General features: G+C 37.7%; 1 protein-coding gene across 1 annotated transcript; it reads right to left on the bottom strand.

Moving 5' to 3' along the window:
* Window positions 1-22,600: 22,600 nt before the first annotated feature.
* On the bottom strand, window positions 22,601-106,065 carry LOC149224859 (casein kinase II subunit alpha-2). Its single transcript, XM_089386306.1, has 10 exons — window positions 105,560-106,065; window positions 79,374-79,503; window positions 77,936-78,130; window positions 72,424-72,581; window positions 60,266-60,356; window positions 60,102-60,167; window positions 23,635-23,717; window positions 23,447-23,510; window positions 23,264-23,332; window positions 22,601-23,091 (listed from the first exon to the last, which is right to left on the bottom strand). The coding sequence occupies exons 1-10, from the start codon at window positions 105,949-105,951 to the stop codon at window positions 23,032-23,034; spliced, it is 1,308 nt and encodes a 435-aa protein (XP_089242432.1). The 5' UTR covers window positions 105,952-106,065; the 3' UTR covers window positions 22,601-23,031.
* Window positions 106,066-144,179: the final 38,114 nt, after the last annotated feature.

Below are 144,179 nucleotides of genomic sequence, written 5' to 3'. Positions count from 1 at the left end.
AAGCCACTGCTAAACTCTTCTTTGAACGAGTGTGGGTGCACTTTGGGATCCCACAGTCTATCATCTCAGATCGGGACAGTCGGTTTCTCAGCACATTTTGGTCCAGTCTCTAGTCAATGCTGGACACCAAACTCACGAAGTCCACAGCCTTCCATCCTCAAACTGATGGCCAGACAGAGGTTGTCAATAGGATGATTGTGCACATTCTGCGCATGTATAACTCAAAGCATCCACGCACATGGGACGAGAGCCTCCCCTATGTTCAGCACAGCTACAACCGGGCTCTTCACAGCTCCATGGCCATAGCCCTTTTCAGGTGGGTTTGGGATTCCAGCCACTATGCCCCATTGATGTGGCCATGCCACTTGCAGCTACTCACATGAATTCAGCTCATGTCCAGTCCGAAACAGATAAGGCCACCAGCTTCATTGAGCGCATCCAACATATTCGCCAGCAGGTCCATGGCATTCTTGAGAAATCAAATGCCAAGTACAAGCAGCGACATGATCAACATCGGGTGCCACACAAGTTTTAGGTGGGCGACAAAGTCTGGTTGCATTTGCAAAAGGAACGCCTTACTGGAGCCTATCGGAAATTGAGACCACTCCGATATGGTCCTTACACCATTACTAAGGCTATGGGAGACAATGTATTTGAGCTCAGCATTCCCCCATTCCTTGGCCTGCACCCAGTGTTCAATGTGGACCGCCTTCGGCCATACTTTCCACCATTGCTAGACACATCCGACATTGCAAAACAACTCAAACCCACAGAATTAAATCCAGATTGCATGGAACAAGCTGCAACTGATCGGATCATGGACACACAGATCAAGAACACTCGCCAACAGAATATCCAACTGTATCGAGTTGTCAAAGCAGGCCAACTCCTTCAGCTGGGCAAGTGGCTCACCAGGGAACAAGTTCAGCAGAAGTTTCCTCATCTCATGGAGGAGCTCAACGCAATGGGGACCATTGCTTCCTAAGGGGGGAGGAATGATCCAGGTGGATATTGGTGGCCACCTGCCAAGTCCACCTGGACCCCCGCCATTGTCTTTCTCAGCATTTTCAGTTTCCTTAATTGTAGCACAACTTACTATTTTTAGCAGTTTTTCGGGTCCTGAACTTCCGGAGCCGTTTTGAGGCCCTAAACGACGTTTTTTGGGGAATCTGGGGGCAACATGGGTCCATGGAATGGACGGATGTTGCCCGTTCCAACAATGATAGTGCTCAGATAGATCTTTCTAATGAGCTATTGTACGCGTCAAACGGAGATCATATGCCAAAGTTACGACCCCGAGAAGTTGATGTACCAATTTACCCCAAACGGGGCCCACAGTTTGGCGTTTCATCTCCTAGGGTTAGGTTTTGGAATGTTAAGGGTTTTCCATTGTTTCTCAACAATAACTAGGCCTTCGAGCCTCATTGTAACACAGTTCAGAGGCATGTAGCCATCACATCTCTTCTCAGAGATAAGCTACCATCGCCCTAGCTGGTTTATTTCCATTTCTGATTGTAAGCATATTTCAGTATTTTCCATTAATGAAATGAAGTATTATTTCCGCTGCATCTTTGTGTATATGGTTATCTCTGTAATTTGTTGCGTTCTTGTTTAAATCCGGATCAAATTTTGAAGGTGTAATATTTTGCGTGTGCAACCTAAGCTTTGGCCCCCTTGGAAGCGACCTGAGAGTGTCTGCGACCATGGCTACTGTGGGGGGGGGCAGAGGGGGGTTGTCCCATCCCTCCTCCCTAGATTGAAGAGAGCGTTGCCTTCCAAGCGATGGTTTCAATTATTGAAAAATGATCCAGCGAAAAAGAGATCTGAATGTTAAGTTTGTAAAAATAATCAGAAGTCATCCCAGCAATAGAGTTTCCATCAGATTTGACAAGAACCTTTGTCGCCTTCTCGGAGCGAGCCCTCATAGGGAAGTTCACTGGGATGTGGCCATCCCCTAAATCAATGGAGGTTTGGATTGAAAAAACCTGGAGATCAATCATGGCTGGTAATAGGCATTTTTTCCTTCCTATTTGAGAACAAAGAAGACAGATATATTATTTTTAGAAACGAACCTTACTTCTTTGGAAATAGGGGGATGTATCTCAATAAGTGGACACTAGAATTTAATCCAGACGAAGACATCCCAACCGTAATCCCAGTTTGGGTAAAACTGCCCAGAATCCCCTTATCCTGTTAGAGCGATGGTTTCCTAAGGGAAATCAGAAATGGAGTTGGAAAATATATAGGTCGGGCAAAACCCAAAAGGATCACAGTTTGCATGCGCAAAAATATGTGTGGAGGTTGATCTTGAAAAAGGGTTGCCATTAGAGATCAACTTAACTTTAGAGGATTGGATCCACTGTTAGTCCTCAGACTACGAACAGATCCTCTACAAATGTCGACATTGCCATGAGTATGGGCACTTTGCAAGGGACTATATAAAGGCCCCTTCTAAAAATGTGTTGGTTGAGCAAGTGGATCAATGGAAAACTCAAAATAAGGGTGGAAACAAGAACATAACAGGGACCAATAAAGAGCAAAGCAGTAAGGAAAAGAGTGGGATAGCAACGTCCGAAAATTTCTTCGAAATACTCCAGAATCATGAAGGGATGAGGGCATAGAACCTGCAAAAAAAAAAACCAGGGAGAAGAGGTGGGGGATGATGATAATAAAAGTCAACAGATTGAAGAGGAGGCATTGCTTACTACTCAAGATCCTACTCAAGATCTGGACATCATAAAAAGCTTGGGATTCAATTTGTGCTTCCGAAAATCATAAAGTCAAAAATATCAAAAGGTGCAGAAGGGAAAAAAGAAGGTGGAGTGTCTCTCAAAACTCCTTCTCTGAAATGATAGTTTTATCTTGGAATTTAAGGGGAATGGGAGGCCCCCAAAAACTCCTAGCTCTAAAAAAGATGATAGGAAAGGAAAAGCCTTCGATTGTGTTGTTGCAGGAGACAAAACTTGAGGTTGTAGTATCAATAAAAAACATAAAAAAAAAAAAATTGGAAAAATAGTTTTGGAATTGCTCTAGACTCGAAGGGTGCATCAGGAGGATTGGGAGTTTTTTGAGATGACACTAAATTTAAAATAGTGGACAGTCTTAGCTCGTAGCACTAGATAGTAGTTTTGTTGGAGGAAAAAAGTAGTGGAGAAAGAACTCCAGTGGTTTGTACTTACGGGCCTGTTTTATATGGTGAAAAATTGGAATTCTGGAACTCCCTAGGAAGAATAAGGGAGAATTTTGGGCCTGAAAACTATGATGGGAGGAGATTTCAACATAGTCTTGAAGGCCACGGAGAAAAGAGGAGGATTCCCTATTCGAGACCCTTTTCGAGAGTGGATGGAAGATTTAATGTTGGAGTGGGACTTGGTGGATCTTCCACCAAAGACTAGAAAGTTTACTTGGTCAAATAAACACAGTGGAAATAGTCATATTGCAGCTCGTCTGGATCAATTCTTGATCCACAGTTGTTGGTTGGATAAAGGTATGGAGTGCAGCACATCTATTCTAGCTCAAGGAGAGTCAGACCATAAACCAATTGGGATAAACTTATCCCCTGTTGAGAATCTCGGTCCAATACCCTTTCGATTTAACTTGACCTGGCTAAAAGAAGAAGGCGTCTTGGAGTTGATCACTCAGGCCTGGAAAAGGTCGATCTCTAGTTCACCTTCTTATGTTTGGGAAAACAAACTGAAGGCAGTAAAAAGTGAGTTAAGAAATTGGTTAAAGACAAAATATCAACCTCTAGGGTGGAAGAGACAGGAGTTGCAAAAAAGGCTAGAAGCTCATCAGTGACAAATGGAAAATGAAGAGGTAACTTCAAACTATTTAGAAGCAGAAGCGACCCTTACAAAAGAAATATTTGTTGAAGGCAGAAAGGAAGAACAACATTAGAGGCTGAAATCCTGAAGTCTTTGGCTAAAGGAGGGAGATCAAAACACAACTTACTTCCATAGAATGGCGAAATATAGAGAAGCTCATAACAGGGTCAAAGAAATCACTCCAGAAGGAAAAGATAAAATTTCCTCCATGGAGGGTATCAAGCAAGAGGCTTACAACCATTTTTGTAGCCTGTTTCAGGAAGGAGGTTTGGATGAGGAGAAGGTTGTTGAATTCTTGAACCCAATTGAAGCATCCCTTTTGATGGAGGACAATCAATGGATGGTAAGAGAGGTAAGTGAAGAAGAGTTGGCTGAGGCAGTTTGGGGTCTGGCTTTAGATAAAGTGCTTGGTCCTGACGACTTCTCAATCTGCTTCTACAGGGCATTGTGGAGCCTGATTAAAAAGGATCTCCTCTGCATGGTTAACAAATCCAAATCAAAGGAAAGATTAGGAGGTGGAACAAATTCCTCCTTCCTTGCCCTCATTCAAAAAGAATCTAATCCAGTAAGCTTTGCCAGATACCGTCCTATTTCTTTGTGAAATTATTCATATAAGATAATCTCGAAAATTATAGCAACCAGGGTAAAAAAAAATCTTCCCTCTTTGATATCTGAAAACCAAGGGGGGTTCATGGAGAAGAGACAGATAATAGACAACATAATTTTAGTGTAGGAGGCTATCCATTCCAACAAAGAATCAAGAGAAGCAAGTATGGTAATAAAGTTGGACATGGTGAACGCCTTTGATAGAGTGAGGCACATTTTTCTATTCAAAACTATGAGGAAAATGGCCTTCAATGAGAAGGTAATTCGATGGATTGTAGCTTGCATAAGCTCCCCCTGGATAGCCCGGTTGGTGAATGAAAGACCTGTGGGATTTTTTAAAGCAACGAGAGGGTTGAGACAAGGCTACCCCATGTCCCCCTTTTTATATATCATTTTGGAATAACCTTTTAGCAGAATTTGGAAAGGGTCAGCCTGGAAGGAAAATTAGTTGGGCTTATGCATTGCTCGTAATGTCAACAAATTTAACCACTCCCTATTTGATAATAACACCTTGTTATTGGGAGGGGCCTCTAAAATCGTTGCAGGTTGATTTTAGAAGATAATGCGCAGTTACCATGAGTTATCTAGGGGAAAGCTTAACAAGGAAAAGTGTCACATCTATGGCTGGAATAGTACTGAATAACTCTTGACTGAAATTGCAAGGGATATTTCCTTCTCAATCTGCAAAGAGTGGAAATCATTTAAATATCTTGGACTACCAATATCCACAGGTGCAGCTCATAGTGATGATTGGGAAGGGATGATCTGGAATATTAAGAAAATAATTTTGAATTAGGGATCTCAATCGATTGATGTTGTTGGGAAATTTGTTCTCTTTTGAATTAGGGATCTCAATGGATTGATGTTGTTTGGAAAGTTGTTCTCTTTTGAATTAGGGATCTCAATGGATTGATGTTGTTGGGAAAGTTGTTCTCATTAAAGTTGTGCTTTCCGCCCTTCCTCTCTATTCAGGGATGGCGCTTTTAGCTCCAAAGGGAATTCTATCCAAAATTGGGGGGCTTATCAGAAAGTTTTTGTGGCAAGGAGGTAAGTCTAATGAAAACAGATTCCATCTAGTCAATTGGAAAACAATCAAGCTTCCCAACCTTTGTGGGGGTTTAGGTGTCAAGGATCCTGAATTAATGAACATATCTATGGGTGCCAAGATAGTTTGGAGGATGATATCTCCTACCTATGAATGGTGGAAGTCATCCCTCCTCCGAAAGTACTTTCACAAAAGCCGACTTTTGAGACCTAAAAGTGAAAATTGGACTGAGAAGGGATCAAATATTTGGAAGCTCTGCAAGGGAGTCACTCCCCTAATAATCGACCATCTAGGATGGAAAGATGGAAATGGGAAAAGGATACAGTTATGGAAGGATCATCCTCCTATGAAAGAGCTCCTGAATGAAAACCCCAAAATGTCTGAGTTGACATATTGGATGAAGCCAAACAGTTAGTTTTTCTTGTTGATCTTTCATCCTTGGATGACAGTGGACATAGAAGAGGTTGGATTTGTCTAGTTGTTCCATTGACTGAATGGAGCTTGACGATTCAGGCTTTAAAAGGGTGTGCTCTTATCAGTACAAACCTGGTCGATGAAAGAGTCTGGACTACCAACAAAAATCATTCATACTCAGTTAAAATGGGATACAAAGTCTTGCTACACAATCGAGGGACTCTGTCAACTGTAGGATTCCGGAAATTTGTCTGGAGTGTTGATGGATTGCCGAAGGTAAATATTTTATGTTGGGGGCTTGTTTTGGGGAAAATCTTCACAAAAAAAATTTAAAGACCATCCAGATGCATCCTGTGCAAAGAGGAGGTAGAGACAATCGAACATATGTTCAAGAAATGAAATTACGCCCAATCTGTTTGGCAGACAATTTTCAGCAAATTTATGGAGTTGTACGCTTGCCTTGCGACTTAGGAATTGATGTATGTAACATGGATTCAAAAAATTCCGTGGAAGTGCTCAAAAGAAGTTGCAATCACCCGATATTGGAGTGCCCTCCCCAAATATACCTGTTGGCTAATCTAGATAGCGCATAACCAGGCAATTTTCCAGAACAAAGATGTTAAAAGTAGCATCACAGCTGCCAAAGCAAAACAATTAGCAATAGAGGAAATAACAACTAATGGATTTGATCCAAATGATATTTTATTCAACCCGGAAGCAAAAAGGAATTGGTGCAACCTAGATCTTCTTACCTCTCAAGTTGTTCATTATATGAAGCCTATCTACGATCCCAATTGGAAGTTGCAGATGGAGGAACATGAATTAAAAGATTGGAGGAAGGGAAAGCATAGCTTCTGCATATATTTGGATGGTGCATCGAAAGGAAATCCAGGACATGTAGGAGGATGGGGGTGCTTATAGATCTCGAACAAAGATGAAGAAATAAAGTATACATGGGGCTTGGGTTATCTACAAATAATGAAGCAGAGTTCCTAGCCCTCTTCCAAGGTCTGAGTTTGGCTATCAAAAGATTGGTAATCAGTGGCGAGTCTCCCTTGGTTATTCAAAAAATAAGTAAGGAAAATATTTGCAAGGATCCTCTTAGAGTCTCTTTGTAATGTCGAATCATCCATCAGCTGGAAACATTTGAAGAAGTAGAATTATTTCATGTTCTAAGAGCACATAATAAAAATGCAGATGAAATGGCTAATTTGCGCGCAGCGCTGCCCCAAGGAAACATGTTGATCAATAGGGAGCCTAGGGGCAATCTTCCCATTCCATGATTATGGAAGAAATTGGTCTCCTTCAAGTGCATACAGTGCAAGTAAATCTAGATTCTCTCGTGGTTATACTAGAGATCTCAGCTAATATGACAATAGGGGAGCTCCCTTGGATTCCTCTAGAGGGATTGTAATGTTCCAAACTTAAATAAACAATGATATGCAAAACAAAATCGATTTGTGACACGAGAAATAAAAAACAACAACAAATGCTTATTAAAACTCCAGAAGTAAGAAGCAGCTGAGCCATTTTATTAATCAGTGGCGCAGTGTAATAGTATGGATGAATGAACCTGGGCTTGCCTCAATGAAAAGCATGATAGAATCTGGGTGATGAGACAATAATATCAAGTACTGGAAAATGCTTGCTCCTCTAATGCTCTGCAGCCTAGAAAACTACAGTGTTGGCTGGAAAGGAACTGCGAGAAACCCCACTTCTGCTACTCAAAAAATGCTACAAATTCATCCCCGATCTCCTTGACCAAAGTGCACAAAAACCCAGAAATGGTTTGGCCTGATTTTGACCTCCAAAAATCGACCACCAAAGGCACTGTGGAATCCCCAACAATTCTACATTGTACACTGCAAAGATATGGCTGAAAACCCCACTTTTGGTGCTCAGAAAATTCTGAAACTTTATATCTAGGATCCTTGTGAAAAAATCATAGAAACCCAGAAATGGTTTGGCCGTATTTTGACCTTCCAAATTCAGCCTCCAAAGGCACTGTGCAATCCCCAACAATTCTACACTGTCTACTGCAAAGATATGGCTGAAAACCCCACCTCCAATGCTTAGAAAATTCTACAAATTTATATCTGGGGTCCTTGTCAAAAACCCAAAAATGGTTTGGTCTAGTTTTGACCTTCCAAATTCAACCCCAAAAGGCCCTACGCCCTCCAAATCTGCTGAAGCACAATGCCCGCCAATACACCAGAAAAATCCTCCTCAAACACTCCGGAAATGTAACAATCAACTCCACCAATAATTCCCTTATTTCTCCTAGCAAGAAATAGCCCTCCGGTAGAATGTTTCAATGGTTACACTATATACATTACTGCGTCCTCTAGAAATACGCATTGTTGGGGCGAACTGTATACAAATGCTGGAAATTTCTCTACAAATCTCCTTCGGATGATAATGGATGAACCTCTCTAGGGTGGCACTCGAAGTCCCCTGAAGAACGAGTGAGTTCTCCACTTAGAAAACTCTTGCTAAACAACAAGTGATCCGACTAAACAACTCGAGCAACAAAATCAAATTCAATAAGCCAAGAATGATGAAATGAGGAGTGTTGTTCCTTTATAGATTTCGTGGAGTCTTTTCCCTCCTTCGTGGGTTTTTCACTAAGCCATCGATTTTCCCTCTTATGCAATTCGAACTATTTGCTTAAGAAGTGTTTATTTTCCTTGTGCGAACAAAACCAAAATAACTTACTTCTAACTCCTAAATCTCCTATTAAAATCAAATGGGCCCCATCTACTCCAAAATTTGCCTCAAAATGTAGAAATAAATCATGTTCCAAAATAATTTAGTAAGGGACATTACAGTCCTCCCCGCCAAAAATTTCTTGTCCTTAAGCAATGTTTGAACAAGTGTCCTCTCTAATTTTTGATCACCACTTTAACTACCAATAATACCAGGGTCCCAAATGTATCATTGAGTCATCCCCAATCTTAGCACTGTCTTGACATGAAGGAATCCCTCGATACCAGGGTCCCAAGCCATCCTAATCAATATGAAGCACACCTTGCTCCACTCGCTATCCAACCAGATACAGGTACCAGAATCCCTTTACATACTAGCAATAAGTAGAGCATCATGATAATGTAGGACTCTACCCAACTCCCCATGAAATTTCCCTATTGAGTAGTCCATCTCATGCACTACAAGAGTAAACTCCTGAAGATGCAATCCAATCTTGGTGAAATTGAACCCTCGTCTACCTGGGCCTCCCCTGATCTCCTCCTGTCGATCACCTTGCCACATTAGTGAAGTTCCCCACACCATCAATGAATCACTAAAACCAAATGGAAGATCTAGATGACCCTCCCCTATAGAAACCAGCTCACCTCTATGGGTAGTTGAACTGCTCAGCCATGTTATGCCAGAATCCCCCACCCATCGCAGAAGGAACCTATCCTGTTGACATTGTGACACTTTGGCCATGAATGACTGCCTATCATGCTCATACCAGAACCTCCTCTCCCATAAATCTCGACCATAATCTATGCGATGATTGAGGCTAGGCCAATCTTGCCAAAGTGACTCAACAGTGTCAGCGCCTATCACTCCATGGCTAGCCCAAATCCTGAGAAACAATCTACCTTTTTTATAGCGAGGACTTCGGTGATCGCTCATGTGTCCGCCTGTGAATGAATCAGTCTGCTTGTTATCCCGACCATGCTCACTAAGGAGTGGAGTATCCCACCAATCGACTGGATCCTTGGATCCCATAGCCATACTGGAGGTCCACAACCCCCAATCCTCTTTGTTTGTCGTTGTGATATGCTGCTAGCTATTGGGACCCCTCGGTGCCCCATCTTTGCCTCCTGTAGGTATCCAATAGGTAGGCACTGAGCATCAAGAACCCGTGTCACAAATATCCAGCTGCTTTGTGCTTGCCAAATCACATAGCGAGATCTACTGTCCCAGCTCCTGATGATGTGCTCGGGTACTGCTAGAAGCATAGGCATCATTCTACCAACAAGGACTACTGTCCTTTGCACCTCATGCTCCCCTAATGCCTCAGTTTTCTAACTAAAAAAACACCATGTAACTCCCTCTTGGTCACCTCCCCAATTGTGAGCCTAAGGGTGGAACATATGCTACCTTGGGTTTGTAACCGTCAACTTGTGCACCTATCAAGTGTCTCAACTAGAGAGTCTCCTCTTGGCCCATGACACGTGGTGTCTCATCCAAGTGCCTAGGGTGAGTTCCCCATGCCCTGCTGCCTGAATGGAGAGTGTCAAAGTGCAACAACCAAACTCTCTGTGACTGTAAGCAACATTGGAGGATGATAGGTGGGTATGTCCCAAAGAATATGATCAAGAATCTGCCGGAATGCTCAAGAGTAATTCTACGGACGACCCTCTCTCCACCTCGGATCTGTTGATAACTCCCTTGAGGCCTTGCCTCCACTAAACATGGTGTCCCCAAATGCTCGATAATGTCCTCATTGATCCTAGGTGAGTTGTGTCCAATGGTACATCTACTGTCCCTGTCCGTAAGTCTCCCTGGAAACAATGCTCCAAGGGCTTGTTGCGTCGCTTTATGTGTCACTGCATACCACCAAATGCCACCACATTCCTCGACATGCCACTGTATGTCGCAACCTATCCATGTACGCCACTGGAAACCCCTGGTTATGTCTATACCATCTTGTACCATCCTGTCACTCCCCGAACATCCTCAAAATGCGATGCGAGTCACTCCTCCTACGCCACAATGTAAACCAGTGTGTTGTGGTATACCGCCATGTATCTCCATGCTCCTCTGCAGGTCACTGCTCCTCGCTGCATAGCCCTGGACACCACTGTGTGATATGACCTAGAATTGGGTCTGTATGCATCAGGTCACATCCCTCTATATAACACTCCGACGCTACGACCTAACTCTGTGCAGTATTGTGTACCACTGCCTACTATCATACCACCCTGTAACATATGGTATCCCATATGTGTCAAAGTTTCTGCCACCCTGATAGTGACCCCACCATGATACACATCATGTCCCCTCGTCCATCTTGGTAGACCTGAGCACCCTAGCTCCACTCCTGCTAGAGGGGATATCTCTGTTGTGTCGATCCTCTGTGACCCTTGAGTCTTAAACCTCAATGGGAGAACATCGTCTCCATACAATATCTGGTCTGGTGGCCTACCCATGCCACCTCCTCCAACCAACTCCTGCTAGAGAATGCTAATCATCGTGCGGCCCCATACGCAACCAACATGCCAAAACAGCCAATGGAGTCTTCTCACAAACCACTTGCCCACTAGTGTCAACTGGAACTCCCCTAAGGAATGCATGCACTCAGGAACGAGGTTGACTACATCATCAATGCCATAGCCATCCCTCATATCTGGTATCGGATAGGAAGCCCTGTATGGATCCCAATGCCAACCTGGGCCTCCAGCACCCTCGATGTCTGAGAGCTCCCATTGAGCTTTACTCAGGAGTATGACCATCTCCATGAGTCTAGCCCACTCCACTGAGTACCAACTCAGAATATCTCGCCATCCAACCCCAAGAGAGGGATCGGATGCACAAAATCTAGCACATAAAACAAGCCCTCCATCCCGCGAGTGTTGCACCCTGCGCACCTCATGTCGCCTCAACTCACCATCCTGGTCAACACATAAAATTTGTTAGGGAGTCTCTGCATCTCTCTCTCCATGGTGCAAAGGTAGTCTAGCAATGTTGCAAGCCCCATCTATATAATCCCAGAGAGAGCTATTATCTGGAAGTACTGCAACTCTGTTGACAGTCTGTGCATCTATAAGCTCTAAGTCAATGGTTGGCCCCAAAGAAGACTTCTTGTCCTCCTCCACCATGGGCTCAATATGAGTCACGAATTGCCTCTCCATGACTAGCTCATGCCCCTCTATGTTCTCTCCATGTTGTAGGTGGTTGTAATCCCGCAACTCTATTGTAGATCTGAGTGCCTTTGTACCTATCGGATCTTCATCAAGGGTGGTCATGTGTCTTGTCACCTCATCATCTCGTCGTGCACTTCTTTCACTTGAAAACTCGGTCACGACCCCGGATACCTCAACAAGGGATGTCACCTTCTCAATAATGGACGCACCTCATCAATGGATGACCCTATGGGTGTATGCTCTTCTCTCTGCCCCAAGGTGTCAACTGGTGTTATCAAAGAGGCCTCTAACAATGGTCATGACTCCTATGCCACATTGGGTATACCAATGTGCTCCTCACACTCTCGCATGTCCACTGCCTCATGCTCAATCTCCTCCTTACACCTCTGATGTCTAAAACCAGGTCTCCAACAGCAAAATTGTCTCCTTGACTCATCCTCTAACTGTCTCTCGCCTACCTGCTCCTTACAGGAGATCTGGTGCGCTGATTCTATTAACTTTCCCCACATAGTGTAGATGGTTGTAATCCCACGGCTTGTGCACCTCTAGTGTCTCCGTTGTATGGACAAGGATGGATTTGTTCTGACACCTTCCTAAACTGAGCCAATCTCTCATCCTTCCAGCGGATTCCACCCCAAAATTCCAACATACTGAATCTCCCTTGAGCCATGGGTGGTGTATGGTGTAACCCATCACTGTGCATACATGCCCAAATCTCCCTTGATATTACTAATTACCCACAACTGGGCAAGATCATGCTCTGATGCCACTGTAATGTTCCAAACTTAAATAAACATTGATATGCAAAACAAAATTGATTTGTGACACAAGAAATAAAAACAATCAACAAATTCTTATTAAAACTCCAGAAGTAAGAACTAGCTGAGCCATTTTATTAATCAATGGAGGAATACAATAGTGTGGATGAATGCACCTGGGCTTGCCTCAATGGAAAGCATGACAGAATCCAGGTGATGAGACAATGATATCAAGTACTGTAAAATGTATGCTCCTCTAATGCTCTGCGCTTCCCATAAACTTACACTGCTGGCTAGAAAGGAACTGCAAGAAACCCCACTTTCGCTACTAGGAAAATGCTACAAATTCAGCCCCAATCTCCTTGACCAAAACCCACAAAAACCCGGAAATGGTTTGGCTTGATTTTGACCTCCCAAAATTGACCCCCAAAGGCACTGTGGAATCCCTAATAATTCTACATTGTCTGCTGCAAAGATATGGCTGAAAATTCCACTTTTGGTGCTTAGAAAATTTTGAAACTTTATATATGGGATCGTTTTCCAAGACCCAGAAAAGCCCAAAAATGGTTTGGTCAAATTTTGACATTCCAAATTCGGCCTCCAAAGGCACTGTGCAATCCCCAACAATTATGCATTGTCTGCTGCAAATATATGGCTAAAAACCCCACCTCCAGTGCTCAGAAAATTCTGAAAATTTATATCTGGGGTCCTTGTCAAAAACCCAAAAATGGTTTGGTCTGGTTTTGACCTTCCAAATTCGACCCCCAAAAAGGCCCTACGCCCTCCAAATTTGTTGAAGCACAATGCCCGCCAATACACCAGAAAAATCCTCCTCAAACACTCCGGAAATGTAGTAATCAACTCCACCAATGGTTCCTTTATTTCTCTTGGCAAGAAATAGTCCTCCGGTAGAACGTTGCAATGGTCACACTAGATACACTATTGCGTCCTCCAGAGATACGCACTATTGGCGCGAATTGTATACAAATGTTGGAAATTTCTCTACAAATCTCCTTCGGATGATAATGGATGAACCTCTCTAGGGTGGCACTCAAAGTCCCCGAAGAAAGGGTGAGTTCCCCGCTTGGAAATCTCTTGCTAAACAACTCGAGCAACATAATCAAATTCAATAAGCCAAAAATGTTGAAATGAGGAGTGTTGCCTTTTATAGATTTTGTGGAGTCTTTTCCCTCCATTTTCCCTCCTTTGTGGGTCCATCACTAAGCCATCGATTTTCCCTCTCATGCAATTCTAACTATTGGCTTAGGAAGTGCTTATTTTCCTTGTGTGAACAGAACCAAAATAACTTACTTCTAACTCCTAAGTCTCCTAATAAAATTGAATGGGCCCAATCTCCTCCAAAATTGGCCCCAGAAATAAATCATGTTCCAAAATAATTTAGGAAGAGACATTACAAGGATTCTCTTTTGATGACAAAGATTGAGTAGTGGATATAGAGTGCAGTGCAACAAAGAAGATGGATAAGTGCCCAACAAAGAAGAAGGAAGCAAGTGTCAGCCTCATCCCAACTTAAAGCATCTATATGAATTGCAAATATGCAGTTTTTGGTTGTCTTTTGGAGGATTTACGATTGTAGTAAAAGCAAAATTTTGTAGCTTAGTAGAAAGGCAAGAAGGAAAAAATGCGTTGTAATAGGAATAGGAGAAGTAGCAACTAAATCTACTTGTAAAAGGTTTCAGCCTTAAATCTAGACAACGCAACTATAAATCCAAATACCCATTTCTTTGAAGAAAAAAAGAATACATAAATTGGTTGGACACTTTTTTGTGTTGATATCAAAATTCTCCATGATATGAGGCAAATTAAATACCCCTAGATATTTTGGGCATATACTTATTAATATACACCATGGATTGTGAAACCATATATTCCACAACCATTGATCTCTCAGAATGTGATTTAATCTAATGAATAACTCCAATGCCTTAAAATGCCTCTGCACAACCACATTGTTTTTGTGTAAATAGGCCACATATTTCAATCTCCGCAACTTGACGAATGAGGTAGTGCTCCCGTGCACTAAGGAAGCTCAAAGATAAATTCTTTTACATTTCACATGTTACATAAAAAATTGTGAGTCTTCCAATACTTCATATTTTTTCAATGCATTTCCCTAGATAACAATCACCTACATGTTTGAATAAAACACATTTGAATAAAATATTGTATGTACAAAAGAAGTTCATATAAGTGTCTTCATTTCAATTAAATACAAACCATGGCAATTGAATAATAACCTTTGGCTCACCTCATGTACTTGTTTAGTTGATATATTATCTTGCTTTATGTTTCCATTGAAGTTGTTTGGTTGTGTTAAAAGGTAGAACAAAATAAAGTACACAATTATGCATTAATATTCGTGTAATTAACAAAACAAATCAAATTAAAAAAATAAATAATTTGTTTTTTTTTACAATTACACATTGACAAAATTTTATTAAAAATATATTAATTTCTTGCCAAAATTTTATTTTCTTCTTTTAAAGTAGTTTTAATATTTTTGGCAACCTAGTGAGAATTTTAATATTCCTATCATTCACTGCACTTCCTCTTCATCTAATAATGACGATGGAAGAATTGTTGTCCACCATCGTGACTTAAATATCACATCACATTAGCCTATTCAATGTCACCTTTAAATTTGGATATTTGATCTTTGTTTTCCTTCTAGATAGCAATCCCCATGGGCATTTTGTGGCATTCTTCCCAACATGCATTATGTCAAATAGATGAGTTGTTCAAAGGCGATCATAGTACACGTGTGATTGAATTATAAGGAACACTATTTCATACCTTGAAGAGCCCATTTCAACTTCTTTTTGAAAATGTAAAATGAGTGTTAAAATAAAATAGTTCTGGATTTTAGGCATCTGTGGTTCATTTCTTTTGAGCTTAGTCTCGGAGTATCCATAGTAGAAACCATATTTTTGTCAACGTTTCAAATCCCAACAAGGATCCATCATCAGGACCAATCTGAATGATGATAGAAGAAGAGCTTTGTGAAAGGATAAATAGTTAAAGAAATAAATTTTATTGAAGGTTGGCTAATAACTTTATTTTAATTTTTCCTTTTTTATTATTAATATTTAATATTATAAATAGTAAATTATTAATAATATTCTATATTATTAATAAAATAGTTGTACGAGTAACATTTGGCAAATAATAGAAGTGAATTTAATTAAAACCAACTACTTATAGTGGAGGCTTCTATCATAAGCTTTCTTCCACTATTGAAGAGTCATTCTTTGTGGTTTTCTCTTTATAAAATGTTTATTCTCATCATACACATCGTTTTTTAAGTTAAATGAACCTTGAGATGTAGTTCTAGAATTACATATTGGATAACCATTTTTACTTAAATTCCTACAAGATATAGAATAGTATTAATATGAAACTAGAAATAATTTTTTTTTTGTAAGCTACGGCAGGATCTTTTCTATTATATACAACCAAAATAAAAATATATACATTCGCTGGTGACCTCAACCCGCCCCGGAGGGAATCGGGTCTGTTGATCACCAAGAGTCTGAAAATGTCAACTTAACAACTATGCAGGTGCATCAACAGGTTTAAAACCAAAGCATCACCCTATCGACATACTATTTCTATATGCCTATCAACGATTACAGTTCAAAAAAACTTGCCCACAAAAACTGATTCTCTTAAGCCTAGATGAGAAATCAATTGAAAACAAAGCAAAATTGTCAATCTACCATGAGTTCCTGCTTGATTTCCTCCTCGCGCTGCGCGGTGGTTATCTCCTTCAGCATGCTTCGGATTTCCTCCAGTCTGTTGTCCTGCTTCAGGAGCGTGAGCTGTAGGTTATTCATCTCCTTTTTCAAATTCGGTAAACCTTGAGCTATCTCCGTCATCTCTTCGGCGACCTGCTCCATGGCTTTAGCTAATAGATGTTTCACAACCCAATACATGTGCAGTGCTTGCTTATACAACGATAAGCGCCCCCTTGTATTCCCAGGGTCCGGAATGAGAATGCTCCATTCCTCCATTTCTGGATCAGAGGCCTCCTCCAGGACTTTATTTTCCAAGACATCTATAATCCTTCTGATCTCCTCATTGGTCCCTTTGATGTATGCTCTCTCTGCTTCCTGAGCTATCTGCTCTGTGGATCGACGTCCTCTTTTCTGTTGATTTGAAGCCGGTGTCTCAGTTTCATAACGATCCGCTTGCCAAGTTCTCCCGCGACCCCTGCGCCTCCTGCCTTTACCTCTTCTGGAAGGTCTGCCTCTAGTGTTACCCCTACTACCTTGCCCCACCTCGAAAGTCACCTTCGCCATGCACTCTTCCTTCCCGGTCTCCATTTCCGAAACTAGATATAATTAATATAATTGTACAAATGAATTAATGTTCAAGTGAATTTTTTGTATCATAAAAATATGATGACTCAAGTGCACCATGAATCATCTAAGTACTTAATGGAATTGGAATTATCATTACTACATTGATTTGGTTGTATCATATATAGTGTGGTTCTAGTCTATAACTAAACTTTTGAGGTTTGTTGGTAATATGCTCAGTGTGTACATCCATATCTCTACATTACATTTATTTATTTATTCATTTCAAAACACATTTATATAATTGCCTTATAGATATATATCATAATATGTAACAAAAAATAAAAGTAAAGTGGCATATTGTAAAATGTTGGAAAATAAATACTCCTAATTATCATTGACAAATTGCTTGCTATTATACATGCAACAATATTACTTGCTATTATACATGCAATCTATAATGTATTGAACTTTATGATTTAAGTATTTTAACTTTGGTCATAGCTATTGTAAAACATTTTTAGCATAGTGGTTGGTATAAAATCTAGGCTTGACAAATTGCTTGCTATTATACATGCAACAATATTACTTGCTATTATACATGCAATCTATAATGTATTGAACTTTAGGATTTAGGTATTTTAACTTTGGTCATAGCTATTGTACAACACTTTTAGCATAGTGGTTGGTATAAAATCTAGGCCTTTGCAACGGGAAGTTGGATTTGCACGCCTATTAAAAAATACTTGAATTTTAGAATTTTATGCATCCTCTTATTTTTCTAATCTGTTGGTTGTCATTAAATCAATAATCCCCCCACCGCGAAATTTATTACTTTATTTGAATTCAAATAATACTAGTGCCTCGTGTTTGTAAGACTTTAAGAACAATCCCCCAAAAAGTTGTTGGACTTCTAGTTCACTCCACAATCTTATAAGTAGAGAGTTACATTTGACTCTATATTTTAGCCAACAAATTTATGTCATTATTTTGGAATCCATAGATCTTAATTCCCCATCTTGTTATCACTACAAAAATATTGGTTAATTGCTCAATATCTCATGAGTTTTCGTTTTATAATTATTCAAAGTCATGTTATTTATATTACCCCGAAACATTGATTTGAAATTTTGCAAACAGCATATAGTATAATAATTGAAAAGCTTATCCATACTCTCTAGAATACCAAGACATTTTGATTGTTGAGGATGTAGTTGATGAAGGTACCTAGAAAAACCATGCTACCAAACATTTATCTAATGTTATTATTCCAATGAACTACCCTGATTGGGTGCATCCAAAATATGTTTCATGTAGAGAGAGGGATTTGACTTCGATCCTCCTTGTGATACTAGACTTTACTTTGTGCAAATTATCAATGATCCTTTTTACTTCATACAATTTATATAGTTCCTCTAGTTATTCAACAATGGATGCTATTCAATGTTTATTTAGTGCTAGTAGCGATCAACGTTGTAGGCAATTCAATATCATAATTTCTACATTCAGCCATGGCTAAGAAGTGGAGCCTGTTTTTGTGCAGCTTATTGGACGAATTGTTTTGAATATAGAAACATTGATAACATTTTCAATGATAATGAGTTATTAACAAGGATTCCTATCAATGATTATGCCTAACACAGATTACATAAAAAATAAAAAGCATTAAAGCTACCACAACTTGGTTTTCCCATACTCCAAGATGCATAGCCACACACTTAGGATGAATTACTTCCTACCACAATGCACCCAAGTACTCTCATAATCATCATGATGGTTTTACAAATTTCACACACATAAATGAGATATGTTACTCCCCTCCTAGCATCATTGATCTTCCCTATTTTGAGTTTGGTATATATCCTTGGTGAGAGTTAAATATTAGCTAATCTTATTGCTAAAAACTCAAAGTGTCATAAAAAACCCTGATTTAGATCATGATCTAAGGCAACTACTCATAATGTTTCAAACAATATCAACATTCTATGGATTTTCATTTATCAATTTAACTAATGTTTTTCAATACACACTTGAAGATTGTTATTTTTCTGATAATAATCTAACTTAAGGGCATCACCTAACTAAACACTAAGAGTTGTTTTAAATTACTGCCCTTGTATTTCTCAAATGACAATGATATTGAAATGCTATGTAATTTTGAATAAACGTGAAGGTATTAATGGCATCATCTTTTTTTGAAGAATCATTGTCATGCTTCCTAACTCTAAGAATGTTGATTTTGCTTTCTATTTTGAATTGTTTTTTTTTGCATTATTCTCATTGATCATATTAGTAACTCTTGGATTCCTCTTTCAAAACCTCCATAACTTTTGCTTGCATTGTCTTTACTCTTAGTGAGCAGCTATTGATGCCTTATGCTTGTAATATGCCCCTTGTTTACCTTGATCCAAAGAGTATATGGTTCTAGTTGTTTTCTCATTAATAAGGCAAAACATATCAACAACACTCAAGAAGCAAGAATGATACTGATGTTCAAGACGTGTCAACACCCAAATAAAGAATATAACACTATTTTATATTAATCATCTCAAACATATTTACAACTAGGGGGTTGTCATGAAAAAGGGGCATCAATTTAGAGGGAGGATGGCATACATATTGTACTTGTTTTCCAACCCTGTATCAAAGGCACATGCAAAACAAAAATACTTACGTAGAAACCTTGGACTTGTAATGGAGGGGTTTAGAATATAATTATTAGTTGCTTGGAGTTTCAATCACTAAAACAAAAAGGATGAGTATCATTGAGAGAGCACAAAGAAAACCATCCTTCTTCACATCAAATAACAAAGACAACATCATGAAATAAATCAATACAATCACATATTTAGCCCAAAGAGTTAGCTCAATTGATTGATGTCATTGTTACACCAATATGACACGATCTTATATGAATCATCCCAAACATATTTACAATTTGGGGGTTGTCATCAAAAGGGGCATCAATTTAAAGGCTGCAAAGAGTAAACACCACCCTTTCCAACCCCATAACAAAGGTACATGGAACTTTCCAACCCCATAACAAAAGTATACGGAAAACATAACTACCCATGGACAAACATCGGACACGCAATGGAGGTGTTCAAAATGTAATTGTTGTTAGTAGATTCAACCACTGAACAAGAAGCGTGAGTGGTGTTATAAGAGGGAAGGTAAGGCTATCCTTTTTCAAGAAGCGTGAGTGGTGTTATAAGAGGGAAGGTAAGGCTATCCTTTTTCATGTTAACTAACAAAAGACAACTCTAAGATGAAATCACCAAATCTTAGCCCATCGAATCCAATATAACACTATTTTGTATGAATCATCCCAAATTTATTTACAATTAGAGGGCCGTCTTGAAGAGGGGTTGTCAATTTCGAAGATAGAAGACAATCCACACCATGCTTATTTTCCAACCCCATAACAAGAGCATATGCTAAACACAAGTACCCGTGGACAAAACTCAGACATGCAGGTTAAGAACCCAACTGTTATCTGTTTGGACTTTCAACCACTAAAACAAAAACACGAGTGGCGTTGGAAGAGGGCAGGTAAGGCCATCCTTGTTCACAACAAATAACAAACATAACTCCAAGAGGAAATCACCGCAATCACATAACTTATCAAACAAAATTAGCTCAATTGGTTGGCACTGGCCTTGGAAGAGGGCAGGTAAGGCCATGTTCACAACAAATAACAAAACTAACTCCAAGAGGAATAACAAAACTAACTCCAAGAGGAAATCACCGCAATCCCATACCTTATCAAACAAAATTAGCTCAATTGGTTAGTGCCATTGTTACCGGCACAAAGCCTGAATGAAGAATATAATGCTCTATTTTATATGAATCAGCCCAAATATATTTGCAAGGGCTATTATGAAAGGGGAGCGTCGATTTAGATGCTGGACCATAGTTGTTCTCCAACCCCATAGCAAAAGCATACGCAGAACACAAGTAAATATGGGTAAAACACGGACATGCAATTAAGGGGTTCAGAAAATAATTGGTAGTTGTTTTGAGTTTTCAACCAAGAAAACAAAAATGAGTGATGTTGAAAGAAAGCACATAAGGCCATCCTTGTTCAAATAAAGTAACAAAGCTCATTCCAGAAGGAACTCATTGCAATCCCATAACTTAGCCAACAGAGATAGCCCAATTGGTTGGTGCCAATGCTATCAGCACACTACCTGAACGAAGAATATAATGCTCTGTTTTATATGAATCATTCCAAATATGTAATGCTCTATTTTACATGAATCATTCCAAATATATTTGCCATTAGGAGATTGTCATGTAAAGGAGCCATCAATTTAGAGACCAAAACTTAGATAACATACTCACTTTCCAACACCATACCGAACGCATGCACAGAACAGAAATACATATGTACGAACGTTGGGCATGCAATGTTTTTGGGAGGGGTTTAGAATATAATTGTTGGTTGTCCGGAGTTTCAAACATTGAAAGAAGAGATACAAGTGGTGTGGGAAGGGGGTGTGCAAGACCATCCTTGTTCATGTCAAGGGACAGAAAACTCCAAGAGGAAATCACCATAATCCCATCTCCGCAAGGGGGTTTCAATCAGTTGGAACCAATTTTACCAAATTGTTGTCATTAATAAAGTGTGTTGCACATGGCCAAGATGCAATTCCCACGACATAAGAATCACTAAATTTATGTTACTTGACCACCATCCTTGAAATGAGATGAACTATTCAAACGCTTCTTGCGGATTTATTTAGAAAGAAAAAATGCAAGTTTCCAAATTTCTTCAATCTTTAAATTCTTCATATTGTACAAGGAAGTTCACTGGTGTTGCACTTTGTGCTCTTATGAAATATGTTGTTCTAATATAGTAAAATAATTGATATAGGATTTAGAAGTTTATCATTTACGAACAGGGGTATACAAAATACATACTTGAGCCAATAAAACTCTATATATAGAGTCCTACCAAAGAAACATATCTTTTAGTGGCAGAAGAGCAAGAGAGAGCATGCTACAAGCCCTCGTCATAAAATTAACAAAGAGACGAAACAGTTATGCTTTCAAGTAAAATGGGAGAAAAGGTCCGTGATTGCCAAGGAATATGATTTTCTTTAGTTAAACCAAGTCATAATGTGACAACAAAATAAAAGAGATGATGCGACACTACGCATGCATCTGTTTGCATTTCTATACTACATGGTACTGAAAGGTCCTCTAAATAATGTATTATCAGTAAACATCGCAAGATGATATAGACTAGTCCTAGCTAAGTTCTATGGTCCTCGTTAAAAATAATCTACTATCCATTAAATTGTCATCAGAGGTACAAGTTTGAAAATATTTGGCATGAAAGATGATTATACAATTGTTCTTAGAGTGCACAGTATAATGTACACAAGATTCAAACCAAATTACAAATAGTAATGCTCGACTGACTCGTTATTATAAAATGGCAATAAATGAGAATAGTGCTTCATGAAAAACAATAAGTTGAACCTAGAGAAAATACCAAGAATCATAGATTGCAGGAAAACATAATCATTGCCTGCAATTCAAGATTACCCAAGCTCTAAGAATTCCTGATATACAGACAAGCATGGAAAATCATCATTCTAAACAAAGTCGGTTGAAGTATGCATGTGCATTGTGGACTGAAGTTTTATACTATCACGCACATGGTTTGGTTTGAATATTATACATGGCCAAAACTAATTTACAACAGGTACCCATCACAAACCCATGGAATTATGTCATTATATCAGCTGGCTGATCATCAAATTCGGACATTATGCTCTGATCTCATTAATCTTTCAATTAGCACACTTGTGTGTTCCTCACTGCCATAACAATGACAGCAAAAAGAACACTAAACGTACATCAAAGAAAGCAAATTTTAGGCTTTCTAAATACATTTGCATATTACGAAATAGCTTTTGACTAATTGTGCCAGGGAGGTTAAGAGTATCATTCAGCATTTTGAAAATAACACTTCCAGAATTTCAGATATCATTTTAATTTTACAGTTCCCAAACCGAAACAAACATGAACAGAGTTTACAAAAAAGAGGGCCGGTTCCTTGTAATTTCAACACAACTCGAGAGAATCAAAACGGAAAACCTTGAACCATTTGCATCTGGCTATAAAACACTAAGCCAGAGTGTTATCTTCACAACTTCAGAAAACTGGAGTACAATAGTCTTATTGAGTACGAGTCCTGCTGCCCTCTGCAGATCTCACATGATAGAAATAAGGGTGGGCCTGCATATAGTAAATAAAATTTCAGCCATCCAACTCCTCCAAAAATACTGAGAACAAGATTACAAATCCTTAAGAATGACAAAAATGCCAAAGCACATGCTCCAACAAAGTAAAACTGTGAACTGAAAATGGCACATTTATTTTTTACTTCAGATAACAAAGTAAACCATACCATTGCTTCTTTTGCAGTTGGCCTTTCCTGGTGATCATATCTAAGCAACTTGTCCAGAAAATCAACTGCCTGAAAATTCATTCGAGTCAGAACACAGACATATAACGGCTTAAGATAATAGAATCCATTATCTCAACCAAAAAAATCTGCACTGTCCTTCAAGAAAAACATATCCATACAAACCTCCGGAACAACTAGATGCTGATTGTCAGCATTAATGAATTTTGACCAAGGTTTTCTGCTATGCCTGCAAAAAGAGGAAGTAACCTTAGATTATGGTAAGGGCTCCAAAGTGCTCCAATCTTCAGACGGAAGCAGGCATTGAGATTCATAAAATGAATCAAATGTAAAGGGGCATATGTGAATATTACCTTCCAACAAGTGCCTCAAGATGAGGATCAAGCTCAATTCGATATTTGTTCAAATATGCATTTAACTCGTCTGTGCCAAGGACCTGAGAAGAAAATGGTTAGTTTAAGCATTTACAAAAAGTAGAAGGAACAGAGCCCATCAGAATAAAGGTTCGAGAAACAACTTTTGAATTTAAAGCATCAGCTTAGACACAGAACCTTCCAAAGTTGCCATGTTAACGTAAGGATAATTCATAGTTGTACTCCAATTAAACAGACACAGATACCTCAGAGTTTGGGTCACCAAATGAACCCAATTTTATAATTTGTCTGAGAAATTCAGACGTTTATGTCATCAAGAAACTCCTTGAATTTGACTTAATCTTTTCAAGAAAATTGCAGCCATGACACTTTCCTGATTGTCAACTTTTTATAGCACAAAATCCAATTCAACTTGAATATAGGCTTCATAAAAGTCTTGGAGAATTACTTAAACTAAAAAACCATAGCCATGATTCACTTAACGTTTTTGTTGTCATTTTCAGATCGAGTTGTGGAGATTGTTTGCCAGTGCCATAAAGCTCTCAATAGTCTGCTGCTTATATGAGAGACAATGCCTTATGGATACATAAAATAAATAAGATAACTGAATAAGAAAGGTTTCAAGCAAGCAATCCTCATTGTGGATCTGGGAAAGATACAAATTTTGTGAAAATAAAAACTTGAAAAGTCAAGAGCTATGTAAAGGTTAGAACAGCTAGATAAAAACAATTTGGTGTAAACAGCAGTCAAGTAAAAAGTCGCAAATTAAATAATCTTGATCATTGTAATTTAATATAATAGTCTCATATCATGCAATGTCATGTGAAGGACACCTAAAGTATACACTCCATCATTACCATGCTAGAAACGTAATTGAATAGTATTGAAAATACAAAACTTACTGAATAAACACAGCTAAGTTCCTAACAAATTCAAGAGTTCACAATGACAAACAGATTTCTGCACAAGAAGTTTTTCATTAAAAGAATCCAAACTTACGTGGGCAGCCGTCCTACAAAAATGGCCCACCTGAGAAAATACAAAATACATTATCCAGCAGATCTTCCCTAGATCAGTGCTCAATCTTTCCTGCAAATCTAGATCTCCAGCCTCTCTGCACTCCCTCAGACCCAGCACACCGCCTCTCTGCACTCCCTCAGACCCAGCACACCGCCTCACTGAGATGCCACTGTCAATCTAATGCTGATGTAGTGTGTCTATCCCCTCTCCCTAGCCTTGCTTTTATAACTATAAAATGAGCTAAATCCTTAGACCTGACCTTAATCTCAGGGTGATTAAGGACCAAGATTAGATCTTGCCTCACTTGAGATCAATGGCTAAGATTAAAACTTACTAAAGTAAATTAATTTACTTTTCTTAAGTTTCTTTAGCTCAATTAACCAACATATTAATGTGTCCTAGATCAGTGCTCAATCTTTCCTGCAAATCTAGATCTCCAGCCTCTCTGCACTCCCTCAGACCCAGCACACCGCTCACTCAGATGCCACTCTCAATCCAATGCTGATATATTGTGTCTATCCCCTCTCCTTAGCCTTGCTTTTATGACTTTAAAATGAGCTGCCCTAACCCTAATCTCAGAGTGATAAAAAGCCGAGATTAGATATTGCCTCACTTGAGATCAATGGCTAACATTAAAACTTACTAAAGTAAATTACTTTACTTTTCCTTTCTTTAGCTCAATGAACAAACATATTAATGTGTTTTTTCCCAAGTTAGCCTTAGGCTAAGTTACATCAGCAACTTGCTCACACTAGAGCAAGTGTTCCAAGGAGACTGTGCGCGACTTCTGCATGCCAAGAAAAAAGGCTTGTACAGAAGTACCTGCCCAAGCTACAAAAATCGACAAAAAGGAAACACAACATTCCAAGGGACTGATCCTTGTGGTTATTTCTCTTGCTCTTCTCAATTTTTGGGTTATCTCAGCATTTGCATATTGTACATCAGTTTCCAAGAGTCATTCAAGTCCAGTGCTTCCACTATCCCAAGCCTCAAGCATTGTGAAAACAATCACATGGTAGTGACTTGGATCGAGAACTAAATGTTTGAACCTTTTTAATCTGAAATATGGATATAATCTCTTTACAGAACCAGTGTTTTATCGTGATTTTCAATACAGTTGTTTAAAATATGCAAAACCTAATGAGAAGGGAATTACATCTATGTTTTAACATTATCATCATTGATAAGAAATAGGAGGAAGAAAAGATGCTACAGAAACAGTTCTCAGTTCTCTGTTTCTCCTAGATCTTTCATGGAACTTATTGCAAATTGTGAACTGAACAGTCACACATAAGTTTATGAAAGGTAAATTGCATTTTGCTAATGTCTAGCATTCCATAATGGAACGTCACTTGATCCTTTCTTGAATTGCTCAAGCTTTTTCAGAATTGGCAAGTGTAAGGGTGTGCATGGTACTATATAATGTAGATTGTTATGCTTATAAGCTTGAAACAACTACAAATCTTAAATGGTGAATCCTAAATCTTTTATATTTTAGCAGCCAATAATAGAACGTAACTTGATCCTTTTTTGAGTTGCTCAAGATTTTTCAGAATTGGCGAGTGTAAGGGTGTGTGTAGTACTATATAACGTAGCTTGTTATGCTTATACGCTTGAAACAACAACATTTATTAATGGTGAATTCCATTTTTTTATTAAATATTTTATTATTATTATTATAACTGCCATCCCTTGAAAATTTTGATTTGGGGGTGCACTCTATCTATCCAGGGGAAGAATTCCCCATCCTCATCCCAAAAACCAGTTGCATGATTGGAGTAACAAATTATTTTGGGGCATATCAAACAATCAACACAAAAATTTATATTTACTCACACAGCTCACTTGTACTGCTCATACTAAACTAATTTTGAAAATTGTGCTATAATACCAATCAGTTAAATCTTCCCTATTCTACACTTTCAACCTATTTCAAAGGAGACAACAAGAAGCTTCTTCACTAGAGCTCTTAGAAGTTCTTATTTCTTTCTTTTTCAATGGCACATTTCCCATGGAGAGCTAGAGATGTAAAGATTTCTTATAGATGGATTTATCACATCAGACTAATGGCAAGGACGTAGATATGTGCTATTTTATATTAACACAACGTAGGGACCATATGGATTGAACGGGCATGGCTCTTCCTGTATCGAACCCCCTGGCATGGATGGATGCTTGTGAAGCTTAGTATACCAGAATCCACAGCTTAGTATCCAACGACCGTTGTGCCACATAGTGCTCTGCGTAACAGGTCACAGGTTTGGGCTTTATTCTATGAATATCATTAATTGTTTAAGGACGTTTAAGAGTGGTTCAAACCTTATCGGATTTCTTATATAGAAAAAAGACTTTCATATCCCATTCAAAATTCAACAAATTTATCAGTTTTCAGGATTTCGGGTTTGGTAGGATTGCAGCAACTTTATTGCAAATTCCATCATGTATGAGCCAAGGGGGTAATAGATTCACATTTAATCAAGATCATGCATAGTTGAACTCCTATATCATGGCCTTAGCAAAAACATATCCTTACACTCAGCCAAAATCATTGATTAGGCATCTTATGCCTTTACTACCATATTTTGAGGCTTGCATTAGGCCATTTTATCAAAATTGGACTGTGTTGACAAGGTGTCCTTAGAGGATTGAAGTAGAAGCAATAGGTGATACTAATGATGAGGATCCCAATACAAGTGATCGTGGAAGATTGCTTCTCATTTATGTTTGCCATTTAAATGTTCTTCCTTATTTATTCATAATGTGTTCTTTCAAAATATCATGCTCTGACAGACTCATGAGAATGAATAACTGATTAAGGTGAACATGAGATACTTTATTATTCAAATGATACACATTAACACATTTCTTTAACCCTTGGATTCATGTTCCAAGAGGTCCTTGCACTCCAAACACCTATTCATATTCCCCTGAAAATGATTTTATGACTAGGTGACATACACAACTAATCTTGTATCATTTTGCTGGATCATCTTTACTAATCTCCTGATGTAATTAATCCTTCTCTTGTCATAGTTTCATGCCAGTGACATACATAGTTCAAAAGTTAGGATTCTTAAATGCTAATTGTTGGGATTCTCCTCGTTTGTTTCAATGAGCTCCTTTTATTGTGTTGCTTGATTGTAAAACTTCATCATTGCCTTCATGTTATCATTACTTCTTCAGCCACAATCACTAGAAACCAAATTGGCAGAAACATGTCAGTGTCCCCTTTCTTCATTATGTTTCCAGCTTGGTAAAAGTTCTCCCACTGATACTTATTTTTTTTAATATTAACAATGATTATTACATCTTTGTCAATCACTGTTGTTACCATCTTTTTATCTTCGATTATCCATCCCTCATAAAGTCATATATGATTTGTTCATCCAACTATGCTACAAACTAACCTCATCACCACCAAAACAATTATTACAGATTAAGAAGTGGCCTTGCCTTGTAATCCAATAGTAGAATGGGTATCTAAAAGTGAGATGTATTTACATCTCTAGCTGCTATCAAATTATCAATACATGATATGTGGTGATTAGAGGGTTTTGGGTTTAGAGTATAGAGATAGAGATTTCTCTTTCCTCAGATGATGAGAGAGAGAGAGATCTAGTGGACCATGACTTCATGTCTTACTTTCCTTCTAGTTCTTTATATCGGATACATTTTGATAATCATGCTTTGTATCAACATCATTCTACTCACCAATGCCGTTGACCTGATTTTTTTATGGGTATTAATATAATCATTTTATCTTATCTTATCTATATCCAAAGTGTATGAGATCCCACATGAAACTTCCTTAGGGTAACCTTGAAGGCATACATATAAAACCTCATGTCTTACTTTCCTTGTTCTTGACATAGGAAATATTTTGGTACTCTTGCTATGTATCAACATCATTGTACTCACCAATCACATTGACCTAATTTTGTGGTCATTTGTTGGATATTGATATAGTTATTATATCTTATCTTTATCTATATCCGAAGTGTATGGGATCCCACTTGAAACTGCCTTAGGGTAACCTTGAAGGCATACGTCCAATCTCCTGGTGACAAGTGGCTGGTATTTAGACCATCCTGCATCTTGGGAAAATGTTACAAATAAAACATCTCCAAGACAAGGTGCTCTTATAGTGTGGTCCACATAGATAAGTGTATAATTTGTAGATATTTTCATCGATGGTCCCTTTCAAATCCTTTGTAAACCACATGAGGCAACCTCACATTTCTTAAGAGCACATGAAAGGGGAGAAATGGTCTGTTGAAATCACCATGAAAGGAGAAGTTGGGATGCCTCTACCTACCACCCATGAGCACCTCCAAAGGTGCAAGCTAAGGCAGTGGCCTCATAAGAGCAAAGTGTTAAGCATACATATCTCCCCCATATGTTAAGCCAAAAAGACCGAACTCAAGGTAAGAAAGAAACTAGACCAATGATAGCAAACTTGGTTGCAAATACCTAATCCATTGAGGATCCTATACCTAAAGACTGAATCATGGAGTTATAGCTTGGAGGAGATATCTTGGAAATGATTTTAAAAAATTAGTGCTCAAGCAGTGTAAGGGAGTCATAACACTTGTTGAGACGGGCATTAAGAATGTTGAAACAAGGACCCCCAAATAGATTTAAGATTTGTGATCTCAAACCCTTCCACCTTAAAGTAGAAATGTAAGTTGGAGAAGGTACTCATTAGCATGTTGAATATTAAACCTCTAGTTTACTCAAGTTGATCACAAAGGTAACAAAACCTAGCCCGGGCATCAATCTATCCATGTATTCCCTCATACAAGGAGTCCAATACGATTGAATGACCACAAAGATGAGACGAGAAATCAATACACAATGTAAGAGGCAATTGTCATCATCATGAATGTCCTCCCAAAGGATGGATTTCGACTTGTAAATGCAAATCCCAAAGAAGGTCGAGAGAGAGCACCCTTGGTTAACCCCACTCTAGCTAAAGTTAGAAATCTTGTGCACTATACAGAGTTGACCAATAATTTACTCGTAAAATCTCTTAATCATCACTAGGAGTCTCTCAAATGCCCATGTTACGAAGCCTCTAAAACAAGGCTTCTCTTGAAATCATGTCAAAAGCTTTACAAAAGTTTACAAAGCATCGTAAGACATTTTACGAGTACCTTTTATAATAGCCTTAGGAGCAAATATATGGACAATTTCCCAATGCTCTAGAGTGAAGCTAACCAAGCCCTTAGCCCCAACCTATCTACTCTCCAACTCATCTAAAAGTTGTAGATACCAAATTGTAAGATGATGCTTTGAGACAGGGCACTTGAACATGATATTTTAGTTATTGAGATTTGAAATGGTCATTTACTTGAGAATCATGTGAATGATGTGTTTGTCCCATGCTTGGGTAAGCCAGAACACAGTTGAAGGAATTGACAATGCATTTCAAGAGACTAAATTACCATGTTTAAGAAACTTGGCTTGAAAGCCTCCTCCAACATTTTCCTTGTTGGTCACCAGTACCCTCACTACTCTCCAAATGTCTTATAAGAAAAGATGGCAAGATAATGGAAGCAAGGTGATACAAGTGGCAACATTGCCAATGATATTAGAGATGGAAGGAGATATGGGAGAACATGAAGTAAGAATCAAAGAATTAGAAAAGGGCATGCATTTTACAAAAAAGTTGTGCAAGGAGTACCACACAAAGCCTCATGAAAACCCATTTCTTGTGGAGTAGATAATAATAAGATATCCTAAAGCCGGCATACGACAGGGGTCGTAAGTGATGTTGTAACAAAGGTGTTTATTGGAAACTTTGCATTCCTATTAGAAGAAGCAAAGCTAATGGTATGTGTTTTTAGATGAAGTGAAAATATGTATTGATCACTGCCTCCCCTCAAACTTCGGAAATAATCTTCTATTCAGTTATGGTTGTGTTCAATGACAAGAAATTGTTGTAGGTGTGGAGCAATTCCTGAATATAGGTGGCATATGGATTGACATCCTATCAAAGAAGATGGTGTTTGTAGGAGAGGAGTGATTGATGGGCCAAAGAGGGAAAAGGTGAGAAAAACATGGTCTGTAAGGGTAGGAGGAAAACAGACAAGCATTAAATGTATGGAATAAGAAACATGGTTGGCTAAAGTATAACCCACAACATTGGGACCACCACTATGGAGGACGCATGACAAACCTCAAGATAACAAAGAGAGAACTTTCAACAACAATAGAATATGGGATCCTCAAAGCTATAGATGGTGCTTCCTATACATTGTGAGTGGCTCAATCTTGTCATATGCAATCTTGTAAAGACCAACAATCGTTGATCCTATCTCCTAAAGGTAGAGTACATCGTTGGCTCCATCATGTAATCACACATGTAAATTTCTAGCACAATCATTGAAGTCCCTAAAAGAAGAACCTTGCCACGATTCTTGTGGGAGTTGTTTGCTAAAAGATTACAAAAGGGTTCCATTCAAACTTCCAATGGAGTGTAGAAAGTGACGAGGACAAAGGGAATTATTTTAAAGGCCATATGTCACGCCTACCAACAAAGAACCACAACAACGTTGCATTCTCATTTGAGACAACCGAGGAGACCTTGCTCTAAAGCAAATCCAAATGAAGTATGTAGCACCAACATAACCTTTGTTTCCCTCTTAAAAAAGCATCTCCTATCTACAAGACCAAATCCAATAATACCCATAAATCCAAGTTAGTGTCAACGTGGAGCTTGCATTTGTCTCTACTAAGAAAAGTAGGTCTCAAGGTCAAACCACATCGTGACATGTCCAAATAATACCTAAAAGCCTTGTAGATAATTTAATTGATAATGGGGTAATGGAGATTAAAACAAAACCTTGAATATTTAATGTAATGGGGAATTTTTTACTTTCAATTGTGCTTTTTATATTATATATAACTGATTTTGAGATGATTTCTTTCGAATTCATTTAGGGGGGAGACGGGGTTCTACGATATTGGTTTAGGTTTTGCACAAACCTTTCACACTAGGTTTTCTACAAATATTTATTTTTTTACTAGCAGGTGAAGTCACAGGTAGGCTTTGGTAGAGGCATTAGGCATACCTTTATCAACACCACACCATAGGCGAATACAAGCCTCTCGTGGATTACCACAAGGACTCACTGTCACAAGAGCACATCTTTTGGACATCTAGATAACATGCACATACATGTGACTTTGGGAGACGGAGATAGTCCTATTACATTGCCTCTAGGGTTTGCAATCGAGGTTTGCTTCTTGTGTTTTGTTGCAAAGGAGAATTTTACAAAGGGTGTCAGAGGAGTGGAGGTTTTCCCATCATAGAAGGAAGAGTTTGGCAAGATGCTCCAGCTCAAAGCCATGAGAAACGTGTTTACAATGATGACTCGAACCTGCAAGTGGTAGCAGGGTTGCGGTTCCTCTTTTTTTTTGGCGATTCCTGCAAAATTGGATCCGTGGGGGCCCGATCCGTGACTCCTATTGCCCAATCCGCGGTTCCTACTGCCCGATCCACGGATCCAGAAAGGATCGAGTGCGGATCTGTGGAGGTTTAGGTGTGTATACACCGCGAATCGCGAGCGGGTCCGAGAGAAAGTAGGATGGTTCCACGGGGCTTTTTTTGTTTTTTGTTTTTGGAAATTTCGAACTATTCTATGAGGAACTACACTTTCTGAATACTCCCAAGGTGCCCCTTGATGCTCCCTAGACGCTTCCTAGATGCTCCCTAACGGTAATGTTAAATTCCTAAAGTAAAAGTGACATTCTCCTTTATCTTTCATTTCCATCCTTTTACTTAAATTTTCAACATTACCATGAAATGGCTCGGGATGTTTGAGAGTGGTTCCAACCTCATCAAACTTCATATGCAAAAAATAGAATTTCATATCCCATTCAAATTTCAGCAGACTTAACAGTTTTCGGGATCAATGGGATTGTGGCGTTTCATTGGATTACATCATGTATGAGGGCATGTGATTGGCATTTAATCAAGAGCAACAAGCCCTATATGTACTCGAGTGTTGGTGTTATTGATTTTTGAACTCCTTTGTCATGGCCTTGGCAATTATGTACCCTTCAATCAAGTCAAAATCATTGATCAGGCATGTTAAGCTTTTTCTACCATATTATAAGGCTTGGATTAAGCTGTTTGATCAAAATTAGGCAATGTTGATTAAAATCCCTATAGAATTGAAGTAGAGGCAAAGGCTAGACAAGAGAAGAGGAATCTAGATTGTAGATGGTTGATGCTGGAATAATTAATCATTGATTTACAATGGATGTCATATCTATCTTGATTTATGTAAAAATATGCATGTTTTCATGTCTTCTACAACTAATTTGGTATTTGGGATGTTTGTTTTGAATATATATGCAAATATATATATATATATAGTAGATGCTTCCGAGATGCTTCGCTTCCTAGATTTTTGGAAAATGACGCTTTCGCATCCCCGCTTCGTGCAACATTGGTTTAACCAAATTTACCCAGCTTTTAAACTATGAAAACATTAACTTCCTCTATATTATGGACATCTGATTCAACATTGTGAAAAGCTTTTACCGTGAAAGTTTGGAGGGTCAAGGAACCTCAAGCCTCCCCTAGCACTCAAGTCAAACCAGATCCCTCTGTCAATTCGACATGGCACCCACAATCAACAAAAGGTGACAAGGTCCTTGATTCCTCAAGTACGCAATCTCCAACTATCCCATTCAAGCCTAAAGTGGATCTTTTGTTGCATGCTTTATATTTGTTAACTCCCTTGATTTTTTATATCTTAGACCTCTCCTTCTCTCAAGAGAAAAATTTCAATCTTTATGGAAAAAGAATGTAGGTCTCTCAAATGGTAGTTTGATCAATTCTTGGCTTGTAGAGTCTCCAAAAGATATCTTTGGCTTTCCCAATCCTTTGCCTAAAAGCGCTCCCTTGATCGAAGAAGTGAGATTGTCCCCAATCCATAGTTGTCTAATTAAGTATTCATACTCTATGGGCAATGTGTCCTTCATGCCACGTTTTGAACGTAGTAAATATGGTTGATGACTCATGGAAGTATACTAGAAGCCATGTAGTTGGTTTTCAAACTACCATCCAAAGGCTAAACGTCTTAAACATTGAGGAGGAGGTCATTACCTCCTTCAACGTCGTCCTCTCTCCCTCTCTCCCTCTCTCAAGAAAGTAGTCAATCAGGTGGGTTTGAAACAATGTTTTAAAACTCTAACTCCGACTCGGTATCGACTCGGCTGGCTCAATTTCAATGACTCGGTTGTTGTAAAAAATACATTAAATATTTATTTTTTTATAAAAAATATAATTTTAAAGATTTTCATTCATGTTTCCAAACACACAACATTAGAATATAGAGAAAAGACAACATATGATCAAAGTAGTCTCATGAATATATCCATTATATCAAAATGGCAGCCAATGCATTGTCCAATACATACATGATGATGATATAGAGATCAAAACAAAAACACATAACCAAGGAGGATAGAAATGGCCTCTACAACAAAAGTAAACATTGACCAGTACTACTGGCTACTGCCAGAGGAGCCAACATCATCTGGCTCAACCTCTGAATCAGAGTCAAACAGGGAAGCCCATGGCTCCTCCTCATCATCATCTCCAACTGCAACTATAGAAGTGGTAGCACTAGCAGTTTGTGCAGCTGGTGGCTGCTGAGATAGACGAGATATGTGCTTCCGTCATGGCTAAGCAGAGGAAGCGCCTGCACCTAGAGGACTTGGGGCTGGCCCTGAGGCTAGTACAAGTGGATCTACATTCAATTGAACATTACGTTCGAGTAATGCCTCCACTTATAAATCCAAATCAAGATCCTCATCAGAATCAAACTCTGTTGGATGACTCTCCACTACCCCCCAATCTAATGTTGGATCAATGTCTTCCAACACAATGGGATCTGAATCAGGTCTTTTGTTCAGCAATTGGTTGTGTCTGAGCTGGAGGTTGTATTGGGCATAGACTAGATCATTTAATCGTTTTTTATCCAAACGGTTTCTCTTCTTTGTGTGAATCCTCACAAAGACAGACCAATTGCGCTCACACCCAGTAGCACTACAAGTTTGACTCAAAATACGAATTGCAAACTTCTACAATTGAGGACAATGGCTACCAAAAGCCTCCCACCATTGTGCTACAAAAAACATAAGAGTGTAATGGGTTAGCTCAACAAAATTACAAATTATATCCAACTTTCAAATTATAAACGATTTAACAAAACAAGTATTAAGAATATGAAAAATAAAAAAAAAATTTACCTGGCTCATCTGCTTCCCTTGCAATTTTTGCTCGGTTCTTCCCAAAGGTACCTGTGGCTTTGCTGAAAGTTGTGACCTGTCAGTGTATCTCCAGTTGATCACACTCCAAAGGGATCTGCTTCCCTTGCAATTTTTGCTAGGTTCTTCCCAAAGGTACCTGTGGCTTTGCTGAAAGTTGTGACCAGTCAGTGTATCTCTAGTTGATCACACTCCAAAGGGATCATGCGATCAATGCAGTCAATCAATCCATCTCTAACCTCCCCCCTCAAAGCTCCTGTCGCCAGAGCTTTATAATGATACCGTGGGTTCAAAAAATACCCAGCGGCATGTATAAGGTGATGGAGTTGATTGTTCCATCTTTCATCAATGATTGCGCAAATGGGCCCATAGTTAGCCACTTTATCCTTGTATGCCCTCTTTATTTTCTCCTTTGCTTGATCCATAGCCTCATAAATGAAGCCCATAGCCAATCTTTCCCCATCCACCAACACAACACCTTAACCAGTGGCTCAACAACCTTCACAATCTCTGTTGCCTTTCTCCAAAATATTTCTTCATTAACTTTCTTTTTCAATTCTTTGCCTTCTTGTTTGAGAGACCACTGGCTTTGATTCCATTCATCACTGGAAAATATCTTTTGCAAGTTTCTATGTTGTGAAAGCATTGATTGCAATGTCAAAAAATGAGTAGCAAATCTAGTGATGGCAGGCCTAATAATATCCCTGCCCCCTGTGTCTCTCCTCATAAGGCTCAAAATCCATGAATGATTGTAGATCAATTTTGGTATGCTTTTGGCATGATCTACATTGTTTTTGACCCAATCTAATTTGCCAATATCCTCAAGCATGAGGTCTATGCAATGCGCAGCACATGGGTTCCAAAATATGGTTTTGTGTTTTTCCTCTAAGAATTTACCAGCAAGAACATAATTAGAGGCATTATCTGTGATGACTTGAACAACATTAGCCACCCCCACCTCCTCAACAGCCTCATCCAATCGCTGAAACAACAATTGTCCATCTTTCACCCTATCAGATGCATCAACTGATTTTAGAAGCATGGTTCCCTATGGGCAGAAGATAAGAAAGTTTATGATGGTACGGTTCCTTTGATCAGTCACTCCATCTGACATGTTGGACACCTAATCCTCAATGGGTTAGTGTGGAAGCCGAATAGACAACAGGAGTCCAAGAGACCTTGGGATATGGAACCCAACGATCAAACTATGTACTATAAATGTATATCTCTTGTTAATAAAATATATTCTCATGTTTTATCTTTCATATTTATTTCTGCCATGTGTGTGTTTAACATGGTATCAGAGCGAGCGAATTATGACCCTGCTCCAATTTGAGCCACTTATCAGTTTTTCTCTATTGGCTCTATCCTACTTGCCAGAACTTGAGTGCTCTAATTGCCCGCATGACCTAACTCTCCACTAATTTGGCCTCCGTTAGAAACGCATTTTCTCATTTTTGGGCATTCTCTGCAATTGTCAGCGCTCTTTCTAGGTAACCTCCACTATTCGTCTAGCCATTTCATTAATTATAATCTCTATAACCAACCTACCTTAGTTGTAACGCCTCGGCATCTTTCTTTGTCTCTTCAGACTTATCAAGCCTGCACCCTATCTGTTACAATTGTTACCAAGCGCTCAACTCGCTCGAATTTGAATACTATGAGCTCGAATAGGATACGCATTTAATATTATCTTGTACTTAGACATTGTTTCATTCTCTACTCAAGAGCAGAAACTTTCATCCAGACCTGCAAATTCAAAAGTTCTCTTTGTCGAAAACAGAGGTTTCGTTGATACGCTGACAGTGTGTCTACGCCTACCTTAACAGTCTATCAATGTCGCACCGAATTGCTCTGTAAATAGTCGATGAGTGAGCCATTGTCGGCATACTCAAATACCAGATATGAACGGCTTTCCGTCACACAGAACCCCGAGAAGTGCACCACATTGAAATGCTACAGCTTTTGAAGAATCCCAATTTGCTGAGACGTCGCCCTGAATCTGCTTCACAGCGACCGGGGTTTCGTCAATGACGCTGCGGTAGACAGAACCGACGATTCAAATCCTCATTCACGCACGCCCTGGCTAGCTCTGCCATAGCAAAAGCCACATCCAATGGATACTCATCCTTCAATGTCAGATCCATGAAACCCTTGAGCTTCTGCTTGGGATGTCGTTTCTCTATCCTTCGAAATCCGCTGGTCTCCTCCGATGCATTGAACAACGCCTGATGCAGCCTCCTCTATTTTGGAGAGATTGAGCTGCCAGGTAGAATTGATCCATGCTGGAAGCTCGTTCCTCCCTACAAAGTAGGCACCATCCAGCATCCCTATATTAGTTGTCGCTGCCATTTCTATTGCCTGATTGCGTCCATACCTCATATAGTTTAGAAGTTTTTCCTTGACTGGAATTTCAAGGCTTTGAACTCCACAATATTGTGATATGCTTGTCAACCCATACTAAAAAGTACTTCCACTCAACTCTACATCTGTCATAGAGTCAGAGATTGATTTCACGCACAAATATGTCAATAATGATGTTCGCTATCAATTAGATTTTGCTGGTTTAATTTATGTGAGCCGATACTGAGCTAGATTTTGCCGTTGAGTTGGAATTTTATGTCAAGTGGAATGTCAGTAATTAAATCCACTTAGTGCTCTAAAGCTGGTCTTACCTACAATGAAGTCTTGCTTTTAGTTGTGACTCTGTTTCTATTTCCATATCAATGATGTAATTATATGAGTCCGACAGGTGAGAGAACCATCACCCACACAAAATGACTACAATGACGAAATCAGGCACGCAATATGGATCCTGCAGCAAGAGAGGTGGATTATCGCTGGTGATTTGCAAAAGGGTACACTGAGTTTTGTCATTCAGATTTTCAATTGTTGCATACTTGTTTTGTGTATTCTATCGTCTGTTTTTGGCATAGTCCATGGTTGTTTGAAGCAAGAGATGCAGTCTCTCTTGGTTTTTAAAGGTGGTTTACATGAAGATTGTTGAAGACGTATGTTGCACATTGAATAAAAAATTGTGAATGTGTGTTGAGCTGCTTATGAATGTGTTTTGCTGGGTGAATGTATTGCTGCCTTGGAATTTGTACTGTGCTTATTAATTGAATAAAAGAACATAGAGTTGTAGAATAAATTTAAAGGTGGAATTGCATCATAGTCACAAATTTGTTGAGAGACGGTATGGTAAAAAAAAAACCAGCTGCACGAAGAGAAGAATTGATGTTGGACGACTCTATGGACAAGTGATTTTCATTTGCAAGTTGCGGCATCCACACAAAAAAAAAAACTATCTTGGGTGAAAACGAGAACTAACTGCCCTGGCGCATCCGCGGGTGAGTTGCTAGATTTGTTCTCACAAATAGAACACTGAGATTGTTAAAGGGCACGTATTAAATTTCATGTATGACCGAATGCTATAATTTTAAACAGCTATTTCAGAAGAGGATGTGTTGGTTATACTGAGGTGCTGATATATGTTGAAGAGGTAGCCAAAAATCCGCCAGTAACTTACTCAAATTTGGTATCTCCAATGCTGAAGTGAACCGTGAGTTAATGCCATCATAGACAGTGCATATATATATCAAATTTTGTTTGTGTACTAGCTCTCCCCTTTATCTATTAAAATAGTTAAATGGCTGCTAGCATCTACAACATCATTGTGTAAATTCTAAACATGTATTTCAGTGAAGAGTGAAGAAGTTTGCAGTTGTTGCTGCCCCAATGTGGCATTGTATTTAAAACTCATTATAGCTTTTGTCTACATGCGTTGATTCCTTGATTCGACTGCTGCATAAGAGTTTGGTGGGCTGTATAAAGGTTGTGATTGTTTTGACAAAACTTTTGTGGAGAAAAGTTTATTCGGTTGTATTGTCAGAACATAGTGCTAGTCATGAGTAAACTCTTATTTTTATATGGATTGTAATTGGTGCTTGCTGGTTGCACACTGATCATTTGCTGCACATTTATAAAGGATATTGTTGTGTACTGTGAATGGGTATTACTTTTCTGCATTGAGTAGTAATTGTGATTAGTTTTTAAGGTGTAAATATGACATTGAAAAAAAAAAATGTCCAGAATCAATGAAGTATTAGAGTTCCTTAAAACATTGATATTATCTACTACTCACGATACATTAAAAGTCAGCAAAGTTCTCTCACAGACATTCAGGTCTGTCTACAAAATGCACAAGAGAAAATTGATTTTTTGCAGCTCGAATCTCAGCTACAGCAAGAAGAATTAAAACAGAGGAGTCATTCTGAACCTGTTTCTATTCAGAAGATAGAAATAGACTCCCATAAAGCAGCAATTGTACATGCAGATGCAAAAACTCACTCTGCACTTCCCAAGCCCATCATCAGACCTTGGGAACAGCTTGTACACAACAAGCACAGAACTGGTCTTGGATATGACAAGGACTTGCCCTTTCATATTCTAGACTACTCAAAGCCCATTCAGTTTCAGAGTGTTGGATTCTTTCATGACAGTTCACCTTTAGCTGTTTCAGATTCTGCCCCTCTTCCACAGCAACAACAACAACAACAGATGGTGAATTGTGACCGAGTTGGCCATTTGAAAGATCATTGTTTTGATCTTCATCCATGTAAGCACTGTCATAAAACCACCCATTCTTCACATAGATGCCTGCAAGAACAAAGATTCATCTTCGATGGATCGCTTCTTCGCAATGGGCATCAACAACCAACAAAATATTCCAATCACATGTCAGAACTTGTTCCAGAGTATTGAACAGTCTTGCCGTTGAGTTTTCTCAATCATCTCACATTGTATCTGACAAGGGGGAAATGATGGTCATCTACAAGCTTCAAAGCCACATAAAGCGAGCCTGAGCCACAACCTGCCACACCAGTTTTAGAGTTGTAGCTAGAGACAAAGATGCCCCTGAGCATGCCTTCAGTCGGTAATCTAGGACACTTCCTCTAGCAGAAGACTTCAGTGTCTTGCCAGTTTCGGAAGAATTCCAGGAACAGAATTGGGGACACTTGCTCTAGTAGAACAATTCATCTTCTTGCCAAATTTGGAAGAGTTCCAGGAATTGCATTAAGCATTCCAGCGTTGTTGGTCATCCTTAAACCATCACAGGCTGAGACTTCCCTTTTCAGGTTGAAGTTCTCCCTTTTATGCGGGGTGAGACCTCCCTTTCATGGTTGAAGGTTTCCCTCTTCAAAACAATAGGAGCACTTCCTCTAGCAGAAGACTTCAGCTTCTTGCCAGTTTTGGAAGAGTTCCGGGAACTACACTAAGGGTTCCAGCGTTGGTGGTCATCCTTAAACCACTTCCCTTTATACCAACATTTCAGAGAACACATTCAGCCTAGTGTTGCCATGCATTGTTACACATTTTGTTTTACAACTCTCTTCTTGGACTCATACATAACCCTTCGGATTAAGGGGGGAATGTTGAACACCTAATCCTCAATGGGTTAGTGTGGAAGCTGATTAGACAAAAGGAGTCCAAGAAACCTTGGGGTGTGGTACCCAACGGTCAAACTATGTACTATAAATGTATATCTCTTGTTAATAAAATATAATCTCATGTTTTATCTTTCATATTTATTTCTGCCATGTGTGTGTTTAACATGACATGATGGTACATCCTGTTCTTGCCCATGAGTCCTTGAAATATTTCAAATACTCATTAATGGAGGTAATTTCTTTCTGCAAATGATACCCCCCTTATCTGATGCATAGTAGGGCTTTCGAAGCCTTTTCCAATAGCATGTATGGCATCAAACATAGGCTCATAATATGGTGAACGGGAAGCATTGAAGGGGATATCAACATCATATCACCATCTACATATGTAATCACAAGCAGTCTCCCTCAATTCTTTCTTCCAATGGTCATCTAAAGTGGGCTGCAAAGTTCTACTAGCTTGAGGACCATGTGCATCTGATGGAGAGGAGGGTGTGACAGTGAAATAACTTTTGATATTCATATCACTGTTCTTTTTCATTTCACCCTTACCCTTTTCTTGAATAGACTTTTGATCCCATTAATCTCCAATGATTGCCATTTTCAGTTTTTTTATGTTCCAATGTTCCGTTTTTTCATCTTCAACGACTACCTGTAGTATGGAGTATTGTTCTCAAGATTCTTTCCTTTAACCTCTCTTTCGCCAACCAACTCCTTTCATTCTATGTTTCTCATTTCATCTTCTGTTGAGGACTTGGACCATATCAGAAGGGGTTCGATGCATCAGTACAAGGGATAGAAGAAGGACCCTCAAAATCAAAATGGGGGTTGGTAAGCCATCAATTTTTGTATACCCCTCTTCCTCCCAATTTCAGCGTCTATTTCTTTTTGCCTAGCTTTTTCTTCTTTAAACTTCTCAAAGCTATTTAACAAATCCTTCCTAATCTCCCCAATTTCTGGTGATTCACATGGAGTAATTTGGCCTCTAATCCCTGCCAAGTGTTGTTTCAGCCTATTAATGCCCCCAAAACCCTCCTTAATTTTTCTATGGCAAAATTTGCAATGCATTTGACTATCAACCATTTCAACATATGCCCAAGCAGCGTCTCTCACTCTAGGTGCTATTTTTTCACTTAGAAATCAAAGGAAAAAATCTGAAAATGAAAACAAAAAAATAGCATTGCTTCAATGTTCATTTCTTTCACAAAAAACACTCTTTTCAATTTCCAGATTTGCACAAAAAAATAAATAAGCAAACACAGATCTTTAGAAGTGAAAAAAATACCTCTAGGCACAAACTGCCTCCTCAGAGTAGCCCCAACAAACCAACTCCTCAATGTTGCTCCAATGGATGCCCAAGATGCTCGTCACTCCTGCTACAATGCTTGGCCAACACTCCTCACTGTTGCTCCAAAAACAAACTCCACAACTCCTCACAAATTCTCACTCAAATGCAATAAGATGGCTGAGGAAATGAGAAGGGTTGGGTGGGTTTTATAGGGTTTAGGAGAGAGAAATGGACCCCAAAGAACCCAAAGGCACATTAGAATGGGCTTTGGGGACCCAAAAAACCAATTTAAAAAAAAAAAGGCCGCTGAAAACCGCTCACTGGCCGCTCTTACGGAGCCAGCCGAGTTGGCTCGGACTCGATCAAGCCGGCCAGGTTGTTACCAAGCCAGCATCCAACTCGGCCAGCTCGGTAACAACCCGACCAGTCTGTCCGAGTTACCCACCGAGTCGACCCAGTCAGCCTATTGACTCGATTTGACTCGGCCGAGTTGGAGTCGACTTGACCGTTTTTTAAAGCAAAGGTTCGAACAAGATTCTTACAATGAATCAAGAATCTCAAAGGTAGACTATAAATCAATGTTGAAACTGGCAAGAGCAAGGTTTGCAAGTGGAGTCAAACCAAGTAAACAAAGTCACACAAAAGGGATACTTGAAGCAATACAACCCCCCACCACCTGAGAAGTTGGGCATGTTGAATGGATTTAGAGGAGAAAGGGTTTAACTAAATTTAGAGGTGTACTAAATTTAGTAGGTGAACCCACAAGTGGACCAAAGGTGCAATTTTCACTTTATCTCATTATTGTGACTTAGGAAAAAAATCCTATAATCAAAAAATTGAAGTGATCTCAACCATCCACTGAGATATAATCTCAACCATTCATGGAGATGGTGGGCCTAAGTCTACTTCCAAGGAGCAAAAGGGCGCAAAATTGGCTCATTATGCACTAGACAACTTGTGTGTTCAGCTTAGTCAAAAAAGGTGTTCAGTTCAATACAGTTAGGGCAAGAAAGAGATGCCAAATAACCTTAAAACCTTCCAACCAACGTTCAACTTCAACTCGGTTGATTTCAACTGCGGAAGGGGGTTCGTACTCAGGCCATATGGACTTGTACAATTTTTGTGCAAAGTGCAAGCAGTGAGGCTGAGAGGTAGCAATTCGCAAATCAGATTGTGTTGAGAGCTATGTCACAAGGTTCGTTGAACTTCAACCATGAGGTTCAAATTTTAGCGAACCTTGAAAAGATTTTGAGGTTCGGCGAACCTCATGGCCATTAAACAAGTCCACAGATCAAAACTCATAACCTCATTTCACAACTCAAGCTTGTAATATATCCTTGAAGTTTCCATGCTTGTGATAGTATTTTTGCTTTATTGATGTCGATTTCTTACAATTTTATCCTATATTTCATTTTCAAGTTAATATATCTATACATATAGAAAATGTATATATGCGAACCTAATGGCGAACCTTATTCGAACCCCATTAAAAAATTCAAACTCGAACTGAACCTAATCATTGTCGAACCCGAACCATGTGACATTGGTTGATAGATCAAACGAGTGAAGGGAAGTCTTCCCTCCTCTTTGTAATCATTTTCTAAACACTGTAAATTGTTGAAGCATAATAATAACACACAAGTTTGCAAGTTTTCCTCGAAGTTGGAGTTTTTTGGGTAAATTCCTAATGTATTATTTTGATGGTGTGTTTGTCTTCTGGTTTTTCATTGTGCATGCAAGATAGGAAACCCAATATAACATTGGAATTTAGTTAAACTCTGAGTTACTTTGCTTTAGATATTCATTGTTTATGTCCTGGGTTTCAAAATAACTAATAAAGCCATGAAGATTCTTTATTTGAACATGTGAGGCTTGGTGGGGTCAAGCCAAACAATTAGCCCTCAAAAATTTTGTTATTTCTCATCATCATAATTTCTACAAGAATCAATGCCAACAGGAATTGTCGCAAAACAAATTTTGCAATAGTTGTTTTTTCATTGGCATCATGTTTCTTTGGATGCTTTTGGGTTTTGGAAAGGGCTAATAACAAATTGGCCCCCCTCTATTAATCTACTTTCTACATTTGTCAATTTTTCAGGGTTGTGTATGGTAGTCCACAAATGAGACTTGGGTCAACAACTCCAATTATTAAATATATATGGACCTTATCAAAAGCAACAATCTTTTTGGATGTCTTTCATGAACACAAACCAGATCACTCCTAACAGGCTCATAGTAGGCAATGATTTCCATTTTACACTGAACTGTAATGTATGGGGAGTGGCAACCTGCTCAAACAAGTTAGCAAAATTTTTTATAAACAAATAAGAGGGCTTAGTGGATATTGAGTTGACTGAGATCAAGCTAACATGGGGTAACAATTGGGAAGGAGACATTAGAATTTCCATACAACTCGATCATTTTTTATACATAAAAGATTAACTAATACACTAAAAAAAATTCTCGCTTGGGCGGAGAAGCATATAATATTAGACCATTTTCCAGTTTGGTTCAAGTTAGGTAATGAATTAGGCAAGTTGAACGCTCCTTTTAAGTATTAATGCCTCTTGGGTTGTGGAGGAGTTTACATCCTGCGTATCTAAAAATTGGAAAAAAATATGATCCTAGGAACCAGGATTCTGAGGGCTCAGTTCATAGCATCTTTAAGAGTAGTGAAAGAGAAGGCTATCCCTTGGACTTGTTACCCACCAAAAGTGGGTGACCCCATAAGAGAAATTTTCTCTTAAATTTGTCTTTTGTTGGCAGCTAACAGCTCTTGATAGCAACTAGTGTAGCCATTATATTACGCCACTCGATCTCTGCTCCCTGAGCCAATGATATGTCCCCTCACCCATTTGTCAAGACCATAGGTTTAAAGGTGGGCCATCCAAATCCTAAAGGTATGTTTTTCATTATGCAATCAGGTGCTTATTCTTGTTTTCCCTTGGGCACTTTGGGCATTGAATATTGGGTGACTTGGAAGGAAGGTTTTTGAATATAGTCTTGTTCCCTCACCTTAAATGGGGGTCAATCCTCAATACTAGTCTCGTGGGATCTCCCCTATTGGCTTATATATTTAGGAAGGGCACTACTTGGAAAACCCCAATTTTGGTAGGGTGGTCTCATTTTCCCACTTCACATTTTTCACTACCCTCTGCACATTGTTGGAGAATGAAACTAGTTTCAGCCTTCGTAATTTGTACCATCGTGCGTTTTACGTAAAAAGAAAAAGGAAAGAACAAGAAAAATTATTATTATTTGTCTAGACAAGCATGTTCTTCATGTAGAAACCCCTCTAGGTGCCAATTAGCCTACATGTCAAGTCGGCCCTACCCCAATGGGTGTGTCTATTCGCACCCCCTCTGAACCGTATAAATTGGGGGATGATGGAGCTCATTTCAACACTCACACTTGGATGGATTTGATCTGAAATATCGCAAAAAGTGCAGAGGGAAGTGGAGGGTCGAAGTTTGAAAGAGAGGATTTCTTCTTGAGTTAGGATTTGTGGAAGATTTGCATTGGTACATCTCTTGTTGCTAGTCTCTTGCAGATGAATCTGTTGGAAAGAAAGAAGGTTTGACTTGGCATCTAGAGGAGTTTTCTATGGTTATGGGTCTTCGACATCTCATTTGATATGATTCTATAAGAAGATAATTTTTTGGGTTTTCCCCTTGTAGGGGTTTTTCCCTGGCTTGGAACCTATATCTTGCGTGATTTTGTTTTTGTGATCTTTGTGTTCATGTTATGATAATTGTTTGATGAAAGAATCAAGATAAACATTAACAAAAGAAAACTAACAAATTTCACAAGCAATTATTATTAAAGGAAAATCTAAATTACGCCACAGACCTCCCGATCTTCCAACATGGTATCAAAGCTAGGGTTGAACAAGGACGTCGGAAGATCACATTATTCAATTCTCTGAGGTAACCCTAGAATCTAATCCTGTGACTGAATCCACTTTGATGGTGAAGGCCAAATTTTTGGACATTTGTGATTTTGTTTTCTTTGGAAATTGCATTTGGTTCGTGCTACATTCTGAGGAATCACTAGCATACATTATAAGATGTGTATATAGCGTGGCCCACACTATGTTGGACTATGCCTTGAATTAATTGTTATGGCCTCATGGTTTGACGAAGCATTGCTCAGGATTTTAGAACATATCAAATGCATAGATAACATGTATTCTATGAATCAACTCGGAACTAACGAATAGCGTATGGCATTAATCATCACTCATTACAAAGACTTACATATTTTGGTCGATAGTTTATATTACATCTATCACTGCAGTAACAATCACATACCTATATGAATCTTCGCTAACTTTAGTGGGTTGTTGACATCATAATTTTATGTTGACATCAGGCATCGACATGCTTACACAGTTACAACTTTTTCTGTATGAGTTTCATGGCTCGTCAATTTTCTCTGTGTCATGATAGTTGCTATAATCTCTTACTAGCATGTCTTTGTGACTCGTTTTCTTATAGCATTCCTTGGTTCGTTTTGATACACTGTGTTTCGCTCCATTCGTATGGTATTCGAATGACACAGTAGCATTATTATTACACAATGATCCGTTAATACAACAGTTCGAATTAAAGTGACAACAATATATTGAAGCATCTTCACCCTGGTCGTGAAGCTCTGGTTCCAACCAAAGTTTGTTAGTAAAGACAAAATTTAAATAACGGTATGTCGACATCAAAGAAGACATGGCTTGACGCAAGAGACAATAGCCACAGATTGAACATAGAAGACAATAGTGATTGGGTTAGAGGATGTATATGTCATTGTTTGAGTGGCAAACGATTGTGTGAGTTGTGACCACGACAAACGTGGCAGTCGCAGAGGTTAACACTAATAGGTCTAGGCCATGGTAGAAGGAACCATAGTTGGACCGAGATGCGAAATGCAGCAACAACCATCGATCAAATGAATAACAAGTGAAGATCGCGAGCATTGACAATGTGCTCTAACCCATCGGATTAAGCCACTTATGCTGTATGGTTCACGATATTAGCAGAGACTTGGAATCGCTCTCAAATGATAGTTGACATGTACAAAGTTATGGGATCAAAACCTATATTGTATATACACGTTGAACGCCATAAACTAAGCCATATATCAGTGATTGGTTATCACAAAAATTAAGTAGAGAAGACTTCCCTCGATTCAAGACATAACAATCATATCGAAACATAGTTGGGATGATAATGTGATAGGTCACATTGCATAAATTGACTATTAACACGTATTGCATATCAAAGATCGTGGATTTGAAATTGATAGTTCAAATAGGTTCTGTAGTTGGAGATGAAATGACACATTTGTTGGAAGATGATTAGACTCGACACTTGAAGAGAATTTAGATCTCTGTAAGGAAGAAGCAAGGTAAAATTTGCATAGGTATGTATAATTGTCATGAATTTCTTGATTTCTATCAAGCTCATGTTCAATTTATAGGGTCTATAAAGTCTTTAGGGTTTTACAAATTCTAGGGATTGTAAGACTTGTAAAAGTCTTGAAGAATTTGATTGGGTTTCTAACCCCTACTTTAGATTAATCTAACCCTAGGAGTGAAAACCCTAAAACCTTATTGGTTGTTCTCTCTAAAGAAATCCTAGCTATTTAGGGTTTGCAGATCTCAATAGTGGGTATATGGTAAAACCCTATTGGGTTAAAACCTAGGATTTGAAATTGAATTCGTAGGGGCTGATGTTTCTGCTAAAAGTAAAAACTCTATTAAGAGTTAGGTTAACAAATATAGGGTTTGTATCTAGAACCCTAGAAGCATACCCTTTTGAGAAATCTCAGAAACCCTAGATTGACACAATTGATATCATGCTCTTATCTTTATATATTTTGCTTGGTTCTACTTGTTGGTGAAAATTAAAAGGACATAATAAAGGAAGCAAGATGTGAAGGATGAGCAAAGCAGCTCTCATGCTTGTCGATGACTCCTTGAAAATGATGGGCATGTTGAAAGGAGTGAACTCTAAGCACCCAGTAGGAAGTGATTCTAACTAATGACTTGATTATACAACACATTGGTGATTGAAAGATGAAGTTGAACCTTGTCATAGTATGAAGATAAAACATGCAAAGGAATGTTGACTTCAGAGGGAGCAAATAGCAATTTTAACATGACACTTTGACTAGAGGATGTTATAATTTGGAAAATCTGATATTGACGATTTGCATGGGATATAACTTGGCTCCCTGGTAAGGCATATTGCAAAAGCGTGTGAAGAGGTTGGAAGGAGAGATCGTTTGATGATATTGATTAACATCAAATATGGTCTGCTAAAGAAAGAGAAAGAGTTGACAATGACAACTCCAAGGAAGAAGATATTGTAGCTTTCCTATTAGTTTGTTCCATGGGCACTTTGATTAAAAGTGAATGCACATTGAAGGATTCCTATACAATATGGAAATAGACCCAACAAAAGAATGTTGATCTCAAGGTAAGCTAGTAAGCACAATCTGATAATTCAGCCAAGAGGCCATCATGCTGAGCTAATTATGACATTGATGTTTTGGTATTGGTTATCTAGTTGGTATATGGTTTTGCTACCTAGAAGAGTGTTGGAGAAATGCACAATTGCAGTTGAGGAAAGTGTATCTACAATTGTTTATTTTGAAACTCAATTCAATTAATACATGGATTGAGTGGATGGCTTTGATAATCCTTGGAATATTATGTGGTCAAGATGTCTATATCATCTTGGGGTGGAAAGGTAGCAGCACAAAAAAATAACCTGATGTTCATATGACAATGAAGATCACCTTAATGGCTCGAATCTTGTCACAATTTGGTTCCAGGAAAATGAAAACTCAATTTGATAAGATGCAAAGAAAAGGAGGAACCATGCAACTACCTGAAGATCTCCATGAAGAACCAAGTTGTTTATGTACTGATCAAGACATGCTAAAAAGAACTTGTGGTTATGACTTCCCAATTAAAAGGAAGCAAGGAATCTCCTCTATGCTTATGAGGGAGTAAGAAGTCTCCTTAAATAGGAGCAAGGATTTATTCCCTGATCAAGAGGGAATGAGGATCTTCTCTCTAGTTTAGAGAAAGTGATGGACATTATATTCTCTTCTTCATGTGTCATGCACTAGGCCAAGACTAAGAGTCATACGTCTAGTGAAGGCCATGGAGGGAGAATGGGGTCTAGAGTATTGGATAAGCATCTAAGATTGATACTCCTCGAGGATAAAGAATCCAAGATATGAACTGGACTGACACTTTCTAAGTATTGGACAAGTATCCAAGATACAAGTGATCAAAGAGGAGTAGAATTCTTTGAGGATGGATAATCCAAGAAAGGAATAGTCCTAGAACATACCTAGTGAACATCCGAATGGGGTGTATGTCTTAAGAGGTAGTGTGGTGTCTCATATAAAACCTCCCAACATTATGCTCTAATGTAAATTGAGCTTGTCAGTTAAAGGCCTTACTATGTTGACAATGTTGGTTATGATGTTGACGCTTGAAGATTGCTTATCAATTTGACTCTTCTTATATGAATATTTCAGTTTGAGAATATCCTTGTATGAGTGTACAATTATGAATACCTCCCTAGTTAAGAGGGAGTGTTGGAGAATGTAACTAGTTTCAATCTTCATAATTTGTACCATTATGTATTTTATTTGAAAAAACAAAAGAAAAGAAAATGAAAAATTATTATTATTTTTCTAGACAAGCATGTTCTTCATGCTTCTAGGTTTTTGAGTCAAAGTCCTATTTGGACTTATTGTAAAAGAAAAAGAAAAAGAATTATTGATTATCTAATTTTGAGTCAAAAACCCCTCTAGGTGCCAAGTTGGCCCTGCCCCAATGGACATGTCTATTCGCACCCCCTCTGAATTGTATAAAAAGGGGAAAGATGGAGCTCATTTGCACACTCACACTTGGATGGATTTGTTCTGAAATATCGCAGAAAGTGAAAATAGAAGTGGAGGGTCAAAGTCTAAAAGAGAGGATTTCATCTTGAACTAGGATTTGTGGAAGATCTGCCTTGGTACATCTCTTGTTGTTGGTCTCTTGTTGATGGATCTGCTGGAAAGAAAGAAGGCTTGACTTGGCATCTAGAGGTGGAAGCTTTTTGTGGTTATGGGTCTTGGATATCTCATTTGATCTAATTCTATAAGAGTAGAATTTTCTGGGTTTTCCCGTTGGAGGGGTTTTTCCCTAGCTTGGAGCTTATATCTTATGTTCTTTTGTTTCTATGATCTTCATTTGCTTGTTATGATAATTGTTTAATGAAAGAATTAAGAAAAATAAATTAGTTAAATGTTATTTGGGGTCCATTCCCCCCTCCCAAACCCTATTTAACACACTCAAATGCTCTCATTCTCTCACAGCCATCTCATGCATTTGAGTGAGAACTTCAGTGAGAGTTAGTGAGCAGTGCTTCAGTTTGTTTTTGGAGCAGCAGTGAGGAGTCTTGGGCAAGCATTGTAGCTGGAGTAAGGAGCTTCTTGGGCAGCATTGAGGAGTTGATTCTTGGAGCAAGCTTGAGGAGGTAGTTTGTGCCTAGAGGTACTTTTTTTCACCTCTACAAATCTGTTTTTGCTTATTAAATTTTAGGTGCATATCTAAAAGCCTAGAGAGTGTTTTTTGTGAAAGAAATGAACATTGAATCAATGTTTTTTTTTTCATTTTCAGATTGTTTGCTTTCATTTCCTAGTCAAAAAATGGCACCTAGAGCGAGAGATCCTTCTTGGGCATATGTTGAAATGGTTGATAGTCAAATGCAATGCAAATTTTGCCATAGGAAAATTAAGGAAGGTCCTGGAGGAATTAATAGGTTGAAACAACACCTGGCGGGGATTAGAGACCAAATTACTCCATGTACTCACCAGAAATTGGGGAGATTAGGAAGCAATTGTTGGCCAGCTTTGAGAAGTTTAAAGAAGATAAGACTAGGCAAAGAGAGTTAGAAGCTGAAATTGGGAGGAAGAGGGAGATACAAAAAATGATGGCTACGAAACCCAACTATGATTTTAGGGTTCTTTCTCTATCCCTCATACTTATATGCATCCAACCCTTTCCGATATGTTCCTCTTTTGGTTCTGTTCAAGATAAGGGAAAGGGTATAATGTAAAAGGGTGATATGACTATCAAAAGTTATTTCACTCCCTCCTCTCCATCAGATGCACATGGTCCTCAAGTTAGTAAAAGTCAAATGCAGCCCACTTTAGATGACCATTGGAAGAAAGAATTGAGGGAGACTGCTTGAGTACATAGCTAGATGGTGGTATGATGCTGATATCCCCTTCAATGTTTCCCGTTCACCATATTATGAGCCTATGTTTGATGCCATACATGCTGCTGGAAAAGGCTTCAAAGGCCCTACTATGCATGAGCTAAGGGGGTATCATTTGCAGAAAGAAATTGACTCCATTAATGAGTATTTGAAAGATTTCAAGGACTCATGTGCAAGAACAGGACGTACCATCATGTCAAATGGATAGACTGATCAAAGAAACTGTACCATCATAAACTTTCTTGTCTTCTGCCCACGGGGAACCATGTTTTTAAAATCAGTTGATGCATTTGATAACGTAAAAGATGGGCAATTGTTGTTTCCACTATTGGATCAAGTTGTTGAGGAGGTGGGGGTGGCTAATGTTGTTCAAGTCATCACAGATAATGCCTCTAACTATGTTCTGCTGGTAAACTGTTAAAGGAAAAACACAAGACCATCTTTTGGACCCCATGTGCTGCACATTGCACAAACCTCATGCTTGAGGATATTGGAAAAATAGATTGGGTCAAAAACATTGTAGATCATGCCAAAAGCATAACAAAATTTATCTACAATCATTCATTGATTTTGAGCCTCATGAGGAAACACACTGGGGCAAGGATATTATTAGGCCTGCCATCACTAGATTTGCTACTCATTTTTTGACATTGCAACCTATGCTTTCCCAAAATAGAAACTTGCAAAAGATATTTTCTAGTGATGAATGGAATCAAAGCAATTGGTCTAACGAACCGGAAGGCAAAGAATTGAAAAAGAAAGTTAATGAAGAAACTTTTTGGAGAAAGGCAGCAGAGATTGTGAAGCTCGCTGAGCCACTGGTTAAGGTGTTGCAGTTGGTGGATGGGGAAAGGTTGGTTATGGGCTTCATTTACGAGGCTATGGATCAAGCAAAGGAGCAAATAAAGAGGGCATACAAGGATAGAGTGGCTAAGTATGGGCCCATTTGGGCAATCATTGATGAAAGATGGAACAATCAACTCCATCGCCCTATACATGCAACTGGGTATTTTTTGAACCCACGATATCATTATAAAGCTAAGGAGTCAAGAGCTTTGAGGGGGGAGGTCAGAGATGGACTGATTGATTGCATTGATCGCATGATCCCATTGGAGTCTGATCAGCTGGAGATACACCGACAGGTCACAACCTTCAGCAATGCCTCGGGTAGCTTTGGGAAGAACCTAGCAAAGATTGCAAGAGAAGCAGATGAGCCAGGTAAACAATAGTTTCAATTTTCAAATTCTTAATAGTTTTACTTTTTTTAAAATTTTGTTAAATCGTTTATAATTTGAAAGTTGGATATAATTTGTAATTTTGTTGAGCTAACTCATTACACTCCTATGTTTTTTGCAGCACAATGGTGGGAGGCTTTTGGTGGCCATTGTCCTTAATTGCAGAAGTTTGCAATTCGTATTTTGAGTCAAACTTGCAATGCTACTGGGTGTGAGTGCAATTGGTCTTTCTTTGAGAGGATTCACACAAAGAAGAGAAATAGTTTGGATCAAAAACGGTTAAATGATCTAGTCTATGTCCAATACAACCTCCAGCTCAGACGAAACCAATTGTTGAACAAAAGACCTGATTCAGATCCCATTGTGTTGGAAGACATTGATCCAACATCAGATTGGGTAGTGGATAGTCATCCAGCAGAGTTTGATCCTGATGAGGATCTTGATTTAGATTTAGATATCGAGGCATCAGTTGAACATGTTGTTCAGTTGAATGCAAATCCCGATCCACCTGCACTACCAGCCTCAGTCTCATAGCCAGGAAAGACTCCAGTTGCAGGCACTTCCTCTGCTCAGCCACGACAGAAGCGCAACCGCATATCTTCTCTATCTCAGCTTGCATCTGCTGCAGTTGCACAGCCTGCTAGTGGTACCACTTCTATAGTTGCAGTTGGAGATGATGATGAGGAGTAGGAGCCATGGGGCCCCCTGTCTGACTCTAATGATGATCCAGAGATTGATCGACATGATCTTGGCTCCTCTGGCAGTAGCTACTAGCCAGTAGTACTAGAGTCTGGTCACAGTGTACTTTTGTTGTAGAGGCCATTTCTAGCCTCCTTGGTTATGTGTTTTTTGTTTAGAGTCTTGGATCATGTATGACAGTTGACTATATATTGCCATTGGACAGTGCACTGTGTAACGACCCAGCTAAATTGACCCATTATATAAAGTTCAAACTTTATAATAAAACAAATGTGATGAAATTTAAACAATAAATATGTTAAGTTTATAAATACAATTTAAATTTATAAACATATATAAGTTAAAAATTGTATAAAATATATAATTAAACTTTATAATATATATATATATTAAATTTACAAAATTTATATTATAAAATTCACTTATATATTTTGTAAATTTATATATATATATATATATATATATATTATAAAGTTTAATTATATATTTTATAAAAATTTTAACTTATATATGTTTATAAATTTAAATTGTATTTATAAACTTAACATATTTATTGTTTAAATTTCATCACATTTGTTTTATTATAAAGTTTGAACTTTATATAATGGGTCAATTTAGCCCCAGAACTTCAGGAATTGCAAATCCAGTGGAAGGAACTACTCGATATAGGGCTTATTCGGCCCAGTACCCCACCTTGGGGCGCTCTTGTAATTTTTGTAAAGAAGAAAGATGGATCCTTAAGATTATGCATAGACTATCGAGACTTGAATCGAGCTACAGTCAATAATCAATACCCTATGCCACGAATCGATGATCTTTTTGATCAAATGAAAGGCGCTGCTGTCTTTTCAAAAATTGACCTCCGATCAGGGTATCATCAGCTAAGGATTTCTGAAAGTGATATCTCTAAGACTGCATTCCGGACACGTTTTGGGCACTATGAATTTACTGTGGTACCATTTGGGTTAACAAATGCGCCAGCCGTATTCATGAATCTTATGAACAGTGTTTTCCGTCAGTATCTTGATAAATTTGTCAAGTCTCCAAAATCGCAAAGCCAATCACAACCCTCCAGCGTAAAGGTGTTAAGTATGAGTGGACCGAGGAATGTAATAATGCATTCTCTGAACTCAAAAGACTACTCACCAGTGCACCAATCCTAAGAGTCCCTGATATGGGCAAAGACTTCACGGTATGTACTGATGCATCCAAGCAAGGGCTGGGTGCAGTATTGATGCAGGATAAGGGAGTGATAGCTTATGCTTCCAGAAAGCTAAAACCTCATGAAGAACTCTATGCTACTCACGATTTAGAATTGGCCGCTGTAATGCTAGCTTTAAAGATTTGGAGACACTATCTGGTGGGACGAAATTTTACACTTAAAAGCGACCATCAAAGTCTACAATATTTGTTCACCCAAAGAGACTTAAATGCCAGGCAAAGACGATGGAGTGAATTCCTAAGTGAATATGACTTCGGAATATCATATATTAAGGGAAAAGAAAATGTAGTAGCCGATGCTTTAAGCAGGAGACCTCGGATATTTTCTCTCATACCCATTAAAGTGGACTTAAGACAACGAGTACTGGATCGTCTTATAAAAGACAGCTGGTATTTGAAGGTGAGAGCAAGTCTTGAGGGAATTAAGGCAAAAGAATCTAAATTTGAGGGTTATGAATTAGAAAGCGATGGGATCTTACGATTCCATGGAAGGATGTACATTCCTGATGATAAAGCTCTTCGAGATACCATCCTTGGGGAAGCCCACAAAGCAGTATATTGTGCTCATCCTGGAGTAGGGAAAATGTATGCGGATACCAAGAAACTCTTCTTTTGGGCAGGCATGAAGCGTGATATCACTCAATTTGTTGCAAAATGTTTGGAATGTCAGCAAGTAAAGGCAGATCATCGTCACCCAGCGGGCCTCTTACAACCCCACGACATTCCTATGTCTAAATGGGAGACCATTTCTATGGATTTTATCACTGGACTACCTCTTACTTCTCAAAGACACAATGCCATTCTGGTAGTGGTGGATAAATTAACAAAAAGCGCCCATTTCATTCCGGTAAGATATACTTATGATGTTGTTGACGTAGCTAGAGTATTCATAAATGAAATCATCAGATTTCATGGAGTACCTAAGAAGATTATATCCGATAGAGATTCACGATTCACTTCCAGATTCTGGACGTGCATGCAGACAGCCTTGGGTACTCAGCTAAATTTAAGCACTGCTTACCATCCTGAGACTGATGGGCAAACTGAAAGAGTAAATCAAGTACTTGAAGACATGTTGCGAATGTATGTAATGGATCAATAATCACACTGGGAAAAGTATTTACCCTTAGTCGAATTCGCATACAACAAAAGTTACCACAGTTCGATTGGGATGCCTCCATTTGAAGCTTTATATGGCAGACCTTGCAGAGCACCGTTAAGTTGGGACAGGTTAGAAGATCGAGTGATAATAGGACCAGAATTAATCCATGAAATGGAAGCGCAGGTCAGACAGATTAGACAACGATTAAAGGAGGCACAGGATAAACAAAAGAGTTATGCTGATGCTCACCGATCTGATAGGAAGTATGGAGTAGGGGACCAGGTCTTCGTCCACATAAAACCAAATAAAAGTACTATTCGATTCGGAAAAGGGACAAAGTTGTCACCCCGATATATAGGACCGTTTAAAGTCGTGGAAAGAGTTGGACCTGTTGCCTATCGTCTTGCCCTGCCACCCCACCTGCATAGAATTCATAATGTATTTCATGTTTCTGTATTAAGACATTATGTAGCTGATCTATCTCATAACATCCAATGGAAAGAATTGCAGGTATCGGACGAGGGAGTCATAACGGTCGAACCTTTACGTATACTGGAACGTAGAGTTCGACAATTGAGGAACCATATGGTGGACTAAGTTAAGGTCCAACGGGACAAGTATAGTCCTGGATCAGCAACTTGGGAAAATACAGAGGACATATGTCAGAGATACCCTAATTTATGTCCATTTTGAAGAACTTTACACTATGTTTAATATATATTTACTTCACTACAGTCAGAGACTCAGAAACATTTTGAATGATTATGGATAAACATGAAACTTTATGGCATAATATATGTTTAAATTTCGGCTGGTACATGGATACCAAAATGATATATGTGGTTCGTTTTACTAAATTATAGTTGTCAAATAAGGTTAAAGGTCGTTAAAAGATTTTACTTCTAATAGAAATTGCAACAATATAAATCTGTTTTATTTATGCATGTCAAAAATGAGCAACTGGAATGGAAGACAGGAAGTGAATACATCCTAAATAAAAGTCCATTATTTGGTTTTTTTAATCTTATTTTGCAAACAGAGATGAGGTTAGAGAGCTAAGGAGCATGAGAACGAATCCATTAAGCCGGAAGAGGAGAAAACCAACAATATTTAGGACGTGAACCCCACTCATACACGATCCAGGCAGAGCCGAGAAGAAACTAAAACATCAATTGACTCCATTTTTTTTTTACCTAGATGGGGGTTACCTAAAGTTTTCACGTAGCATTTCAACAAAAAATTACAAAGGGTTTGAGAACTACAAGGGCCTATGAGGTCGAAAGGGTTTGAACAACACCCTCTGATACCATCTGTAATGACCAAACACAATAACTAGAATCTGAAATACAGAAAGCCTGAAGAATTAAATTTGTACTTACCTTAACTGCGGCTGATTCTGCTGGTGCTGCTGATTTTGCTGGTGATGTCGTGGCTATTTTGATCCAGTCTCCGGGAGACCAATACCACCCAGCCAGATTGAGCAAACCTAGCTGCTCAATCCAGAAAACTTCACAACCAGTGTTGCACGAAGCGCCCCCCCCCCCCCCGGTTCCAAGCCCTGAAGCGCGTCCCGTACGGAAGCGCCTAGGAAGCTTGGCCGGAAGCGCGCTTCCGAAATTCGGAAGCGCCGCTTCGGCTTTTTTAGACGCTTCCTGGAAATTTGGAAGCGCTGGCGCTTCCCAGACGCTTCCCAGACGCTTCCGAGACGCTTCCATACGCTTCCAGAAAAGCATTTAGAAAATCGTTTTTTTCAAATTTTTTTTAAATTTTAGGTGAGTTTGCTTGTTGGGGGTGGGTCCACCTTGGGTTAGGGTGACAAATGAAAGCAAAACAAAATATAAATATAGCAGATGCTCCCTCATGGTAATGTTAAATTCTTTAAGTAAAAGTGACATTCTCCTTTATTTTTCATTTTCATCCTTTTACTTAAATTTTTAACATTACCATGAAATGACTCAGAATGTTTGAGAGTGGTTCCAGCCTCATTGGACTTCATATGGAGAAAATAGAATTTCATATCCTATTCAAAATTCAGCAGACTTAACAGTTTTCAAGTATTCAGGATCAATGGGATTGTGGCATTTCATTAGATTATATCAAGTATGAAGGTATGCGATTAGCATTTAATCAAGAGCACCAAGCCCTATATGTACCCTGGTGTTGGTGGTGTTAATTGTTGAACTCCTTTGTCACGCGGCACGCCCTTAGCAAAAAATTACCTTTCAATCAAGTCAAAATCATCGATCAAACATGTTAAGCTTTTTCTACCATATTTTAAGTCTTGAATTAGGTAGTTTGATCAAAATTGGGCAATGTTGACTAATATCCCTAGACAATCAAGGTAGAGGCAAAGGCTAGACAAGAGGAGAAGAATCTAGATTCTAGATCATTAATGTACAATGGATGTTATATCTATCTTGATTTATGCAAAAATATGCATGTTTTCATGTCTTCTACAATTAATTTGGTATTTGGGATGTTTGTTTTGAGTATAAATGCAAAAAAATATAAAATATATATATATATAGCAGACGCTTCCGCGGACGCTTCGCTTCCTAGATTTTTGGAAAATGATGCTTCGGCGTCCCCGCTTCCAAAAAACGCTTCCGCTTCGTGCAACATTGTTCACAACAGAAGCTCTCTGTCCCTCCGTGCCCAGAACCTCAGACGGCTTAAAGCTCTTCCAATGGATAATTATCTTCCTCTTGGTTTTCTCCAAGTGAATTTCTGCTCTGGTTCTCTCTGCCCCTCCCTGGTTTTTCCCCCACTTCTCGATCCAGGCTCTCGGTTTTTATCTACGGGCCTGGCGGTGGCCGCCCTCCTACTTGCAGCCACCGCCTTCCTCCGACTCGACACGCCCTCCATGCAATTTAACTCTCGGATATTCTCCTGGCAAGGTGCGCTCTGCAATAAGTTTTCAGTTGGTTTGGACGCGCCCCCCATTTAATGGTTCCTGAAATGATTTTTAGGTATGCTATAGCATACGGTTGAGTTTTACGCTATCAGCATATGTGTAGTCATAAGTTTAGTTATATATCTTATAACATTTAAACATATATATGTATTATAAAGTTCCATTATATACTTTATAAAATTTATATTATAAAGTTCACTTATATATTTTGTAAATTTATATATATATATATATATTATAAAGTTTAATTATATATTTTATAAAAATTTTAACTTATATATGTTTATAAATTTAAATTGTATTTATAAACTTAACATATTTATTGTTTAAATTTCATCACATTTGTTTTATTATAAAGTTTGAACTTTATATAATGGGTCAATTTAGCTGGGTCGTTACACACTGGGTGCCATTTTGATATAATGGATTGGTTCATGAGCCTACTTTGGCAAATGGCATAATTGTCCAATTTTTCCTTCCCCCGATGTCCTTTTTGGGCTCCTCCTTCTCTGGATAAGCTTCTCGGCCAGGTGGTCTTCTTAATAGAAGAGACATTTGTCGATAAGCTTGTGTCTGTGTGCGGTGTAAGTACGGGGGGCCAAGGGGGTTGCAGTGTGTGTCCCCCTCGGATTGGCCTTCCTGTTCTTTAGGCAAGCAAGCTCTAAGGCTAGGTTGAACTAACTAAAGCTTTACCGTCACCCACCGCCATCCTTAGCGTTCCCGGCACCCACCATCCTTTCATGAGGCGGGACCTCAGAAAATAGAGCAGTTCATGAGGCACGCCCTTAGGGGAAGACCATCCAATGTACCCCAAGGCATCCGGAAGTGAAAGGATCTAAGTGAAAGGGAAACCCTAACCCTATTGGCCCAGAGGCCAGAGGCGAATCCGTCCACGCAAGGCCAGACACCAAAGGTGGTCCGCGCCCTCCTTCTATCAGGCTTCGTAGTTCCTTGCCCTAAAAGGACAAGCAACTTGCATTCCTCCTCTCCTTATCAGTCGAGCCCCTGTCGGTCTAGCCCATTTGTTCTGGCCCCCCTGAGTGCTACATGAAATCATCATCCATAAGCACCGGGTTCCACTGCTGTTCCTCGCCAGCCCATGATTAAGAGAGATTCAATTAAGCTCAAGAGGTAGTTCTCTCACAATCCAAATATACAAATGAAGTAAGGGGATGCAACTATTTATATAGAGTTCTCCTCTACAAGAAAAGACTAAGAAAAGGTGCCTGTCTTTCTTTTTTTTGTGGCAGTATTTCCATATAATAAAGATAGAAGGTATAATCCAACAACTATTTCATAGCGCCAGCGATTTTCATTGTTCCCGCTGCTTGTGTTTCCCGTTGTGGGCAGGTGTGCGGAATGAATAGGAGGCTTAATGGATAAAGCGGGCTGGAACTTTAGTTGCTCGACTGATAAGGAGAGGAACTTTAATTGCTCGACCATAAGGACCAGGCTAGATAGCAACGTACGTAACTTAAGGTACCATATCTATACAGGTTAGCAGTACATGAGCGTTAGCTTCATAGAGATGTTGCAAGCAAATGAATATTATTTATGTTGTTCCATGATTCAATTTGATAGTGATTTTCATCATATGTTGTCTTCCATCTATATTATAATGTTGTGTGTTTGGAAACATGAATGAAAATCTTTAAAATTATGTTTAAAATCTTTAAAATTATGTTTTTTTAAAACATTGCTCCCAACTATATAATTACATAAATTTCCATTTCTATATCAACTTATTAACCATCAAAAAATCATTAAAAATCTATTATAACCACTTTGAAGTAGCTTGCTATTTTGAGCTTAAGAGAAATATTCTTGCAAGACATAAAAATGCTACACCAAAAACCATGTGAAAATTGGGAATGTACATAATGGAAATCAAATGTATAAAAGGCTTGGAAATAAAAAATTAAAAAAACTTCCAGGGATTGAACTTGACACACCTTTGCAATCTTAACAAGTTGATCATAATTGTCGTGGCCATAGAAGAACGGCTCCTTCCGAAATATCTACACAAGACAAAAAGTTGCACAATCTAAGTTGCTAATCAAAAAATTTGGAAAAATAGTATTAGTAGAGGTTAGCAAGATGATTTGTATTAACTCACCATCCCTGCAAACATGCAGCCAAGGCTCCACATGTCTAGTGAATAATCATAGTCTTGCAAATCAACAAGGAGCTCTGGACCTTTAAAGTATCTATCACAATAGAATCAAAAAAAGCTTTTTTTATAACATATCTCATAAAAAAATGTGCAGTTAATAAACTTTGATTTATACCTAGAAAATTAAGAAAAAAATATTATTGCAATTTTAATGTTGACTCGAAAAACAAATAATTAGAGAGAAAAATTATTTAAATGTCAACTTAATGAATGTTTATAACAGCAAACAAAATATCATTTCTTGAGACTAAACTTCTTGAGTAGTAGGCAAATGTTAAATTTCTCACCATGGCCTCACAAAATATCTTTTCCACATTAGTCAAAAGGATATGATGCTCAAACCATATTAGCAAGATTAAAGTAACAATATATCTTTTCCACATTAGTCAAAAGGATATGATGCTCAAACCATATTAGCAAGATTAAAGTAACAATATAGATACAATCATGAATTAGCAAATAAAAAATATGCAAGGAAAAAAATCTAGTATGGTTGAAATAAGGAAGTACACATCTAATTAATACAAAAACACATTTTTGAAATTTTTAAAAATTTAAAATATACATAAATGTTCAAAATTTTGAACCAAGATTCATTTTTCATTCAAGTGATTCAAAACATATGATTTCATATGAAAAACTCACACACACATTGTTAAAAAATAAAGCAGAAGACACAACAATGAATGAATTGGTGACAAAGGCCTCAAGCAATAATCTATTCTTTGTATTCATTGCAATGATGCAAATATAGAATACATGAACGAAACTACTTACTCAACTTGACTTGCTCTCACATTGAGACCTCATCAAGAGATAAGACAAGGAGGTGGCAAAGTAGGATCTAGAACACACTTGGGATAAAATTTGTTTCCCATAATGTGAAATAAATAATTGTGTAGAACTTCATGATTGTATAAGAGTCACACACTAACACATATATATTGTGATCTTCCTCATTCCCTCATTGATGCCATGTCTCTAGTGCTTTCCTTCATAGCAGCAAACTTGGCATCTCATCTCTCAAAAACTCAAGGCCTTCTCTCTTCCATACCAACAATAAACATGGATTATGAAGCACACATGATAAAACGATAATTATTAAATGTGGAGCTATTGCATATAATAGCATCTATCTCCTTTATAGAGTTCATAACTTGTTGTAAGATCTAAAGATATTAGAGGGGAAATGGTTAAGAGATTATCTCAACTATCATCCAACAATAACTTAATGCCTAATAACTAGCTACATCCTGACATGTTTACATAAGTATAATTATATTAATGTGAATGAATGAGCTAAAGTTGAACACTAAAAGAAATTATTCATTCATAATCCAATAATCTAAGGTTATGTTGAATACAAGGTCAATTGCCAATGAGTTAAGTTGAACACCAAGGTACTCGCCTCTCAATCTACCCCTAGAGCAAATGTGTCAAAATCAACAAGGCAAAATATGACGTAAGGCAAGTAATTAATAGCCTTCCAACCAACATACAGGAAAAATGAGTAGGCTAAAGTAAGGTAACAAATATGACATGATTCCAAAGTACAAACTCTCAAAATTTGACTTTACTCCTCTAACTATAAGTTTGTACAAACCAACACAACATTGAGATAAAAGAAAAAGGGCTTCTAGATCCCAAACCATGCTACTTTCCTATGATATATCATAATGAAAATATATGATAATAGGACTCACACAACCATTCCAACTCACATGGCTATTAAACCCTAAGATTCAACTTAACTCTCAATGATGAGACCCATGCAGAGTTGGCATCTAGGGTCTCAAGAGAGATCACATCGAATCTATAGGTAGGCCCCTTCTAGCAAAACCTATCAAAGGGTCATCTCTTCAAAATAGAGGGACTTTTCCCGAGACAAATCCATCTCCTTCGACTAGCTTTCTATGCCAAAGTTTCTTTCATGTTGCCTCAATTAGTAGGAGAGCTTCCCATCTTCAAGAGGACTCCCTCTCTCCTTCATCCAATTACAAGCATTTGGAGCACTAATACCCTTCTACTTAGCTCCAAAGCATTGCATTTCTTCTCAATTTGAAAAGTTCCATCGATTGTGGCATCTCCAAGAGGTTGAGACTAAGAATCATTTCATCTTTCGTTGCCCATTTAGTATGATATCCGCGAGAGATTTGACTGCTTGTTCTAATGGATCCAGAGTCCAGACTCTATCCAACTTCTTCCAATATGCAGACTAGATCATGTTCAATGAATTATTTCCTTCTTTGTGGTGCTCCCGTCAACTAAAGAGACCAAGATGAAGATTGACAACAACAGTGCCTTTGACTACAGATCAATGCAGGAATAAGGGACCATCCCCTTTCCCTAGATACCTTAGAGGCATCGCCAAACCAAATCCCTTACCAACAAGAAAATGAGATCACCTAGATATCAACGATAGATTGCTTCTATTTAGCAACACAATAGCAGGTTCAAATTTTCGTCAAGAACTTCCTCAAGGCACCATTGTAATTTAAATTTCCTCCAATCAACATCAGGTGTTAGAAGAAAGAGAAATAGTGGTCCATGACCTTGTCCATGGATCCCTCCCCTCTTTACATCTCCCTCCCAATGTGGTTGCCCACATATGTGATCAAGGGCTCTTCAAGTTTAACATATAGAACTCATGTCTTACTTTCCTTCTTGTTCTATAAATGGGAAACATTTTGCCCCTTCTGCTTTGTATCGACATCATTGTACTCAATGGTCCAAATGACCTACCTTTTTGGTCACTTATTGAAAATTAATATATTTATCTTATCTTTTCACATTGGGATGATTATGCTCATAATTTTTTAAGGGTAGCATTGCTTTATGCTTTTATGAAGTGTGGCCTTCGCACTCTCAGGTTATATCAACCATCATTAATGTATTTTCCGTATAATTATTCAATTTAAATATAGAAAATAAGAAATTCAACATGTAGCTTGTGGTTAGAGGGAATATAACCCACAAAAAGTTGTAAAAATAATTAAACATGAAAAGTATATACCATTATTCATGGTTCAAGAAAAGCATTATCAAATAAAGGATTGTACATTTTGAGTCTCGCATGCAAGCAACGTCTTTAATGTAATAGTCGCTCATGCACCTAGAGAGAAATTAAGAGAGCTTGGTTGTGCATAAAACAAGTCTAAATAATCAGAATAATACCAATCAGATTAATACCATACTGAGTTAAAACTTAGATGCTTTCGTTGAAGCTTTCAATGGATTACCACAAAGGCAAAAGGCAATGTTAAGACGAGTAACAAAGGTGGAACCAAAGTTGTTAGACAATCATCTTGGGAGTCAACACTAGGGCTATAGACTTTCTAAGTTCAAAGTAAATAGCCACAAACATTATTCCCATATGCAAGATTCAATGTCCAAAGGATTAAACACACATGCTCCAATGCTTCTATTATCATGACATACTTCTATCATCAAGGATTATTCAACGTTGCCATTGGATTAAGGAAGGTGATTACTTATCGATTTATTTGTTTCCATCATACTTTAGATCCGCTTTTGCTACTCATTAATAAGTATCCCTCTATGAAGGGAAAAAAAATGAAATGGCTCTAACATTTCGAGATACTCATCTCAATAAACATTAAAACTATGAAACAATATGCCAACTAGTATAAGATTTATGTGTGTGTATAAGATTTTTTTACTTTTATAGAAGAATATTTATCATGCATAGGAGATGTTTAGTTCAATAGTAGACTTTGTAACCATTATTTCTTGTATGATTGATCATGCCTTGAAATGTCTTAATAGTTTGATCCTAGGGTAATAGGGTGAGCGGCCATAGTCTAATGCACAATTCCCCAATAGGAAATCGAAGTAATGATGGGTATTTATTACTCTTTAGTTTGATTTTGTATTAGCATGTTATAATTGACAATATTGTTATTATAATCAAAAAATAAAATAGTTCTTTTCTTCATAACATTATTTACTTCTATTTTCAAAACCTGACTAAGAATCCAATAGAAATATATTTCCACAATTTGTGGTGGCTAGGGATTAACATCTTCTAAGAATTGACAGGTCCAATTGGTGCATTCCTTTAAACAAATTTATGAGACTTGAACATTGTATGAATGCTCATATAAAAGAATGGTGTTTTTATGTGCATGGAACGATGAGGCTTCAAACTGGGTTTATTGACCTTCGTTGGGATTGGCTAATCCATGATGTAAACAAATAAACCAAGTAGCAATCACCTCCCTTGATCCCATGAAAACATTGAATAATCCTTGATATATCTTACCAATAGAGATAAACAGCCAAAGCTCAAACCGAATAATGGAGGGCGAAAAGACATATCCTTGCCACACCATGCAATTACTAAGAGAGTGGTCCTATAAATTGCTCATTTGATGAAGGGTGTCAAAAGAAACAACCCATATAGAAATGAAGAATGTAGTCATCGACTTGCTCAACAGTCAAAAAAACATGTCAATGACCTACTCATCAAATGGAGAAGGGCGAGAAGACATGCATGCCTTGCTGCTTAACCACTAGTATAGTAGTACTAACAAACTAACCATCTAAATATAGTGTCAAAAGAAACATATCCTATACAGGAATGACGAATGCACCCACCGATCAACTCATTTGTATAAGCAACTATCATATACCTACTCGTCAAATGAAGGAGGGTGGAAAGATACACCCTTGTCAAATTGTCCATCTTATGGGACAGTGGTACTAAAATGGCCACTTAAAGAGTAAGAGTGAGAAGATCCAGCTCAATATATTTGAAAGAGCCTAAAAACAACCAAGCACACCTAAATGCAAGTGGTGTGTGAGTTTAAGGATATCCAACACAAGTGCACCTAAGAGAGAACAATCAATAATAGAGCTTGAATATAAGATGAGTGGGTTTATAAATACTGAGCTACTCAACTATGGGTTTATAAATACTCAACTACTCGACGAACAAAAATGCAAGTGGGAGTTGGTGTGTGTACCAACTTGAAAAGATGGTTGATAGTAGCCTAAGTAAATAATTGAGAGGGTTAATGAGTATCCATTAACATACCCTTTAGAGTTTTCAACATACCATACATGTTAATTTTCCTTAACCCCAAATAGTGGCAAGTTATTTCTTAGTAAAACACTTGTAAATTAATTTATTGCAGATTACTAAATAAATGCACTAGTAGGATTTTAACAAGTAAATGAAATATAAAACATAAGTAAAATTAGCACCAATCTCATAAGCATGCACTCAAATAAATTATGCCCTTTAAATCTATTGTTTCACTAATTGAAATCTTCAACATAAAGGGTTGCCTTACTGGCAAAATGGGACTCTAAGGAACTGGAAGGAGCCACTCACTCCTCCCCTCTAGAGGGTTGACTTTCTAAACTAGAAGTCTTTGCATGTTACTCTCCCTTTGAAGCCTACCGCTCCTTTTCCTCTATCATGGCTAGTGGCAACTCATGAGACTCTTCCCAGATGCCAAGTTGTCCTCAGACTTAACATCTATGTTCACAATTGTCTTTTGTTACTTTGGTATAAAGATCATGTAAGCTTTTGAGATCTTGTTGTATCCATCAAATATCCCTTCCTCCCCTGAAAGCTCTAGCTTGGTCCTCTTCTCCACAAGGACATGGATGTATATTGGACAAACAAAGCTCCTCAAATGTCCTAGCTCTAACTTCACCCTAGTGAGTGCCTCCTCTAGAGTCTTGTCCCCCAATATCTTGTGAGGACTCATTTTCTACACATATACTACCACGTTGCAAACCTCTACCCAAAGAAACATAGACAAAGCCTAGCCTTGACAGAACTGATGTTGCACTGATTCTTTCTCTTCGCAACCCCATTTGTTGAGGGTTATATGAGACTGTCATCTGCCTCTTAATCCTTGCCTCTTTGCAAAAATCCTTTAATCAATTGCAAGTGTACTCATTACCATCATTTGACCTCAAGACCTTGATCTTCTTGCCTATCTAGTTCTCCATTTGGGCTTTCAACTCCCAAAAGCGATTAAAGACCGCATCCTTGGTCTTCATGAAGAAGAAAAAGGCTTCCTTGGAATAGCCATCAATAAATGTGATATAATATAGTGCTCCCTGCATTAATACCATTGATGTTTATCCACACACATATAAATGAATGAGATCCAAGATCCCTTTGGACCTATTCTTGCTACTTAGAAAAGAAACCTTGGCATTCTTGCAAGGATGCACACTCTAAACACGCCCTACTACTCGATACCGAAGTCTAGGAGACCAATGACAATCTCCCCCAAGATCGGCAGTGCCATGTAGTGCAGGTACCCAAAATCCTACGCCACAACCCACATAGATTATCACCCTCATGTGCCAAAGCCTGAATAGGTTTACCCTTCAACCAATATAAGTTTCCCTCTATAACCTTGATGGCCATTGTTGTGTTTGGGCTAGTATTCTCTAGACAAATAAGCACCTTCCCATTCCTAAACATGACCTCATATCCTCTGACCTCCATTATTGAGACTAAAAGTAAGTTCTTCTTCAATCCTAGTACAAACAACACGTCCTTGGTATCCAAAACGTTCTTGCTTACTCAAGCTAGAACTTAATGGTTTCGTCTCTTTTCATTGCATACTTGGAATCATCACCAAGCTCCACATAAATCCCCAAGTATTTCTCCATCAAATTGCTAAACAACTCCCATGCTTTTATCATATGGCATGATGTACCATTGTCCAAGCACCAAGCACTCCTAGCAATGGTGTTAATAGGCACAGAAGAGGACAATGAAAATTTCTTCCCACACTTTGTTGAAACTCATCAAATTGTACCTCTATTGATGTCATTGTTTGTTGTAACTTCCCCTTCCCCTTCCCATTCTTCTCTAAACACTATGATGCATAGTGCCCATTCTTGTGGCAAAAGAAACACTTGAGCTTGCTCAAGTCTTTCTTCTTCCCTAGCTAAGAGGTTCCCCCCTCATTGTTACCCTTAGAACCCTTCCCTTTTCCCTTCTTGATCTAATTGTTCTCCCCTTCGTCCCTTTACCTACTAGTTTAGACACCCCTCGAGCTTCTTCATGGATGCAATAATCCCAAAGCCTCTCCCCATTTGGGAAGTTTTTCCCCAGTGTGAACTCCCTTGACAAGTGGTTCCCATAACCTGGTGAGACCATTCAATACTACATTTACAAGTTCTACATCCCCCACTTTCTCTCCAATCGCTGCAAGTTGATCACATAATTAGGTGATCCTCATGAAGTAGCTAGTAATGTTATCGAACCTTGACATCTAGACAAATCTAAGCGTGTTCCTCAAAATCATTTTTCTAATCAAGTTGTCACTTTGAAACAAATCCACTATAACTTTGACTATCCCTCTAGTTGACTACTTATCTACCAGTGAGGGATCAAATGATCCTTCACAACATCCATTATCACTTTTCAGGATTTGATGTCCTCTTTATGAGTCGCCTTCAATGTTGCATCTATCATTGATAGAACAACCATTTCTACAATCTCCCAAAGGCCATGCTCCTTCAAAATCAAAGTCACCCTCACCTTCCAGGAGAAGAAGTTAGATGCTCCATCCAACCGATCTTCAAACTTAAGACTAGTTATTTCCATTAATTGATCTGATATTTTTAGCATTATGCTAACCCCTTCTAGCACCCACAAGAATAAATACGCTATTGGTTTATATAATTGCTAAGATTTTGTAGATTTGTTGGAAGTACTACAAATTCTTGTAGATTTGTGTTTTGGTCCTTTAAAACATCCAGAATTTATGACCTCCACCAATCCCATTTATAGTTCATATATGTGGAACCTAGAAATCAGCCTCCATCGAAGTGTAAGCATTGATACCATGTTAAATTTCCTTAACCCTAGCTACTAGCAAGTTATTTCCTAGTAAATCACTTGTAAATTAATTTGCAAACTATTGAAAAAATGCATTGTTGGGATTTTAAAGGGTAAATAAAATATAAAACAGCAAAAGCAAAAAAATTAGCACCAACCTCATACACTTCCACACATCTAGGCACTGAGACCTATGCCAAACTACCTGTCCAACGCTACTATCATTAACAATACCTACTATAAACACTAATCTGAATTTGCGAGTAAAACACAATTGTTATCATTGAAGAGTTGCCCAACTAATATCAAATATAACTATAATGTGTCATTAAGATATACTTATATGTAAATTACCTCCTCAAAAACCAATCCCACCATCAACCCAAGCAATAAGAACTCGCCACCATGTGCCAAGTCTAAATAGCATTAACAAACCATCAACGCCTAATAGTGGGCCAACCAACCAATCCATCCTATAATCTACACACAAAACATCTCTCATAAGTACCCCAAATGGATTTTGGAGAAATCCATTTTGTGCATTAACCGAACCTATCATTTGATGTAGCATTATGTTTCTTGAGATGAAAGCAATGGAAAAATCACCCTGTGATGATTTTTCTAAGGACTACTCCTTGTTATAAGATACCCTTGTATGACTTGGCAAGGTTTCACACAATATAACATTCCAAAAAAGAGTAGTTGCCTTTGAACTTTTGCTACTCTTTTCAATAATAGTTGTGGCTACTAGTGCAAGTATTATATAATACAGTTCTAGTCATAATGCTTACAACATTAGTGAGATCTTATTCTAAATATAAAGCACAAATCAATCCTACCATCTATGAATAATGAAAACTACTAGTAGTCAAATCATTTTGTAATATGTTGTTGTATGGTGGTATTCTACCATACATACCTTTCACATTAAATTAAATTTTGGTTTTTGAACCTCGTATTCTAATTTTAACTTTTAGTCGGTCAACCAAGAAACCAATCGATATAACTACATAAGTGAACTTTGCAAATCAACAACAAGGTGAACTATAAGTGTTGGTAGGGACTATGGACTTTGAAGAGCAATGAGCAAGATAAAGGTCGCAATTTATGTCAACAAATAAGTCAACATAGAGAGAGAATTCAAGGTCGTATGCCTTGTCACATCATCAAAGTAAATAGGACAATCACCCAAGTCATTATTCAAACAAAGATTGCAACCCTCCCCTTCAGGATTGAAACCATATTTGGTTTGGTCTCCCTTCTACACTAGGTTTAGGGCCATGCTAACTCTTTCACCAACAAAAATCACCACCCTTATCTTGATTAAGGGTCTTCAAAGGACATAGCCACTACCAACACTTCAAGTCAACATGTTGGTTTGTGAAGGTTATATATCTACTTCAATTGGCAAGTATCTCGATGGATCAGCTCACCCTTTCAAATATTCCTCTTAATGCCCGAAGTCAACTCTTACCAACCAAGTAGGAGTTGAATGAGATCATTAAAAAGGACATCTTCAACTAGTTTATTCATGCTACCTATGTTGTTATACCATGGGGGTTAGCCTTGTATGCAAAGCACTTCATGGACTTGAAGGATAGCGTTATTATTTAACCGCCCTTGCATGCTTAAGCAATAGATACATGCTATTAGGAATCCTCTCACAAAACAGTTGCAGATGGGTTTTAAATGACTGTGAACTGAGACTAATCCTCCTATTACATAGGGATATGTTATTTGCCAATACTACTATCATGAAACTAAGAAGAGAACTTTATAATGTCCTAGGGTAATTTTTTTGCAGTAGGGCTTCTTATTCAAGCTAAGGTTTCCAACAAAAAATCAACAGAATTTTATCCATCCATACAATAGAAGAAATTCCTTCATATATTTTTTTACAAGTCATTCAACAACAATAATAGGCATACATGAATAACCGTATCAACAATAATATGGCATTCATCAGTTCCACAATAAATAGGCTTGATTGTCTCACAAACCAAGAATGTACATAGCCAATACTTCAATTCAATACTATTTGCAAGCATAAATAACTAGATCTGTTGCTAACCAATTGTAGGGTGGGGTCAACTCCACCAAAACTAGACAAAGATTAGATAGGTTGGGATCACCTACACTGAAGGGATATAAAACCCTCAAAGCCTCAACTCAAGAAAACATAAATGTCAAATCCAAATTGATGATGATAAATGACTCCAACTCTACTTTATTTATAAATTTCCCCATATGGTTTCTCTAATGTGAGGTGTTGCAAGTGCAACCCCCAATTTGGGCTTTTTTCCCAGCAATTTACCCAATGTTGTCGTAAACATTAGATAATTGGGGTTTCCCCCTTTATCAAGACTATAGCCACGGGTTTGGATAGGTTATTCTGTCCTCCCGTGAGCAAATAATCCACTGGGGGCATTACATACTCCATTTTTCAATGCTCCATGTATCACAAAATCAAAGGCCAATTGCATTACCTTTTTAAGGGGTCTCAAAACTCTCTCTCCAACTTCTAATTTACAAACAAGAGATGCCTAGCCCTATACTTGAGTAAGGCACTCAACCTTAGATCCCAATCACTCTAGCAACCCCCATCAAAACTAGACAACTCCAAAGCAATTACCTCTTTCTTTCCTACACTACCAACAAGCATTGTCACCAAGGGGCAAGCAAACATCAACACTTCATTAACTACTGGATTTGCAAGACCATGGGAGGCTATCCAAGCCAAGTGAACAAAGCCTTTATAGGGGTGTCGTACCAAATCCTAGGATAGTTCACATGACACCAACAAAGAGGACCTTTTCTCCCAATCTTGAAATAAGGCTACTTCTTCAAATAAGGAGACATCTCAAACCAAATTCACCAAATCTTCTAGAGCCTTCGGTCAATCATCCATCATGTACTTCTTCACTACAAAATTAGATGTTAGACAAGGGACTTCGAGTGTAGTTTTGTTTCGTGTTTATGGGTTCTTGATAGTACATGCACACTTCTATATTCCAATTCTTGTCAATTTCATGGTCTTCGATCATTTATATATTTGGCATAACATAGTTTAGATTTAATTCATGCTTTTATACAAGTGACCTTCACACTCCCACTTCTATCCCACACTAGTATACTTAGCATTGCCTTTGACCTATTTGTGGTTAGTAGTTGGACATTAATAAATTTATCTCAAGTTCATCATTGCTCACACTAGAAACTATGTTCCACCAAGACGACGCAGGTGCGTTGTGGTAGTACCCTCAAATTTTTAGGCAAATTAGGGGGGGGGGGGGCGCAAGGGAACGTTAGGGTATATATATGAAATTCAAATTCATATTCAATAATGAAAGCATAAATATATGGATCCATACATAATTGAATCAAATAATGAAATACATTGATCCATATTAATAACTCGTGCCGATACATACATCATTCATGGTCTTCATTCATCCATACACCATGGGATTCGATTAATGAAATACAGTGATCCATATTCATCATTCATCATTCTACAATCTACATTGATTTAAAAATTAAATTCATCATTCATCTTCATGATTATAAATTGATTTAAAGTTTAAATTCATCATTCTAGAATGTAATTAGTACTACAGATACTGAAGTTTAAACAAACTATAGTAGATACTGAAGTCTAATGACTAGAATAGTAAATTGATATAACTCAAACTCAAAACAGGTGCTTCTAGGCGTCCCCCCTCACATGCCATCCTTTCGAGAACAGATGCACAAAAGCACCACTTTTAGGGAAACGCATCCCCCACACTAGGGAAAGGTTCCCCACTGTATCTTCCCAAAGGGGTGCACCCTACCCTGGGGGATGCGTCCCCATGGAACACTGACTAGAAATCATGTTTAAATGCAAATCTAGTAGTTACTCACAAATCTGCAAAGGCCAAAATCACTTGATTCTTAAGGATAGATTCAAAATCAAGCAGAGAACAAGAAACACACTGATCCGTTATCAGAAAACAAACTTGCAATTACATACATCATCAGAGAACCAACTAGCAGCTACACACATCATCAAAGAACAAAGTTTCACTTACTCAGGAGATCCAAGTCAGTTTAGATAAAATAAAAATAAAAATGAAAGAAAGAAAAAATCAAGGACACAATGTCTAGTTAAAAAGAGCAGCAAAATACTGATATATTGTCACAGAACATCAATATCAAGTCAAATCTTCCGGTTCATTTGAAAATAATTTGAAGAAAAATCAAAAACTTGAATACAAAAGCTTACCTTGATGCAACCCGAACATTATACTCCTTGCCAGGATGATAAAATTCTGCAAGGCCCCAATCTATGAGACGAAGTTTCCTCTGCTCATGGTCTATCATGACATTGTGTGGCTTAACATCACGATGCATGATTCCCTGAGAGTGACAGTAATCTAAAGCCTGCAAGCAACAAAACCATATCTGAAATGACAAGATTTTCCAGGAAAAAACAAACAAATATTGCATTTAAAAATACAGTCAAAAATTCAAAAGACCTCCAACTGATTGATAAGCATCCATCCATAACCTGATACCATAAGAATTTCTAAGAAAGAACACAAAGATAGTATTTAAAAAAACAGTGATATATTTGCAAGTGATCCAACTAATTAACTATCATCCATTCCACCAACTTTTTATCAAAAGGTGCTATACAGATATGTGTCAGCTGGCTATAGAAATCCATTTAAAGTAAATGGGAGACTAAATGGCCCTGAAAAAGGATTCCTCCGAAAAAAAAATCCCAAAAATAGATATTCAGAATTAGGAACTAAAATGACTGAAAGACAACTCTTAATTCTGGACAGAACTAAGACCAGTACAAAAGTACTTATCCATGCAATCAATCAGCCTTGTAGATCTCATAACAGTGCAGCATCAATTATGAGAACTCGACGAAAAAAAAAATGGAGCAACATTGAAGAAACTGAATTTAGAATCCAGATTCTTCCAAGCAATATGACAGTGAAACCCATGGGAGCTTCTTGAAGAGAAGCACATGCGTCAGGGAAATTTGGCGAAAAAAGCAACTTAACTAAGAGAATTGAAATATGAAATTTATGGCCAAGATATTTCCATCCTCCCATCTAATGAGCTTTCTGACACAGGATTAGCTAGGATCCATTTACAAGAAGCTTGGGTAGACATCTATAGGAAATGTCAAGTAACAAGTAAAGAGCAGAATACTTCACTGAAACTTCCCCAGGAAATCCTATCAAATTCATAAAGAAACTTCCAAACTTCAACGAAATAGAGGCCAAAACTGTATAAAAACAGTGAGAAGCTACAGCAAAATAGTTTCTCTGAAATTTCCATAAATTGAGGCCCCTGCAAGAACAGAGGTAATGAAATTTCCAAGTCCTAAATAGTTTCAAAGAATGAAAACCAGTCCCAAAGTGACTGGAATAGTCAAATGGTCATGGGACTATCAATGAATTGGATACCAATAAAGAGGTCAAAATAAACCAAGAATAGCATGATGCAACAGTTTGCGGAAAATCACCAGTGACAGCACTAGCAGCATGATCAGGCCATTAGCTTACACAGCAAGTACAGGTAATGAAGGTTATATAACACAACCTCCAGCTGAGATGTGATGGTAGCATCAGCCCAGGTCCTCTCACCACTCGTGGTGATATACATGCTGCTGGCAGCAGGGCTCAACCTAGCTCTACATTCATGCCTATCTCAACCAAGGCTTCTGAAGATGATTGTCTACAGATCACTTCCCATCATCGCAAAATCAGGCCTAAGAGAATCTCAACCAAGGCTTCTGAAGATGATTGTCTACAGATCACTTCCCATCATCGCAAAATCAGGCCTAAGAGAAACAAAGTAACTCCTCTAATTCCATATACACTCAGCATTCACGTTATTGTTTTAGTTAGTCTTGCCACTGGACTACAGCCTCAGACCTCTGGAGGCTGTTTACCTATTAGCCGAGAGCTGTTTGGTCCTTAGCTTATCTGCCTGAAGAATCTGGCCACTCTCTGCTTGCTTTACCCTCTGCTGGCTTTGCCTATCTCCTGGCCTGCCTACCCTCCTGCTTCATTGGAAAGCTGGTTGACCATTCTTATATGGAAGAGCCCTGATATGTGGAAAGCCCAAGTTCTGCAGGATAAGGGAAATCAGGATCCTTCCCTGATGGGCAAATCTAAAGACAACTGCAGGCCAGAGGAAGTGCAAAACTCTTCTTGAATTGGACAGAGATGACTCCAGAAAGAATGATTCAGAAGATGGGGCTTCTGAAAGAGATATCCCATCTGCCTTGAAAGATTAAAACAAACAGAAGCTTCTCAACCTTCACCCACTCTGACTCTGATGCTGCCTTATCTGAGGTGGTAAGGTGAATGATGAAGCCTAGTCTGCTACTAAGGGTAATAAAATTGAGGACCCTCCCATCTCAAGACTTTCCCATGTAGGATTCCATGAACACTAGAAGTAGGTGCACTCTTTTCAGGAACACCTTAGACATGGTGTGGTATATTTGTTCCTTCATTGCCTTTAGAATTGGCACTTGAAAATTCCACAAACCAATCACAGATTTACTGGCCTATCTGAAAGGAACCCTCAGTTCACACTCCAAGGAACTACTTGACAGAATCGGGAACTTAGTCAGATAAAAGGCCTTCTGCTCAAAACGCTGTAAGAAAAGGATGGTTCCATCCGTGAAACCAAAGCCAGAGATGATGACCAGTAATCCTCCAGCTTCTTTTTGTGAAAGGATAGTTTTGGTCCTTTTGGAGATTCTTTATCTGGCTATGCCTGTAGATTAGGTTTACACTTTTTATCTCGCTCATGGTGTATTTCTGGTTTCTTATCTCTTTCTTTAATGCCATAAAATATATAGCCAGGGTCTTCTTTCTTTATGGTCCTTAATCCCTGTATTCATGCAGTGGAGATTTTGGAGGACACCTGTATCTCTTGTCTGCTCAAGCATTTTGTGAACTTCTGTATTTACCCCTTTAAAAATATATAAAATTTCTGCTACTAATCAAAAGATAAATAAAAAAAGGCAAGAAGAAAAAGATATGCCATCGGCTGAGATCTTTAATGGAAAAAACCTCAAAATTCCTGCAAGCATGTTAGATCCACCAAAAGATAAAGTAACAAAAGTTGTTATAAAGAAGCGATCATACACCAGAGCAGCACAAAGATTGTTTCTTTTATTGTTTCTTAAAAAGAAGGTATGACCTGTAATCAATAAAGAGCGTGGGACTGTAGTGATCTAGGGCAATTTTGCTTTCTACAGCTTCTTATTTTGCCTGGGGTTTTCCATGTGCAATTAGGGTTTGCAACAGATCAATAGCTCACAATACAAGTATAGCCAATATTGTTCCAACAATACACAGTTCAATTAATACAACAGTCATCAACACATACCGTAGACTATAAATTAATCCAGAACAGAATCCAAAATCTGGTGATGAACAACGATACTTGTTGGCAGTATTACGTAATTTAAAAACAGGCTTAGTTCCAATAAAAGTTCAACAACCAGTGGAATTCCCAATGTAGAATGCCAAGGTAATTTTCCGTCTAGGGTTTCTTAGATCCCTTTCTGTTTAGAGGGAAAAGACAGAGGCTTGTTTCAGGGCAGATATATCTTTCAAATTGATGCTATTCTAACATAGGCAACCATATAATTCCACAATACACATCCTTTAATAAATAATTCAAACAATACAGTGCAAATCTACCCATTCAGTAATTCAGCCCATACAATCATAACTGGATTCAATCGTTCAGATCAGTTCCATCAGTCCCAACGTAATTTCAAACAAATTAAGACAGAGTTCAACTAACACTGAGCCCACTTAAGGATAATTGCACTATTCTATCAAATGCGATTTTGACCAGAGCCACTACAGGTAACCATCAAGAAGAGGACACAATACGTCTTATATAGATGAACTCTGCCTCTGTTCAGAACTTCACCATAGGACCTACAGCACTTGTGAATATTCGACTTGACAAGCATCTCACTGACAAACTTTGCTGGATCACAGGATGTTGTCACGGTTCTGTCCAAACTCAGTCGCAAAGTTTACCCTGGGAGATTATGTCCCGTATAGAATTCAACAAGACTTGCTCGATCTGCTCGTATAACCTTCTATTCAGAGAATTATCATGACCTCTTTCCAGTCAATGTTGCATGTATTCACTCAACAGCTGTTACACTCTGACTCAGTGCAAACGATATTTTTTTTGTGGTCACAGATGTTTCCAATTTCTCAGAAATTTCTGCCCACTGGCCTTAAGGTACAAAGATAGGTTCCTCAAGCATGAAACACGCACAGATCACAACCTCAAACAATTTCGCTCGTTTCAAGATTCTCCCTTTGTTCCATCTTAATTAGTGTCAGATCCTTGCCTTTGCCCTTGTTCTTAGGAAACCCGACCTCCAAATGACTGCATCCTGCTTCAGAAATTTAGGGATCTGATCCTGTTGATTTAGACAGATTCACAGGGCCACAAACTATGTCAATCTGCCTAGGGTTTCCACAGGGTCTTGATGTTCATTCAGATGCACGATTTTTCCTGTGGCCAGAACAAGGAAACAAGGAGAAAAAGGGAGAAGAACTTCACTGCTACCTCAAATAAATGATTCCTGTGCCAGAACAAACATAAGAAAGAAAGAAAGAATAATTGACCAACTAGGGTGGAATCTTTCCTTGAGGGGCTCTCCTTAATTAATTGAGTAAATAAAATTCACATCAAACCCCAACTTCAGATTTCTTTGCCCAACTGCCCCACAACTTGCGTAGACATTGGGGATTTTATGGTTTTCCCCTTTATCAATGACTATAGCCTACAGGGATTGATAGGCTACTTTGTCCCTTGTACCATTAATTTCTCAGGAACATTACAGGGACTCTTCAGTGAAACAAAGGTAAAAACCATGTCAAAACAGACAAATTACAGGAAATAATTCTCAGAAATCTCCACAAAAAGAGAACCCTGTGAGAATAACGATAATGAAATTTCCAAGTCCTGGGTTTTTCAAAGGAATGCAAACCAGTCCCAAGGAGATAGGAAATAGTTTACTGGTCAACGATCACTTGGGTATTTATGATGTCTATAAGTAGATAATGCTTAGATGTGAGATCAGTCAAATATGGTTCAACAATTACAATTTAATGATGATTGACAAGGCATTTGGAAGCACATTACGGAATAGTGTCAAAGCCCCAACAAAATTAATAAGTACATGAATACCAATTAAGACGTCAAAACACCAATTATTAAAATGTTGGTGAAGGGCAAGAGGAAAAAAGATCTGTCTGTGTCTGAGATGTTAAGGCCAAAGTTAAATTATAAAGTGGCAAGAAATGTTATGAAGGAGCAATCAGATACCAGATCAGAGAATGATGATTTGTTATTGATTCTTTTGTCTTTCTTAAAAGTAAATAATCATCTGTATTATGCACAGGAACACAAGCTAATAGCCTTATGAAATTATGTGTACAGCTAGAGCATTGTATTTTCACATTTAAACTTGATGAACTCTATTTGTTCCCACTAGAAAATTTTATATTTTCCAAAAAGGGAAAAGAATTAAATGTCGCATCTCTTGGAAGTAGATAACTAATGCATGGGAGTTTTCAAAATAATTCTTACCATCTCCACATATCAAATTATATAAGCCTTGCTTACACTCCAAATCCATCTGAACTTGCAAATAACATATTGAATGCCCAATCTATTCAGCAATAAACATAAAAATACATAAAAGCCTATAATGCAGAACTAACCTTTAAAAGCTCATAAATATAGTATCGAATATCATAATCCGATAATGTCGGATAAAGGACTTTGAAATCTGTGTTGTTTACATATTCAAAAATCAAGCTAGGAGTTTTAGATTGCTGGTCCCGAACTATATCAAGCAGCTTCACAATATTTGGACCTCCACAAAGGTTCTGCAATATTTTGATCTCTCTCTTGATCTGCAGCAACAACAGAAAATATCATTAAAGTTGAATAGTTAATACTCTTCTTGAAACTACTCTAAAATACTTCGGCAAATTGATTGCAAAGTGAAATCAAATATGCTGATTAAGTGTCTACTTCGTAGCACAATGTAATTCAAATCAAAGTAAATCTAGACAACATAGCAGCAGGACTGTAGAACAGAGAACAGAAAATACAGTCTGAATTGCCTAGAACCCAAAATTTGTAGAAACCAATCATATTAATATTGTCCCACATGACACGCTTCAAGATTCCATACACATATTACTCCATTACAAATTCAATTTGTAGTAAAAATGCTGATAACCATCAAATGTAGCATCCACAAAAACCTTAGTAGTACAATAAGCATCACAACATACAACACAAGTATATCTATTTTTGTCAAGAAATTTAAGTCACTCTAGACCTGACAAAACAAATCAATAAATCATTAAATATTTTCATCATATTGTTCATGGGACATGTACATATGCATGCACAACTAGTGAAAAGAAAAACAAAATTTATATATTCTAGTATCAAATAGAAATATTGAAAGTAATTAAAAAATCTTGGTATCCAAAACACATACTACACACTGACAGACTACAGTTGCCTAATTTTTGAAAGAATGCTAAAGCATTTCTGAGGGCAGTTGTGTAACACCAGTATGTCTTTCACTAGAACTATTCCCAGGCAGTTACACAGCACTGCTCTCTGAAGTAAATCTCTGGCTGGAGATTGTCTTTCACTTTGGACCTCAATCTACTTCAGATAAACAATCTATCTTTAATAATGAGTTAAGCAAGCACTACATGGAAGTACATTTTAATTTCCTGCAAAAACTGAGGGTTGCAATGGGGGTTCTATGAAACCATACATACAACTGCAGAAGCTGCTACTGCAATATCAGAGTTATTGTTGGAAGTATGAAAGTTATTGATAGAAGTATGAAAATTCATAGGGGAAAGAAACAATTAAACATTCAGAAAATCCATCCATGTGTTGATGATATGGGGATATAGAAGTATCTCGAGCTAGGGCTAATTTGCAGACAACCCTAATTGCTAAACATCGTATAATAATCTAAGTTGTTTTAAAAAACTTAGTTCATCTATAATTGTAAGTTGTAACAACAAAACTTATTTAAATTCTACTTTCGCTGTGGCTAAAAAATGAACTTGTACAAAAACATAGTTGATAAATAAAAAGAATAAAAGGAGAGATGGTAATCACCTTCTTCTTCTTGACAGGTTTCAAGATCTTAATAATGCATCGCTCATTGTTAATGCTATTGACACCCTCAAAAACCTCACTGTACTTGCCCCTGCCCACTTTTCGCACAACCTCATAGTCTTCCTGATCACTGCATTGCATTACAAACAAACCATTGCATGTTTCATTAAATCCTTCAGTAATTTCAAAACAAGTGTACTAAATACTGCAAACACCAGCAAGTCTTACAACCAAAATGATTAGTACAAAAACTAAATACCCCCGTTAATTTAATGCAAGGGTAAAAGCATCATCAGAATACTGAACATTCCAAGCATTAAAAAGCCCACAATGATAGAGATAAATCTGCTAGAAGAAGAATGGAGCTCTTCCACTAATTTGTTTTCGGTGAAATGTTTTCTCATGTTTTCGCATCAAGGCTTCTTGTTTTTACTGACTTCTAGTTCTTAGTACTCCTATAGCCTGCTTTGTATTGACATTATTGTACTCAGCAGTCCCATTGACCTACTTTTGTGGCCATTTGTTGGACATTAATAGAATTATCTTATCTATCTCACAATCTGTAAGCCTCCCTAAAATACTACAACCCATCCCTTTTAAACAGATATCTCTACTCTGATTTTATATACTGAGCCATGAAGAACAGCAAGCCTCCAAGCAGCTTTCTCTAATATCAGTAATTATGTGCATATAATAAAATACCTAACATTAGCTATCAAAAGTATTCCTTATTTAACGATACGACTAAGATTTAAGGGTGTATTCTCCTGTAAACTGTCTTTGTTCAAATATTTTGAAACTCCTGACTCTTAGAAAATTGCTTGGACCTTAAGGTCCAAAGGCTAACCACTGAACCTAAAAATATTTCCTCTATGAATGGAAATTTTGACCTTTGACTGGGCGCACAGGTTGCTTCTTCTAAAGGTGAAAAAGAAACTGTATACCTTTTATGATGCTGGTCTGCCCATCCAATACAATCAACAAGAAGATTTGATCAACTTCTTTTGTTGCCATACACCCAAGTCTGAATCATTTCTTGAACCCTTTCAACTCAAAAGTACTGTTATTTCTATTTTCTCACTGCACTTGACTCATGCAAATTGCACCTACCCTTTCATGAGGCCCTGCATACATATCTTGTTGACTGTGAAACCCTAGACAATCACAAAGTCCAAGATCAGCTTCTTATGAATTGTCATCCTTATATCCACTGATGTGGTGTCAACCTTATCCAATGATGAGTTGTCAATGAGAACTAGATCTAGAGGTGGTCAAATACATTTGTTGAGATGGAAAAGGACTTTTCTGCCAATCTTCTTATGTCATGTTACATTGCATAGTTTGACATGGTATCAAAGCTCTTATGGCCTTAAGGGCATGATAGCACCATCGTATTTGCATGGAAGGTTTGCAATTCGAAAGATGATGTTTGTGCATGGAACCATTCTTTAGACTTAAAGGCCTCATAGAAATTTTCTCTCCATGATAGTGATCTATGGGAAGTTTGAATTCATACTAGTAATCCTTGAGCTATTCTCAACATGATAGATCTACATACAAAGGTCAAAGAAAATCCAGCTTCTCAAGCATGCTAAAGAATCAACAACAAACACAAAATCTAAATCAACTTGGAGGTGCAATGATAAAAAAAAGCCATATAAATTCTTGTGGACAATCACCTCCTCTTATCCATTTCCAAGCATATGTGAGATCTACGCATCCAAATTAGTATGGGCTTTTATGCAAAGGTTGATATGAGTTGTATGCAAAGGCAAACCACATGCAGTATACATCGAGCTTATTAGCATATAACTACTTAAATCTAGATCTATGGTGTAATCCAAACAAGGATTATGATGCAGACTAACGGTCTCTTGCTAAAGGAGGCAATGGGCATATGTCCCTCTCAGATTTGCTTATTTTCAAAGTCCAGTGTTCAATGTTGATATTGTATAGATAGACTTACATTCTTTTATGAACTTTGCGGTGAATTTAGTCCACAAGTGTATAAATGTAGAAGCCGAGATACCTAATAGAATGTATATACGGAGAGATTTTGGAACCAAGAGAGAGAATCTAGGCTTGATCTATAAAGATTTGTGCATTTCCATTGCTAGAATTGACCTACCTTTTTTTATCATAATGTTCATGTATTTCAATAGTGGATACTTAAAATTAACATGCTAGCTTTAGTTTCTTATTTATGTGTCTATTGATTAAGTGATACACTATGGGTGTTGGTGTTGCTTTTGGAGTTCAAAGGATTTTTCCAAGCAAGATAGTGATTCGGTATATTGAAAGTATCCTACTCTCTAATCCATTACAAAATCAATAACTTTGAGATCACTAGACACGACGATGTATGATGCCTAAAGAGATTTGATTAAGTGATCCATGTCACACAAACTCGACAACCAACAACAATTCCTTGGATACATACTAGTAATAAGTACTACATACTCAAGTGGTGAGAACAATTGCATAGTCACAATCATACCATGGGCAAACTATCTGAATTGAATGGGAACACCCCCCTAGTTCATGCTAATCTCCTGTGCTGTGTGTGCCCAATAATGACAAGGCATTCCTATGTGGCATATAGAATGATACAAGCCTCATTAAGCAATGCAAGGTCAACATCATTCAAGAGATGGAATTGCCTATCAAATGTGGCCTCAATGCCTCCACCAGCACTTACTCTAATCCTGGTGGAAATAACACATTTTCAGTATCTCATCGACAATCCCTTCTAAGTTGATATCAATCGTCTCACAAGATCAAATCGACACCAGAGAGATCTACACCAAAGACTAATGATATGCATTACAAGCTAATCAATGGTAGCATCAATATCTTTGTGATATATCTATTCCCTCAACAAATCAATCTATTCCAAGTAGAGTGCAAAGCATGACATATGTCAAATTAAAGAAGTTTGAGTATAGATTTGGAAAAGAACATGGTGGATAATGAATATGCAATTGTCGTAGATTTGCCATGAAAACTTAAGCTTCAAACCAAAAAATGACGATGAGAACCCATCATGAGGAAAGAAGTCAAAGAGAACCCACATCAAAAAGTTCATTAGAAGGAAGGAACTTTGCCACGTTTAATGCTAAGGGAATCTTTTTTATTGTTTATGCCACATGATGAAAGGATGTGATGAGTAAAAAAGTTAATGTGAGTTGCAAAATTAGTGGTGCTTTGGAAGCTTGTGTTGATGGTCATTTTAAGCAACAATGTGTTGGCGCCATAATATAACTTTTTCAAAAGTTGAAAGGAGCTTAGAGGCCTTTCTAATCGAGGTACTAAAAAAATATTTGAATAACAATTTTTATTGAGCCAAGTGTGAGAATAGTTAAAAATCTTATTTTGTAAACGAAGCTTCAAATAAATATTTGATTTAAAGTTACATGCACAAACATAAAAAGTATAATTTGTACACCTTGTGCCAAGGTGGTTTTGGATAAAGGAAGGAAACCCTATGTTTTAGTAGACCACTAAAGGCTTATTCAGAATTACCTATTTCCTAGTTCAAAGGGCAATAACAATGTAAACATGCAAAACCTATAATAAGGTATCATTTTTTAGTGATGGGTGTATCCTAGACCTAGCCTAAAATCATAATAAGAGGGTCTAAGGTACACTTTGTACTTGTGAGTTGGTGGGTGATTTCTCTCGGATGCTTGATTTTGTGCCTAGCTAATGTTCACAGTCACAAGTTTTTCAACACCACTTATGGTGATTATAATTACCACTTGTAATTAAACAATCATAGTAATTCATGTAACGAGAGGGCACAAGGCTCCATTCCCCTCTTAGTGAGATCCCAACAATGACACCAAACTAAACCTCATTCCAACAAAAAATACATCGAGATCTTCCAAACCTCAGTGATGAGCCCTTCCTTTTGGACAACCACACAATATTCACCCAAGCTCCTTGCCACCCTATTCTTTCGGACAAACATCTATGTTGAGTTTTCTCGATTTGGCCTTAGATGTTAGGCAAGAGAGCTCTAGTGGTCCAGGACCGCCTCCCACGGCTAGTATCACAGGCTAGTGAGCCACTGATCTTCTACATCCTTACATTCGGTTTCATCTTTATTCTTTGGAGTTGGCATGTATTTAGAACCATTGAATTGAACAAATTATTGAATTATACAAATTTAGGGATAAGTCAATGAATCTAAATCATTGAATTGTACAGTGTACAATCGCAAACACTTTCAAAGTCAAAAACCAATTGTGACTATTGTCAAAAAGACCTACATGAAATTGAATAACAAGGTCATTGTTATCAAAGACAAATCATTGTAAAACTCACATTTGGGGTGTAACCAACACCATAAGGTTTTTGGAGACAAGTATAAACGTGTGACACAAGTGAACATAACAAATCCCAAATGGGTTAAAGAAGAAAGAGTTTGAAAAATGTTAATCAATGAACTACAAAACTCTTGACATGTATTGAATAATTAGGTTACTCATTTTCACAAGCAAATTGATTTGAAGGATAGATTGACTGAAACAATTCAACTAAAATTAATTAAAAAGGAGAAGTAAATTGTTAGGTCCCTATAATACTAGTGTATTCCCCTTACTGTTATTGTTAGTGTAACCCCCTATTGTTATTGTTGTGCCCATGTATCCCTCATGTTATTGTTGTGCCCCATAGAAACTCACTATTGTTATTGTTGTTCCCTTACATTATTATTGATATGTAGGCCCTAATTATATTGTGACTCCTTACTAATATTGGTGAACTTCGTGTACCAACAAATCTTGGTTCGCTATATTTTCAAAGATATGATTCAAGGAATTTAGGGTTTTGCAGGCTCCAAAATTTCATCTCAAACAGGTGACCTAGGGAAAATTGTCATGACTTTCTCTCTAAACATCGGATCTAAATTTCGTAATAAGTGGTTGAAAGTGCAGGGACTATATTTTTTCGTGTATCATTTTCAGGGCCAAAGGTCGAAACAATGACACATGACACTCCGTACAATTTCGCTCTACTAAACTAGTCTATAATCAAGTCATCATGGAAGATTGGACGTAACTCTTTCTTGAAGAATCCAATCTCAGTCTAACTTATGGGGTTGGAAAGAAGACTCAGAGGGCTACCACGGGAAGAAAGTTAAGACCTTGGAGATCCGAAATTACAAAGATACAACAATTTCAATATCAAGCTCCTAAAAAAACAAGAAAAAAGTGTGTATTCTTTAAAAATTTACATAACTTTTGTTTGAAAGATTAGTTTGAAGTGATTCAAAGAGCATATTGAAGCATAAGTATTGTTGTTTGATTTTGAAATGCCTCGAAACAAAAAAAAAAATAGATACACCTAGTAAGCAACCAAAAAGTTCTACCATGACACATGAAGAGGAAGAAATACAACATGATATATCAAAATTGCATGACCAAGGGCAACAAATTTCGCTCTCATAAAGAGTAACCAAAAATGAAATGGAAGTTGAGATGGATGGTTTGAAGAATGGTTTAAAATCAGACATGGAAGGTTTGAAAGATGTATTAAAAGCAAATATAGAAGGTTTAAATGAAGGTTTGACAAAGTTGCTACAATAAATGTTCCTAATGCTGAAAAGGTATTCCATAAAACTCATGATGAGAACAAAAGGAATGTTAATCATGATTTCAAAGAGTCTTAACTTTGGATTGAAGACCCACCACATCCCAAAAATCTATATAAGGAAGTTTGATGGCAAGGATCCAGTAGCATGGATACTACAGATGGAGCAATATTTTGATCTACATGATGTGCAACACACAAAAAGTACGCATTGCATCTCTATATTTAAAACCCAATCAGTCTGTATGGTATTGATGGCTTCATTCTCATAAACCACTTGTCACTTGGTCTATCACTCACAACTATAAAGATAGAAGTGTTGTTGCTCCTAACCTTCCACAACCTAGAAGGTTAACGCCACAACAATTCGAGGTAAAACGAAACAAAGGGCTTTGTTACAGTGGTGATAGCAAATACACTAAAAGTCATGAGTGTGTTGAGAATAAATTATTCTACATAGATTGTGACGAGGAGGAAAAAGAACAAGAAACATCAAAAGATGAGGATCTACACCAGAACCAACCCCAAAGAAAAAAGAAATGGATTCGACCATATTTTGTAATGCATTGGCAAGAATTACCACTCAACTCTCAAGATAGAAGGATATATCAAAAAGAAAAAAGTAATGGTGTTGATTGATTCGGGTAGTACCCATAATGTTATTCATTGTAAGATAGCCAAGGAATTGAAATGCTTCCTATATCCAGCACCTGAGTGTCAAGTGATGGTTTCAAATGGAGGAACTATAAATTTCTTTGGAAAGTGCCATAATATCAAGCTAACGATGGGGGAATATGTACTGAATAGTCCAATGCTTTCCATTCTAATGGGTGGTGTTGATGTTGTACTAGGAATCCAATGGTTACAATCCTTGGGGATGATAGTTTTTAATTTTCAAGAACTTTTCTTGAAATTTTTTTGGGAGGAAAGGAAGTTGAATTAAGGGGTATCTCAGGGAAACCAAGAAAGATAATCAGCTCTAATGGCATGACAAATCTTCTGAAGAAAGAACAATTATGCTCAATAGAGGTTCAAACATCGAAATCATTTATTTCTCAAGATCTCCAAAAAGTCTTGGATAATCATTCCAAGGCATTTGAGACTCCCAAAGGCCTCCCACCTATTTGTGATCATGATCATACTATTCATTTGATTCCAGGAAGTGTTCCTCCAAAAATCAGACCATACAGATATCCCTATACCCAAAAGAGTGAAATTGAACATATGGTTGCAGAAATGCTAGAGGCTAGTATAATTCAACCTAGTCAAAGTTCTTTCTCTGCTCCAGTAGTATTGGTGCACAATAAGGATGGATCATGGCGTATGTTTGGATTATAAAGATCTCAACAAGCTCACTATTAAAGATAAATTTCTCATTCTTGTCATTGATGAATGTTGGATAAATTACATGGAGCAACTTGCTTCACCAAGTTGGATCTTTGTTCAGAATATCATAAAATTAGAATGAAAACTAAAGACATTCTGAAAACAGCATTCAGAACTCATGAGAGCCATTAAGAATTGTTGGTCATGCTTTTTGGCCTTACTAATGCACCTTCCACATTTAAATGTTTGATAAATTCCATTTTCAAACCCTTCCTTAGAAAAATTGTGTTAGTATTTTTTGATGATATACTAATCTACAGCAATTCTTGGAAGGATCATGTGGACAAGGTGCTCAAATTATTGGAAGAGAAACCATTATATGCAAAAACCTCCAAATGTTTCTTTGGAGTACAAGAGATGGAATATTTGGGTCATATTGTACCTCATGAGGGTGTTAAGATAAACCCTGACAAAATTAAAGTCATTAAGGAATGGAAAATTCCCACAACCATAAAGAATCTTTGGAGATTTATCAAGTTAACAAGGTATTATCGCAAGTTTGTTAAGAAGTATGGGAGAATTGCAGCAACTCTAACAACATTACTGAAGAACGATGCATTTTATTGGACTCCAAAAGCAACTAAGACCTTTGAACATCTTAAAAAGGCAATGTGCCAAGCATCGGTCCTAGCTACGCTAGACTTCACAAAAACCTTTATTGTGGAATGTGATGCCTCAAGGAAATGAAATTGGTGTTGTTTTAATGCAAGAAGGAAGACCCAATGCTTTGAAAGTCACCCAATCAAAGGAAAGTATTTACACAAACTTGTTTATGAGAAGCAAATGTTGTCAATATTACATGCACTAAAGCAATAGTCTTACATATTTTTTGGAACAAAGATTATCTTCAGAAGAGCAGCAAAAATGGATCACAAAGATGTTGGGTTATGACTTTGAAATCATCTACAAAAAAGGGAAGCAAAATGTTGTTGCATATGCACTCTCAAAAAATGATGAGGATGTAGAAGCATTGCTTTGTGCCATTTCTATTATCCAACTTGATTGGATAACCAAAGCAAGGGATGAATGGAAGAATGACAAAGAGGTGTGGACACTCGTTCAAAAGTTGTAGCAAGATCCTAGTATATTTGATACATTTAGCTGGAAAAATGAATCATTATGGTACAAAGAATGTTTATATCTTTGTAAAAATTCCCAACTCAAGCAAAAGATTATTTTGGAATTACACACCTCCCCTGTAGGAGGGCACTCAAGATTTTTACAAACTTACCACATGGTCAAGAAGGATTTTTTTGGGGATGGCCTAAAATCTGATATTTAGAAGTTTGTGGCAGAATGTTTGGTTTGCCAACAAAATAAAGCTGAGAAAATTAAGACCCTAGGTCTATTACAACCTTTAGCCATTCCAAATCAGCATTGGGAGGAGGTCTCAATGGATTTTATCATAGGTTTACCCAAGTCTAAAGGAAAGAGTGTCATCACGGTGGTAGTTGATAGGCTTACCAAGTATGCACACTTTTGTGCATTATCTCATCCTTTTAAAGCCAGTAAAATTACTACTGCATTTATGGAAACAATTCAAAAGCTACATGGAAACCCAAAGATTATTGTAAGTGATAAAGATCCCATTTTCACTGGAAATTTTTGGACAAAATTGTTTTCTTGTCTTGGTACTCAATTAGCTCATAGCTCATCTTACCATCCTCAATCTGACGGGCAAACTAAGATAGTGAAAAAATGCGGTATATCGCTTCCTTCCATATTGCAGCAAATATTATCCCATTTATGGCACTTTATGGATATCATCCACTGTCGATCACATCATTTTTAAGAGAAAAATCTAAGGTTCAAGTTGTGGAAGATCACATCGAGCATCAACAAAAAGTTCTCCATGTCTTAAAGGATAACCTCACTCTAGCGCAGAATCGAATGCAACAACAAGCAGATCAGCATCGCAGTGAAAGAAGTTTTGATGTAGGCGACTGTGTATTTTTACAGATACAACCATACAAACAAATGTCCCTCAAGCAAACTAAGAAAGATAATAAATTATCACCCTAGTACTATGGTCCTTACAAGGTGTTGCAAAAGATTGGTACTAGGCATACAAATTGGAGCTACCTACATCTTCTATTGTAAACCTAGATTTCCATGTTTCATGCTTAAAGAAGGTTATCAATGACGAGCTCTCAGTTCAAACAGTGTTGCCAAAACTTGACAAAGAAAGAAAAAACATATTTGAGCCTGAAGTAGTCACGTAAACAAGAACTCAATAACTACGAAATCAATTAATTTCAAAGTATCTCATTAAGTGGAGAAACTTACCCCCTGAAGATTCCACATGGGAGGATGAGAATTTTATACAGAAGCATCTAGTACTACTCAAGCATTGAGGACAACACTTTTTGAAGGAGAGAGGCATGTTATGTCCCTATAATATTAGTGCATTCCCCTTATTGTTATTGTTATTGTTGTGCCCATGTATCCCCCATGTTGTTATTGATGTGCACCATAGAAGCCCACTATTGTTATTGTTGTTCCCTTACATTATTACTGTTATGAAGGCTCTAATTATATTGTGACCCCTTAGACTCCTACATATACCAAGGAGGTCTTATCATTTGAATCATCAAAAAATTGTTCATTTATGTGTTGTAAAAGAGGTTGCCCCCTTGAAGAGGTTATTTCTCAAGTCATTGATCGATATTTTTTTCTATTTTTTGAGTTAGTTGCATAACATAAATTGAGAACATGGTTGATGCAACATGTGCAACAAATGACCTCATACAAAAGGTTGATCTTACTTGCATCACAAATGACTTAATGCAAATGATTGATGTTACTTCTGACACAAATACTCTAATGCAAATGTTTGATACTACTTGTGACACATGATATAATGGAATGGTTAAAAAAATCTGATAAAAAAGATGAATAACAACTTCATACTAGTAGTTCATAAATGAATAACGACTGCATATTGATGGAAATATGCATCAATAGTGAATGATGGAGACAAGTTATGAATTTTGAGTCACAAAATGAAGCTAGTGATACTATAAGCAATATCAATGAAACTAAACTTGAATTTTCTTTTAAAGTTACAAAAGAAAATTGTCATGAAAGCATGGAAAAACATCAAGTACAAAAAATCTTTTCAAGCCTAACATCAGACCTTGAGAAGAAATCTGACAACAAACACAAAACAAGGCTTGGATATGATAAAGGAGTTACCTTTCATCTTTCGCACTATTCCAGACCAATCTACTTCTACGATGCAAAAATTTTCAAGGAGATTCCACTTCGTTTGTTTTGGTTCAACATCAAAATGCCAAGTGCCAACATTGTCATTGAGTGTTTTGACCTTTGTACTTGTCTTCATGGTAGGAAAATAAATCATCATTTAGATAAATGTCAAAAGAAGAAGGCTAAAAAGCAAATAATTCATCATGGTGGATAAGCTCTTGGCAAGGGAATCAAGAAGTCAAGATTTTGCATAAATCTTACCATCTAGTTCAAACATACATACAAACATATTTGCATAAGGAAGCTACAAAAGCAAATGGATTTCAATCAATTGTTACAACCGATACTTTTGGGCATGACCAAGGCCCATTCTAATTCAAATTGAAAACTGACTCCAAATGGTACTCCATTGTACCTTAAGGGGGTAAAGTACACAAATGAAATGGGAAAGGTACTCTCTCACACCTCAAAAGGAGAAAAGCGTTGATAAAGACAAAAATGGACCTCTTTAGCACCTTCAAGGGGAAATATATTGTAAAAATGGTTAGTGGTCAACCCAAAAAACCAAATACATGGCATCAACTATAATTATGAAATAATTATTGGACAAAAAGAGAAAACGCTCAAGCTTGGATCCCTTCCACATACTTATCACCTTGCACTTGACAATAGGAATGTTAACGATCATAGTACTATCAATCAAAACTCAATTAGAATTTGGGAATTCTAGAATGGTAACTAGTCTCCTCAACAAAATATCTACAATTCAATCAACTTCAATCAATCTCTTCAAATCAACATATTTGGGAAGATCTACTATGGAATCTAGAATCCTCTCATTGCTCTTTAATTATTCAATGGGATGTTGTTCGACATGTAGTTGTGTAAAATTCAAAGAGCGCTTCATCAATCCTATGTGTTCATTAATAGCATAATTGTTATCCAATTTGTTCAAAAATTAACAAAGGGAAGTTCAAACATGTCCATTGTTCGCTTTGAAAAATTATATTCCTTTTCAAAAGTTCATTTCAAATGAACCATTCAACATCCTTCTGAAATTTTTTCATTGAAGCTCAATGGAGGGGTTTAAATTGAAGATTGAAAATGATACCAATTTATGCACTAGTCCATGCTGCCTTATTAGTACGATTATTCATACTTGTGATGAAGCCAAAAAATGTTAAACTATGAATCCATGAGCAACCACAAACTCCAAGATCCCCTTCTTATGAGTTGCCATCCCTATTTATTAACGAGGTGTCATCCATTAATCAATTGTCAGTGAGAGATAGATCGAGAGGTGGTCAAATACATGTACTATATTTAATATTATTGGATGAATACATATGTTAAGATGGAAGAAGCCTCTTCTGCCAATCTTCTGAAGTCATGTCTCATTCCATACTTTTGACATGTCATGATTTGGATTCTCTCACTCGTGGTGAAGATGAAACCACAATGAGATATTGTAATTATCCAAATTTGTTCACCAATGACAAGGTCACTCATTAAGATTTATGTTGCACAGGTTCGCGAACCCCGGGGGTGGGGTTCTCGAACCCGTCCCGGGTTCTTGTCCCCAAGTATCGGATTTGGGTACGGGTGCTTCTAAGAAGCCATAAGAACTAGGTTCTTCTATGAAGAACTAGGTTCTTCTATGAAGAACCAGGTTCTCTATTAAAAAAAATGGGTTCTTTTGTCTTGACAAGTAGGGATAACACTGATGATGGGTAATTAGAACCCCAAAATCGGGTTCTTTAGGGTTCATTTTACTTTTTATTTTTTAATTTTTAATTAATTTAATGGGCTTCCCCTAATATTCCAGGTAGCTAGTTTTTCATCTTGCGAGAGGAATTGAAGTACTTATATCTTTATCCATTCAATAAAGAGAAATAGGTTCGGCTCAAAGAAGGTAGAGAACTTGATGTACATTCATAGCACACTTCGTCTCATATCTCAAAAAGACCCTGGGTACAAGGATGGTCCTTTCAAGAGATGGGATCAATACACAGATGATGCTATGTGTGTGGACGAGGAGATACAACCAAATGGCCTTATTGAGCTACCTCCAATTGTTATGGATGACCAGGAGCCTCAAGATGAGAGTGATTCCTACCTAGAGACCATGTTAACTGAACATCTGAGTGATGTTGATGACATGGCTTGAGGAAGCCATTGTTCATTATTAGTTATTTTTATTTTAGTATTCTAAAATTTCTTAATTCTTGTTTGGAAATGCCTCAAGGCAAATTTTGAATGTAATATGACAATCGACATATATCATGATTCTTATTAATATATGAAGTCCAATTTGCACTTGATATCAAACTATAAATTTTAAAATTTCATTGTGAATGTTCAATGTTCAATGATGTGCATGTTTAAATATATAAAGTTTAAATCATAAAAATTTTAGTTTTCTTGTTTAAAGTTGAACAATATACAAATTCATATATCTTATAATTTCTAAAATATAATATCTATATATTATATATATAAATTATAATATACCTCCAACAAACCCACGCACTCTGTTTCAAAAAAATGACATACTCGTCCCTGTCATTGTCCCCATCCCCGTCCTCGAACCCACATTTCCTAGCAACATAGATTAAGAGTTGATAAATCATAAATGAAAGAACTAGATAGTTATAAGACTAAAATAGTACAAGTAACTAGAAACATGTTAATTTTAGGTATGTTCTATGCTAGAGCAATTTATTTCAATTTTCATAGTTAGCTCCATATCTTTTCCAGATTAGCAATCACATCAGTATTAAAGTAAACTGCAGATAGAACATAAACATAAATCGCAGAAGAACAAGCCAAGACAAGAGGACACAAGATGTGGCGCCAGCCAAGGACAAACCCCAATGTGGGGAAACCCTTGATCAATTCTTCTTTTATGTTTTTCAAAGTTCAACAGAGAGAGAGAGAGAGTACATTTACAACAGAAGTCAACACTTTGACTTATCTAGATATGAGCATAGATCATCTCCTATAGTGATGATACATGAGATCAGTTGAAGCAGAATTTCCAAGTTGACGGCTTCACCTAACATAGTGTTGCAACTTGTACTCATGTTGCATCCGTCACTGTGCTGCATCTAGTCACTAAGCTGCTCCCATCTGCTATCATCATGATGCCCTTTACTAACATGCCCATCATGTTGCATCTTTCATCATCAATTGCACCTGTCACTGTGATGATCATAACTACACCTTACTGTACTATATGATTATGACCCTAGTCTCTTTGATGAGACTGACACTCTTTACTGAGGTGACCATTGTTTCTTTCATCACTGCATATTGGAACGTCATTTAATACTCCACGTCACTATTGTACAAGATGTTTGTACTGCTATAAGGATTTCACTGAGATCTATATCTCAGGACTGTTGTGTGAGATAACACAGTCCCTTCGTCCGAGATTTTCATCCAACTGAGATCCTTACAAGTATGTCGAGGCCATGTGATATGCCTATACAGATCCGAATGTTAAGACATAGACTTCTTGTAATTCAGATCACTAATTGTATTATGCAATAGATACATTACTTGGATCATCTTCATACTGCTATCCAATATGCTTAGGCAGCTACAGAAGAACCACCGAGATCTGGTGTCAAGAGATCTGGTGTCACCTACAGCTACGTCGTATTAACACGGATCCTTCACGCTGTAGTATAACTGCTTTGTTGTGGCTAGGTCCAACCTTCTAGCTGTTACTTAGGGTCCCTTTCAACCTGGGATTAGGTCTCTTCTAACTGCGGTTTTAGGCTTCCTTTTAGGGCCTCACAAACTGCGGTTAGGTGTGCTGTGTAAGATCTTTTTATGACAGCAAATGGAAGCCTCTAAGAACTGCGTATGTGACTCTCTTGACAATAGATTATGTCTCGTCCTAAAGCTACGTATTAGGGTCTAATAGAGCTGCATATAAAAGTCTCTTCTTTAGCTGCATTTAGGGCTTCTCCTTACAGCGGATTAGGGTCTCTTCTAGACCTGCGGCTAGGGTAACATCTACTGAGGCTAGAGCATCAGCTACTGCAGCTACAGCATCATTTACTTAGCCCAACATACTCTTAGTGTCTCTCCTTCACCAAAAACCCAAAGACATGGAGAGGAGGAGATCACATGAAGAGTGTGTGTGTCAAATGACTTCAAGTCCTCTTCTATTTATACTAAAACGTAGATGATGAATACACATGACTATTAGACTTCTGAGCCTACACAAGATGTTGGCCGACTTGACAATTTATTTTATAACACAAATAAATTCATAACTCCATGAATACTTGATGGAATCGAATGATCTTTAGATCAATCCTACACCTCTTTATGAGACGGATCCAATAAAAATATCAGTTGTCATAAATAAGATGACCCACATGGAGTTTGGCCCTAGTTGCTAATTTTAACACTCCCTCTCAACTAGGGAGAACTCCATCCGCTGATCCATATGTCCAACTATCTCTGCCATTAGTGCCCTGCATTGTTCTGCTCTGCTTTGTTGAACCATGAAGAAGAAGAATTGATCGAGAATGTCTCATACCATTATCCACTGACCCAAAGTCAATCTCAGAGTGTGTACCATTGGTCCCAGACCAGTCCTCTACTGACCCGAAGTCAATTTCAAAGTATGTACTACTCTCACTGGTCCCAGACTAATATCATTGATCCCAGATCAATGAAGGTCATCCTAGATGTTAGGCCAGGCAATAACTCCTCAAAGCAAAATTGATTCGTATATCTTATTCCTTCAGGTTGGTCTTCATTATATACATGAGGGAGAGACTGTTCACTTCATCTCCCGATGACTGTTCATATTACTTATTATTTATTTACATTATATTCACCCAATCCTGATGATTAGGTGTCAACATTCCCCCCCTTAATCTGAAGGGATGTTGGTGAGTCCAAGCATCATTCTAAATCGTTCAAGCTTTTCTCTTCCAAGCGCTTTGGTGAAGATGTCTGCAACTTGCTCATTAGTGGAACAATGACGGAGATGGATTCTTTTGGCTCAACATGATGTCAAATCAGATGATATTTAGTATTGATATGCTTCGTTCGATCATGGAACTTTGGGTTATTGGCCAACTTTATTGCAGAGGTATTGTCAATCTTGAGTGGAGTTGATTGTACTTGTTTTACTTGCAAATCTTCAAGAATTTTCCTAAGCCACACAATTTCTTTTGTTGCTTCAGCTGCTGCCACGTATTCTGCTTCTGTTGTGGAATCTGCTGGAACTGATTGTTTGCGTGATTTCCAGGAGACAGCTCCTGATCCAAGACTCATAGCATATCCTTAAGTAGATACCCCAGTTTCTTTGTCTCCATCGAAGTCTGAATCAAAGTATCCAATCAAGTTGAAGTCGTCCACCTGTGTATACTTGATTCCAAAGTCTTGAGTTCCCTTCAAGTACCTTAGAACTCTTTTTGCAACAGATCAATGTCCCTCACAAGGCTTTTGCATAATCCTGAAGAGGATTCCAACAACAAACCGAAATGTCTGGTCTGGTAGTAGTTAGATAGTTGAGACTTCCTACAAGCTATCTATACTTTGTTGCATCCTCAAATTCTTTTCCTTCAATAGATGTGAGCTTTAAGTTTTGTTCCATTGGAGTAGTAAGAGGATTGCATTCTGTCATGCCAAACCTGTTCAACAAATCTCCAATGTACTTCTTTTGAGAAATAAATATGGACTTCGGATGTTGGGTTACTTCAATACCAATATAGTAATGAACATAGCCCAAATCAGTCATTTCAAAACTTTTCCCCAATTCCTTCTTTATGGATGCAATGTAGCTTTCATTGTTCCATGTCATCAAAAGATCAGCTACATATACCACAGGATATACAACTATTTTGCCAACTTTCTTGACAAATAAAGTTGCATCATCAACATCGTAATGTTTGAAATTTGAGTTTCAGAAGATGTTCAATTAGTTTTTCATACCAGACTCGCAATGCTTGTTTGAGGCCATACAAGGACTTCGCAAGTTTGCATACTTTATGTTCATGTCCTTTCACAGCAAATCCTTCAGGCTGGGACATAAAAACATTCTCTTTTAGGTCTCCATTCAAGAAAGCAATTTTTACATCCATTTGATGGACTTTCCAACCGTTCTGTGCTGCTAGGGCAAAGAGTGTCTTTGTCAGCCACTTTGGGGTACCTTTCTCAGATGGTTTACACTGCTCCGCGATTGAGTTGGGAGTGAATGAAGGTTGAGTCTCCCATTTCTGTCAATCACATCACTTAAAGCATCATCCGTTGTTGGAGTTTCATGCAGGGGAGAATGTTCTTCAAAAGAAGATTCCACATGTTGATCTAGTATAGGAATCCCCCCTTCAACATGTGGAATCTGATTATCAAATTCTTGAAATGATTTTGCTTTTGCGAATCTATCCAAGCGATCAAGTTGCCGCTCAACAACATTGTCAATTTTGGATGATTCAAAAAAAATTACATCTTTAGATAAAACAAACTTTTTATTTACTTCATCATAGAGACGATATGCTTTGGAGGTGTTTGAATACCCCAGGAAGATACATTTACGACTTCTAGCACCAAGTTTGTTTCTATGTACCTTTGGTATCAAGGCATAACAGGTGGAACCAAAAACCCTGAGATGCTTTACCGAAGGAACATGTCCATACCACATTTCATATGGAGTCTTGTTTCTAATAGCATTAGATGGACATCTATTCTTTATATATGCAACACATAGAACAGCATCAACCCAAAACATTATCTTTACATTTTTTAAGAGCATGGATCGTACCATATTTAAGATTGTCCTATTCATTCTTTCAGCTACACCATTCTGTTGGGGATTATAAGGCACAGTTGTTTGATGTTTGATCCCATGTTGGCGAAGATAGTTTTCAAATTCATTTGATGTGTATTCTTTTACATTCTCAGTGTGAATAGACCCAATATGAGATTGTGCATCATTTTCAATCCATTTATGAAAGTTCTTGAATGTTTGAAAAGCATCAGATTTGTTCTTCAATAAATAAACCCAACACATTCTGGTGTAGTCATCAATAAATGTCATCATATACTTATTTCCATTTGCAAAAGGAACAAGCATTGGACCACATAAATCTGAATGAATGATTTCAAGTTTTCTATGTGCTCTTGAATGTGAATCATGAAAAGGCTATTTGTTATGCTTTCCTGGAATGCAAGCATCACATTGCTTAAGTTTACTAAGAATTGTAGGCAAACCAGCGACACCATTTTTTATTATTCTTCAACGAGCGGAGGCTATCATAGTTCAAATGTTCAAATCCAACATGCCATAATAAACTTGATGGAAGTGTACCTTCTTCATAATGAGAATTGTATGAGAAATGTTGTGCACGAGCAGAGGTTCCTTGCAGCTTGAGATGCCTTTCTTCTTCTATTCCCCTCATGACAAGTGAGTGGTCAGAGATGCTTTTCTTACCTCAAGCTTGCCATCAAACATATGAATGGAGTGACCTTGCTAGCGGATGTGGACCAAGGACAGCAAGTTTCTCGAGTTGTGGGAGATATAGAACATGATGCAGAAGAAAGTCTAGAAGACCAAGCAGTTTAAGCCTGATTGTGCCAAGCCCTAATGGCTTGATTTTTGATTGGTTTGCAAAGTATACTGCTCCATCAACATTGTCAGTGAATTCTTCAAAAAAATCTTTTCTATGAGTCATGTGGCAGGTTGCTCCTGAATCAAGCAACCAATCATTTTTCCAGGAAGCGAGTGAAGCATTAAATAAATCTTCATTTACTCCAATATTACATTGTGCCACAACATAGTGAGCGGATTCAGGTGCTTTACCTTTGTCTGTATCATCAGTTTTACCTTTCTGTTGGTTTCTTTGCTGCTCAATTTTGTCCCATGGTAACTTGCATGTAGAGGCATCATGTGATCCATTTCTTTTGCAGCGTATGCAGTGCAAATCTGTCTTTTCTCCTTGAGAGTGTCTGCCCCCCCTGCCTCTGAAATATCTTCCTCTTCCTCTTCAGCCACCTCTTCCTCTGGAAGAATCTTGAGCAGGGTTCTTTTCTTTATGAGCAAGGCACACAACCTCTTCAAAAGATTCAGGGGTTGTCTTCTTTCCAAATGCTTTCTCTCTTTCAACAAACTTTTTCACAAGAGAGTCAAAGGTGATATCTTTGAGATTTCCATTTGCTTGCAATGACTCAAGATAATTAGAGTAAGTAAGATAAAGTGCCTTAAGAAAAGCGATAAGAGAAATATCCAATTCAACCTTAATGGATTTGATATCATGCATTATAGACTTTACTTCAGATGCAAGAGCAAGAGGATCATTATTTTGCAGTTCAAGAGTGAAGAGTTTAATCATGAGTTGAACAACTTCAAGTGCAGAATGTGAGTCATAGAGTTCTTTCAGCTTTTGTGAGGCTTCAAAAGCAGTTGAGGCGAAATATGGCAACTCACCTCTTCATTTACAGATGCTGCGATTAATGCATAAGCTTTGCTATTCGTGTTTTCCCAAATGACGAGCTCTTTGTCTGAGGTAGGTTGTTCTGGCTCTTTGTCTCCGTCTCCAACACACACTCCTTTCCACAACTCATTGAAAATGAGCGTGTGTTTTATCATCCGGGACCACTCAGGATAGTTCTCTTTGCCAGCAAACTCAACTTGACAGCAAATGTCAATACCCAAGACATATATATCAGCATTTTTTTTTTGGTAATACGCACTATTCAAAATATATATCGGTTTCCTTTTTTTACATTGATCACCCAATGCAGCCCTTCAAAAAAATTTAACACATAGCGGCGATTTTAAAACATGCACAAAATCAGGGCTCAACTCACATACACATCATGTATAGGCAGCGTACCAAAAATGTTCAAGATACCATGTATAAGCAGTGTACCAAAAATGTTCAAGATACCATGTATAAGCAGTGTACCAAAATAGTGCAAGATAGCATGTATAGGCAGCATACCAAAACAGTTAAATGTATGGCATTTAACACATTTTACATGCCATGAATAGCATACCAAAACAGCGTTCAACATATGGCATTTAACACATTTTACATGCCATGAACAACGTACCAAAACAGCGTTTAACGTATGGCATTTAACACATTTTACATGCCATGAACAATGTTTAATAAGACCAGCGTTAATACAATGCTTGTATACCAACGTATAGCCAAAAACTTCAATCGTATAGCCAAAAAAACTTCAACATATATACCAGCGCTTTCGCATCCCGGCAATGGAACCCGATTCACGCACGCAGGTGTGCTTTGATATCATCAACACAGGTGTGCTTTAATTGAGGTAATGCTTCACGCAGAGCTCACGTACCCAACAGCCGCACCATACTCTCAGAGCTCAATTTGAGAGCCTCACGATGGCTCTTGGGGCCACGCAACAAGAGACCGTTCGGTGGAATAGTTCTGGTTTTGTTCTGGTTTCAACGATGGGTTCTTCAACGGAGCAGCAGAGTCCCAAACACCGCAGATTTACAGTTCCGCAGGGGTTTGCAAATACACTGAAGTTGTCCCTCTCTCAACGCAACAGCATTCCTTCACGCAGGTACGGGAACGTTTTCTGAATTTAGGCAACAAGAACAGTGGATAGACTGTGCAGTAGGCACGCAGAGAGGCAGTGAACAGACTGTGCAGTAGACAGAGAGGACAAAGAGCACAGTAGACAGTAGGTAGAAAGGAGTTACAACTATTTTGGGAGCTAGCTCTGATACCATGTTAGGCCAGGCAGTAACTCCTCAAAGCAAAATTGATTCGTTTATCTTATTCCTTCAGGTTGGTCTTCATTATATACATGAGGGAGAGACTGTTCACTTCATCTCTCGATGACTGTTCATATTACTTATTATTTATTTACATTATATTCACCCAATCCTGAAGATTAGGTGTCAACACTAGCATAGGGAGTACGATAGATACAATGATGCAACCATTGATACTACTATGGTCCCTATCCTCATTTCCCTGCTCATTGATCAAATGAGAGGTACTTCCCATGAGTCCCAGACTGCATGGGTAGGATGCCTCGACAGGAGAACTAATCATCCTGTCCACACGAGAGTGAATCATCCTGTCCACACGAGAGCGAATCATCTTGTCCAGTGGATGCCACGGAGAAATAATCATCCTAGCCTACATGAGAACAAATCATCATGTTCCACAATCACGATGGAGAACACATCATCCACGCCCACAGGAGAACGAATCATCATGTGCCACAGTTGCCACAGAGAACGAATCATCCTGGCCCACAAGAGAACTAATCATCCTGTTCATAGCGCACCACCAAGGGAGGGTGAGTCACCCTATGATCGTATGTTGCTCCAGTAAGTACCCCAAGCCCCCAAAGCTCCTAGAGCTCAATGTATGCAACATGTAGGACCCTTTTACAAGGGTCTCTCGACGACTCCAAGTCATTCGGGAAAATCACAAATTTGATCTTTCCCCCGGGGCTTTGACAAAGTGTAGTGACCTGTACATCATCCACAGCGATGGAGCTTCCTTGCTCATTGACTTACCATATCCCAGATAAAGGTAGTATCTGATGTCTATCTGCTGGAGCAATCATCAAATACGGGATTCCTCAATAATCGAATCCTACCTTTGGTTGTCACAGAGAATCACAGTGGTATTCATCATGTGTACAAACAACTCACTGAAGAGCTTCCTCAACCAAACAACTTCATACGAGATCATACTCGTAGTTATGTATTCGGTCTCAGCGACGCTTATAACAACCGACTTCTACTTCCTGCTCATCCATGATATCAAAGCAAAATCCAAAGAGAACTAGCACTGAGAAGTGCTCTAGTGTTCCTCCACACTGCTTGCCCAGTCAGCATTCGAATAATCATGCAGTTTCATATTTTCGGTAGTGTATCTCAATCCATGAGAGATTGTGCCCCGAAGATATCTCAAAAGATTCTTGGCACCAATCTAGTGAGGCTCAACCAAATATGAGCTCACCGTGCTAACTACAAAACATATGTCCGGACGAAAGCTCACCAAGAACATCAATGCAAATGAGTTTATGAAACTCAAAGGCATTTCCCAAATCTGGTCCGACATCATCACCATATAACTTCTGAAAGTTAAGATCCTCGAGGTAGTCACGAGCTTGCAGTTCACCATTCCACATCCGGAATCCAACTCCCTCTTACTTCTGCAAGTGAGAGGGTCTGTACCTGTTTGAAATAGGTCGTCCTCAGAAGGTGCTGGTATGAGAGGTCTATCATCCACAACCTTCAAACAATGGTTTGGATCATCTTCACTCTTAGTGAATCTCAGCTTCATCTGACAGCTATCAATCCTCTCATACTACGCTCGAGGAATTTTGATTCAAGCCATAGAGGACTTTCTTCCACCTGCATACGTGAGATTCCTGATCATGAATCTCGAACCCCTCGGATTGTTCCAAACCTGTGGACCTACTACATGAGGGGAATGGTCCCCTTGTAAGATTTTCCTTCAGTACATTTCAAACATCTACTTTCATGCCTTTTTGAATTCAGGCATCCCTGCCACCATAGACCTCCAGTGCTTTGTGTTAATGGACATGGTTCCCAATGGACTTCTTGCAACTTGATACAACCCAGAACTCAAAAACATCTTTGAAAATTCGTACTTTTTCATCGATGAGTGCCACCCTGTAACCTTTGACTTCCATGGACACCAAATTCTTCTTGCGATCAGGTACATGGAATAGATTCTGTAAATGAATCGAGTTACCCTCATTCAATTGAGGGCTAACATTCCCTACACCCTTTCCGGGATAGGTGGCATCAGCTCCAAGTATAATCCCACGATTGTTTCCATCTCTACCAAATTAGAGAGTGCACCCATCTATCTGATGAAGTGCCTTGAGGCACTACAATCAATAAGCCAAATTCCCAAAGAATCTGAAAGAGAGGGCCAATACAAGATAATTCTACTTTTATCTTATCAAAAACAACATCTGATTCTTCATACCTGGGGTTCCTTGCTTTCTCTGAAGAGTCGACCATTTCCTTGATGACCTGCATTACCCGTCATTCCTTTGATAATTGAAGATGTCCCTAGAATGATTGTTATCATCATCAAGTGATGTGTCCCTGCCATTCGGACACTCCTTCGCATAATGGCCGAACTAGTTATCTGCCTTTCCTTCCACCCTGAGATCCGGTCTTCCAATGAAGTGATCTTTAGGTAGGCCATATTCCGCTGCGCCATTCTGATAATATTCTCTGCTTCGACTTCACCCTTGGTGAATTTGAAGAAGGATGAGGAATCCACTGATCCTTTTGTCCTTACCCAACTGTCTTCGGTAATTGCTCTTTCACTCTTGCTTGGGCATTGTCTTCACCTCAGCTCTAATACCATGTTAATTTTAGGTATATTCTATGCTAGAGCAATTTATTTCAATTTTCATAGTTAGCTCCATATCTTTTCCAAATTAGCAATCACATCAGTATTAAAGTAGATAGAACATAAACATAAATCGCAGAAGAACAAGCCAAGACAAGAGTACAAAAGATGTGGCGCCAGCCAAGGACAAACCCCAATGTGGGGAAACCCTTGATCAATTCTTCTTTTATGTTTTTCAAAGTTCAGCAGAGAGAGAGAGAGATAGTACATTTACAACAGAAGTCAAAACTTTGAGTTATCTAGAAATGAGCATAGATCATCTCCTATAGAGATGATACATGAGATCAGTTGAAGACATTCTGCTTCAACTGATTCTCCAAGGTGACGGCTTCACCTAACATAGTGTTGCAGCTTGTACTCATGTTGCATCCGTCACTGTGTTGCATCTAGTCATTGAGCTGCTCCCATCTGCTATCATCATGTTGCCCTTTACTAACATGCCCATCATGCTACATCTTTCATCATCATTTGCACCTGTCGCTGTGATGATCATAACTACACCTTATTGTATTGTATGATTATGATCCTAGTCTCTTTGATGAGACTAACACTCTTTACTGAGGTGATCACTGTTTCTTTCATTACTGCATATTGGAACATCATTTAATACTCCACGTCACTGTTGTACAAGATGTTTGTATTGCCATAAGGATTTCATCGAGATCTATATCTCAAGACTGCTATGTGAGATAACACAATCCCTTTGTCCGAGATTTTCATCCAACTGAGATCCTTACACGTATGTCGAGGCCATGTGATATGCCTATACAGAGCCGAATGTTAAGACATAGACTTCTTGTAATTCAGATCATTGTTTGTATTATGCAATAGATACGTTACTTGGATCATCTTCATACTGCTATCCAATATGCTTAGGCAAGTACAGAAGAACCACCGAGATCTGGTGTCAAAGACTGTTTCTTTCCATAAAAGACTTTGGATTTTACCACGCTGTCACCTATAGCTACGTGGTATTAACACAAATCCTTCACGCTATAGTATCACTGCTTTGTTGTGGCTAGGTCCAACCTTCTAGTTGTTACTTAGGGTCCCTTTCAAGCTGAGATTAGGTCTCTTCTAACTGCAGTTTTAGGCTTCCTTTTAGGGCCTCACAAATTGCGGCTAGGTGTGTTGTGTAAGGTCTTTTTATGACAACAAATAGAAGCCTCTAAGAACTGCGTATGTGACTCTCTTGACAACAGATTATGTCTCGTCCTGAAGCTGCGTATTAGGGTCTAATAGACTGCGGATTTATTCCTCTTAGAGCAGCGGATAAAAGTCTCTTCTTTAGCTGCATTTAGGGCTTCTCCTTACAACGGATTAGGGTCTCTTCTAGACCTGCGGCTAGGGTAACATCTATTGTGGCTAGGGCATCAGCTACTGCGGCTAGGGCATCATTTACTTAGCCCAGCGTACTCTTAGTGTCTCTCCTTCACCAAAAACCCAAAGACATGGAGAGAAGGAGATCACATGAAGAGTGTGTGTGTGTCAAATGACTTCAAGTCCTCTTCTATTTATACTAAAACATAGATGATGAATAGACATGACTATTGGGCTTCTGAGCCTACATAAGATGCTGGCCGACTTGACAATTTGTTTTAGAACACAAATAAATTCATAACTCCATGAATACTTGACGAAATCAAATGATCTTTAGATCAATCCTACACCTCTCGATGAGAGGGATCCAATAAAAATATCATCTGTCATAAATAAGATGACCCACATGGAGTTTGGCCATAGTTGCCAATTTTAATAAACATGCAAGTCAAATTTGAAGGTAAAGGTTGTTTTCATTTTGTTGGTAGAAAGGGTTCAATGGACTTTTTCTTTGCTGTTAAATTGATGGAGACTACACCTCTGATGCACCCGTCTACATGATAGTTCTTTAATTCTCACAACTAATAATACATAAAATACCAATTTATTCTATTCATTAAAATTTAAACCAAACTTACAAACTAGAGTGACATCTAATACTCCCAGCATTTTTTTTTTGCATTACAACTCAAAATTACAATATATATATATATGAAAATTGATATGCAAGAGTTTGGAAAAGTTGGGTCAATATACTGAGGGAGCATGGTACATACAAAAAATATTTACATATATTTTTACACTTTGTAAAATAAAAACAACGAAAAATTAAATAAGGAAACAAAACCAATCATAATCAGAAACAATGTTACCAGCATCACACAGAAACTGTATCACTGTCACTTCCGTTACAAGGAACTCGATTTGATCCTTTTTCGAGATAAGGAAACTCAACGTTCATTTTTTTCTTTTTCTTTATTTACAAGGAAGACCGTAAAACGTAAAACCAAAATGGTTCAATCAGAACACCTTTTAAGAGATTACGTGGAACGATCAGATCAAATAAACCATGACCAAATAAATGCTCAGTCACCTGAAAATCACAAAAGTAGGTCAGTGGAACTAAAAGAGTACATCCAGTGTAAGCACAAAGTGAGAGTGAAAAAATAACTCCGAGATCAATCCTAAAAGCCAAAAAGGATAAAGAACTAGGTGTCTGGCTAAAATCTAGATCTTCTAGCTAAGTGGACGTATAGAACCAGGTGCAAGTACAAGAGAGATGCAATAAACTGATAAATTTTGGTGCTTAACAGAAGCATGCTATAGCTGGCTGCCAAGCATTAGTAAGGGTATTGAGAAACAGGCTCCTCATCAAAGTCATTCATAACTATGAAAGAGCCAATGTACTGGTGAATAATTTCCACCAGGCAGCGGCCAGGGTTGAAAGAGCCTGGTTGCATGATCTGGGGGAGAAGCGCATGAGCAGCTGCCCCTGGAACCTAACAACTAAGCCAAAATAAGTCTTCTGTTTGCACAGCAGCACCTCGTGGCATGGTTCTCAAAGCATTTCTAAAGAAGAAAAGAAAAAAAAATTACACCTGTTCTGATCCAGACTCCAAAACCTTGAAACACGGCTATCAGTTTAAATACTGTCTTTTTCATGCAAGGAATCGCCAAACAACACTTTGTCGGGTTCTGCCCCATGGAATATTTCAGACTGAAAATATATATGAAAAAACTAAAATAAAACAGCGATATCCAAAAATACTGCAAAACCTTAGGCACTCGTTACAAACCAGAAAACAATAATGCCAATACAAATCCATTTCAAGCAGAACTGTTTTATGAGGAAATTAACAGAATGTAAAGGGTTTTGGGGTTTGTTAAACATTTCTAAAAGAAATTGCGGATATATAAATGACTGATAGCGCTCAGAGTTTCTTTCCGATTTCTGTAAGAAAATGATCAAATTTGAAAAAATGTTTGGGTTTTAAGGGTTTCCAGTGTTTCTTAAATATTTCTGGAAGATATCGCAAAAAACTTAAGGAATGTTGTTGTTTTTAGGGTTTCTTGAACGTTTTTTGAAAGAAAGTACAGAAACTAAATCGATTGTTGGTGTTTTAAGGGTTTCCAGTGCTTCTTAAGCATCTCTGAAAAATATCAAATAATTTTAAGGAGTGCTGGGATTAAGGTTTCTTGAGCATTTCTGACAGAATTTGAGGAAAAAGAAAAGATCCTCTAGGTTTTTAGGATTCTTACCCCCATTGCACTGTGAGCGCCTCGTAGTCCCAGTACTCCTTAGGCCGTATAACGTTAACGTCGGCATAAACCCTGGCCTTGGACGTCACGCCAGGACGGCGCATGGATTTTCCGATCTTCTGCGCCAGCTTGGCGGCTGCTGCGGCCACTGCTGATTTTGATACCGGCGACGCTGTCACCGCTGTGGCTGTCGAAACCCGCGCGGGAACTGTCGTTGTTTGTGACACTTTCGGTTTGGAGCCCCCGGAAGCGCTACGGATTCGAAGCCGAGACCAGAGCCCCGTCAGTGGATTTAATTGAGGACGCGGTGGGCACAGACCAAGGGGTTTGTAGAACGACAATTCTGTGAATTGGAGAATGCGGAAGTGGGATGCAAAAGGGCCCCCGGCCATCAATTAGTATGAATGTGGCACTGTTTTAAGCTTCATCGAGCCAAAAGCGGAAGAATTCTATTCTTCCTTCTGCTCACGGTGTAGTGTTGGCGGTTTCCTTTCTACTTTCTTTTAACGAATATGATACCTAGTAGTTAAGTTAAATAGTATTCTTATTTATTGTATTTTGAAGTTGTTATTTTGATTTTTAAAATTTTATAGAGACGGCAAATCCAATATTTAGATAGTAAATGAATAATGTTTATGAGGTATAGATTAATTGGTTTATATGGGGTTTAGTCTTTATAAGGTTATAGGTTTAAATTTTATGGGGAGGGGTTGAGGATGGGAGCCACTTTTGGGAGAATTAAACTATTGAAGGGGATATTCAACCTCCAGTGAGCTTTGCACAATCCAGTGACAGCATCCCACTAGTAGATAGATCATTTTTCCATCCAAGAATTGGCCTCAACATTGGATGCTCTGACCTCAACTCAACCTAGTTCAAAAAAATTATTAATTTATATATATATATATATATAATTTGTTATTAACACTTATGGTTTTTAAATTAATATTGTCAATTTAACTATATTTAAATGGAAAATGAGTATTTTTTTTAATGAACTAAGTTATACTTTTTCAAAAATTGAATAAATATAGCCTTTTTTTCCCAAAAATAATATTTTGGACCATTGGATGATGTGGGATATAATAAAGGAAACACTAAACTATCATATATCTATATTGGAAACTTACTACACTAAGAAGGGTAAATCAGTATATTACATTTATGGTCATCAATTACCTTTTTTTACTTTTCTTTTTAATAGTTAGATAAACAACAGTACATCATATCTTACTGGAAAAAAAAAACAACAGTACATCATATGAATAACAAAATTAACATATAAACAACATTAAGCCACAACATAAGAATCAACACATAAGAGCAACACATGTAGACACCAGATATAAGTGGAAACCCATAAAGAGAAAAACCACGAATTTTGTTGTTGTGATGTAAATGCAAGCACCCACTCCCCTTTGACATCAACTTTTGTAGGCACCCACCTACAGGGGGCTTCGACCTCTCTTCTAGTTTGCAAGCTACAACTTGTTGAAAGCACTCACTCCCACTTCTACATCATTTTTTTGTAGGCTCCTACCTACAGGAGGCTTCAACCTCGTTTTTCTTCTACAAGTTACAACTTGTTGGAAGCACCCACTTCCACTTACAAGCTCCAACCTGTTATTTTTCATGCTACTACCTGAAAGAAGAGACCAACCCCCTGATACATGAAAGTTTTACTATGCTGGCTTACCTGGTCTTTAATTTTGAAGACCTCCACCTCTGTCTTTGTTTTGTACTATGTCTACACCTCATCTTCCTTAATTCTACTTCACATCTGCTCCTCTTCATCTTTCTCTTTTTTCCAAGCAATCCAAACTTCAACCTTTCTTTTATTTTGCAAGCTACAACTTGTTGGAAGCACCCACTCCCACTTCGACATCAATTTTTTTTTGCTCCTACCTACAAGAGGCTTCAACCTCATTTTTCTTTTACGTGCTGCAACTTGTTGGAAGCACCCACTTCTGTGTACAAGCTCCAACCCGTTCCTTTTCAAGTTACTACTTGAAAGAAAATATCAATCCCCTAATACATGAAAGTTTTAATAGGTTGGCTTACCTAGTCTTTAATTTTGACTACCTTCATCTCTTTGTCTCTATTATGTACTCTATCTACGTCTCCTCTTCCTTGATTCTACTTCACATATGCTCATCTTCCTCTTTCTCTCTTTGCTAGGCAATCCATGATCTAGGTCTCACAACAACTCAATCAACTCACCACTCTGCATTCCAAAATCTATGTTCATAAAACTACTTGTATTTTTGTATTCTAATGTTGTCTCTTTGTATTTCACTTATTCATTTCATATTCTTCTAGATTTTGGGTATCAAAACAAAGTTAATGATCCTCCAAATAATATTAAAAGATTAACAACTGCCAAATCCAATGATTGCATAAACCATGGCCTAAAGTTTTCCTTTTTCATGCTATAGGACATGGATGCAAGTTCCCAACTGATAATCTAGATTGTCGATGCCAATTGTTGTCTAGCAAACTGGGCTACACAATTGCAAACACATTATGGAGCTTTAATCTACATCCATTCTCTAAATTAAGGAAAACTAAGAATTGTTCACTCAAATCTGCAACCATTTACATCACAACATCTTCAAGCACCTCTGCAACATACCTCATTGCTCAGCAACACACTTTGTCAACATCATCATACTAAGAATAGGAACACCATCAGCTCAACAATAGTATACAAATAACCTATAATCATTAAGCAATGCATCATCAGCATAATTTATTCATCTCTGATATTGGCAATACATTAACAACCTTAGCAACAACCAAACACTTCAATACTCTAACATGTAGCATATTTTCTCACATTTTTACATGATTAGACAAGAAACCTCACTCAAGCAATACATGAGAGCACTACTAGCAATACAAACTCAATCATATCTCTCAAAATATACTAGCATCAAGACATGACAATTGTGGCTTAGACCAACACAGGAAACGTTCAACACCCTTTGCCATCAATAACAAATTTGCCAACAAACTTGAATATAATAAAATTTATTTCCATTTAAAGGGGGATTAGATTTAAGATAGTTTTAGAATGGTGTAATTATGTGACAACGTGTGCTCTACGTTGGGTTGTAGAGTACCAAGAGTTTTCAATTTTTATTTTGTCATTAATCGTTAAGAGATTCTTAACAACATATACCCCATGTTGTATAATAGAGTACCTCATTGCTTTCAATACAATTCTTAGAAGAAAAAGGAGAAATGATGAACAACTTTATGTAAAAAAAATGGTTTGTGAAAATCTAACTTATGTTTGAGATAAATAGTTTACCAACCAATTAAAGTCTATTGTCATTTCCATATAATTTTAATATGAAAACTTATCTTTTTCCTTTTCCCCTCTTCCTTACTTGGTTTTGACCTCTTTTCCAAATCCATTGTTAAAAGGGACGCACTGCGAGTTGGCAAGTTTGTGTTCTGCTGCAAATAAGATGAAAGATGGCCATATGGTTGCCTCAATTTTCTATTAGAGGCCCACGTAGACACGTTTAGAGGTAAATGGAGCCCGTGCACTGCACATGAGATAGAAATGTTAATTAGCGCATAGGGAGATGCGCTGGCATGATTCCACTCTAGGTAATGCATTACATAAGAGAAATAACTCTCACAACGGAAATTAAGACGTGTTGCTAGAATGTTAAGATCAATGCAAAATCCACCAAGATAAAAATCAACCCATGTATCTTGAAAGGTTTAACTATTATAGCTAATATATATAGTTAAGTTTGGTGATGGGAGCCTAAACTGACATATTTTTAACATCTGTTCAACACTTTTTTTAGTATTTTTTTCTCTATTTTCATATCACCTTATTACAAATTTTTACCATATTAAAAGCATTTTTATCAATTTATAGTTATCTTCTAGTTATGTCATTTTAATGTTCATTTTTGTGTATTTAAGAAGGAATTTTCTTTTTTTATGCTAATTTGTGAGAATCTATGAAAATCACTTAAAGTAAGTACTCTTGAAGCAACAAAAAAGGACAATGGTTGCAATACCCTCTTTTGTTGTTGCAACACCCCATGTACCTCGATGTTGCAATACAACTAAAGAGTAGGTGTTGCAACTCTTGCTACTACAACACAACTGCAAGGCAAGAGTTGCAACTCCAACTATTGCAACATGGACATCAAGATTCGATGGTGCAACACGACAGAGCGTGATGCTGCAATTCTAATCACTACAACACGACATAGAACCCTGTTGCAATTTTGATCGCTATGACATGACATAACACATTGTTGCAACTTTGTTGCCGCAACATGATAAATTGATAGTATAACATGCATAAGGCTAATGCTACAATATGTTGACAATTAATTGTTGAGGATAATTGTTGTCGCTCAATGACAATTAGCACAATGCACCTCTAGCCAACCTCCAACCACGCAGTTGTCATCAATAGATTATAGGTTGACCATTTGACCACCTAATGAATAAAATGACAAATAGGCAGTTGGTTCCAGTAAGGAAAGCCTGACCACAATAGAAACTCAACTAGTTGCCACCTATCACAACAACTGAATAAGTCAACATTTGTATGATCCTTTCTACCTTGGTGAATTGTTGTAGTCGACAAGGAACAACCTAAGAATCTAAATATTCTTAGGATTTTCCTTCAATCTTAATCGAATTAAGACTACAATATTATGCACAAAACACCCTACTCTACTCGAGTTGGGGAGGAAAGTTTAATTGCATTTATCTTTCTGAACTTTTGTTAATATAAAGGTCATGATTTTGTTTCATTTGTGTGGTGAGCTACTAACTCGAGCATTTTTTTTATATAAATAGTGCCTCGAATAAGGAGCTAGCACCCCCTCCTTAGTCAAGTATTTCTTATAGCCATAAATTAGTTCCTAGTTTCATTTATATTTATGTAATTTAGCTCCTTTATGTTATTGCAACTCACCAATCTGATAAATTGCTTTGTTTCTATATGTTGTTGCAACTCACTAATTTGATAAATAGCTTTGTTCCTTTACGTTATTGATTGATCTATTAAGTAATTACGTTTCTTTAAATTGGTGCAACTCATAATTCTAAATAGTTAACTTAGTTTGTTTTATGAGGATTGTATTTCACTACAGTGTTTTTCTAGATTTACAGTGTTGTCTTTACTATATTTAGTCAGATTGGATTATATATACTGTAGTTTACTAAAACTATACTATTGTCTATGCATATTTGTTCCAGGGATCAAGATCACCACAAATCTAAACCTTGAGCAAGTAACCACTTTATTGCATGTGTGATTTAATTTTTTTGTTTGGATCATTCTACTTGTTTGGGTTACAACGTTAAGCTTCCTAGGCCCACTAGGTAGAAGTGTGTTATTTCAATTTTGCAAATGTGACTTTTAATTTCCTACAAGTATGGTTTGCTTTCCTTGATTAATTGTAAAAGACATCAATACCTTGCTCTGAAGCACACATCTAAAATACTACAACCTCATTAACACTTAACAAAATTGTACTAGCATATACAATGCATGATAGTTTGCAAGTTCCATATTAACACGAGATTGTTAACTAAATGCACAGTTCCTCATTTATCTATTAAATAATTAGGAGGTAATTAAAGAACTTGTCATTTTTTGCATCGTTGCAAGGGAACTATCAATAGTGACATTATTGTTTTGTTGTTTGATTTAGTCAATAGATTTCCTTAAAGTAACTGGTGTGATGTGTTTCATTAACTTTTTATTTTCAGTGGTTTGTTTTAGAAATATTTAGTTTTTTATTTTTTATTTTTTTAATTGGGATAAAAGGAATCAGATCTTTGCTAGGGTTTGCAGTCTATGGGCCTCTCTCGAAATGGTTTCCACTGCGGTTTTCTCAACCACATCCTTAGTTCGAGCATTCGTTCTCAACAGATTGTTGGGTAATGTTGCCACCTCTAGAATTTCATCGATCCCTAATGTGCCCATTGGTAATTTTGTAGTTGTTGTTGTCATGGCCACCACAACCAACCCTAGTTGTCCTATAGTCTTTTTCGAGCAGGTCTCTGTTAATGTTTCTAACGTTGTTGTCGAGGCCATCCTTGGTTCTCTTGTCGTGACCTTTGTGCTGCCCTTTGCAACTAGTGTTGCAGTTGCTGACACTTTCAAAGGCCTTTTCTTAGTTGATTTGGTGTAGACCTGCTCTTTGTTCATCTCTCATAAGTGACAAATAATTTTGGATAATTTTTTGCAATTGGGTTCCTCCTTCCCCCCAAATTGAGGCGAGTGATTTAGATTTACTAACTTTCTCAATATTTATGAGGACCCTAGTTCCTCAAAAAAAAATTCAAATCCTTGCCAAGCTTATCTCAATGTGTTTATTGCTCTTTGGGGTTTGTTCCACAAATTTGGTATGGGACCTCAAGATTTCCCTATATCTTTGGGTAAGCATTTCCTCTGTCATGCACACCTACTTTTCGAAGGTAAGCAGCTCGAGAATTCTTCCCATGTTTCAGTCTATAATATTGGTAAATATGTCACTATTTACATGGCCTTTAATTTACGAGGGGGGTTGTGAGCAAGACTTCCTCCTCTCGGGATTTTTCTTTTAAATACGATGTCTATGCTCAGCCCTCCCCAAAGGCAACTCAGACCCAGATGGTTCGTAGACCAATTTTTGTCAAAAATTCTGAGGAAGTTTCCTCCTTGGAAATATCTCACCCTATTCTTTAGGAACTCCATCAAATCTATGCAAAGACAACCCTTATATGTCGTTTCAATGGTTTGTGGCCTTGCTCAACCAATTTTTACCAATGGATCTATTCTTCATGGAACAAGAATTGCAAGATTATTTTCTACTGCAAAGGATTATTCATTATGATGTTTTCTAAATTAGAAGACTACCAAACAATTTTATGTAAAGGGCCCTGTTTTTGGGGAAATCATGTTTTTTTCCTAACTCCTTAGTTTCTAGATTTTGACCCTTCTATATTAGTCATTACCAAGCTGCCAATATGGGTTCGACTTCCCAATCTACCTGCTCACTTGTAGCACTACTTGGTCTTTGAGGGCATTGGAAACTCCTTGAGTTGTTTCCTTGCAATTGATGCTTCTCACGGGTAGCTTGGTGTTTATACCTATGGCAGAGATTTGTGTTGAAATCGATATCAGTAAAGGGATTCCAGACTAGATCAATTTAAAAATAGTGGATTTTCATCGGACCTAGGCTTTGGACTATGAGGATATTGTTTTTCAATGTCGCTTCTATCATCAAACATACCATTTACAAAGTTCTTGCCCTATTCTCAAATCGCACCAGAAGTAGAACCTTCTTAATTCCAAAGTTAAAAGTTGGAAGCCCTATGACCTACATCATATGGAGAGTGAGGCTCCTTATGATTCATACAAGGATGATGAAGGATCTGATGATGAATTTGATTCGTTGGACAAGGATTAGACTTCATCTCCTCAAAAGACTCTTGAGGGTCCTCTTGTGAACCATGTTCCTCACCAAGCATAAAGATAGTAAGTAATAACAGTCCTTATGGTGCATTGAATCAAGCTCATGTGTTGGCTTCTTCAAACTCTAACAAGGATTCTCCTTGAGCACCCAATGATAATATTCAACTCACTTTGACAAACCTGCCTTCGGAAGGTTGGATCAAGGTTACGAAAAGAAGAAGGAAAGAAAGGTTGTTATAGGGACCTACCCCAAATTCAGTGATTCTCTTTTGTAACTGTTTCTTATGTTCCTCTATGTCTTTAATATTCTCAATCTCATACATCTCAGTTATGCTCATGTTAATATATGGCATACTGTGCCAAAGAAATAACCATGATTGTATATGATGTATTTAATTTTTGATTGATCAATAGAATCTTTAAAACTTACTAAAAAATAATTTCTTTTTAATTTTCCATGCACAAAGTTAAAGATCATCCAAGTAGATATGTTAGCTCCATCAAAAATCCCCATAAGGCAAACAATGCAAGACATTCTCAAGAGGAGAATGGCCATAGCTAATCGAACTATTTAATTCCTATAACAAGCTCCATTTCCAAGAAGAAACCTAAACCCTTTGTTCAGGGACATAAAATTGTACAAGCTTCATCCTCTGCGCAAACAACATTCCTATTCCCTTAAGGTATGATAAACGAGTAGTCCCACTCTGAAGAGATGATTTTTCCAGACTCTCCGAAAGCACATATAGAATAGGAGGACATTTCTCAAGAAAATATGGCACATGAGATTGTCAAGGAAGAAACATCCACCTTCAGATTCCCTATATTGAAGTCAGATGAAGAGACCAAGATGAAGAATATACCACACTCATCCTTGCCTAAATTCCACGGCTTATCAAAACAGGAACCTGCCACCTTCTTCTTTGAATTTGACATTCTTTGCAGAAGTTATGACTATGTGACAGATGCCCATAGATTGAGATTCTTCCTTTCTACACTCAAGAATGTTGCACTATGTTGGTGCATGAGCCTTAGCAACAACAACGTCTACACCTGGGCATAGATAAAACATAAATTCTTAGAGAGATACTAGGATTATTGTAATGACAAAGAAAGGAGGGAGGAAGTCTTTAGGATGACACAAAGTGAACATGTGAGCCTTGAAGAATATGTTGAAAGATTCAACTATAATTTACAAAGAGCAATATATAGAGGTTTGGCTCCTAATGGAGAGACGATGGCCAGATCGAAAGTTAGGGTTCCAAATCTCATTTGCAAAGTAGAAGGCATAGCCACGACGTGTATGCTTGCCTCAGGTGAGAAGATTGAGCTGTGGATTGGGGATCTGTTATCTCCGTGGACACCAAAGGAGGGATCAGTATTGGGAGGGAGATGGTGGGATATGAGGTTACGTTGAAGCTAAGCAGTTGACAAGCAACTCTGGCAGCATGGGATTCGGTATGAATACTATGAATATAGACATGCTTTCACTTGCAACGATGCTTGACATACGAGAATGAGATCAAAGGGATGGGTCGCTACAATAACAATTTGGATTTCTTACCTCAAGCAGTGCCTGATCTCTAGAGATCTGACACGGTTTATATAGATCGGGGCCATGGGGATCACAAACAAGTATTTTTTCTTGCATATTTGTTTTTGGAATGACGTTTCTCAAATGATATTTTGATCTGAGTCCTCAACCTAATTCCAGCATGGATATCACCCTTCTTATACATTGATTGAGACATGAGTCAACTTGTTGAAGCTCCAATAATTGCATATTTTCCTTATATACGCCCATATTTGACAAAGAGGTGTTCTAATAATAATCTTACAGTAGATCTAGACGAAGAGGCCTCCTTTCAAATTTTTGCAAAGATTCGTGATGGTAGAGCTCTTCCTATAGGGGTTCGAAATGATTTCTTGGTATTGGATCTGAAACGAGAGATCTATAAAAGAACATATATCCCGTTGGAGATGCAAAGTCTGATTTGTGCAGGCAAATCTCTTCAAGATGAAATGTTGCTCCCATGCCAAGGTGTAGATCGAAATTCCTCAATCTTTTTCAATCTGAGATTGAGGGGGGTCTACTTGGATCCAGTTCCAAAGGATCAGAGTTGAATAAGGCACCAGTAAATGAAGGTACATCATTCAAAGATGTCATCTAAGGGAAATCCATTGCATCAACCAAAACATATCAACCTCTCAATATGACCAGCCCCTATATTATGGAGCAGCTAAATCAAGTCCCAAATTTGGTTGTAGATATCTCATAAACAAATGATCTACGCACAACATTTGAATCCCAGGCAGTCATATGCAGATTCAATGGTTTATGGCCAAAACCAATGGATCTATTTTAGTGGATTTTCACAACTTCGACAATTAAGTGTGAGATTCACCTATGTTCTAAGGGTTTCTTCATAGTAAAGTTTGAATCATCAGAGGCACGAAAGTATATATTACGAGAGGGCCCCTAGTTCTGGGGTAATGCGAGACTTTTTGTCACCCCATGGTTCTGTTGTGGCCACCAACAAGCCCCCTCCTTATTTAGTATTAGCAATAACACTAAGTAAGTGGGGACCCTTAGTGAAAAATTCAAAAATTACAATTAAGGCTTATGTATTCTACTCCTTAAGAAAACATCGCATCGCGCAAAGACCGATAGGGCACTTCCTTATGATTAAAAATGATAAACTGCGAAAGTGCGACGCGAATTTCATCGCATCGCATGTATTAAGAAAAACTCATATTGGAATAACCTTAAAAAAATCGTCGATGTTCAATATGCGATATCGCATATCGCAATATCGCATTAAAAAACACATAACCATTTAACTATTATTACAATATTGCAATAGCGTGATACTGCGATATGCGATCGCGCGATACAGCGATCTGCGATTCTGCGATAAGCGTGATCGGGCAACCCTGCGATAACACATCTTAATGAAAAATGCGATAATGCAATACTGCAATGATGCGATGCTGCGATGCGAATTGCAGAAACTGTCCATTGCAGATTTTCCCCAGCTCAACATTCAAGAAAAGCTGTCCATAAACCAAAAATTGGATACGCGCTTTAATGAAAATTAATGAATGATACGCCAAGTGTTAATGAAAGACAGTTTTGTGTTTTTCAAAGAGTTAGTTCACGTCAGGTGGCATGTTTTTGTACATCCGTAGAGCTTAGAGCTTTCTTGTCGATTTTTATTATCATTACTCTCTCCTCATGTGTGAACTGCAGGAATGAAAAACAGAAACAACATGAAGCAATGTGCAGGAAGCGATAAAGGAAAAGGGTAAAGCTCCAATGCTCGGAAACAGAGAAGAGATGCCCTCATAAACGGATATCGCATGCAACAGAGCCGCAAATTCACAGAGCTGTTGAGCTATCCATTACAGATCTTTCAGTCACAGCCATGGTTGAATGAGTAGTTGAACAATGCTGATATCAATAGGCGATTTAACGCTCAAGGTTAGAAGCTCATGAAAGCAGTATGTTTACAAAATTTTGAAGCTTATACCTGGTGAAGGAAAAGGCGCTAAAGGCGAAAAACGCACCAGAAAGTCCCGGATCAAGGAACGGAGGTAGTTTCCGATGCGCGATAGCGCTAATCGCGCGTCGCTGAGAAAATTGCTCAAAAAGCAAAGTCCCTAACTGCTCAGTCACTCGTAAGCCCGGAAAACGCAAGAAAGCAAAGGCAGAAGCAATTCGAGGATTAACCAAGTGGAACTTGGATTATTACTGGGCATACACAGTAAATCTACATAGCCAGAGGATGATTCTCAAGTGTATCTTCTATTTTGCTGAAAAGATGGTGCCAACTCTTACCATTTATGTTTGCTTAGCTTAACCAAAAGCGGAAGACAGTCAGCCGACTCTACCCAGGCAAATATTGAATGCTCGCAACATTAAGGAGCAAATGCAGAAATAGTTAGATATTAGATTTAATTTTTAGAAATAATTTTGCTTAGAAAAAGGGCGGTCATTTAAACCGTATCCTGAATCTGTGTAATTAAGTTATTTAGTTAGTAATATTTAAACCCTTCTCATGCATTTAGAGAAGGGTCCAGAAATTTATCAAAAACTTGTCCTCAGAACATGCACTTTTGCACCCTCAAAGGAGGTTTTGGTGAATGAATGGATCAAGATTTGTTGATGTTTGCATTTGATATCTGCTACTGATGTTGCACTTTTTTACTCTTAGTAGATGTTAGAGCAAGGAGAGATAAATCATTGTTGCTTGAAGCTTATGAGTAGGACCAGTCATAAATGGTACTTTTATCTCTTGACCATTTCTGCTTATATGTTAAAGTGATATACAATTTTTAGTTGTTTATATATTATTGCATGAATGCTTGAGTTATCATTTGGCACTTTTGTACGGTGGTAGCTATTTATTTATGTTTAATGTATGAATAACTCATTATGCGATATGTTGTTCACAACTGTTTCGTCTAACTTTTTATGCGAAATAGTTCATCTTAATTGATTTCCTTTCTTATAATCACTAAATGATCTTTATTACCAGTTGTTATTTGAAATCTCTTTAGATCGCATAATAGAAGAATTACATCCTGGGTTAGCATAGATTTAGATGTGTTGTTTATTAGATTACAATAGCATAGAATTAGATTAAAGTTTGAATTAGAATAGCTTAGATAGGGATTGTTAGATCAGCAACATCGAATTCTACACACACACACCCATAGATTGGGAAACTGGTCCCATTATCCCCAGTCGGACCCGCTATACCAAACGGATAAGGAGCTGCCGACCAAGGTCCGGACCGGGCGAGTATCCCCCTTGTTGTCGACCCGATTTTCGGGGCTTCAACAGGTTCCCAGATTTTGATGCCAATACAATGGTGGTATCAAGAATGTCGTTTTAGGTTAGATTTCATAACCTACCGCTTCATTTTTGGCATCATAAAGTGCTAGAAGGATTTGGGAATATCATAGGTCGATACATAAAGATAGATACACAAAGAGTCGAAGAATAAATTTACACTTATGCCAGAATTTGTGTGGAGGTGGATCTGAGAAAATGTTTGTTAGACGACCTCCTTTTGACACATAACAAGCAGTGTTGGACTTAGTTTTTAGACTTTGAAACATGCCTTTCAGGTGCCTGATATGTCAACAAACAAGACATCTACAAAATACATGTCCTATGGTAAAGAAAGAGCTAAGAAGAAAAAAGAAACCAGGGAAGAAACCCAAGGGATGTCAATTTTCAGAACAACAGTGTGAAGACGAAGAGGATGAGGAGGAAATTGGCCCCCCTACCAATGACGTAACCTAAAATCCACAAGAAAGTGTGGAAAATGGGGGAGCTAATCATGAAGCAACAAGTATCATGGTTCTAACAATGCAGTTGGAAAAGAGCCATGAAGAAAAAAAAATGGGAGGATTCATATGACAACACGTTTCTGAAAGTTCGGATTCTGATAAGGAAATTCCGAGGATAAATGAAGATAACCAACTAGCACTTGTAATGGCCACTCCAAATAAAGGAGGATGGAAAAAGGTAGAAAAGAAGAAAGGGAGAAAAGGGTAACCAATTTTCTTCCTTTTTAGAGTAGTTTTTTTTATATATACGGTCTTGTGAACACTAGTTTCAACTGGTTTGACTGAAAGCTCAATGAGCATCTACAACATGTAATTTTGTTTTCATTAATAAAATTATGATTTTTCCTTGGGGAAAAAGAGGTTTGACTCCTAATACATTGTGTGTCTTACTACCAAAAGAACCTACCAATGGAAGAGGGGACATGGGAAGATGAGTTGTTCAGGCAAATATACCCGAAGATTCTCAAGTGTTGAGGACAACACTCGTTTGAAGGGGAGGAGCATGTTAGTCCCTACAAAAGCCCCATGTTAACCCTAAAACCCCTTGTTAAGCCCTAGATATTGAGTGATTACATTTCTATTACTATAATGTTATGCAAGCTAGAACCTTTCATGGTCCAATTTTATTATAATTGTACGCTTTGTCTCCTATATATATACTAAGGAGATTTAGTATTAGGACTATAAGATATTGTATTATACATTGTATTCATTGTAAAAGGAGGTTTCCCCCTTGAAGTGGATTGTAAATATAGATTTATTATCATTTTTAAAGTGTAAGGTTCATAACATATTCTCTCAATTATGGGACTTATCTGTTTCAATTCAACCCTCTATGGTTGAATGATAGTGCTGCAAAAGTTTTCGTATCTCAAACTTGGAGCAAATGGGTCTCAAGGTCTCCCACTCTTATATGGGAGTAAAATATTAAAGCCACCAAAATGGCACTAAATGAATAGGCCAAACAACACTTCCCTTCCTCTCATAAAAAACTAAAAGACAATATGATAAATTTGGAACAGTTCTAGGAAGAGTTAGAAAGAGGGGAATGTCACATAGATGCTATTTATGGATGAAAAATAAACCTTCATAGAATATCAAATATCCCTTTAGGTAAATGAAGCAACTTGGAAGCTTAAGTCCAGGAGTCTCTAGCTAAAAGAAGGAGATTGCAAGACTTTTTTCTTTCACAAACAAGCCAAAGCACAACTTTAACAAGATAATGTTAAGGAAATTCATGCAACTTTAGGAGAACAATTGGACAACTTTAAGAAAATGAAAGGGGAAGTAGCATCTCACTTTCATGAATGCTATAACAATTTTTTAGAGGCAAACCCATCGGAGGAGCTTGAAATTAAAAAACACATTCCTTTGTTGGTATCCTAAGAGGAAAATAATAAATTAAATGAAAAAAATAAAAGAAGAGAAAATCATGAAGGCACTACAGGCATTGAGTCTTAACAAGGCTCAATGATCATATGGCTTCTCAACTCATTTTGATAGATCCCATTGGAAAACTATCAAATTTACCTTATCATAGTAACTAGGTATGTTCACAAGTCCCATAAGACGGGATGAGCAATCAATACCATGTTTTTATATTTAATATCAAAAGAAGCCCCTCCTTCCTCCGTTTCCCACTTTAGGCCTGTTTCTTTATGCAATGCATCATGTTAATTATGTCCAAAATAATTTCCAGTAGATTGAAACCCTTGTTTCCCAAACTATTTCAAAAAATAGAGGGGGCTTCATGGCGAATATGCAAATCATAAACATTGTCATACTTGTCCAAAAGGACATCCATTCCAACAAATGCAATGGGGACAAAGGCACAACCATCGAAATTGTCACAACCAATGCCTTTGATCACATTTTAAATTCTTATTAAGTTATTGGGAGAATTTTGGCTTTCACAATTCTTTTATGAACTGGGTCTCTGCTTGTGTCACCGCTCCATGGACCTGTCCCTTTCTCAATGGAAGACCCACCACATTTTCCCAAGCTCTCAAGGAACTTCATAAAGGGTGTTCTTTATCTCCATACTTATACATCCTCATGGTTGAGTCCTTGTGTCAAAAGTTGGCATTAGAACAACAATTCGGGTGCCTTCTAGGTATCTCAATCATCCAAGGGGTTAAAAGGTTGAACCACTCTTGGTTTTTAGATTATACCATCCTCATGTGTTATTCCTAAAAAATCATTGTAGGTTGCTTCAAGCAGGTTCTTGATCTATTTCTTCATGTCTTAGGGGGGAAAATGAATCATTAAAAAATCAAAATTTATGTTTGGAACATTGACACAACTGATCTTTTTCAAATTGCAAGAAGAATCCCTTTCTCATTTAAATCAGATTGGAAGTCCTTTTCTTATTTGAGGATGCCTATATGTCTGACTTCCTCTTCATCCCCTTAGTGGAAAAGAAAAATGAACAAGATCAAGGCAAAGTTTAATCAATGGGGCACTTATTGGATGAACCTTACAAGACACCTTGTCATCCTCAAGCCAATTTGTCAACAATTATAATGTTTTAGTTTTTAGCCCTTCTAGCCCCAAAAGGAGTTCTGCATAACACTTCACAATCTCTTAGAAAATCCTTATGGAAGGGAGGAAAATTTCAAACTAAACAATTTCATTTAATTAATTGGAACATATTTTGTGCCCTAAATAGAATGGAGGACTCACAATTCAGGATCCAATCTACATGAATCTACCAATGGGAGTCAAATTATTATGGAGGATAATTTCAGGAGAAAAAATCTTGGTGGAAACATGTAATGCATAGAAAATGCTTGTAAGGATCTTGCCTTCAATGTCTTAACACTCCTCCATAATAGTTTTCGAGTTCTCATATCTGGAGCTTGCTTAAGGTAGCATTTCCAACACTCTAAATGTTGATTACATAGATTCTTGTAAATGAAAATTATATCTGATGCAATTTAGACAATATTTTTAGCAACCCTTTGTTGCATTCTATTCCAGCTCTTCATGGACTCCACAAATGGTCAGAAAATTATTTCTTTTTTACATTTGACACCTCTAACTGGAGTGCTTCTAGGCTTTGGTCCAGCTAGTGTTTTAGCAATGTCCCTGAGCATTTCATTACTTTTATTCCATTCATGAAATCTACTTTAAGTGGTAGTTCTCCATGCTCTCATGAGGACGTGGGACATAGAGGTTGGGGCTCTTCCTCCTACATTATTAAAATTGGTTATAAACATTTGATTTCTAACTCTCGCCTTCCCCTAGAAGATTGCATATGTAGGAAAATATGGCATCCAGATGGAATGCCTAAGATAAATATGTTTTGTTGGAAACTAGATCATGGAAAAATTCTAGCAACAAATAATCTAATGAGAAAAGGCATCATTGGTCGTTCCAAATGGCCTCCATGCTCCTTCAATACTAAAGTAACTTTGTCATTTGTTCCTAGAATGCCATTTAACCAAGCAAGTTTGGAATTTTGTGTTGTGAGGAATTGAAAGTAAACTCATGCCCCCATATAGTTAGAAACACCTTTTTGATAAATGGGCATCTCACTATTCAGAGACTTTAAAAAACAAGTCGTGTTTTAACAGGTATGGGTGGCTCAACCAAAGTTTATAACTTGGAAAATCTGGCTAATAAGAAATAGGGCTATCTTCTAGAAGAATTTGATGTTATCTACATAAACAACTATTACGGCTTACACATCGATGCTGGAACATATTTTCAGTAAAGGAATTAAGACTACCAAGTCTTAGGATTTGGATGAGAATGGTGATGTTTGTTGGCCATCCTTATGGGAAGGGAACACCCCAAAGTATACCCCTCAAGATCCACCCATAAGTATCCCATCTTAGCACAATCACATGAACCCATAATAATTCATAGAGGAAAGAGTAGATTAATTACTACTTATTATTTAATGGAGCTTCTAAAGGGAGCCTAGGGACAACAGGTGCGATAGGAGTTCTTTATAGCCCTAGAGGAATTCTAGAATGTATTTATGCATGGATCCATGGAAGCAAAGGGACAACAAATGCGACAAGAGTTCTTTATAGCCCTAGAGGAATTCGAGAATGTAGTTATGAATGGAGCCTTGGAAGCAAGACCAACAATCGGGCTGAGTCTTATGCCTGTTTTCAAGGTTTATCACTAATAAAAAATCTCAACATCTCCAAATTAAATGTTATTGGAAACTCTGGTTTAATAATCAAGCTTATGCAGAAAGGGAGCTCTCCAAAAGATAACAAGCTTAATTCCATCCTCGCTAAAATTAATTGTTGAGTCCATTTAATGGATACATGTTCTTCAACAAATAGTGAACATGTTGATCATTTTGAAGACCCGTTGTTAAGTGCTCAAGTACCTATTTGGAAAAAAATAATTGTATAGGTTATATGTCTATCTAGACACTCTTTCAAGAATATTAGTATACCTTATGGGTGACTTTTTGTATTATCTTCTAGAGTCTTTAGCCTCATCCTTTTTATAAATAAAATTTACAAGTTGTTATATAAAAAAGAAAAAAAAAACATTTCTCCCAACCACTATATATATATAAGAGAGAAAAATTATTGTTCATATATATCATGTGTTTTCAAATCATGTTGATATTGATGTTGTTTATTTATAGAGTATATATTGTGTATGTGAATGGTTTTTGTGTTTTTAAATTCATTTTGAGATATATCCTTCATTTAAAATTCACGCGCACATCTATTACATGCATTGATTTGATTTTGATATCTTGGTTCATCTATATTATATATTTTTTCATAATAGGTTGATGTTGTTTGATTTAAGAAATTGTTGTGTTTGTGTTAGTGATCAACATCATCAATGATTTCATTATTTTTAAATTAAATTCCAGATGTAACCCTCATTTAAATTTGAGATAACATATAATGTTGAACTCTTATTATATGAAATTATTTAACGTGAATTGTAATTGTAAAAAAATGTAATCATAAATGATTGGTAACTGCATGTCAGTTAAAAGTAATATAAAATCCATTATGGGGAATTGTTGTAGTGTGTGTAAAAAGCTAAAAGTAATAAAAATAATAAAATTCAATTTATTACATTGTAGTTTTGTTTTTATTAAAGAAATCATAATATACATATTACATAAATATATAACATATAAGTAACGAAAATAAGTTAAGATCTATTTCACTTTATAAAATAGAATAATGGTTCTATAACCATATTTAAATTGAATTAATAAGCACATAAAATTTTTAATACTTACAATATAATAAGATTCTTAACCATAGATATTCACCCCCATTTTACCATGGATATTATTAACAATACAATACTATGGGCCAATACCATGACTCATCAATACCACATGCCAAAAAACCATCTCTCATTTCACAATCAAAATAATACTTACAGTATAACAAGATTTTTAACCATGAATACTCACCCCCACTTTACCATGGATATTATTAATCATACCATACCATGGACCAATTCCATGGCTCATCATTACCACATGTCCAAAAATCATCTCTCATTTCACAATCATTTATTTTTTTTGGGCCGATCTCCATCCCAGTATGGAAGAGATGTTGTAATGTCCTATATTATGTTATATAAACATTTTGACTTGGTCAAATTACATTGCAAATAAAATATAAAATTATTAATTAAAACATTTTGACTTAGTGAAATCACATAAAAATAAAAATTAACTAAAAAAAAAATTAATGATTAAATCACCGTAGATCCATTTTAACTACAGATCTATCAAGCTTCAAGAGGGATCAAATCTCTAGAGGTGCAAACCTTTCTTCACCCCTATACTGAGCTGCCTCTTGGCGCAATAAAACATGTATAAAGAAAAGTATTATATGTATGTATCTCTTCACCCCTATACTGAGTTATAGAGTGCCTCTTGGAGCAATAAAATATGTATAAAGAAAAGTACTATATATATATATATGTAGCTATATGTATTGTAAGAATTCTATGTACTTACAATTCTATGTACTTACTCTATTGAAATTATAATCAATGAAAAGAAAACGACCATGGTTAATTCCATTATATGTATTTTAAACCAGCCTAGATCTGTCTTAACTCTGAATCTATTAAGCTTCGAGAGGGATCAAATCTCTTGAGGTGCAAACCTTTCTTCACCCCTATACTGAGTTGTATAGCACCTCTCAGCACAAGAAAACATGTATAAAGAAAAGTACTATATGTATATAACTATATGTATTGTAAGAATTCTACTAAGTTGTACTATGTTTATGGTAGTATTATGTACTTACTCCATTGCAATTATAATCAATGGAACATGAAATAAAATGAAATGACCATGGTTAATTCCATTATATGTATTTTAAATTATAGATATTTATAACAATAATACTCTCTCTCTCTCTCCCATTATATATATAATGTGTGAGAGAGAGAGAGACTAGTCCAGATGGCCATTCTTCATCATTAAACTACAGAAACTAAGACTAGGAAAGAAAAGACTAGTTAACTAAGAGTGCATTTAGGATTTGTCAGAGTTAGAGGCTTCAACTAGGATGGGGTCCTTGGTGTTATTTGGTCAACAAGTTGGTGTAGGAGATAGTCCAAGATGAGCCTCGATTTTACTGAGTTTGTAATCCATAGAGCGCGAGAGCACTTGAATTTCATCCAATTGGAGAAGGATTTCTTCCCAAGCCTCATTCTTTTCTATCAACACCTTGCCCAACAATGCTTTTAGATGCCAACATAGGTCAATAATGTGCATAAAGTGTCCTCGTGAGTGTTCAATGTCAGGAACCCAATCTTCCATCCCCATTAGCGCTTCATAATTTGTTAGGCATTAACATTCATTACCAATTTCTCAATTTGTATTAGCAACGGTTTCCTCGATCTTAGGTGGAGTATGGGCACAAAAGTGCGAGGTGGAGCTTTCCATTCTTTGATGGACTTGGAATCTACCCATTTCCTAGTAACAGGTATCACCCCACCTCACATGGGCTCGTTGTCATGGCATTGTAATGCATAGCTAGAGGGAGAAGTCAAGATGAGGGGAAGGACATAAGATAACACTTTGGTGCGGGAGCCAAAGCCGAGGTGGGGGAGGGGAAACACTGGTGAGGTAGGGATGCGAGGGGAGGCAACTTAAGGAGATGACACAAATGGAGCCGAGGGAGGCGAGAGAGACCATACCAGTTTGAGATAGGACTTGGGGGGAAGGATAGGAAAAACTAAAACTAGAGAGGAGGGCAATCCTGTCGGGAAGAGGAGAATTGACAGAAGCAGAAGGAAACTACTCTAGAATCTCAGATAAACTTTGAGACATGCAATAAAGGTGAAGAGCCAAAATAAGAAACAATAAGCAATCGAAGCTTGAAACAAGTAAATACCTAAAGCTTGAGTTGTTAAATAAATCCCAATGCTGCTATAATTACTTAACCCATCAGAATAATCTCGCAAAACAATAAAAATCAATGTAATTCATGTGCCTAGAGGTGACTCGTGCACTGCTGTAATGCTCTACCTTTGTGAATGACCAATATGCATCATGTGTTTTGTCTCACATGTGGCAGGTGATTGGTGAGGATGAGAGGAGTTAAACCAATATGGTCCCTAAGTGTTATAAGAGAGTTCATGCCTTGAATGACTTCTTGTGTGCATCCTCGACGATATAAGTATGGAGTGAGGGAGTAACTTCTCTAAGGTTGACGGGATGCGTTGTGGTATGATCAAGGTTGTCACGCCCCTACACCTGCGGTAGTCTTCCAACCGCTTGTAGCAAGGTGCGGCACCACCGAACGCTTTCTTTTCACCAATACTAACATTCGTGGACTACACCTACTTTCACATTAACATTACTTAGCTTGTGTTTCGCAACCAAGTAAACATACAATTATCCTTTATACTTAATGAAGCCCATACTCATTCATTATCATCATGCAATTATAACAAGAACATCAACAATTGCAACAAGTATAAAGGGGAGGGGCAACTCCCCGTAATGTGAGTATGCCTGACAATTTATTAAGAATATCATATTACAATACACAAGCGTGTCTTGGCTGAACCAAGTCTCACACTTAACCGAATAATACAAAGAGAGGCAAACCTGCCTTTTACAACAGTCTTGTGCACCTCTTGTACAAAGGACGGTGCTCACCCGAACCACCTAAAATCCTATGCCAAGTCTTACACCAAAACCGCACCTTAGAATCCACCCCGGGCACACTTGCCCAACCTTCGACTTCCGGTTCCAAGACTCCACCCAAGCGTGTAATCCTCTTGGAGCAATGCGCATGAGATATGCGCAGCTCCCTCTTGACTTACGCACTTATCTTCTTGTTCCTTGCGAAGAGAGTGAATGATTCGATGAGTTATGAGCTCTCATGCTCATACATTTATATGCTTCCTTGTGTGGGTTTACATGGGGTGTGCAGCCCCTTGGCCGACCCCCAAAACACCCACAACGCACTTGTAACATGCTCCTTTACCGTCGGCCATGCCTCAATGCACGCCTTCTCCAAGTCGCAATATAAATCTCCCAACACTTAGCCGCATTTCAAAGTGTCGCACATCGTTTCTGTTTTCGTCGCATTTGAACTCGTGCAAACGTCGCATTTTCTCCGCAGCCCCGTCGCACGCCCGTTCAGCACGCGCCCGTCGTGCGCCTGCGCCCTCGTGCACGGTGACTTCGCCCGGCGCCCGTCGCACCCGCAATCGGAGGTCCTTACAAAGGGGGAGGTGTTGCCACGCCCACCCTTTGTATGAATGGGTGGGATGACAACAAGGCCTCCCACCATGTGTCCCGTGCATGTCACCCCATCCGAGGGTGTAGTACATGATGTCAATCCATGAGTTCTTTATGCTTTTCTTGAGTCTTTCGAAGAATCTGGATGATTTTGTCTTTGAAAAATTGCAAGTGTTGAGTAAGTTATGTGCCTTATCTTTCCCTTTTTGAAGATTTGATGTCGTTGGAAAAGCCAAGGAGAAGGGAAACACATGGGGAAGCAAAAGATAAAAGCCAAAACATGGCTCAAATGGAGAATGATCTGTGGATAAGTGAATTGTTTGCTTATATGCATGCTCTATGTGGCAAGACTCAAATCCCACTTGGTTGGATAGTTGTGATTATAAATTCAAATACTTTGGACTAAGGTATGATTAATTGATTTAGTTTAATCATCAATTTATGCATGAGAAGGAATGGAAAACTTAAGAGAATTTTTTAATATTTTCCAAAGGGAACATAGAAAATGGTCCACAAAATGTAAATCACGATAAAAAAGATAAGAAATATGTATAATATGAAAGAGATGTGTAATTCCTTCAATGGTTAACTTGAAGTTAGATGTGTGGTACGTGTGCGTGTGCGCACACACACACAACCAATGTAAATTACTTTTATATTTGGATTTATCATGCATACAAAATGATAAAATCTATTGAGGTGAACAATTTTTAAAATTAGAAAAAAGAAGGAAAAGAAAATAAAAGAAAAAAGATTTTCACCTTAAGGGATTTGATCTCTATTAAATTATATTAGATCCACATTTAAAATGAAATCACATCATTGAAACTTCAATACAATGTGTACTCCAACAAATGCTCCAAATAAATAGAAGAGGTACTCGCATTTGGGCTCAACCTATTTGAATTCACATTTATTTATTACTTGGAATCATAGTTGTTTTTGTTAAATTTAAGAATGATTTATCCAAGAGTGGGATGCTCTCACGAGTCCTAATATACGATAAAACAATGATTTACCCAACTATAGAATGTTGTCATATGGAATGGATGCCCCATGGGGTAGTTTTTATCCCCCAAACTTGGCTCCTACTCTCAACCCTTCCCCATGAAATTTGAACATGAAACTTAATAGGCACTAAACCCTACACAAACCAACTAATTCACTATTTATAAATTACCTAATCATGTCTTAGGTTAACAACTTCAGTGGTTGGGAGCACATTTGTTCTCCCATCCACTTGGGTTTAATTCAAAAAGACATTTAAAACTAGAAAAGAAAACACATGATCATAATAAATCAATTTATATTCATAAATAATTTTAGGTAATCCTCATAATCAATTTTTTTTTTTTGGTCAAGTTAGAGTGGAGCCTTCAATTAACCGAAAAAAAGATTACATATGGTACACGTCTTTACAAGTGTAAAGACTAACAAAAGATAGACCCATTGATGATGAACAGACAATAGGGTCAACAGAACCCAAAACCTTACACACAAAAACATAATTAGATCCTTGGTCATTATTCCTAAGTGTTCAGACTGTTGCTCTCTCCCCAATTCTTATCGCTCAATCTCCCCAATTCTTGTCGCTCAATCTCCACCGTTGATCTTACCTTCAATCAAACGGTTAATATTATCTCTGATCAATAGAGTTGCACGGTGATCCTGCACCATAGATCAAAAACCCATTTAATCTGACGGTCATCTATGATATCGCATCAGAAACTTGCGCGACACTTTACTCGCTTCACGGAGCCGATATAGATTATAAACCATGGTCTATAAAACTTTGGGTCCACTCTTGGACTTAACCTCCGACCATTTTAAAACCTGATAACCTTTCGATAACGAAAGCCATCAAATCCTATGGCCTACGGCCCTTCAACTAGCACATTGTTTACCAAATACTCAACCCCTGTAGTTAGCTATGACGTAAGCATTGACTGTGGGATCGACGGTTAGGATTTACTGTGACACTTCAACCTGGATCAAGGAATTCCACTCTCTCCTACTCTCGCTAGTCTTCCTCCTGCTCATTATTCATGGTCTGGAAGTATGCCATGTCTTTGGCTGCCTGTCGTTGACAATCATCATGCAATTTACCAGAGGGTATAGAATTCCAGTCGTACCGAATATAACTTTCCTTACATATCACTTCTTCATTCGCCAGACGATTAGCTAACATATTGGCTTTTCTTCGCATATGAACGAAGCTGATGTTTCTCAGAGTTCGCAAGTGGGAATGAATATGTTGAAAGACTTGTGAAAGCTTCCAATGTTTCGACACTTTTCCAGGTGTCGTTCTATTACACATTTTCTTGCCCGGATTAATGACCAATTCAGAGTCAGCTTCAATGATGGCGCTGTGTAAATTTGACTCCATCAGGATTTCCAGGCACTGTTTTAAGGCCATGAGCTTCGCCATGTTATTAGTGGTAGTCCCCAAATGACTGTGAAAGATATTCTTTATGCGCCCCTGCTCATCTCTTATGACACCGCCAAATCCAGCCATCCCTCAGTTGCCATTAGAGGCCCCGTCTATATTGATTTTCAAAAAATCATGAGGAGGAGTCTGCCAAAGATTTTTACCAGCAGTTGTTTTGCTCACACCCTTGAGAGTGCCTTGGGGAACCAGAGAATGGAGACCCAACTGCAGTAGTATGCGAGCATCCTGGGGCGAAGGAGGGTCCTCAGGAATTTTCCACACAAGGGCTCCTATTGTATCTTTGAGCTGTCATAAAATTTGGACAATGATGTTCTGGGTCGAGCCTGTTTTGTTCTTGAAAATCCTACCATTGCGTTCTTCCAGACATCCTAGATAATAAAGCCTGGAACCAAAGTCCAAGCATTGTTAATGATTGCATTACCTGAGAAGTATTTCCTCCAATTCTTCAAAGTGTTGGTGATTCTGAGTCTGTCCCTGTCAGTTTGCTTGAACACTGAGGCTGCCCAATCCCACAAGGTAGAGGTGAAGGGGTAGAGGTTTAGTAAATGTTCCATCGTCTCCTCTTGTAAGCCACATAGATGGCATTTGGATGGGCCAAAAAATCCCCTTTTCAAAAGATTCTCCGATGTGAGAATTTTCTTTTGGTGCACCAACCACATAAACAACTTGATTTTCATCCATTGCAAGTTCTGCCAAAGGTAATTCCAAACTTGAACAGGGTTTGGATAATCGAAACCTAGGGTCATGCATTTAGCTTCTTTGAGGTTGAAGGTGCCTTCAGTGTTTCAAACCCATCTCAGTTGGTCAGACGAGGATGACACCAAAATATTCCTCTGCTCCAAGTCAAGAGCAAGAGAATCTGCCTGGGCCTTCAAAGGACTCTCTTCACTATAACCAAGATCCTTCCACATTATCCATTTACCATTGTTCCTTACCTGATCCCATAAGTCACATACCATAAGTAAACCTTTGTTGTCAGTGTCATTTTGAGAGCAGTTAGTTCTTCCCTAAACAAATTTGGTTCCTGTTGCCATTTATCCTCCTAAAACCGTTAAAGGTTCCCAGTTCAGATCTCCCAGAAACTATGCTTCTAGACAATGGCTCCATTCTCCCAAGCAAGGTTCCAAATGTGGGAGCCCTTGATGAGCGTAGACATTCGGATATGATCACTCTCCTGCCAATTATTTGCATATTTACACTTCCAAAGTTTGGTCCAAGGGGTGGCCGATTCCTTGAGCCACCTCCACCAAAGTTTGGCTCCCGAAACTCTGTTGAGGATTTCAAGGTCATGAAACCCCAAATCACCATGGGCCTTAGGTTTGCAGAGCTTGTTCCAAGCTACCAAAGCCCACTTCTTTTTTCTCTTCCCCTTTGCCCCAAAGAAATTCTCGTTGAATACTCCTGATTTGTTGCATAACTCCTTTAGGAGCAGGAAGCGCTGAAAACATGAAAATGGGTATAGCCTACAGGATAGCCCTAGTAAGCACCAGATGCCCCGCCAAATTCAAAGACCTGCAGGTCCATTTCCTAACTTTATCCTGAAGTTTATTAGTTACCAGCTCCCACACTCCCTTGCTCAGAGGTTTGTCAATAAGAGGCATTCCAAGGTACTTGGAAGGTAACTGATCTCTTTGAAACCCAAGAATTTTGGTGAGGTTCCTCTAAATAGCAATGTCAGCATTAAAAAAGAACACCTTTGATTTGTCAAGGCTTACCTCTGTACCAGCGGCCAATGCAAAGTCGTTCAGGATTTTCTTGAAAGCTCTAGCTTCCTTGACTATAGGAATGCCCTGCAGCATTGTGTCATCAACAAATTGTTGATGAGTAGAAGCAACACCATCCGGAGTAAGTTTCAGACCCTGGATTTTTCCTTCAGAATTTTCCATTTTGATTGCTCTGCCTAGCCCTTCCATCATGAGAACAAAGAGGAAGGGGGAGAGCGGATCCCCTTGTTTGAGACCCCTAGAAGGCATAAAGGTTCTAGAGGGAGAGCCGTTAAGCATAATGGAGAAGTTGGTCGTGGATACAAGGGCCATAACCCATCTTATCTAGTTGTGGTCAAAGCCATAAGCTCTTAGCACTGCCCTGATGTAAGACCAGCTTAGCTTATCATAAGCTTTCGCTAGGTCAAGCTGCATGATCATACCAACTTTCTTATTGCTCTTAAGAGAGTGTACCACCCCCTGAGCTTGTATGATGTTGTTGAGAATCTATCTTCCTTCCACAAATCCAGTTTGCTCCTTTGAGATGAGAACAAGAAGAAGAGGCTTGAGTCTGTTAGCGATCACTTTGGAAATAATTTTGTACACCACATTACATAAGGCTATGGGTCTGAATCTGTCCGGTGTCATAGCTTTTTCCTGCTTTGGAATCAAAGCTATGAAAGAGGTATTAAGAGCTTTCAAAACAGTTAGGGATCTTCTAGATTCTTCCACAACATTAAGGATATCTTGTTTGACTATTTTCCAGCAAGCTTTGAAGAAGTCCACATTGAAGCCATCAGGGCCAGGAGCTTTCCCATTTTGCATCTCATTGATAACTTCACTAACCTCCTCTTCAGACACTGGCCTGTTAAGATTGTGGTTGTCTTCCCTGGTTACAATCTTAGGAATGAACTTGGTGAATTTGTTAATGAATCGAGATTTTTCAACGAGAGGCTCTTCTACTATGCTCAGGAAGTGTTGAACTAGGATAAATTCCATTTCTTTGTGAGAGACGAGCTCTTTCCCTTGAGAATTTTTAAGTTTTGAAATTCTATTATGAGATCTGTGATCCAAGGTTGATCTATGAAAAAACTTTGTGTTTCTTTCTCCTTCTCTAATCCACTGCACCCTCGATTTCTGTCTCCAAAAAACCTCCTCTTACATGCATCGATTGTCCCATTCCTTCTGAAGAGAGTCAGCCTGAATTTTCCGTTCCTCTATAAAACCTTCTGAGATGATGATCTGATTAATCTCCTGGAGTTTCTGCTCAACTTCTCTTTTGGCTTTAAAAATATTACCAAACTCTTTTTTGTTCAAATCTTTAACACTAGATTTGATGTGTTTAAGTCTCTGCTACAACATGAACATTTTAGTGCCTTGAGCGGGCATATCTTTCGCCCACCATTTTTCAATATTGCTGGTGAAGTCAGGGTGAGAGAGCCAAACATTTTCAAACCTTAAAGGTCTATTTCTCGGTGTACCCATAAAAGTAGCTTCAAGCTGGATAGGCCAGTGGTCCGAGCCTTTGAAGGGAAGGATTGAAGCCGACATATCAAGGCCTTTGAGAAAGAGGTCCTCTGAGATTATGAACCTATCTAGTTTAGAGGTGACTTGAGAATCCCCTCCCCTCTTATTATTCCAAGTAAAAGTGCCATTTATTGTTTCAGTGTCCACTAGCCCCATGTTATTCATGAAGTTCTGGAAGGCAATGAAATCTCTGCCTAGTTTTCTGGTACCGTCTTTTTTCTCTGTAAGAGATCTGATCATATTGAAATCCCCCGCTAGAATCCAGTGCATATCAGGATATCTCTCTCTCAGCTTCTCAAGGGAGGTGAGAAGCTTAAGTTTGTCTTCTAGTTTTTGAGGACCGTATATGTTAGTGATCATGTAGATCTCCTTATCACCCAATGGTTGAATCACTAGCGATAGATAGTTCCTAGAAGCTTCAGCATCCAGGATTCCAAGTTTTTGAGGATCCCATAGAGTAATAATCCCACCTGCCGAGTTATCCGCTTTAACTTCTAGATACTCATACTTGATTAACCATTTGCTGTGTATCTCTCTAATCTTGTCCATCGAACATTTTGTTTCCTGAATAAACACCATATCTGATTTTTCTTCTTTCATTCTTCTGCTAAGAGTTCTTTGTTTCCTTTTACTTCCTAGACCCATAATGTTCCAGGTTGTAAGCTTCATTAAGAAAGGTTTGTAAAGGAGTAACTGGTAAGATCCCTCATCTTACCTGAGTTAATCATAAGTTTCCCACATTCGGTCAGTAGCTCATTCTGTGTTTTTCTTCCTCTTTTCCTACCCGGGTTCTTGGAAGAATGCATCAGTGTATTCTCCATCGTTTTCACTCCCATATTCTCCTGGCTATCATGGTTTCTTTTGCCTCCAGAACACTTCATTTTTGATCTCCAGAGGAAGAGCTATTTAACCTTGTCAAACTCCTCTTTTGGCAGAGAGTCTACCCTTTGATGATTCCTTGCTCTAGAAACTTTTCTAGATCTAAATTCTCCCTCTCTAGAATCTCTTGCAGTTCATGGTCTTCCGTTCCAGCCTCACTTGGGGTCATCTCGTGGTCCCTACTGAGCTCCATAATGCTCGGCATATCATCCTTTTGTTTGTTGTTTTTTGGTATTTCCTCCATATTAGTATCACTTTCCTTCTCAGTGGGAATATTCTCCAATTCCTGGTTTGTCTCGTTGTTTTCGACTTCTTCTTCTAAGATCTTGAAACTATTGTGACTCGGTTGTCTGTCTTCATTAATTTTCTTTTGGTACCACTTGCCTCCTTTCCCTTTACCCCCAACCTTAGTAAAACCTTCAGGATCCTTGCTTGTAGTGGCTTTCGTATTGCTCTCCAACTTGTTCAATGGGCAGTCCCTGTATAGGTGCCTGTGCTTATGGCACTTATGGAACCTAAATGGGACATGTTCATATTCCACTGCCTGCACCCATTCCTCGTCATATACTTCTAAAATGATTGCATTCGGAAGTGCCCCAGATAAGTCCATTTCCACACATATCTGGGTGAAATAGGTGTAATTGCCTCTTAGAGTAGCATCTGAGATCTTAATAAAATGCCCTAGCTTGTTTCTAATAGCCTCTAGAGACTCCGGCAACCAATAATCTAAAGGAAGGGAATAGAGTCTTATCCATACCGGCACCGAGGTGAAAGTTTCTCGTTCTGGGACAAAGTTCATTACCCATGGTCTCATATAAAGGCCTGCAGAAGCGTAAAAATAGGGTCCTCCCTCGAACACTCTGTCTTTATCCTCTACGCTTGTGAACACCACCATGAAGAAGCCCTTAGACCCAAGGTGAAGGTATATTTCCCCCTTTGGTTTCCAGTGGTTCCTTATCCATGCTTGTAAAGCCTTCTCCATCAGCCAAATCCCCATAAATTTACAGATAATAGCATACTCCGACATGTGGTCTCTGTGTACCTGCAACGCTGGGTCACTTAAAACGACTTGAGGAATAGTGGTCGACTTGGGTTTACAGACCCCTGATGTACTCATAGGAGCAACTTTCAGAATGCTAACCTCTGTCCTCTTCTCCTTACTAGCTTCCTCATAATTCTCTTCCTGTCATTGAGGTCTGATAGTTTTCGATTTTTCTGTATTCTTAGCCTCTGTTACCACCTCCGTTGGTTTCTTAAAGTGATGCGATTCAACTCCCTTGCTTTTGTTCGCAACCACTTCACTGTAGGAGGGAGTTTATCTCCCTCCTCCACGCCCCGCCATGGTGACGAGTGACAAAACCCTAAAGAAAAACCCTTAGCGACAAAACCCTCCGATGGCTAAGGAATTTTGAAACAAGGTTTCCACAGAGATAATTTCCACAACAACCTTATATCTATAATCTTAATATCAAATTACTAATAAATTTTATTTACTTTCAAAAACTTTCATACATACATATACTAATACAATTTTATACAATAAACTATGACTAGCCTAGATCCATTTTTTTTCCCAAGGAAAAATCACAATTTTAATCATAATGAACAAAATTACATATTGTAGATGCTAAAAAGCATATGCGTAAAATAGAAAACCCTGGTATCCAGAATCAATAACAACTCATCAAAGAGTTAATACAAGTCTACTCTCTTCTACCTTTTTTTTCACTTTTCGCTAACCACTAGAGTTGGGAGTGGAAGATACAATAGTCATTTGAGTCTTTTTTACATTTATAGGGATTTCTTTATCAGGATCTGAACGTTCTGATGCATGAATTCATTTGGTACCACTGTCTTCTTTTTCAGATGGAATTATCTCAATCTGCTATTGTTGAATTATGTTCGACATCGCTCTTCTACATGGATTCATGGGATTTCTGGACATTGTTTTTTGAGGTTTTTCCTGGGATTTCTGCATCCTCTACTTCGACTTCCTGGGATTCTGAAAACTGCCAACCTTTTGGCTTCCAAGCTTGTCATTTTTTCCTTTTTGGATTTGTTTTTGCTTGAGGGCACACATTTTGAAGATGACCAGTTTGTAAACATATACGACAACGAAATGTCGTATTCTCGTAATCAAGAGGCTGGGACCACTGCAGATTGTTGTGAAACAAAATAATTCTATTAGGTAAACCTTTACTGAGGTCTACCTCTACACAGATTCTGGAAAAAGTGAAAATTCCTTTTGAGACTCTATCTACATCCACTTTTAGGAACTTCCCCAAGGAATTCCCTATTCCTTCTAATACTAAGTGATGCCAAAAATGTAGGGGAAGGTTATGTAATCGAACCCATACTGGCATTTTGGAGACCACCATGGTATTTTCATCAAATCCCAGGAACCAAGGTATCAAGAATAGACCTGCATTGCCCCAAAACCATGGTCCCTCGTTTAATACATATTCCAGATCTGTTGCTATGTCAAACTTTACAATAAAAAAACCTTTAGAACATAGGTGAATTTCATAGTTTTCTATCCAGGTAGAGAAAATTCATTGATGTAGATTTGGGCCAGAATCCATTGAATCTGCATATAACTGCTCTTGCATGGAAATCAGAGTAGAGTTCATTTACCTCTGGCAAGTTGATTGTTAATGCCGACACTTGGTTCATCTGCTCCACAATATAGGGACTAGGAAGATTGGGACATTGTTCTGCATTTTTTTTGGATTTCTCTTCCCTTTAACTGCATCCTTGAAGGAAACTAGACCTTTTGAGCTAGATCCAGGACAACCTCCGAGAAGTCGCATGTTCAGGATGATGGTTGAATCAAGAACAATGCCATAGTCCTATAACTTGGAGCCCTCTTATAGTGATTTCTCCGCATAAATCAAATTTTGGAGTCTTACTAGAATACCCAGTCGTTCTTGAATCTTTTTCTTAAGAGCTTGTACCCGGTCCCAGATCCAAACCTTCATACACACTGATTTCCCTCTCAAGCCTAGATTCGTGCTTGCTATTTATCTTGAGGAACTCGTTGCAACGAGAGCAGGCTCTAAGAGACGCTAGATCTTGTTGCTGTAAACATCAATGGTGAGCATTGTGTGATCCGTCTCATGCAATAACTTCTCACACAGATGCAAACCGATGAAGCCTCCCACCCTGATCATGTAGATCATCACCGACAAGATTTCACCTCCACCAAGATCAGTGCTCTGCATTGCCATCGCTCCTAACTTCTAGCCCAGATCCATCTTAACTCCAAGTGTCTAGAGGGATTAAATCTCTTCACTCTAAAAGAGGTTTTCACCTCGAGATTTGATCCCCTCGAAGTTTGGTAATCTCAAGTTAAAATGGATATAGAATGATTTAATTATTAATTATAGTAATAATATATATATATATATATATATATAATTTTATTTAATTTTAATTTTTATGTGATTTGACCGAGTCAAAATATTTTATTAATAATTATAATTAATAATTTTATTTTTAATTTTACTTCTATATAATATATAATTTGATTGAGATGTTTAATAAGATAAGACAAAACATTACAATATCTCTTCCATAATACATTGAAAACTGTGTTTTAACACTAAAATAACATATAGTAATTATATATTAAATAATAATAAAAAAACATATTTTCAAAAACTTCGCAAAATAAAAACCCTAAAATCTCCTTCAAAATTTTATAATAAATTTTTATACTAGATTTACTTATTTATTTTTTAAAACTCACTTATTTTACTTATTTAATTACTTTTAAAAAACTCACACCATAATAATGTTTTTTTGATACCCTATATTTATATTTATTTAATTATTTTTAAAAACTCAAAACGTTTATATTTATTTAATTATTTTTAAAAATTCAAAACGTAATAGAATATAAAGTACCAACATTAAAATTTCTAACAAAATTTTATAATGCGTTTTTTACATATTAATAAAATATATATTATTTAATTTATTATAAATAATTAACATAAATAATTATTTTTTATTATTTAAATTTATTTTTTACCAATAATATATAAAAATATATTATTTGATTTATTATAAATAATTAACATAAATAATTATTTTTTATTATTTAAATTTATTTTTAACCAATAATATATAAAATTAATAATAAATACATTAAGAAAAGTTTTCCAAGATGGTTTGATTCTTGTTATTATTTATATGTTTAGATTATTATTTATTTAATATTATTTGATTTTAAAAATTAATATTATTTATAAATTAGTTGTTTAATATATAATGGTATCTACATTACTCTTTATTAAGTCTGTACCATGGTCTGTCTCTTCATTTGACCATTTGACCGTGATAATAATCCATACTGGATGGTTGGAAACACATCGACAAAAACTTCTACTATATAATTTTTGCAAAAAAACTTTTCTTAATTCATTATGAATAAATTCAAAAATAAATATATTATTATAATTTTTTTATATGTATCCATCAAAAAATAAAATCCATATTGATGATCTCTATAACAACAATTATTGTACACAAAATACACGACACAAAACTTCCAAGTTATTTACTCCACAATAATTATCGTATCATTTTTTGCAAACAAGCCAGTTACTTCGAAGTAAATAATGTACCCTTCATACTAACATATTAAATATTAAATATAATATAAATAAATATCTAATAATATATATCCTATAACCCATATAGGAATTAATGCATAGCGGCTGAATGTTGCTTTCCCTTCATTGCAACATCTTTGTATTATTAATACACGTTTTAAATATGGTGACATGCAACATAGTGAGCAACAACTCATGTGATAGTAGCTTGGAGAGAGTCCAATACAGGTACCAGGATACGATCTCCGAAAACAATGGAAATTTTTGTATAATTTTGACAAAATCAAATAAAAATTGTTAAGATTTTGGGTTGCTAAATCTATTTTTACTGTAAAAAAATAACTGAATTTACATAAATTCTCAAATTACATACTTCATCCATACAAATTTCATTTCATGATAATCACTAATAGAATTACCCCTAGAGTTTGGTGAAATTGATCTTTAATATAGTGTCACTTTTATTTTAATGCTCCACAGGCTCTTTAATTTAATTCTTCATATGTACATTTCAGTTTGTGATAATTGGTTTTATTTACAAACACTTCAACATTGTTATAATTGCAGTGCACTGTCATTCCATACAATTTTCCAATCGTCAAAACTTGGAAACGCCCTTTCCTTCTCCAAACTCCACTGGAAAAATTCTCACATTTCACAATTCTTTACCTGTCCATTGCCAGCGCACTGTGAAACTCGAATCACAGAGCTATTTCCTAGTCTATAAGTGAAACATTCCGAACTCAGTTATTGAACCTTTTTGCAATTGGCCTGTTTGTGAGTTCTCCGGAATTATGAATTCGCAAATATATAATACTCTGGAAATGTAAATGCTTGTTCTTCTTGTTTTTTTGCAGATTACAAGACCTAGTTTTCGCTCTAGTTTTTTGCAGTCGTGTAAACACTAAACTTATTAGCAAATTCTCTGTACAAGGATACAATACAAGTGACACAGGTACGCTGTATAAAGTCCGAAATCGAGGATGGCTTTACCATTCCAGGTTTTGTCTCATCTCTGGACTCTGTATAGTTTGACTTGTTTTTCCCAGGCTTCAAATCTTTAATTATCAAAAGTTTTTTAGATTATGTCGAGAGACTGTTCATAGATCCCATAGGCATAATTTTTTCTATTTGAATGATAAGGGATTGTCAGTGTTATTATTTCTCTGATTTTTAATCATCTTTGAGACTGGATTTCAAGAGGGATGTATGATATAGTCTATAGTAATACTTGAGAACTCCATATAGGTAGAGAATTATGATTTTCTTTTAAAGGAAAAAAATTATGTTGGTTTTACATATTTTTAAGCAGTGCTAAAATCTTAGCAGAGTAGATCCTATAAAAAGAGTCTAAAATCTATGACACTGTGTAAAACATCAACTGGAGGGAGGAGGAACACCACTTTGAAAGAGGGATTCTTTGCTCGAGAATTAAAATCTGTTGGAAACCTAATCCTCAATGGGTTAGTGTGGAAGTCGAATAGACAAAAGGAGTCCAAAAGACCTTGGGATGTGGAACCCAACGGTCAAACCATGTACAATAAATATATATCACTTGTTAATAAAAATGTATTCTCATGTTTTATCTTTCAGATTATGTTGCTACCCATGTGTGTTTAACATGGTATCAGAGCAGACGATCCCCTGCTCTGCTCAAGTGTGAGCCACCTGTTTCTGTGGCCTTTGTAAACCAAATAGAAAATCCTGGCAGCTCTGACGCTGACACTTCCACTGGTCTGACATACCTGCCCCTATCACTGCTGGTTACCTGCTCCTGTCGCTGCTCCATACAACATACAAAAACACTCAGCCTATCGCTCTCCCATACAATCGATCCACTGTGGTATACTTTTCCCTTTCCATACGTTATACTTGCACCACACTGCGCCACACTCTGCAAACAAAATGAATCTGGTTTGGCAAACCCACAACTATCGGTTCCTCTCCCTTGAGCCTCTCACATTGGTTTACATTGTTTTTGGTGATACGTTGTGGGCATCCCTCTGTATCAAGCCTCTTTTGACTAGATTCCAAATTTGGAAGGTGCGTGAATGTTGAAATCTTGCCATGATCACTGTCTGTAAATTTTCATGAGCCTATATGTATTTGCGCACTCCTAAAGGAGTATACACCTTCTTATTAAATTGAAGCGGTGGATAATGGAGCCGCTGCGTTGGACTTGGGTCACTGGAGGCATCGCAGGATTTCAGTCATAAATTCGGGTAGCATGAAGCGGCGGGAGAACCAGTTTCGAGCCCTGAGACCTCTCATTTTTCCCAGCCTGTCGACAAAGCCCACTTCTTTGCCGGGCTTCCCTTGAAAGGAGGGGTACAGAAAGTTGGAGGCCGCCTGGCGCATAGCGACCTGAAAATATTCCCACGATAGGCAAATCTCCGTCTTGTACAAGCTATTTGGAGAAACTCGGCTACTTGTGGCAGAAGTTTTGGAGCTCGTGCTTTTCGGCTTTGGACAAGCTACTTGTTTCGGAGTGAGAAACAAATTGGATTCAGTAATCACAATTCCGTCCATTACAATAACGTCCTCTTCACGCTGTGCCGGCTTGTAAGTCGGTATCTTCATCCGCGACATTTTCATCGGAGGTGCGCTGAATGCCGAAAAGCATGAAGGGGGTGACAAACTCCCAATTGCGGTTTCGGTCATATTCCGAGTGCTTGAGAAACTAGATCGCCTGTTCCAGCCTATAGGGCTAATTACAAGCTCGGGTGACTAGGGGCTCACGAGCAGTGGACCTGTATTCTTAACATGCATAGAAGTGGCAGCGCCATCATTTAGAATACTAATTGAATGTCTATGATCAATGTTCTTCTGCGTTTGAATATGTGACTTTGTGTATCCCATTGCCTTTTTTATCTCAGAAAAGCATCGAGGCCACCAAAAAGAACTGCTTCAGGAGAAGCACAACTAATTTTCACTACAAAATGCATTAAGATGAGGTGAGGAAGGCCGGTGATGTAGCTCGCTGCAAAAATGTAATCCCAGGCACTCTGTTGATTGCGCTCATAAACGTTTTGAAAGGATTCACTCTTGAGTAGCAATAAATTACGAATATCAGGTATACAAACCCTGCTTAGTATTAAATTATTGTGTTTTTATCGAGGCTTGCTCGGTCGCGCTTGCATTTCTGTAATTCGAATTGGTATAGAATTCACATGCTACATAAACCAGCGAGTAATAAACCTACATCAACATGAGAAACCTACAATGTTGCCTCTGAGATGTAAGAATGCAAATCAATGAACGCCTACCAAGGAAGCTATCAAATCTCCTGATGGATCCAGATAGGTTTTCATAGTCAGTGATTGTGTATATCTGCGACCCCAACAGATGTTAAGGCCAAAGCAGAAATTTATGCGCTGTTTGATAACCGTTGTTTTGATATATATACACTTCGTTTTCATAACTGTTGTATTGACATATATATGTTGTTCAGCTTTGGCACACCACAACAAGCAATTTGCAGTTTATGAGATTATGTACAACACTTTCTCTGGGTATCTGTAATCCCACAATTGCAGCTGTTCCACGTGCTATCATCAATGGTTACAAGAATGTATTAACAGTCGCTATTGAACTTGACTATTATTTTCCACTAGCCGAGAAAGTGGAGGAGTATTTGAAAGCTCCAATTCAATTTAAAGTTGTTGCTTGTTCAATTTTCTTCTCCCTATTGTGTAGTTTGGGCATAAATTTATGTGCAACAAACAAATTTGTTTTTCTCAACAGGTTCTAATAAGAAGGTTGCTTTAATTTTTGGTGTGATATCAGTGTTATATGCACCAGATTGTCTGCGATTTGTTTGCAACAACAATTCGGATTTATGAGTGTTTTGCTTGTTGTTTTCGGCATTGCAATACAGTAAAAGACAAACGCATGTATAAATTCCAACATGTGCTAACTTGAAGTGCTTTCAATTTCCTTCAAATACTCGAAATATGAAGCCATTAAATTGAGGAAGGGAATTATTTCAAAGGGGACAAGATTGTTTTATATCGACTCTGCTGCAAGTGTCTACATATTTCTTTCTAGAGAATTCAAGTGCTTAAAATTGTTGTCATTATTCTGCGTTTTTCTTGGCACTCTTGAACTGGAGAAAATGGGGAAAGATTATGAAGTATTATAGTTTTTGAAAATTATGATACAGTGTACTACTAATGACAAAGTAAAAATCAACGAATCCTCTCTCGCTAACATTAGAATTTGTCTGCAAAATGCACAAGAGAAGATAGAATTTTTGGAGCTTGAATATCAGCGTCAACAAAAGGAATTGAAACAGAGGAGTCATCATTCTGAACCTGCTTCTGTTCAAAACATTAAAACAAGGTCCCATAAGAAGCAAGTTCATTCTGATCCAGTGCCCAATAAAGCAGCAGTTGTACATGCAGAAGCAGAAACTCAGTCTGCACTTCCCAAGCCTATCATCAGGCCTTGGGAACAGCTTGTCCATAACAAGCACAGAACTGGTCTTGGATATGAAAATGACTTTTCCTTTCATATTCCAGATTACTCAAAACCAATCCAATTTCAAACCGCTGGATTTCTTGAGGATGATTCATCTTCACCTGTCCTTCATGACAGTGCCATTTCAGTTGTGTCAGATTCTGGTTCTCTTCCACAGCAACAGCGACAGCCACCACAACAAATTGTGAAATGCCAACACTGTGACCGAGTTGCCCATCTGAAAGATCACTGTTTTGATATTCATCCATGTAAGCACTGTCATAAAACCAACCATTCTTCAAACAGATGCTTCAGAAACAAACCTCGTGCAAGAACAAAGATTCATCTTGGATGGATCGCTTCTTGGCAATGGGCATCAACAACTAAGAAGATATTTCAATCACATGTCAAAACTTGTTCCAGAGTATTGAACAGTCTTGCAGTTGAGTTTTCTCCATCATCTCACCTTGTCTCTGGCAGGGGGGGAAATTGTCAGGCCAGGGTAACTCCACATTGAACAAGAGAGAAAATTGAGTGATCTTATTCATTAGGTAACTCATGTTTATATACAAAAATAAAAACTGATCAGTTCATCTTCTAGATGACTGTCCAGTTCACCCATCCGTTTCGGATTAGGTGTCAACATTCCCCCCTTAATCTGAAGGGATGTTGGTGAGTCCAAGCATCGTTCTGAATCTTTCAAGCTTTTCTCTTCCAAGCGCTTTGGTGAAGATGTCTGCAATTTGCTCGTTTGTGGAACAATGACGGAGATGGATTGTTTTGGCCTCAACATGATGTCGGATCAGATGATATTTAGTATTGATGCGCTTAGTATGATCATGGAACTTTGGATTCTTGGCCAACTTATTGCAGATGTGTTATCAATCATGAGTGGAGTAGATTGTATTTGTTTTACTTGCAAATCTTCAAGAATTTTCCTGAGCCACACAATTTCTTTCGTTGCTTCAACTGCTGCCACGTATTCTGCTTCTGTTGTGGAATCTGCTGGTACTGATTGTTTGCGTGATCTCCAGGAGACAGCTCCTGATCCAAGACTCATAGCATATCCCGAAGTAGATACCCCAGTTTCTTTGTCTCCATCGAAGTCTGAATCAGAGTATCCAATTAAGTTGAAGTCGTCCACCTGTGTATACTTGATTCTAAGGTCTTGAGTTCCCTTCAAGTACCTTAGAACTCTTTTTGCAGCAGACCAATGTCCCTCACAAGGCTTTTGCATAAACCTGGAGAGGATTCCAACAGCAAATGAAATGTCTGGTCTGGTAGTAGTGAGGTAGATGAGACTTCCTACAAGCTGTCTATACTTTGTTGCATCCTCAAACTCCTTTCCTTCAATAGATGTGAGCTTCAAGTTTTGTTCCATTGGAGTAGAAAGGGGATTGCATTCTGTCATGCCAAATCTGTTTAACAAATCTCCAATGTATTTCTTTTGAGAAAGAAATATGGACT

The sequence above is a fragment of the Pinus tabuliformis genome, chromosome Q (genome assembly GCF_031772625.1).
Source record: "Pinus tabuliformis cultivar Carrire ecotype Pingquan chromosome Q, CPIR1, whole genome shotgun sequence".
NCBI classification, from domain to species: domain Eukaryota; kingdom Viridiplantae; phylum Streptophyta; class Pinopsida; order Pinales; family Pinaceae; genus Pinus; species Pinus tabuliformis.
The sequence above is the reverse complement of the archived record's forward strand: the minus strand, read 5'-3'. Positions and strand labels throughout refer to the sequence as shown.

Excerpts from the sequence above, each read along its gene's own strand:
- LOC149224859 (XM_089386306.1), bottom strand. The coding sequence starts at position 105,951 with ATGGCCGGGGGCCCTTTTGCATCCCACTTCCGCATTCTCCAATTCACA. Across the intron at positions 78,131-79,373 it reads AACCTGTCAAGAAGAAGAAG|ATCAAGAGAGAGATCAAAAT; the intron begins GTGATTACCATC and ends TTGTTGCTGCAG. Across the intron at positions 23,511-23,634 it reads CTTGAGGCACTTGTTGGAAG|GCATAGCAGAAAACCTTGGT; the intron begins GTAATATTCACA and ends CTCTTTTTGCAG.